General features: G+C 39.3%; 4 protein-coding genes across 4 annotated transcripts in view; 1 reads left to right on the top strand and 3 right to left on the bottom strand.

Moving 5' to 3' along the window:
* REV3L (REV3 like, DNA directed polymerase zeta catalytic subunit) overlaps window positions 1-30,535 on the top strand; it is a 106,800-nt gene extending 76,265 nt beyond the window's left edge. The window contains exons 18-32 of the mRNA XM_057390190.1: window positions 454-565; window positions 9,384-9,499; window positions 11,537-11,655; window positions 12,280-12,398; window positions 13,337-13,478; window positions 17,063-17,307; window positions 18,303-18,411; window positions 19,230-19,436; window positions 20,061-20,170; window positions 21,171-21,285; window positions 22,812-22,949; window positions 23,777-23,967; window positions 25,060-25,306; window positions 26,694-26,903; window positions 29,327-30,535. Coding sequence (XP_057246173.1) covers window positions 454-565; window positions 9,384-9,499; window positions 11,537-11,655; window positions 12,280-12,398; window positions 13,337-13,478; window positions 17,063-17,307; window positions 18,303-18,411; window positions 19,230-19,436; window positions 20,061-20,170; window positions 21,171-21,285; window positions 22,812-22,949; window positions 23,777-23,967; window positions 25,060-25,306; window positions 26,694-26,903; window positions 29,327-29,467 — 2,321 coding nt within the window. The 3' untranslated portion in view covers window positions 29,468-30,535. The remainder of the gene's footprint in view (window positions 1-453; window positions 566-9,383; window positions 9,500-11,536; window positions 11,656-12,279; window positions 12,399-13,336; window positions 13,479-17,062; window positions 17,308-18,302; window positions 18,412-19,229; window positions 19,437-20,060; window positions 20,171-21,170; window positions 21,286-22,811; window positions 22,950-23,776; window positions 23,968-25,059; window positions 25,307-26,693; window positions 26,904-29,326) is intronic.
* A 2,456-nt stretch (window positions 30,536-32,991) lies between these two features.
* On the bottom strand, window positions 32,992-44,313 carry MFSD4B (major facilitator superfamily domain containing 4B). Its single transcript, XM_057390188.1, has 4 exons — window positions 41,374-44,313; window positions 41,114-41,282; window positions 38,186-38,302; window positions 32,992-35,685 (listed from the first exon to the last, which is right to left on the bottom strand). The coding sequence occupies exons 1-4, from the start codon at window positions 41,758-41,760 to the stop codon at window positions 34,445-34,447; spliced, it is 1,914 nt and encodes a 637-aa protein (XP_057246171.1). The 5' UTR covers window positions 41,761-44,313; the 3' UTR covers window positions 32,992-34,444.
* A 2,583-nt stretch (window positions 44,314-46,896) lies between these two features.
* On the bottom strand, window positions 46,897-109,777 carry SLC16A10 (solute carrier family 16 member 10). The gene is made up of 6 exons (XM_057390189.1): window positions 109,036-109,777; window positions 69,217-69,361; window positions 65,754-66,192; window positions 50,938-51,081; window positions 49,245-49,473; window positions 46,897-48,554 (listed from the first exon to the last, which is right to left on the bottom strand). Exons 1-6 carry the CDS (start codon window positions 109,397-109,399, stop codon window positions 48,319-48,321), a joined length of 1,557 nt encoding a protein of 518 aa, XP_057246172.1. The 5' UTR covers window positions 109,400-109,777; the 3' UTR covers window positions 46,897-48,318.
* Window positions 109,778-131,049: 21,272 nt separating this feature from the next.
* On the bottom strand, window positions 131,050-142,931 carry RPF2 (ribosome production factor 2 homolog). The gene is made up of 10 exons (XM_057390186.1): window positions 142,849-142,931; window positions 141,539-141,671; window positions 140,711-140,748; window positions 140,077-140,116; window positions 138,147-138,228; window positions 137,976-138,052; window positions 137,556-137,655; window positions 133,269-133,371; window positions 132,198-132,342; window positions 131,050-131,914 (listed from the first exon to the last, which is right to left on the bottom strand). The coding sequence occupies exons 1-10, from the start codon at window positions 142,869-142,871 to the stop codon at window positions 131,735-131,737; spliced, it is 921 nt and encodes a 306-aa protein (XP_057246169.1). The 5' UTR covers window positions 142,872-142,931; the 3' UTR covers window positions 131,050-131,734.
* Between the last annotated feature and the right edge of the window lie 1,248 nt (window positions 142,932-144,179).

Genomic DNA, 144,179 nt, shown 5'->3' with positions numbered 1-144,179 from the left:
CTCATGTTTTTCCATTTCTATCAGTAACTTAGCAGTGTGCTGAGAAAAGAACTATACTGTTATATAGCATTTTCRTTCTGTAAGACATTTGGCAAAGTACTCTAAGACAGCAGTTAAAATTACATTTTGCACAAAAAGTGTGTAAGCTGTCATGTAGTCCTTTAATATTTTATATTAAAAGTAATTTTCTAGTAACTGGACTCTTGTACCTGCAAAGTGGTGGAATTTCTCTTGAATCAAATTTGTTTGTATCTGAGAATTTGTACAAAGTGAAAAGAAAGTATTTTTCCACCCAAGAGGAACAAAATAAGTCCATGGAATTAATTGTGATGTTATTAAAAAGTTGCGTWTCATACTTTTTCAGTTGTGTGTTTTATTCTAAAGCAGTATTGTTGACTGACAGAATGAAATTCCTTCTAAATTGTAATGGGTTTTTTTACTTTTATTTTCTAGGGAGCAGAGACCAAGCCCCCTTGCTTACAAGATCTGGAGTTACAGGACTAGAAGTCAGTTACGCTACTGATGAAAGAACTCTTTTCCAGGAAGTAGTGAATATTGTAAAAAGGTAGCATATCTGTACGTTCTGCTTTTATTTTTCAGGCTTGGAACAGCAGATTTAGTTCCTTCAACCYCTGCCAGTCTTTCAAATACTGATTTTTTATGTTGTTGTTTCYCTCAAAGGCTTATTTCTAGAGTGGACAAGCATGGTGGTCTTTCAAATAAAAATACTTYTTGCTTTTTCTTTTCTCTGACAGCAAGAACATTCAGATCCTCTTAAGCAGCTGAGTTATTCTTGAAACAAATCAGCCATATAAGTGATCTTTTTTAACATACAACGTTTCCTGTTAACCCCAGAATACATTACACATCTCTCTCTGAAACTTTCAGAATAATAGATATTAACAATGCTGAGAGCTGTAGAAAACCYCTCACTCAGGAAGAGTTTTCTAGGAACTCTGAGGCAAGACAGAAAAAAATCTGCATGGTACTGAAACTGCTGTGGACAGTTTAAAATAAGGGTTCATTGAAAAATCAGTTTCTTTCATTGGTTTTGTCTTCTCTGAATGGAAATCCCCTGCTGCATCAGACTTGGAAAACTGCTGGTTTTCCCCATCTCCACCAAGGCTGAGAAGCCTGTTTGGGARCCCTCTCGCCTGGTGAGTAGGTGGAACCACAGACGTCTCTCCAGACTCTACTGACAGAGGTGCAAAAYTGTAAAATTGCAAGGAAAAATAAACAGATTTAAACTCTGAGTCACCCTGCTGGAATAGAGACACAAGAAAAGAAAAACTAGGCAGAGTACATTTGCAATTCTTTCTCTCTCCAACCAGAAAACTTCTGATGAGAAAGACTTTGAGCAACCCCATGAAGCCAGAATACAAAAAGAGTTGCTGAATGCAATCAGCACAGGGTGGGTCCTGACAGAGCAGCAGATCCCTGTTCAGAGAAGACAAAATTCAGGTAAGGAACATGATATTATTTTCCTCTTTCTTGGAAATCTAGTGCTCCATCAAACTTAGGAAAATTACTCAGAATGAGAAACTGCCARTAAATGAAGAATTCTCCACCAGTTGTGTGGAAGTTTAAAAAGAGACAGGACATAAATAATAAAGGAGAGAGGACCCAGTTAAAATACAGTTAAAATACACGTTTATCACTGAAGAACAGAAGTCGTCCATATCTGTACAAATTGAAGGCATTACGGAGTGAAAAAATCATTCCATTATGGTGTACTTCAAGATGGAATGTACCAGGTTGCTTGCTGACAAATCTCTGCTTATGAGATGTCCTCTAGCGTATGCCAGCATACCTGTTTGATGCAACAACTTTATCCACAAAGATTGAGTTAGTTAACTTGTATTCCTGGAAGGTGAAAGGTTTGATCTATTAGTGGAGAGGCAGACTGCTGTCATCTTCTTAGTCTACGTCCCTGCCTAGTCTAGATTAATATCTGAGGTATCAGACTTCTGATGGACTCTCAAAAAAGATATTTTTTGGAACTTTGACCACATCTGCTGCTCTTTTGACCCCCTTTTTATTCTGTAGCTGGGCAGAAAAGGAAGAAATTTTGTTGGAGTAAAATGTTTTGTATTTTTTTAAGCGCAAAACAAGTGTCTAGGCCCATAACTGAAGGAGCAAGTGTAGTAAAACTATGTGTTAAAGAAGTAGACTGCAGAAACCTTCCTCATTGAGAAATGAATAAGCAAGCATTTTAATGAAAATTAGTAATTATTTTTTTRACCATCTTTTGTTGATCTTTTTAGTGTTATTTTTTCCAGCACAAACGAGGTGCTTTGGCCATTCTGGTAGATGCACTTAATAGTAGGGCTGATAGATTAGAGAAAGAAAACTATCAGACCATATTTAAGAAACATTACCACTTGAACTTCATGGATCAGCGCTCATAATTACCTTAATTTTCAAGCTGAGGATTGGATCATCTTATATATTGATACATGGTTTAGGCTAGACAATAATAGGCTCTTGTAACTGAAGAGCATACCCAGCATGATAACTGCAGTTTGCTTTCAGTTCRTGTTCTTGGCCTCTTGGGCTTTGGAGGGAAGGGTGGAAGACTGAAGTTCCAGATTCATGGCATAATGAGTGACAKACTGTCATTCACATCAAGACTATTCACTCTTGATTGTCAGTGTCAGGAATAGACTTCATCAACTTGTTGGAACACTGAACAGAAAGGATCTGAGCTGCAGGAGGAATTACGCAGTCCCGTTGAAGAACTCTTGTTCCTATTTCTAGTCATTCTCTTAGTCGGCCTAACTCTTCCTCCTATTTCATATATGTGAAACTGTGGTATTTAGTCATTCATTTCAAGTTCCAGCCTTCTATTTCTTTGCTTAGACCTTTTGTTTTCTTTCYATCCTGGCTATTGAAAATAATTAGTGTTTGATTGTGTAACTTGTTTTCAATATATGTAAAGTCTGAAAGAGCCCAATAGAGAATTCTTAGTTTCCAGCACACAGATGAGGGAAAGGTGATTCCTGGAAACTGTGTAACTTCTGCAATTCCTTAGTTTATCAGTCTCTTTTACTAGGCTTTTGTCACTGAAGAGTGTTTCCCAAATCTAACTTTTTATAGCAGAGCTTAAGTTACTCTGTGTTCACTAAAGATGAGTATTGCTCCAGAAAGTTCACTGGAATTGATGAACTGAAATTGGATTCAGTTAATACTTTCACTGTGACATTGTTTAGAGTGTGGTAGATTTGAATGACCACAGTACAATTAATATGTAGGCATCCATAAAGTAAATACCAGGTTAAATRTTCTTCTGTGGATTAGTAGATGTTGTCTCTGATTAACTCAGAGCCACTGGCAAACAGAAATAAGTCATCTCCCAGTGTGAGTACCAAAGTCTATGTAGAGACAACTTCCATTTTAAAAGTTGYTGGAATTCTGAGGTTGAGGGTTGAGAGTCAGGAAACAGACAAAAAGGAAGAAGCACAAAGATGAGTTTGGAGGAAGCAGGGAAGRACAAATAGCACGGATTTGTAACAAAGAAAAGCATCATTAAATTGTCTTTTGGTATCCTAACAACAGTCTTAAACCTTGAGAGGAAGCTGCACCTGCATAGGTCCAAATTTCCCTTCTTTGGTAAGCTGTACTCTGGCTTTAAACAAAAAAAAAAAAAAATAAAGGTCTTCAGCTCAATTATGGCATAAAGCAGCTGAGAAACAAYCTCCTTCTAATCCTGTGCAGCCACTGGGGATGTCCTACAAGCACAGAATCCCAAGTTGTAGGCTCTCTGGAATTGTCAGAGGGGATCTTTTCCTTGAAATGGAACCAGAACATATATTTCTGTCCTAAAACATTCTGTTGTGCTGCCTGAAGTGCTTTCTTGAATAGACCCTCTGTGGATCGTAAGGTGTCAGCTGCACTGAGTTGGGAAGAAAAATGGAAGAATCTTCCTGCTTGAGAAAGTGAGAGAACCATCTCTGAACCTGAAGGCAGGAAAAAGAGTAAACACATTTATGTAGCTCCCTAACACCAGGAAAGCTGACTGTTTGACGAGGAGGAGAAGGTGAAAGCAAATGCTGCAAGAATATTTGCCTTGGTGGTTTAAAATGTGGCATTTGCCTTGGTGGTTTAAATTTGCCTGTGGTGGTTTAAAACTAGAGATGTCCAAGCCTGATGGAGCAGTGGATTCCCATGAAAGAGAAATTAAACGTCTGGGCCTCTCCTTCACCTTCTGAGGCAAATTTGTACCATTTCTCTTTAAGTGCAGATACTACCAGATAGCAGAAAAGGACTGGTCCTGCAGGTGTGAGAGGGGCAAAATGTATGTAATTCTTGTGGGAATGCACAGTTCCCATCTCTCTGACACAACAGAGGATGTGAAAACAGGCTTGAAAGAAAGAGTAGTATGTTCARTGCTACTTGAGACTTACCAGACACCCACAGCTCTTTGTCTCCATTAAAGTAGCTTTTGAAAAAAATAGACGAACAGAGTGTAATGTAAGATTTTACTTGAAGATTTTGGGGATAACATTTGCATGTTTATTAACTGTTACTACTTAACACATTTTTTTATGTTTTTCTTGTAAGGTGTAATGCTAATGATTTTTTTTTTGTTTGGATACAGTGCATTACATTTCGTGTTCTGTAAATGCTCTAGCAACTTCCCTTTCTTAAAATAGAGATATGCTAATCTAACCTTCTTTTTTCCAGGCCAGTGTCATCTTCTGTGGTATTTTCCTGTAAAAATCTGTTTTTAATGTCCTGTATCAACTTTATGGATTTTTATTGTCTAAGGCAAACTGGAAAAAATGTTTTCAGAGATTTCAGTTATGTATTTGAGTCAACAAGCATTCWGTTGCTATGCACAGTTACTGCTTTTTTCTGTATCATTGGTCTGGCCTAATAACCATCTTACCCCACCCCCTTTTCCCTTAATCATAGCTGGAAGAAAAATAGCAGTCAGGAAAACCAGACACAGAGGGGAAGGTATTTCTGGGTGCTTTAGTGTTCATTCACGAAATTGTCAAAAGAGAAAGAGGAAGAGATGTCATAGGAGCATACACGACTTAGCTGGAAAGGAAAATAATCACATTTCTTCTCCCTGCAGYATGTATGATTTGAATGTTAATGCTGTTGTGTTTAAATCTTGCCAGCATAAATGCTGCTTTTCATCTTTGCAGAAAGACTGGCAACAGCATGCAAAGCAGTATCAGGGCCCATCCTTTTAACAAAAGAGCATATGTAGGCAAGCACACCTCTTACTCCTRTCGTGTTATTCCTAGCCAGCAGCTTTCAAATAGCAGTATTACAGTTCACTAGTTTCTTGCAGGTGTAGCAGCTGGTCTCTTTACAATTTCTTCTAATAAAATAGCTTGAACTGGTGATGAAGACCAGCTTCATAGTGTACTCCAAAAATTTTGAGATGACAGGATGAAACATGTAAAACTTGTCCCCTTAGCTCACAGCCTGTTGTCTTTGTGGTATCACATGAAAAGGGGGAGAGAGAAAGTGAGAGTCCCACTTCAGCTAASCTCCCATCAACTAAACTWTGGAKTTCCCTGTTCATTTTTCCRCRTGGAACAATGTCATCTTTTAGCTCYAGACATCTCTTCTTCTCTAATAGCAARTAGAATTCCACAGGAGGTCTCACCRAGTGTCACACCAGTTCAYTGGTACAGCTRGTACATGAGATTGGGCTGCACAGGAGGGCATTTCTGCTRCATAAACTGGGATGTGGYTCATCACCCAGCAAATYAGAAGCAAGAGACAACAGTGTCTCTTAGTGCACGAAATTTGATAGATCTGTTAAACCTATTGCATTAGGTAGATATTATGCMTGTGTAGTGCAGGAATTTGGTGTTCTAGGTGTTATTTAGTGGAAATGAGTTCTTCAATTTAATGTTACTTTGTTTTTTCCTTCAGAGATAATTCAGTTACAGTTATGAATGCATAGAGGTAGACATATAAAATATTTACAGGGTAGCTTACTGCAGTATCTRAGCAGCTCAGTTGCTAGTAGTATGTTTATTGGTTTTAATGCTTTTAGAAGGATGCCACTTGGATCCAAGTTTTAAATATGGACAAACTGACATTAAAGGACTGTAATTACAGGAATTTACAGTAAGATTTGATCTCACCATTTACTAGCTACTCTACTTAGATTTTCTATTTAGATAGCTTTGTATAAGTCTTTTAACTAAAACTTAAACATCTGTACTTCAATGTCAGTTTCTAACTAGCTATCCTCATCACCAGGAAATTTAAACAGAAAGAATAGGATCTTGTTCTGCAARRRKKGSYWAAAWWMMRAAAAAWKGKTYMWYCAAGGAGGCRTATTTTTTTCAATGACAGTAAAGAGAYCAGCTTAGAAAACTTGAGATGCCAAAGTTAGCTGAAATTAGACACTTSCCTTAATGYGTGTGTGGTGTCTAGTTGGGRTGGAAAAGCAGAGTARGTAATGTGTCGTAAAGTGACTCAGTAATGTGCAATTATAGGCGATCCCTAATGGCCTAGACAAGCAAGACTGAGTTCAAAAGTAGCACACTGCTTTTTAAAATCCTTTGAGTAATAAGCTTTCCAATCTACATGTGAATTTGCCTAATATTGTGTTAAAATATGTGATACTTAAGTTGTGTACAATTTACATAAGAAAAGCATGTATCTAAAACCACCATGAAYTAAAGGACTTTTATGTCTTGTCCTATGAAACATCTTTACATCCGAAAGATACTAGAGAAACAGTTATTGAGGTTATATGCAGAGGTACCTACAGAGGTAATTTTGTTCATTAGGTCAAAAGATAATGKGAAGATTATATCCAGAATTGATGAAATCTGCTCGGTTGCAGTAGCAATGTAATAGCCACTAAATTTTTTTTAAGTAGGAAGTGAGAAAGGTAATGCCCTACYTGGACAAGTTAAAACCCAGAGCAACTGTCCTTCATCACAGGTGGTAGCTGCTATTTTGGTTATGGCAATTTGCTGCTTCCAAACTGGATGCTTGTTTCTGTTCAGAACAGGCTTAAAGGGGCAAGCAAATTTCCGGCATAATGAATGTTGTTTATGTACCACTTAAGCAGTTCTTCATGAGTTTCTCATTCAAAATTGCATCTGTCATGAAACCCATCTGCATAATGCCTTGTCCTGTATAAAATCTAGAAGTATTTTCCATTTTGCATTACATGTCACCCGTTTTCAAAAATGAGCATGAATGATTACTTCCCTCATTTTAATTAATCAGTAGTGTTTTGTAATATGCTAGGACCAGGGTAGTTTAGCTACAAGAATTAGTTTGAAATTATGTTAACATTTGTAATGTTTATTCTATGCCTGTATAAAACGTGACATAATTTCTTTTTATTTCAAAGCTTAAATGGAGCTATTAATAWTTTTGGAGCATCATTTGGCAATCACTGTGTGCTGTGCAGAGCAGCAAGTGGTCATAACTCCTTTTGACACTGATCATTGTGCTGGAATGAACGGCAGGCTAGTTTCAGTCATATGTCTGTAAATTGTTCCAAGTAGCTTTGGGTTTGTACTGTTGGTAGAATAGGCTTCCAAACTGAGTAAATTCMCTGATTCCACTCCTGATGATCATTTCCTTTTCCAAAACCAAAGAATTATTCTTTTGACATGAACTGCAGATAGCAAAATACCTCCAAATGCAAAGTACTTATTCTTTTACTTTAAGTAGAAYRCTAGAAATSAAAAACTTACTTTAGAATCCTCTRYTATAGGCAAAAATCATACCAAAACYATTCTCTCACAAGYACAAGTAGGTGATAAAGGGGATTTTTGCAACTTCTGGCAGGTGCAAAAGCCCAGATTGTAATAAAGAGATAGCCATGCTGAGTAAGAAGGTTCAGTTCTTTTTCACAGAAAGTTAGTGTCCATGGCAGAAGTGTGGAGAAACTCTTTTTGGAGCTATTCTCAGAGTGATTGGTATCTTCAAAATGAGTTGTCATTGCCTTTGGCTGGGACACTTATGCAAAGAATACACTTTCCTGAAAGTCTGAAGCTTCATTTTTAATGTCTCTGATACAACTAACTCAGTATTCAGGGAAAGGGTGTTCTGTATTCAACGGTCAGGAAATGTTTRCATTTTTTCCTTGTGTTTATGGATGCAAGGAGTGCAGAGATCCTGTCCTTAAGATGGGGCCCCTGCCTAGTTCTCCCATAAAAAGATCTCCAAGCCTGCCTCCTCTTGCAGTGTTGGGCATAGACTGAGGAACAGGACCCTCAGCCTGTCATCAGTCCTCTACCTCCTGACAGCTGCTTTTATGACATTCARTTGTATTGAATGCTGCCTGCTGGAATTCAAAACCCCTTAGCTGCATTAAAAGAATCWCAGAATCATCAAGGTTGGAAAATACACTAAAGATAATTTAGTCTAACCAAGAAGCAGCTATTCTTCCCACTGAGGCTTCCTTTCTTTTTTTGCTATAAAGATAATAGATATCTCATGTTGCTTTGGCTGGTCTCTTTCTGCCCAGCCCAAAKAAATCATTCTTACACTCTTGAGCAAGTGACCAGGTCATGACTTCTGGTTTTAATAGTGCCTACTCAAAAGGTAGGTGATACTGTCTCCTCTGAGCCAACTCCTAGAGGTGCTTTGTCYTTAAAGCCACATTGTTTGTCCTTCTGTCTATTCAGCTCTTCTCTGAGCCTGATTGGAAGTGACTGTGTCAGAAGTCAATCTGACTTTTCTTTTTGTCATACTTGAGCCAGTCAGATTTTYCAGCTGGAAAGARATACWGCAKWRWAWYKTKKWWTMATKKRWSKKWWMKWWRGRWSYTWAWYTKWRASMMWSWRKTRKKWRWWKARAWYTGSWRSWKAKKGWWRSYTKTCTMWRYKKWWMMRYWKAGAMARSYWWCMMTMWSYWSCARWTYTMWWYWMMYAMTWSWWKSTYWWMRWTWARSWYCYWWMKWWMMSWYASATKAWWMMRMAWTWYWMTGCWGTATGTGTGACACATTATTTGTAAAATATTCCAGTTAATTCCTACTGACAAATTCTGTTGCACTGGCATGACCATATTCCACTGTACATCTCTCATGCCAGTAGCCAGGTTTCAGTTTATGCTTGATACATCCTGATTACATCAACAAAATGTGACAAGGCCTCGATTTTGTTCTTTATTTGTAGAGACTGAAATAATAGAAGTATGTAAAAAAAATCCAGTGAAAATATTCTTTCTAAATATTTTTGATGTTGAATGTTATTAAAAATCCGAAGTGATTGCCTGTTTTAAATATTGTCTCCTAGTCCCAATGCTGCTTTCATAGAAACTGATTGTGACTGCATCTTTTTTAAATTCAACATGATTTGAATGCAATCCTACTTATACGCTGTTCATGGAAAATATTTTCTTAAATGATATGAAGCTCATTTTTTCTTTCCCCCCTACCTCTCTAGATATGACCCAGACATTTTGTTAGGCTATGAAGTCCAGATGCATTCCTGGGGTTATCTCTTACAGAGGGCTGCTGCACTGAATGTTGATTTATGCCAGATGATTTCTCGTGTGCCAGGTAAGTTATGTATAAGGCTTTAGTTCAGTTGCAGTGGAAGCAAGGTGAAATCTATGAACAAATTTTAAAAATAAATGCAGAGTATTTTTTGCAGATGGGCCTCTTTTTTTTTTTTTGTTCCTGCTCCTGTGTTGTATAATATAATCACCAAAAAAACCTTAGAAACACCAGTGAGATTCTGGTGTTTCCTGAATTTTCAAATTCCTGGAGTATTCTACTTCTGTGTATGTCCTGTATTCATGAATCTGGATTTAGATTCTGCAGTTGTATGTTAGGTTTTCWGTTCTKGGAGATGTTTCTGCTGCCAGRTCCTCTCTTGCYTTCCTTGGTTTCAGTCATTCAGAGYACMTACCATAATTACCATTTGTGGTTTCTCTGGCTGGGATACAAGAACATAAAAATGCTCCTGAGCAGYAATTGTCCTGGACAGCAGCATTGTAATAAAATCCTCACTGTCAATAACCATTCTTGTACTTTGGGCCAGTTTTACTGGGCCCAAGTGCTGATGCTTTCCTCCCAACATTGATAAAAAAGTCTGTTTAGACTGGCAGGAAAACTTGGATGCAAATGGGAAGCCTAGTGTCTGTACTTAGCCAATCAATAGAAGCCATCATTCTGAAGAATGGAGTTAGTGAACAGCTAAAAAAAAGTGCTGTCACACCTGAGAAKATTCAGGATGACTTTGTAAAATTAAAAACTGTCCCAAAAATTTGTTGTCGCTCTTGCGACAAGGTGATATGGATGAGGGAGATTTTAAAAATCAAAACAGTTGAAAAAACTGCTTTTGTCCGGGCTCTTGCCAAAGATCTGCACAGAAATTAAAAAGCCATGAAATAAGTGCTTTACGATGATGTATTAAAAACTTGAGCCTATTGCTTTGTAATGGTTGCAAAAGCAAATGCTAGGAATCATGAAGCATGGAAAATACATAGCAGTGAATGTGAATGTAAATGTAAAAATCTGTACTATGCTTATACCTCGGATACTGAGGTTGTAGCCTCCATATAACCTTCCCCCCATCAAAGTGGATATAGGAGAACAGTAAAGATGAGAAGGATAATCCAAATGTGTCTAGCAATTTAGTAAATTGAGGTCCCAGAAGAAACACAACTGTGTAGGAAAGGTAAAAGCTGAAATCTTGAGGAATGTAAAGGGARATAGGGATTGGGTTTTCATGGTCTTTTCCAATGCAAGAACCGGAAATCAAATGAAGCTTGGAAGTGGCAGCWACAGAATAGAAGTTGATTTTTAATCCCTGCATTGCTGAACTGATGAGTTCCTCATCACAAGATAGTACAAATGCTTAAAGTGTACATTGCTTTAAAAGGGGATAAGTTCTTGAGAGAAAAATCTGTTGGGATCAATGATAATGATAAATGTTAAAATAATGTCTGAGCCAGGAAGCTGCAAATGATTAGAAGCTGGAAGMGTTGTAGAGAGAGTATCAATAACTGCTTTCCMCATCTTGAAGTGTTTGCYTTTTTGAGTACGTGACAGAACATGRTATGGGCTACTTCAATTTTTGGGCATRCCCCAGCAMAGGAATTATCTTTTGTGCTATTGTMCTGTGTGCCTGGCCAGGAGAATATGATGTTTTAGAAGCACTATGTTCACACACTTCTTCCTTGAGATTTGAGTATTTGTATACTCTTTTGTTGCTTTCCATACCTGKGGTGTGTTTAGAAAAGAACTGAGCTACAGAGTCCTCCCAGAGATGAGAAAACACGAGAAAAAAATCTGTATCTTCAGCTGAAAGTTGTTGGCAGTTGGACTTCGGTGAATTTTAAARTATTTTATATATGAAAACAGGAACATATGATAGTTTAAGTATGAATRGGTCATCAAAGCTCACAAGTTTCTTTCTTTAGCACAAAGCTCTCAAATTTATTCTTCAGGAACAATAACTGATTAAATGAACAGAGGCAATCTTTATGAATTCTTWTTTTTCTAGAGAGCACAAATTGGAAGAGGGATAGCTTTATCTGGTCTTGACTGTCTTATAACTTGTGTAAATATATACTCTTTTAATGTCTTTAGACGAAAAGAAAGAGAACAGATTTGCCACTGAGCTGGATGAATACGGAGCAGATACAATGAGTGAAATAAATATTGTTGGGCGAATTGTCTTGAATATTTGGAGAATGATGAGACATGAGGTAATTTTTTWAAAGGTTAATGTTCTGACTTACTGGGTTTATTGCAGACTTCGTTGAAAGTTGGGTGTAACTTGTGTAATTTACTGTTTATTTTCTTTGTACACCTTTTCAAATTGAGTAGTTTTTCAGTTTGTGAGAATGGATTTTGCATATCACTAAACTGKAAAGTACTGAAGCCCTTATTTTTTCAGTAATGTTTCTTAATGATACTCCTTTTCACTGATTTGTGGGTTTTGAGAACAACTTGCTTGKTTTAGGAATTTGTCTAGTATGGTACTTTTACTACATTAAGTACTTGAATGTATTTTAAGCTGTCAGATCTACTTTTTGTTGTTGTTGTTGTTCCATTTATCACTTTATGTTTAATACTCAAATGGCCCAGTCTTTACAAATCTTGTCCTGACCTGATCTTTATGAACTGCTTAATTGTGCATGTTCTTTTCAATTGATGAGGGATACTTTCTCCTGACTTGCATACAGTTAGGGACTTCTGAGGCTAAATAATATTTTTTTAGCAAAATATGAATAAGTTAATAAATGTAATTGTTGCAGTTTTTGAAAAGTAGAGATTTTTGTATTATGAAATCCATCAKGCATCTTGACATATCTGCTGTGTTTTTCTAGGTGAATCTAACAAATTACACTTTTGAAAATGTGGGCTTTCATGTTCTTCATCATCGTTTTCCTTTATTTACGTTCCGAGTTTTGTCTGATTGGTTTGACAATAAGGCAGATGTCTACAGGTAATSATCTATTAATCCATTTTGTTTGCTGTTTTTAAGGCCAGATTCATAACACTGGATAGGTGTAAGGTAAAGTCAGCATAGGAAGGAATAATCAATTTAGCTCAGGCACTAGGGCAGCGTATATGCAGCGACATGAGCTTATTTACTTGCATGTTATGTTGTTATAGTTATACCCTCAATATTTCAACAAGATATTTTCAGTTACGTTTTTAACATATCTGAATAGATGTACTATTTCAAAGTTCTGTRATGTCTTTATTTAATTTCGTATATACTGTTCATCAGAAGGGCTTTTAATGAACTGTTCACAGTGCATGTCAAGCAAGTTAGGCTTAAAAGAAGTACAAAAAAACGGCGTGCAAGATGTTAAGGCAGTAGCTATAGCTGCTTAAAAATACCCTCATATGACATGTATCACATTCAGCTTCCCTTGYCTTGAAGCAATGTGGTATTGTGTGATACGAACAATTTGTGAAACTCAGTATTGATCCGCATGTTGTTTGTGACATACATAAAATTTCTGCAAAAGTTAAATCTTGTGGAAACGTGGTTTACGCTGAAATGGTGAATTTATGTTCAGCTGTGATRGGCATTCTTAATGCAGAAGGACATTTCCACAAAGGTCCACTCAGTTATAAAACATGTAAACAGATGAGGAGATAGTTGTTTCTGCTTTGCGGCAGTGAGGAGAGCCAGATGTAGTACATCACTGTCGGGTGCTTTAACAGTAGTTTGCTGTAACACATTCTGTGTCTATCTTTAGAATACCTAAKTGTTTATTTATGTATGCCACACTTTTGAAAGCTCTGTCTGACAGTGTCCTAGRGGAAATTTTTATTTGCTGGTTTGTAACAAGTTAACATAAAAATATGTTTGTCRTAGTAGAAAGAGCAGCTCTCTCCTGATTGTTTATAATGAGGTGTTCACTCTCACAGATGGAAAATGGTTGATCATTATGTTAGCCGGGTTCGTGGGAATCTCCTGTTGTTAGACAAACTGGATTTGATTGGCAGAACGAGTGAAATGGCGAGACTTTTTGGCATTCAGTTCTTGCATGTATTAACAAGAGGCGCCCAGGTAAGACTTGGTTTTCCTTGCACTTCACAAAACCAAAATAGTTTTTACAGAATGTTTTTGTTCTTCAGTATTTTTTCAGTCCTTATGTGTATTTTTGTAGGCTCACAGAAGACTGTTAACATGAATTAACATGAAATTGAAACATAAAGAATACTGTTAAATTCATTGGTTTGCTGCTTTTGAATTGCCTAGTCTCAGAGTTTAAAAGTAAGAGTTACCCAAATTTAATCACACCAGTGAATCTCTTCTACTGACTTCAGGACTACTAAGCTTTCCCTTTGAGTTGGTGTTGTTTGCACTTCTGAGTCTGAAAATTCATGCTTTCTAAAACATTAAATATATATAATTGAGCATGTTCTAGAAAGATTAGATTAGTTTCATCCAGGGCAGACAAAGCAGCATTGAATGTATTCTAAGTGGCATTTCTGTTGCAGCAGATCTTTGGGTGAGATTTTAAAATAAGACAAGAGGTGCTTTGGCTTTATAAAGTACAAGTCATGGAAGATGTTTGTGGTTCTATTATTTTGATACTGGTGTCAGAGAGAAAAGGGAGCAGGACAGAGCAAGATCTGYGCTTTGTTTGAGAGCCCAGCGGTCTCCAGTAATCACAAAGACTTTCCTTGCCCAGATTCTGAGTGATGAGGCTAACTTGGCTGTTTTCATGGCTAACTCAGCTGTTTTTGTGGCTATATGTGAGACCTGAACAGCACCTGGAATGAGTCAGTGAATCTGTCACATGTTTCAGCTCTTCTGTTGTCATAAGCCAGTTAGATATGGGAGTGTCTGAAGCTGCAGTTTCCCTTTACAAATCAATCCTATTAAAATACTTTTGCCATTTTGACTGCAGTTGTCTGTGTCATTTCCTGACCCAGAGCAGGTTCTTGTTGGTCTTGCTGATACTGACTCTATATTTGGGGGAAAGGGGCAGGCACCATAAGCAGAACCATGGCAGTGTTCAGTAGGTATTGGCCAGTTTCTCTCCCCGATCTGGTTTACCATATTATCAGAAAACACCACTGTTGGAGCAAGGGAAGAGAAATGCACAGTTAGGGACAGGGAGTGTGGGATTGGCATATTGCCAGCACTGATATRCTTAAACTGTCATGATTGCAGCCCACAAAGACTGTTCTGCCTGTCATTTTATCAGATGTCTGGGAGTGGGAGTGAGCAACAGAAGCTTGCTGCATTTTCTATCCTGACTGTTCTTTTCTCTTCCCTTCTGTGCACGTTCTGTTTCCATTGAAACTTTCTAGATCACAAAAACTGCAATTGCGACAATTCCCAGTCACCTTAAATAATTTTTTTCACACAGAAAAGAATCAGAAGAAGAAGAAGAATCACAGAAGAATCACTATCTTTTATTAAGATACTCCTCTTTAGCTAAAAAATGAAACTCTTTAGCTAAAAAGATTAAAATTGAATAATCATAAGTAATAATAGTAATAATAAGAACATATTTCAGATATCTTATTTTTCCGTGTTTGTATCTCTCATTAAGTTTTACAGTCATCTTTAAAATTTATTTTACTGTATTAAGCCACCTTGAATATTTCATAGTAGACTAAACAAATCTAACAAGAGATGGTCATAGGCATACAGATTTTTAGTCAGAAGTTTGAAGAACTTGCTGAATTTTGCACAGGAGCCAGCAGGGCTCATTGAGGGAGCTTTAAACTCAATTTGAAGCGGGCAAGGAATAAAACCAGGCTCACTAGAGATAAACCTGRGAGCATCACAMCAGTGTTTGAGAAACAGTGTCCTAGGAAAGTCCTTTGGTCTGCTGTCTCAGGGGAGGCAGAGGTGGCAGCAACAACAAAAGGATTCTTGATGTGTTAGAAACAAGAGATGCACCTGAGAATGGTCGTGTAGGGATTAGGGCTTTCCCCCTTTTAAAAAAAGTGGTAGGATCTATGGCCCAGCTGAGGTGCATCTGCACCAGTGCACTCAGCATGGGCAACAAACAGGAGGCAGCAGTCCTGTTTTGTATCTTTATTGATGATCTGGGCAAGGGGATCAAGTGCTCCCTTAGTTTTGCAGACAACAGGAGGCCGATAAGGCTCTACAGAGGGATCTGGACAGGCTGGCTCGATGGGCTGAGGCCAATTGTATGAGTGTTCTGCCCTTGGCTCCCAACAACTCCTTGCAGTGCTGCAGGCTACAGGAAAAGTGGCTGGAAAGCATCTGAGATAGCTGGTGGTGTTTAGTCTGGAGTAAAGAAGGCCATTGGAGACCTTATTGCTCTCTACAGCTCCCTGAAAGAAGGCTGTAGTGAGGTGGGGGTCAGCCTGTTCTCCCAAGTAAGAAGCAATAGGACAASAGGAAATGGCCTCAATTTGTGCCAGGGCTGGTTTAGATTTGCTGTTAAATTTTTTTTTTCTCCAAGAGGATGGTCAGACATTGGAACAGGCTATCCAGGGTCACCATCCCTGGARGTATTGAACAGATGTGTAGAYGTGGCACTAGCAGTACTGGATCAACAGCTGGATTTGGTGATCTTGGARGTCTTTTCCAACCTAAATGRTTCTGTGATTCCRTGAAAACTAGAAAATAAAAAACAAAATCCACCTCCTGCCAGAACCAGCCCCTGACCACCTTGTCACACATCCAAGCTCATCTCTGGTCACAAATTGRTGTGCAATTAGTGCAAGGCAGCAGTGTCAGTTTATGTTGCTCCCTAACTACTACACATCAAACCCCAACCTGTTTTTAAGGTGCAGGATCTTRTTAAAGCTGTTAGTTCTGAAAGTTCATTGATAACCTCAAGGTTAAGAAATTATATCTAGTCCATTCAGTACAATGATTGAATATGTAGTGTGTCAGGCAGAGGGCCTTGAAACAGTGATTTAGTGCTAACAAAGCACAGGTTTAGGATTATGTAGGATTGTTCTTTGACATTTTGGGATTTTCAGTCCTTTGCAACCCATGAAGGTAGTTTTCAGGTATTTTTGGTTTTATTGTGAATGCACCTACCTATTTGTGCTTGTAATGTCTTTACTAAAGCATTGAGTAATATATAAATAAATAGGACTGGGTTTCTTTTTTTTCATGTTGCTAGCTACACACACAACATTTTGTCATGTCTTCAACAAGGTTTGTTTTTTTATGCTTCCTGTGCTATTTGAGATATCAGAGAGAAAGCATGATACCCAGTGCATTTACTGCATATTATACTTTGTTTTCTTCAGAGATCTGCAAGTCTGACAGTACGATAGTTTAGCAAATGCTCATTCATCCACTGTAGCATGGCTATTCACACATATTGTTGAAGCCTGTTAGATGGGTTTTTTTTCATAGATAAAAATTAAAAGTACTTGATTTTCAATGATTAGGGCTAAATGAAGAGGAAACACATAGAAAAGTTATACTATAACTGGTGCAAAATACAGAATCCTAAAATGGGTTGGAAGGGACCTGGAGATGATCTAGCGATATCAMATATAATTAAAATATATATTAAGARCATGGCTATTTATTTTGGAAAAACAGTTATTTATGCTTTAAATTCAGGAAATATGTGTTTGCACTGGCTAATATTTGTTCTGCACTTTTGTAATAATAATGGTTATATCCAAACTGCTTTGCAGTACCGTGTGGAGTCTGTGATGCTGCGCATTGCAAAGCCAATGAATTACATTGCTGTGAGTCCCAGTGTCCAGCAGCGAGCTCAGATGAAAGCCCCACAGTGTGTTCCCTTGATCATGGAGCCRGAGTCCCGCTTCTACAGCAACGCTGTTCTTGTCTTGGATTTCCAGTCCTTATATCCCTCCATTGTCATAGCATACAACTACTGCTTTTCAACCTGCCTGGGACATGTTGAAAACTTAGGAAAGTAAGTTGTTACTCTTTTCCTGCAAGCTTTGATTCCATAGAGACTTGAGTGTCTTTTCCAAGGTACCAAGAACCCCTGGTTGCCATTGGAAACGGTGGGCACGTATGAATAGCACCATTTTCTGTTACACAATACAGATGGTAAAAATCTACCATGTGGGTATGTGCACGTGTGTATACRCACACACACATATACACATCAATATGTATTTTAATTAAATATAGAATTAGACTGTTCTCTTAAAATCCCCATAACAAACAGCTCTGTGTGTGTGTATGTACACCTCTTTGATTATTGCAGTGATGCTTTTTTTTTTTTAATACTGCTTCAGAATAAGTTAAAATTAATATAAATCCACCACCTGTTTTCAAAACTGGACGGGTGTTATTCCTCAGTGAATTAGTGGTTGTTCCTATATCAGCTGTAGTTCACTCTGATTCTAACTACTAAAAATTAAAAGGTACAATTGAGTTATTCTTTGTAGTATCTTGCATTGAGCTTAACAATTATTCTGTTAACTGGAAAAAGGTCTCACTGCTCTTTATAATAATACAGCTATAAGACAGTATTTTGAAGATTGGAAGGATGCCTACAGTTATTGCTAGGTGTCACCATTAGGTTTTCACGTTTCTGATTTGAAATTCTGAATTTGTAGGAAGAAAGTAAATGCAGTGTGATACTTGGTAAGCATGTCATGTTTCCGTAGGGGATTACAGTATTGAGTATGTGCCTCCACTAACTCAGCATTTGGTAATAATTCATAACACAGAGCAGAACTGATAAATTATGCATGCTTTGGAATTTAGCTATTTATTACTTCTTTATTCCTAGAACATTTTGTATGTAGCTAAGAAATGTGAAATGATGTTATATTTGTTTATACCTGAGATTATTCTGTCCTTGCTGGCATTATCAGCATTTTAATGTGAGCTGATGCTTTTACTTGATTAGGCTGCAAATGAATGGTCTTCATATTTAAATTTTCTCTTTATTAGGTATGATGCATTCAAATTTGGCTGTACATCTCTGAGAGTACCTCCTGATTTACTTTACCAAATTAGGCACGATATCACAGTGTCACCCAGTGGAGTAGCTTTTGTCAAGGTAATGATGTTAGTGCTCTGTGACAGCATTTTTCTCTGCCTGTTGCTGACTAGCTTAAGATCARATTGATACTGTAGTTTGTATTTTGCTGCATTAAGAGCAGATAGAAAGGAGTAGATTCAGTTTCTCATTTCCCAATGTTTTTGATATTTGTCAAAGTGTTGAACTTCTGGCAGTTCAGGAAGTAAACTGTCTTTACGCTTTCCTTCATGCTGAAGGCTTATTTCATCTATAATTAAGCTGTATTTTACTTGTGCAGTTTGGGGATCAAACAGTAATTATCTGTGTGTAACAACTCATTCTTCTCCTGCCTGTATAGCAGAATTCTTTCTTAGAAAAATAGAAATTATTTGGGAGATGAAACTCCCTGACTTGCTTTCTATTGTTCTCATGTTACTGTGTGTCCTGGTGGCTGATGTGTAATGAATATGGCCTGGAGCTGTTACAAATAGCCCACCACCAGCATACATGTATTTAGTGTCATAATGTAAAGTAAAGAATATTTGCAGAATTTTTAAAAGATAATGTTCTGTCAGCATTTAATAGTTTGAGAATTAACATTAAATATTGAAGTCACGTTTTAGTTAAAAAGGTTATCTAAACATTGGATTAGCAGGACTGATGAATACAAAGAACAAAAAGCTATTTATTCTGTCCTTAAGCTTTGCCTGTTCCTTGTAATATTTGTGGGAGAAGCCAAACTGTTGGTGGCTAGGGCATCTTGCTAATTAATTTGTCTTCCTGACAGTGGTTAACTAACGGTTCTGTTTAGGTTGGGYTTCTTAACATCTTGTTTTTCTTCATTCCCTTTATGGCAGCCTTCAGTAAGAAAGGGTGTGCTGCCAAGGATGCTGGAAGAAATCTTGAATACCAGGGTAATGGTGAAACAATCGATGAAGGCTTACAAGAATGACAAGGCTGTGACTCGAATGCTTGAAGCTCGTCAGTTGGGTCTTAAATATATAGCTAATTTTACTTTTGGCTATACTGCTGCTAATTTTTCTGGAAGAATGCCATGCACTGAGGTAAGGGTGGCATAAGGTAAAAATGCATAAAAAATGTTGGAAAGACACTAGTGAGATAACTTAATATTATTATTATTTGAAACAAACTAAATACCTTCAGAAAAGCTGTTTTTATTTGTAGTATCAGCAACTAAGGATTTATTTGTGATCTTCTTGAAAAATATAAAGGTCTTCYTTTTCTTCTTCCAGTAAAGGAGCATTTGGAGTTGGCATTTCTGTAAAACTGTTTCCAAAAGAGATTGGTTACAGTTCTAATACTGGAAGCAAAACATTATAGCTTTTTCGTAGTTTTTGTAGGAATCAGCAGAATCCAAAAACTAGAGAAAATGTTCCTAAGCAGTCTTGTCTTGCTCCTTACATTTTTAATACTTCTACAGAAGTTTAAAACAAATCTTTCTTTATTTTAATACTTAATAATTTTTGATTATTTTTCCTTTAGTTCTTATTATTTTGGGTTAAGTTAAGCAACTTTTTATTTACTGTATGTATTTAAACCCTGAAATAAAACATAATGTGTCAGTAATTTTCATAAAAAGATCAAGCACAGTTAGACTGTGCTTACTAAGACCTAGTATTTGGCTTAGCAGTAGAATAAAGATTTTCAATCCATCTTTGACTTTGCAGATTGGAGACAGCATTGTCCACAAAGCCAGAGAAACATTGGAGCGTGCCATTAAACTGGTGAATGATACAAAAAAATGGGGTGCTCACGTGGTATATGGTGATACAGACAGGTAATTAATGRTCTGCTTCTTGTAATGTTTTAAAATCACAGTTGTTCTTCATAGATAGATGTTGCTTTTGTCTCAACATGCTGAGAAGGGTATGTGGACCTTCTTTGGATGTTGCTTACTGGCTTGCAGAATATGCAAAGTAAATAATACCCTGTTTGCACAGGTTTCTTTCAGTGTTTTGAAGGTTTCCTGTCTTTTGAAATTAYGTGGAACAGAAGGAGGGGGGAAATACTTTTTCAGTTGTGAATTAATATAAATGTAATTTACCGGATTGCTATTTTTGTGCCTGTTTCCTATGCAAATTTTATTTTGGAGAATATTTATAACAGAGTAGGCATTGCACCTCGAGGAAGGCACTGTTATAAGCTTCAGAAGTGGATACAATTCAAAAGCAGCCACCAGAGCATACAAAGATATTATTAGGCTGCCTGACATACATTTTCACAGTCAGTCTTTYATCTAAATAATAGCCATGCTCTAGGCATATCCATCTCTGTTCTACACTTGGATAATTTTTCAGCCATTGGGAAACAAAGCTTGTCTGGCTGTCCTTTCTTAATAACTTGTGAATCCAATGACTGATTTCAGCCAGATTTGATAAAAGAYGTGACATTTCAAATATACTGAATTCATAGTGGTTTCATTTAAAAAAAAAGATCTTTGGAGAGAGGAAGTAAAATCCTGTTGCTGCCCATAGTTGGGAAAAAAAGGCATATGAGAACTCTTTATAATTCTTTCCTGGGARCTCCAGTTTTGCAGTGCCTGGGAGCAGTCACATTCCCTGCCTCACCAGTTAGTCACAGCATTCATAATCCCCTTTGGCAYTCCTCATCTCATGCTGAACACTAAAGTTTCTCAGATTTTTGGCTTTTCTAACTGAAGGAAAGGAGTGCAACTGATAGCAACATCCCTGCCTTGCTACCAGGAAACTGTAGCTTATAATTTTCGGGAACTATGTTGAACAGATTTGCACTCACTTTCTATGTCTGATTTCTTGTAGCATGTTTGTACTCTTGAAGGGAGCCACGAAGGAACAGTCTTTTAAGATTGGTCAAGARATTGCTGAAGCTGTAACAGCAACAAACCCCAAACCTGTTAAACTGAAGTTTGAAAAGGTAAAAGGAAAATACTTTGCTTCAAGTGTTTTGAATGTTGTCAAAAAAAAACCCCAACAAAAATAAATATAAGCAAACAAACAAAAAATCCCACAAAAACAAACCAACCAAACCCCACAGAAACAAACCAAGCAAACAAACAAAACCACCAAAAAACCCCACCAAAAAAAAGTTGAAATGTTTTTTCTAAACTCTAATGTGTTCTTTTTGTGGGTATGTTGCAATCTCCTTAATGCCTCAGGGACCTTGTTTTATTTTGGAGTCCTTGTTCAGAGGACCACTACGGTATAAACAATAAAAAGAAATATTCCTATTTTCACGTCAGTGGCTTGTTGTGCTGGCAGCATCAGGCAATTTGAATTCCTGTCTCACCAGTTKTTGGAAATGTCTCCCTCAGTTTGGTATTGTATACCTGCAATTAAACCAATGTGTGCATCTTTGTAGAGGAAATGTTCACCATCCCCATTTAAATTAATTAGAAGCCTGATATTGATTTTTYAGCCAGCCTTAGCACACTTCAGCATATGTCCATATGATACATATGCCTGTAAAATGGAAAACCATAAAAATCCATTCAGTAGGCTTCTGAAAGAAATACTAACCACAACAAATCTCTTCTAGAGGAGTAAGGCAGTATGTTACTGATTTTGATGAAAGTTGATCACTGTAAAGTCATTAGCAAGGTGTTCTGGTCAGTTAACATTCGTTCAGCTGATCTGGATGTTTCCAAAGTACATATCTGACTCAACAAATTCAACCAGAATTTGTAAGCCTGAGACAATCTAAACTCACTGCTCCCTCTTCCATGAGAGTCAGGAAGATGTGATATTATCCTAGTAACACTAGGAAGAAGAAATTGTTCTCCATTCTTTCATTTAAAACTGGTCAAGGAATACTTYAACAATCAAGAATGAAAGAAGAGTTTGGAGAAAACAAGCAAAAGAGACCATGACCCTAAAAATCCATTCATGAGAAACCCTAATGAGAAACTGTTCTCCAGTCACAGGCATTTATAAAGCATACTTTCCTCAGATGGAGATACTAGCTGATTTTTGGCATCTCCTTATTAGAAAGAGTTTGAAAATAAAAAGTTCTAAGCCACTACTTTTGCTGGGAACATTTTCTTCTCTGATGTTTAAAATGAAGTTGTCTTTATAAGAAAGAAAGATAATAGAGTTACATTAGAAATGGTGCCGAATGCAATCAAAAARAGTAGAGGTACTTGCTGCAGTTTATACTGCGTTTAATTTTCCATCTGAGCTTCAGCTAGATGAAATAGAAAGTGATTTAAGAATGGAACATTACAGAATCCCAACTTCCTCATCCTTTATGAGTTGAGTCCTTTGATCTATTTTATCARTTGTAATGATTTAATAAAAGAAAAACTAAATTAAAAAAGCAGACCAACAAAACCAAATAAACCAACCAAGCATAGTATTCCTTGAGAAATCCTCTGTGTTCAAGGTCACCTTGTATTCCCACCCAACACATTTCAGACTGGGTTATCTTCTTTCTAAACATTCCAGGTCTACTTGCCATGTGTCCTGCAAACTAAAAAGAGGTACGTGGGTTACATGTATGAAACACTGGACCAGAAGGACCCAGTATTTGATGCAAAAGGCATAGAGACAGTCCGAAGGGACTCCTGTCCTGCTGTTTCCAAGGTAAAGTATTCATAGATTTCTGAACAAAATTACAGTACTCTGTTATTTCATTATATATTTGTTTTTTCTCAGAGTTTCTAGACCCTTTGAGTTGTCTTAGCCTTTATCTGTTTTTCTAGTATGGGTGATTTGAAATATAAATTAAAGATATTTTACAACATTACAAGGGCTTGCATTTTACAGTTTATATTTCATCCCCTAAAAGCCCCGTTAAAAGCCCTTGGCCCAAGTAAGTTCTCTGAAAGACCTCTCTTGATCCAGTGGAAGTAAACTGGCAGATGAGTGAGACTCACTGATGTGTCTGCCAAATAGCTCACTTGCATAAATCTAGTTCAGCTAAGAATTCCTTTAAAATATGCTTTCTTGCCTGTTTATTTTAAGCTGTGTATTGGGAGGTTAAAAAGTAATTAGGAATCTTGGTTTTAAACAAATTAAAAGAAATTTATGCCAAAAAAAKTTAAGCCTAAAAAAGGTAACCACATGGAAGGATTTACTAAACTCATGGCAAAATATTCTAAAAGACAGGGAAAAACATCTTCTCTCATACGCTGGAGCCTTCTATAATTGTTGAAAAAAATCTTAATGCTGGAGTATGGATGGTGTCAYGAAAGATGTGGCAAACTGAGGAAAAAGTTGTTCAGTAATGTGTTTATTAATGTCCTTGARTGAAAGAGATTACAGCCTGTTGTCATATTAACATTCTAGCTCACCACTGATACTTTGTCTGAGCAGTGTATTTGTATTTCCATGTAATTTATTGGATTAATTTGAATTATTTTTTAGTTAAACATACATATTTTTCTCACCTTTCTCCTTTGGGTGTAAAGATACTTGAGTGTTCTATCAAGCTGCTATTTGAAACACGGGACATAAGTCAGATCAAGCAGTATGTTCAGAATCAATGCATGAAGTTACTGGAAGGAAAAGCCAGCATGCAGGACTTCATCTTTGCTAAAGAGTACAGAGGGAGCTCAGCATACAAACCTGGAGCCTGTGTACCTGCTCTGGAAATCACCAGGTAATGAGATAAAGAAGTGCTAATCATAGATATTTCTTATCTTTACCTTTGTGCTGACAAGTCACCGGTAGGAGCTCATAGATATTTTTTTCTTGATGTTTGTGCTGACACATTATGGGTAGAAGATTGYTGATATTTTTTCTCTTGACCTTTGTACTGTCAAGTTATGGGTAGCTGTGAGATGTCTCCTTCAAATACTGTTGCAGCAGTTGTCCCTGACTTCCTTCTGTGTGTGAAAAAAAATCAGGCATCAGATGGTCCTAGAAGKCCATTTTATAGTCCTGGAAAGAGCCACACTTTGAAGAGGAAAGTTGTCAGGATGCTGTAACAGTGTGCTCACTTCTGTTACTTACGGTTTGAGTTTTGTACTCTCCAAGATCACTCATCACTCACAGTTATTAGATATGTTACAAATTGTGATAGTGATGTCTCCCAGTCCTGTTAAATACATTACCAGGCATAGTTTTTAATTTTTAATGAAGTACCTTACTTAAAGTTAATACTTCATCCTGTTGATATAATTTATCAGCAATAGATAAATAGATAATGTGAGCTGGTACATTTTGCCACYTTGCTTAATACAAAAGGTCTTCCAATTAAGCTATGTTTTTCTAATAAAATAACATCCAAGTCCAAGACTGATACCTGCTTCAAAATGAATTGTCCTTTGCTTTCTGAGCAAAGTATAATTCAATTTGAAGCAGGTATCAATCAACTGAGCAAGCAGTCTCYGAAAGCAAAGGACAATTTGACCAGAACACAAGTTGTACTTGAGCTCTTTTTAGTACCCTCCCTGTCTGCTCTTTATTAAAATATTTCTTTAAGGAAGGGGTAGCTAGAAAATAACCTGCATGCAAATCCAAGGGACCTGAAACAGAACARGGCTGTTAGGGCTTGTGTTCCAGTTTATAAAATTTAGGGTATGATCATGAGGCAAATTAAAAATCAAACAGTTTGGTCCTGTGCTTCATAACAGGCACCAGCTCCATTCATCTGGAGAGCAACTAATATGATCAGATGGGGAAGCTTACAGGCAAATGAAATAACTCTGAGTTTGCCTCTGGCTGCGTTCTCAAGAGCATTTTTTGACAGGAGGATGCTGGCCTACGACCGTCGCTCGGAGCCGCGCGTGGGGGAGCGAGTGCCGTACGTCATCGTGTACGGGATGCCCGGCCTGCCGCTSATCCAGCTGGTGCGGCGCCCCGTCGAAGTGCTGCAGGATCCCAGCCTCAGGCTCAACGCCACCTACTACATCACCAAGCAGATCCTGCCCCCCCTGGCCAGGGTCTTCTCGCTCATTGGCATCGATGTTTTCAGCTGGTACCACGAGCTGCCCCGGGTGAGTGTTTCAAACAAGAGCTAACGAGTGCTGTGTGTCTGTGTGCGGTGTTTGGCCTTGTGACTTTCAGTGGAGTGAGGTTGATATGAGGCAGCAGCAAAGGTTTGATGCTCAGACATGCAATCCTGATCCATAGACCACTGTAGGATTTTTTTTTTTACTTAGTAAATCAATTTTTTTCAGCCAGCCCTTCTGTGCAGGGTWGATCACACTGTCATCTTCAGTGTTTCTGATCCCTTCTGTAGTTTAAGAGAATATCTTGCCATAACTGTGTGATTTTAGCAGTATGTGTGTGTGCATCTGTTTAGCTGTACCACCTTTTGAATCTCTCTATAATAGATGTTGGAACTCCGTTTTTCTCCAAAATGTTCTGAAGATCTTTCCTCTGTACAGAAAAGGTTGCATGCCCCAGCAGCAGGAACACTTTAAAAATTTATATCACCRGAAATTTAAAACCAATTATATCCAAACAGGACTTCCCTAAAAGTTAAAGAAGTCATTGAGATGCAGGAAAAGAAGGATTAGATAGCTGGATTTTAGTTTGTGAATCCCCTGACAGAAGGGGGTGGTGAAAGTGTCTGTGTAGTTTGGTTGCTCTGYTCAGTGTAGTTTTCAGCAGCATAGTAAATCATGTTTCCCACTGCAGACTTCTAATATAGCCCTGATTGATTTCAATTCTTCTTTTCTCTACCTTTCCAATGGCACCATGGCAGTCACTTTCAGTATCTCCAACAAGCTGTCTCAAAAAGGTAAAAAGAGCCCTGGCTTTCTGCAAGGTCAAGGAGCAGCRTGGAAGTCGCAGGGAGCAGAGCAGGAGGAGAGTGAAGGATAGCACAAAGCAAAAGTGATGCAGCAGCAGTAGAGAATGAACTTCGCAGGGTGATGGGCCAGTGGTGGAGCCTTGTCCAAGGAAATCAGAGCATGAGCCAGTGCCATGGACCAAAGYACCATGGCAGAACTGTGACCAGGACTGCTTTGGCACAGGCACTCAAGGGCAGGTAGGATGTAGAGGGCAGCCACTAGGGCTGCAGCCAGTATATGTTTAGATGTGAATCAGATCAACACCTAAGAAAGGAGCAGCTGCAGGAGGCAGAGTTTGAGGTGAGATCAAGAGCTTAGCATGTGACCAAGGATTTTTTTGCTTACAGATTCCCTGTGAAATAGGTGTGGGGGAGGGCTCTGTTCAGTGTCTCACTTCAGGGCCAGCACTGCACTCTTCAGAAGGATGCTGTGATCTATGTTCATCATTTGTATATGAACCCATGTCCTGCAGCCCATCTTGCACATTTTTACTCCTTTGAAAAAAAAATTAAAAGCTATGTAATCTAGGAATAAGGCAGGCTGCTGTCTTGGAAGTTTATTACCTCTTAATTATTTTCCTTAACAGATTCAGAAGGCTGCCTCAGCTGCCCACAGTGAGCTAGATGGACGCAAAGGCACCATCTCCCAGTATTTYACGACCTTACACTGTCCCGTGTGTGATGAACTGACCCAGTATGGGATCTGTAATAAATGCAGGAGTCAGCCACAGCATGTGGCAGTGATTCTCAACCAAGAAATCCGAGAGCTGGAGCGTAAGCAAGAACAGCTGGTCCAGGTACGATTAAAGCGTTGTCAGATGTCTGTCAGCAAAAGGCAGAGGCTGAAATTTCAAAGCAGTGTGTTACTGAGTGCTCCCAACAGAAATGGGAAGTATGGTCCGGTGTTAAAKGTGCTGCAGTTTATTTGCTTTTCCCATTGCTGTCAAAGGCAGCACAACAGCTGTTACTCTCCCAGGCTTTGTGGAAAGGAAAGGCAAAGAGGGGGATCAGAACAGAAGATGCTTTTTCTCATTTACTTCTGATTTTATGACTATCTCACATGATTTGTAGGGCCCTTTTTATAATGGCAATGATGGAGAGCTGTGAGTGCAAATGATTCACCTTTTTTGGCATTCAGATAACAGATGTTCTAGAAACAAAAACGTTTTGGCCAGAAATTTATTTATTTATATGTGTAACATGGATGTGGTTTAGCTTGGGGATTTTCTTGTTACCTTTCCTCTCAACAGGAGTTTTCCAAGCTGCTTTTTCCCCTTGAGCTAGAAGTCAATTAAGAGGGTAGCTGGCTGTGCTCATGAATATATTACAGCATAGCACAATGCCTCCCCTTGTGGAAGCATATGCATACCCTCACCTAATTTTCATACTGTCATAYTTTATAATAGTAAATATTTTAGTTCAAATTTATTTTTAGCACTAGCATGTGAACTATTTTAAAGGCTTGTCTGAATGTCAGGTATATAAATGTTCCCGAGTCTAAGCATTGATTTGATAGGTTCTCATGGGRTTGCAAAAAACTCCATTGTAATTCACTTCATAAATATTTTATCACTAAGGTGTGGATTTCTTGCYCTATTTTGTAATATTTGCTCTTGCCTGCATTGTTAATGGCAGTAAGTGAGGAGGTGTATGTTCTGCAGTTTTCCTGTGGTACTTTGAACCTTTTGCTTTGCTCTTGTCCTGAAATAAATCAGAACTTGGCTGACTGGTCCAGCTCCACAGAAGGATGAGTGAGTTTGATTAGAATATTCTCGTGTCCCTGTAACACCCAACAGTTCAGCAGGGCCTGGGATCCTGTGCCAGTCAGTGTTTGATGTCTCTGTAAGAGCATCTGTCTTATTTTAATATGAAGGCATATATATCCTTCACAGCTTAAATTTTTAGCCCTCTGAGATTATAAACATGCTGGAGCCAGCAGAAAACTGATATAACACTGAGCTGTACATTATTTTAAACTGCACTCAAAAATAACGTGTTCTAGGTAAAAGCCATAGACTTCTCCCCTCAACGCAAACTGAACTTAGACCACGTCTCAAGTACCATTTAGTTTGGTCCCTCGCATTTAAACCAGCCACAGTCTCTTTCAGAAGAACTAGGGCAGATTTCTGAGGTTACAAATCTGGAATGAGCTGTTTAAATCCTGTCCCTTCTGGTCACAGTTGGAGGCCAGAGGACTCGTATCCTCTGAGGTGTCGTGTGTGGGACTTGGCCAGGAGGGGCTGCCCCTCTCCAGCCAGTCTGAGTTTCTGGTCTGCAGGGATTTGGTGCTGGTGCAGGCTTGGCCTGCCCAAATAATTTTAACGTGGAAAGAAGGAAAAGGACTAGTTTTAAAAGCAAAGGGATACAGTTTTGGATTGTTGATCAAGCTATGCAAATGACAGGATAAACTGTGTAACATGTTACTGTTAYAAAACACAGGTGTGGTTGGAAGCAAATTTCTGAGATTCTGTAAAAACTGTTGGAGGTGGCAAACGCTGCAAAGCATAAAAAATAAAATAGCAAAGCAGGGGCCTTTCGTTTTCTGTAGATATCTCCCTTCAGAAAAACTGTGYCTGCTGATATTTTATTCCATCAGGTCTGTCATGTTGAAAGTACTTTCAAGCAGCATTAACAAGTAGTTCCTTGAACAAGGAGAGCAGTGCATGTGGCCTGTGTGTTTCTGTGTTGGGATTGATTGACTCTGACTAGGTAAAACTCTAATTAAAGCTTATCTGGAAATGAGTAATTTATTTGAARTCCCTTTTGTCTGCAGAGAATAACTGCAGGATAAGAGTTTCATCTTTTTTCACTAGGAAACTTTTATATAAAGTAAGTTTTATCACAAATAGAACACACTGCCCTGCTTAAATCCAGTCAACTTATTTACCTTGTTTTTTCAAGTGCTACCACATGCAAGTAGAACTTAATTAGTGGGATTGAAACCCGAGCTGTAGAGTCGTGCTGTTGCTCTCTGCCCAATTCWGAGTGGGTGATGCTGCCAGCAACCCACCAGCAGCCAAATGAGCTGTCTGGCAGCAGCCAGAGAGGCTGAAGCAGAGAAGGGAGCTGCTCTGGATCCCTCCATGTTGGGAAAAAGCTCAGTGCAGAAGGGCTRTGCCTGTTCTGCTGATACGGTCTTGAGGATTTAATAGTCCCAAGTGGTTTATGCCTCGCTTGTGTCATTTAAAATAATTGGTTTGCTTTTTTTCATGTAATGCAGATATGCAAGAACTGCACAGGCTGCTTCGATCGGCAGATCCCGTGCGTCTCCCTCAACTGCCCAGTGCTTTTCAAGCTCTCCAGAGTAAGCAGAGAACTGTCAAAGGCACCCTATCTCCGCCAGCTGCTTGACCAGTTTTAAATGATCTGTGTTACAGGATTCCAGGTGCTATTTTTTTGMTTCAGTGTTTACCACACTAAGACTATTGTGCATGGTGCTTTTTCAATTCTCATCTAGTCCAGAATTTCCATTTKAACTGTTGGGTTTATTATCTGAAGAATAATAAACTTATCGTAACTAAATTAAAAAAAACCCAAYCCAACCCATTTGTTGATCGTTGATCTATGAATAGCTCACTTTTTAAGATGTACAAATTTCTTCTTCCTTTCATGTTTCTAACATACTGTTTTATAATGCTGATTGTTGAAATAGCTCTGTGTAACATCTTGTAAATCCATTTCAAAGTAGAAGTCAAGTTTACTTCCTGGAGGGAAGGAGCACTGAAAACCTCTTAAAATGATAAAACCATTTGTGTGTGTTCTTGAACTGTCAGTATCAAGACGTGTTACTTATATATTATCCATTCACTTTATAATTTTGTCTGCGAAATATTTTGTAAATACACTTTTTTACTTTTCAAACAACTGAGTAAAATAATGTGCAATGACTTTTATACAGATAATTTTAAAGTTGGTTGGTATATCTCCTCCTAAGTTTTGCTTGATTCCAAGTAGATTGTTATTTTGATCAGACTGTGCAAGCAGTAGTACCATGTGTAGCATTTTGAAACATTATTTTCTAAAAATTGCTGTCTTGCTTTAGCTATTAATGGGGCATTGTGAGGAACTGTGCAAAGACATTTTTGTTACAAACCTGTGGGACTGTTGCAATACTTTAAATATAAAATTTTATTCCATTTTTGCTTGTTTTGTATAGACATTTCTATTGCTTCTAAATATGCTTAAAATATTTTCTTTCCTTATGTACTGTACAGTTAAATCTTATTTGCCACCATCTTGACAAAATGTGTATTTAGAATATTTGTATAACTGTATAAAATGGAAAAGGAATTATGTGGTCAGTGCATTGTTTTCTAAACTGGAAATCATTTTGTTTTAGAAGTTAATAATGGAAACCATATTAAAGTTGAATAAAATGATACGGTAAAAAATTATATTTTTTTTAATATTTATCCTCAGTTTGTTTCCCTTCTCTGGCACACACAGTAGTGTGAAAAGTAAGGCTGCTCAAATAAATGTTAAGAATACAGCTTAAACTCTGGAATCTAAAACCTCAGTAGCAATTCTTGGAGGCCTTCCCCAAGCCAGAAGAGAAACATTTCCAGTTTTCCATTAGTCAAARCAGGATTCAGTTTTAAATTTAAGAGTCCAGAGGAGCTATGAAAAATAGAACAAAACTTTATTTACATCAAGGCATCAGAGTGCCTTCTCCAGATAAGAATTTATTACAGTCAMGACACAAGCCAGTCTATTAAATGTCACATTATACAGTACAATGTAAAACCCACGCCAAGCAGCAAATAAAAAGYATTAAATATATAATAGAATATCCACAGATTGCAATGCACTTGTATGCARAGTAACTTTAAAAAAAACTAAGATCAAGGCATAAAACTTTGCCTGGTCTWGCATTCAAGCATTGGTCATGTACAGAATAAAAGTGCAAATGCCAGGAGTGTGAGTGCTTGCAGTAGAGTCCAGCACTTGGCAGTGCCTCGGGATAAATAAAGTATTAAATGACACTGAGCTGCAAGAGGTTGCCTTTCACACTGGAGCAGAGCGCTCATCTTCAACCCATTCATGGGTTTGTGGACAAAAATAGGATTCTTATCAAATTCAAGTATTTAATCCATGGATTACAGCTCTTGGCCTCAACAGAGAGATTACTTTTCTAGCATAAGCAGGGCAATAGTAATATAATCAAGTTACTTCAATTCATTTCAACTCCTAATATGTAAGTACTAAAGCTTTCTGGAGGACCTGTAACTTAAAATAGATGTGCACTGTAAACAGATCCTCACTTTACCTGTATGTGCCAGGAAGCAATTTATTCTGGAAGGAAACTTAACACGTGAAAACTAACATTCATTGTCTAAAAACAAGCCCTGAGGAACATGGGCTCTACATGGCAGTGGGATGGGATTCAACATGATACCCATTCAAGATAATTCTTCAACTTCCACTGTCTTACAGTCACTGCATTTTGGATCCTTTATTTCTGGGGAAAGGCTGCTCTTACCTTGGCATTCCAGCCTGTTGTTCCTTTCCTACTACACAGGCCTCCTGCTTTTTAAGGAGGACAGGCATGAATTGAAGTTTCTCGCACAGGATTTAATACAGGCAGTAAAAAAAAAAAAAAAACAAACAACAAAACAAAACCTACATTTTGCACAGTAGTTTTACATTTGTTGGGAAGACACCCATCAGAAACACGAGCCAGTGTGTGCATATATGTAGTAGATAAGCCTCAAAGAGATTACAGCATCTTTCCCAATATGCTTTGATTTGATTTTCTGGGGTTTTTTAGTACTTGATTATGTAAACTSTGTAAAGTAAACTATCCATGTAAACTATCCCTGAGTACAATCTTAAGTGTAGGACATTCTGAATTTGAATTTCATCAAAAAATAGCATATTAACGGGGAGGTTAGAATCTTCCTGGTTGCCCTGTATCTTTCTTTAAATAATTTTTTTCTGGCAACGTGATCTTGGGTATGCAGAAGCTTTTTTATATTGGTGTCATACAGGTATAGTCAGGGGATTGCAGCTCCAGCAGGGAGCTGCCACAAAACAGTTTCCTTATCTTTCATTGTGTGTTCTCCACCTTTTCCCTCCCTCTCCACCAGTGGGATTTGTCCTCACCATCAGCTGACACCACCTAATTGTCACACACACAGAGCACCATGCAGGAGGAAAAATGGGGAAAGGGAAATGATCAAATGCAGGCTCCAGCTGCCCTCATTCCAGCCACTCCCTCAGCCTACCACACTGTTGGCTTCCATATCAAACCAGCTACACACACAGGGCCACACGGACTCAGTCCTGTCACCTGTGCCTGTGCCAGGACTCAGCCTGGTATTTACAAGCATTTACTGCTCCTGCAAAGCAAAGAGAGCCCTCGTGCCACAAGTGAAGCAAGGCTTCATTTTAAAGTGTGGGTTTCATGCCTTGCACTGGGAAAAGATGCCACGGAAGTAATSCAGCAAAACACAACAGCATTTAAGTGCCAGCTGCAAAGAGAGAGGGAGGCCCTGCAACGTGACAACATGCAAACAAAAATATACGCATTTCTCACTGTGAGTTCACTCTGGCTACTTACTAACTTCTTAAGAAGAAAGGAAAAAGCCGTGCAATTCTAGTTGCACACCTGGAGGACAAGAGAGGGAACAAAAGCAGACTTGAAAATCCAGGGCATATCTTAAGATTTTATGTTACACCTAGACCTCTTTGATACTAAGTGAAACCTCTTGGCAAGAAAAATACTAATTGCAAAGTTAATACTAAGTGCAAAGTTAAAAATCCCAACCTAGAGTACATTCTAATCACACAGACTTAAAAAATACTGAAACACATTTGGAGTTCCAAGTCAACAAATGGCAAGATTACTGTTCAGAGAAAGGTAGCAACAAATAGCAGAATCTTTTTTTTTTTTTTTTCTCTCTTACTGGGAAGGCTCTCTAGCATGGCTACTCCTGCCTGGGGCTTCCTGCTTAGCAGCAATGAACCTGCAATGAACCACGGCTTCTCCACTAAGAGGAGTCCATCTCCATGTCATCCCCTAAAGAAATAAAACCCAAATGTCACCAGTCCAGCTGGCATGGGGTAAGTAGTCRTCCTGGAAAGGATTGTCTCCTTGATAATTCTGTCTCCTTCACAAATCTTCACACATTAGGATGTAACACATTAGGATGTTAAAATCCTGGTACAGAAAGCCAGAGAAGTTGCTATAACCTTAATTTAAACAACTGGCTTTAAAATACCTTGTATTAAGTAATCTCTTTTACCTGAAGGGAGCCAATAAGAAAGATGGAGAGGGACTTTCAAAGAGCTTGTAGTGATAGGACAAGGGGGAATGGATTCAAACTGAAACAGTAGGTTTATGTTAGATATTAGGAAGAAAAYTCTTTGTTGTGAGGGTGGTTGAGGCATTGGAATGGATTGCCCAGAGAAGCTGTGGATGCCCAATCCCCCTCTGGTCTAGTGGAAGGTGTCCCYGCCACGGCAGGGGATTGGAACTAGAGTATCTTTAAGGTCCCTTCCAACCCAAACCTTTCTAAAATATGATAATTTTATAATTTTCTGTATACATTTGTTGATTTCAGTGGTGGTGCCATAATTAAAATCACGAATACTTTGGATTATTTAGATTGTCACCACTGTTCAATAAGTCAGAGTTACGCATTTGAGCAGATTAACAATGACCCATTTTGTGCCCCTTCTCATAAACCGCTTTTAAATGACCCAAAGGCATGGTTCCACTCCTAAGAAATAATGCCCAGATTTTTTTTTTAGTCTCAGAACCAGAAATTCATATAGTTTGCCAAAAGGTTATTCAGTTTACTGCTGCTGGGCATCACCTGAAATTTTAACTGATCTCCTGATTACACACAACTTTCAAATGCAGTAAAAACGTTCCTCTTTCATAAGGTAAGAAAGTTCAGCATCACCARTAACAGATTTCTCTCCTCTCTCATGAAATCAGTTTGTGACAAAGCAYCTCAGACCTGCACTTTTCATCCACCCCAAAAACCTGAGTAGTGTGAGCTGCCCCCTTCTTTCCCAGTTATTACAGCATCTCTTACTYGGATGCATGACTCACATTTAGAAAACTTCTCTTACACTTTAACAGTTTTGGCATTACGAGTGCATTTGTCATTTTACCCCACTCAYGTCACTGAGGACCTTTCCACTCCAAGGCACATCCCTGGAGGCTGAAAATGAAAGAGGAGAGAGGGCTGGGAAAATGAATGCCCTGAGCTCTGCACACACCACTGTGAAAGGATTCCTGAACCACTTGACAACAGCTACAGTTCAATTACATTTCCATTAGGAAAAAAAAAAACCCCAAAAAACAACAGAAACCTCAGCTGTGACTCCATTAACTCTTTTCCCAGTCAACATTCCCATTTTGTCTCTCAGGGGAGCCTTCAACAACCACTGGAGAGTCACCCAAGACATTGTCCAGATGGGGCTGGAGAGAGATTTCYGCTGGAGAGTCCTCTGGAATCTTACGGAATCTCTCCGTCGGAGAGCTTTTCAGCTTGTCATTCATTTCTATGACCTCAAAGTCTGCATCATTCCACTCCCTCACATCCTCCTCATCCTCCTCATCCTCAGTAAGCCTCGAGTTCGACAGCAAAGCTCTGCAGGTCTCGGTGTCACTCACTTCTTTGGAGTCATCGTCCGGGGGAGCGTTGGCCAGCTTGTACATCACGGGGAAGAGCAGCACGGTGATGACAGAGGTGACGAAGGCGGTGTACATAACGACGGGAATGTGRTGGAACCTGCCCTGGAGATAGCCCACCACGGCAGGAATGCACATCTCACCCAGCGCYGCGCCCACCACGAACAGAGCGGCCGACTTGCCTTCCACCACCGTGTACTGCTCGATCCAGGAAATGCCGCTGGGGAAGATGGTGGCCATGGACGCTCCGTACACGGCCGTTCCCACCCACAGCGASACTCGGAAATGCGCGAAGAACGCCAGGGCTGACGAGGAGGCAGCAGAGCATAAGAGACTCATCAGGATCATGGTGCCAGGGTACAGGAAAGCGGCGCCAAATATTGCCAGCCCCCTGCACGTGGCAAATGCGCCCCAGAAGACAGAATTTAAAGCAGCTGCTTCGCTTTCTGTCATCTCGGCAAAGACCATTGCATAAGTGAATACATAAGAGCCATAAGTGACCTCTGCTCCCACGTAGAAGAGGAAGAAGACGAACAGGAGGCCAATTAGAGCCCAGTGGTGTTTGGCAAGCTTGCCCTTCTGCCCAGAAGCCTTTGCTTTGTCTTGAGCTGAGCTACCCTTTGCATATAAAACAAAAAAGAAGATGGAAATTAGGAGAATGTATGTCCCTATGATAATATAGGACCACAAAAAGTCTTCATCATGATGGTCTTTCGGTGTCGGTGTCGGTGATGCAGCTGATGCTGTTGGCACAGACTTGAGGACAGACTGGTTTGTCTTTTCAGCCTCTGGAAGTTCTTCAGATTCATAACCTCCCAAAGCCATTTTAGCCAGGATCGGAGCCAAAAATGCACCAGCAGCAAAACTGAAGTGCAAAGCCTGTATGTGTGGCCCAACCTCTGAGCCCCAGGTATTCAGTGCCAGTACATTGCCACCTGCAGATCAGAGAGAGAAGGAGTCATTTCAGTCCGAGACCAGATATGGTTTAAAAGAAGAAAAAAAGAACAAACAATAAAACAAAACAAACCATAATCTACATTAGTAATTCAATGTACAATAATGCCAATGCAGTAAATACAATATGTAAAACAGTAGTTAACTTAAATTCTGCTTTAAATCCAGGTGAATACTTGAGCTTTAGGAGGGTATTCACAGCAGTCAAAACAGAGTCACACCGTGGCTTAACCCAGCAACAGTGGCCAGAGGTAATTGYGCCAGGGGAGGTTTAGATGGGGTRTTAGGAAAAATTTCTTCACGGAAAAGGGTTGTCAAGCACTGGAACAGGCTGCCCAGGGAAGTGSTTGAGTCACCATCCCCAGAGATATTTAAAAKATGYGTGGATGTGGCATTAGGGACATGGTTTARTGCTGGACTCAGTASTGCTGGCTTAAGGGGTTGACTCGATGACCTTAAGGGTCTTTTCCAACCTAGCAACCCTATGACTCTATGGTTCTAATTACCCTGCTTGACAATTTGCAGCATTTTTCAGCCTTTTGTAAAAGGGAAATGTAACTGCTTCTCATTTMTTTAAGTATCAAAAACAACAATGTCCAGTGGTAACAATCAGAGGCCTCATTAAACAACATCCCAGGAAAAAAGACAACTCCCTTGTCTGTGATGGGCTGGGACTACCCCAGCTGTGTTCAAATGACCTTCTAGAAGCAGAAAGATTTACATCAAATACCACTGCAAACACCAAACTACAACACCGTTAGATCAACAGTAATGGTAGAAAATAAGATCTGAGAGAGGTGTTTGAAGTAGTCCCTCAGAAGAATGCAGGAAAAACAAAACAGTAATCAAATTCCTGTGCTGCAGTAGAGCAGYCCTTGTCCCTCAGCACTCTTCCAAATCAATTCAGCTATGCTTTACTGCCTTGCTCTGAGTTTGTTCTGCTACTCCTGCTCAGGCTGGGAAGCCTCCCTGCCTCTGAGTCCAGGTCCAAGCAGTAACACCCACTGAAGGTATTTTTTCCATTAGCTGGCAAGATTTTCCCATACAAAGAATTTTTAAACCAAGTGCCATGTATAACAATCTTACCAGAAGCAGCAAATACAGCTCTGCACTCCATTTATTTAACGTGACCTGTGCCATGCAAAACCATCTCTTCCCTCCTGGATCCTGTGCTGTGCTCTGTTACATCTTACCAGAGCTCCCTCAAACCCCACAGAATGTCAAGAGACAGTTCACATGAGCAGCCAACATTCCTCTGTGTTGCCAAACAGCCGAGCCACCACAGCCAAGCCCTGGCTAGGACACTTGCAGAGCTGTTTGGATGGCTGAGAGAATATGTGAGTCAGCTCTTTCTCAGCAATAACCCTGCCCTGGAGTGATCAGCCAGCTGCTGTAGTACCTTGCTGGTCAGTCAGCATCCACAGGTCCAGACACTGCTGGGATATTGCTGGATAGGTGCCAGGAATGGCTGCTGGTGTTGCTTCATCATCWCTACAGCAAGGTCGGAACACTCTGCTCCCTGATGTACTTGGGGGCATTTCCTAATCTCTATGGGAAAGCGTGCCAGCGTTTCCCGGGGATTGCTAAGTGCGCCTGGATCTCTTGCTGTGGCCTTGCCTCCTGACTCAAGCTGCCTGCTAAAGCCAGCCATCCCTAACCCATCCTTYCCAGGCTGTGCCCAGGGGACTCATTTCCATGGAAATTTTTCACACCTCCAGCATAACTGACTTTTTTGACCACRCCTGTAGATATYTGCTCTGCARCTTCACCAACAYATCTYAGGATTGTAGAATCATKTAAGTTGGAAAAGAYCCCTGAGATCATCTTCCTCCAAGAAGAAGCCTCTACTGAGAAACTGGGTTTGAGCAGCTTTCCAGCAAAAGTACTGGGTTTGGGTTCTTTTTTGCCCAGGCCATTTCCAGTTTGCACATGTCACAGACTTACAATCTGGGGGACAGAACACATCTGTATTCCCAGCCACCAAAGCTTGGTCACTTGGCTGACCAAGGTGGAAAATATCCTTTAATTCAGGGAGATGGGYGCCATGGTGCTGTGAATCCCCAGCTGCTGCTGAGCCAGCTGTAAGAATTTCTCTCTCAAACACCACGGCTTTGCTCAGGATTGGCTTAGGCCCAGCTCATCAATATCCTGCCAGCTTCATGGAGATAAGTGCTACAGAGCAAACACTGCTAAAGAGCACAGGGCACTTCTGTATGTCTGTAATGGCCCACTGAAATGAGTATTGATCTTCTCCATGAAGCAAGAGACACCCCACTCCCCGACCCCTTTAAGGAAGGCCTGTCACACACACACAAACACCGGGAGCCTCAGGACCAGATTAATCCAGGAATCACAGCCAGGTACAACAGCTCCCCTTCTTTTCATTCAAGATGTGGCCCAAGAAAAACCAGCAACTGTGTTGGAAGGCTTGAAGTTTGTAATTATTTTAGTGAAAAACTGTCAGACCACACAGTCCCTTACCTGTGTCCAGAATTCCCATGGAACCTCCAATAACTGACATCAAAACTGTCAATAGCAGGGCTTGCTTACACCAGGGTATCCCATAAAGACCAGCCGTTGTTGCAAGCATGGATAATGCTGGAAAGGTTAAAAARACAAAACAAGAACTCACAACTACAGTTTCCATTTAAACATGGAAGACCAAGAAATACAAATACATTTATGATTAGTAAAGTTACAGATAATCCTAATARGTGATGCAACCTAAATACCTCAATCCATGGTTAGCAGCAGCAGCTAGAAAGTTCATCAGATCATTTTTCATTTGGAAAAAAAACCAGAATTTCATCAGGATATAAACCCTGCATGACAAACCTGTTTGACTAAAGCAAAGGGAGCAGCAGCTCTTGCTAGGACACCAAAAACTCTTCTACAAACGTCTGATCTAGAAACGGGACCACCATGAAACCAGTAAAACATGGTTTTGAACAGTGTCAAGCTTGGCCCCTGAGAATTGCACAATGTTTAATTTGGCTCCATTTATWAAAAAAMCCYAAATCACTAAGTTCTTAAAATCCTATGAAGTAATTGCACCTTGGCCACCAAATGACCTCCATATAAAGATGCTGACTTTTACTGATATTCTGTTCTCACATGAGGGATGTATTCCAAGGGATTCCTGGAGTTTTAGATGGAACTATGAAATTTCTCATAATAAATTTAGCAGCAATTCACTGACTATATTAGTTTTGCCATTATTGGCTATGGTTACAAGTCATTTCAAAAAATATTTTTTAGCAGATGGGTATTGCTTTTATTACTATTGGGAGAAGGTTCAGCAGTTGAATTCTATGCTTATAATTACCTCCATAATAAAATAGCCTGCAATTAATAGCTTGAAGAGACAGATTCTTAGAAASCTTGTACCAGTTCACCTGACTCTATTATTTTTCAAATCAATTCATGATCATTACAGATACTTAAAAGATCAGTGGGGGCTGACATAGTTAAGAATTTAGGTTAATTCCAAACAAAAACAGCAACAATGTCTAGAACCCTAAAGTCCTAGCAAAATACTTGGAATACATGCCTCAAAACAATTTCAAAGATGTGCATGCTGAGCTGCATGAAGAAAACACTAGAGATGGGGTACAGCTCTTCAGGTGTCTCACTCAGACCTGAAAAGTAACTCCTCAGCAAGGGGAGTAACTCCTCAGCTGTCCACTTCAGCTCCACTCCTGAAGATTAGCACTTAAAAGTTTTCTTGACAAAGACAGAAGATGTCTTCATTTTTTTTTCTCTGTACAGTAACTGAGTTCCAGCAGTTGAAAGATGGGAGGTAAAACTACACAAGACAAAATCTCTTACAGACAGCCCTCAAATGATGAAAATGAGAGCAGGTTCAGTAGTTCAAATCGTGGTCTTTCCATAAGCACTACCAAACTGGAAAGGATTAGGAGATCCATCATTTCCTAATCATTGTTGACAGACAGCTATCCTGCATCCTACCTCAGGAGAAGAAGGAAATGCTATTTTAAGTTATTTCAAGAAGGAATAACTATTTCAAATGAGCATGCACTTCCMCAGYTGTGTGTACTGATTCCACTACAGAATGTAAATCCTCAAATGTGAGGCACAGACAACTCTGACCTTGTCAGGTGCACAAAAAGGAAGCTAAAGGAAACCCACTCCACAGGTAGCCTGGAGCAGACAGATAAAGGACAGGGAGGAGATAAGGTATCTTAGAACAAGAGTAAATAAGAAYTGATCCATGAAAATGAAGATGATGAGAGGGGGAAAAGGAGAAAGGTAGACATTATATGCCATGATTGCTCCTTATACAGGAGAGGCAGAGGGGTAAGAAGAGACTTAATTCAAACATTAGCAATGGAAAAAGGGATCTTCTCATGTTCTCTGAACTGACCATGTGATTACAGCATGGTCCTTAAGGAACCATGAAGGAGAAAAGGAGCGAGCCCTAGTACATGTTTTAATCTCCAATTTACTACTTTCAAAGCACTTGAAAGAAAAAAAAAGACAGGACTACCGCTATTTTAGGAGTGTTCTGAGAATCTCYGGAGGAATGAAACACTAACACAACTCTAAAAGGAACCCCTCCTTTCTGGATGCTGTGTGGCTCTTGGCACCCTGAGAGCTCAGCAGCCCTGCTCTGCCTGGACAAAGCCTGTGCTCCTACACGAGCAAGTTTTCACAAGTCCAGAAAACTGTTTAGATCATCATCTGTGGTTCCTACAGTTYAAATGTTTCCACCATCACAGACAGTAATTAATGTTTCCCACCTAAAATACGTTAAAATTTATCTAAAGCCAAAATCCACAGACTTGTGCAGTACACGAAGGTGATGGTGACCGGTGAGTGTTAAGTAAGGGAAAGGTTTTAGGAARCTCCCCCCACAGAAATGCACCTCATGTGACTGCTGGAGGTTTCTGCTGCACGCAGGGCAGCCAAAGCACAGCTTCCTGGTTTGTTTTGTAGCGTGTCACTACAGAAACGTGTGTGTTCCAAGCACATGAACACGTGTGTTCCGCCATAAACATTACTTGATACAAACTAAAGGAAGTCCAGTTGTACTTTCCAGTGCAAACCGATGGCAGCTTCTGGTCAATCCAAGCAGATTTGTTCAGTTCAATACCAGATCCCGCTGCCGCTGTGCCCGGCGGGCCCAGGCCCTTGGCATCGATGCTGCACAGCCCAGCACACGCGGTGTCAGGAGCCACACAGAGCAGAACAGGGCGACAGCGAGCGGCAGCACAACCGCGCCGATCTGGGGGGAGCAGCACCACATCCCACGCCTTTCCCACCTCCTCACCCCGTTCCCGGTGCTCGGTAAAGCTGACACATCAGCCTYCTCGCTGCGAGGAGCCCAAGCTGCCCTGGCCAGTGTCCGACGGAGGGCGCGGTGTCCCCGTCCGGCGKGGCAGCACTCACCGAGCAGCAGGCTGGCGTTCATGCAGTCGAAGAGCACCCCGCCGACCACCGAGCCGCCCAGGTAGCCCAGGGACCGGCCCACGAAGATGTAGTAGATGTCGCTGACGTTCTTGCGGACATTGGCGGCCAGGTTGGGGAAGGTGGGACCCAGYACGGCGATGCTCATCCCCTGCAGGGCAGAGAGCGGGGTCACCTCGCCAGTCCCGGGGAAGAGTCCCCCCCGCCCCCGCAGCCCCGGGCCACCCTGGTCACGGACTCACCAGCCCCAGGAAGGAGGCGCAGAGCGCCCCGGTGATGCACCAGCGCAGCGCGTTCCCGTCCACACACCGGCAGCATCGCCAGCCGCCGCCGGCCGCCCTCGCCGCCTCCTCCTCGCCTTCCCCCGGCTCGATGAAGCGGACCTGCAGCTCCCGGTCGGCCATGGCTCCCGCCGCGGGCTCCGAGGGCCGCTCCGGGCCCGGGGAGCGCRGCCCCGCCGGCCCCGCCCCGCGCAMGGCGCCGGGAGGAGCGGGAGGAGGATCGGGAAGCGGAGCGGGAGGAGCGCCGGGCTCAGCTCCGGGGGCCGGCACCGCCTCCCCCTCCGCCGGGGRCTCCTCCTGGGAATGGGGCTCCTCCTGGGAACAGGGCTCTGCGCTGGGGACCGACATTGCCGCGACCGCTGGCACTCCGCGCCGCTTCAGGTTTGTGCCTCAGTGCCTGAAGAAGTGCCCTTATAAACCATCATTTATTATTTTATTTATTTTTAATCTGTGTTATCATATAAACTGCACTCGACCTTTCAGACAACCGATCATAAAAGGCCTTTGTCTTTTACAATGACTGCGTTATGTCACGCTAATAAAGCTTCGAGAGAGAGCGAGCTGCCCGGTCTCCTAAGGGCAGGTATTAAAATATTCCTGGTACTGAAAGTACCGAGTATTAAAACTACACAAATTCCCACCATTCACGTGGAGCAGCTCAGACTGTGCCACAAGTCGCAGTTCATGCTCCCTGTCCGCCACTAAGGTGCTGCTCCCTGTAAAAAAGACTCTGTTTTTCAGCATGCTAGGTGTGTTTAAGCCTCACGAACAACTCAAAAGCTAATTCCAAACTGCACTGCTTTGTTTTGAGTTGTTCATAAAGATCTACTGGGCTATAATAGTGCACGGACAGTGAGCAGTAGCCCAATCACGTTTTTCCTGRCACTGGCAAACATGTTGCAAACATTTTCCGTTCGAATAGCCTGGGGGCATTGACGCATTGACAAAAATTTAGCTGCTTGCTACAAGTAACCTCGCCAGGTAACATTTAAACCTGATCGATCTCCCGTTCATACTTTAGCAAGAGTGCAAGGTCTGAAGCATRAGATATCTGCAGAACACTGCTGAGCTTATGTTCGCAGGTCCAGTGGTAAAGACARCTCCAGATAACAAAATTTCAACTATAAGAGTAGTCACACACGAGTCAAATCACATTTCTACATGTTAGCATTTTGCCTTGTTATAAAAACAGCTTCCTGAAAAAGGTACMGCAGTATTCGAAATGTCTGCCCCGGGCTTCCCCTCACTGTTGTTTCATACACTTACAAAGAAGCTTTGTACATTGAGAATGTACAAATGGCAACAGCACCCAGGCACTTATAAAGGTTTTGGGCACCTTTTTGAATTTTAATTTGAACTGCAAACAGCCTAGAGAATAACCCCAGCTGGAAAGGGAGTATTTCACCCACATCATCAGATATATTTATTAAAGAAATTRAATATTTGGCCCTACTACAAAGAGAAGGTGGATGAATTCCTGGGACTTAGTGAAGCTGTCAATGAGGAAACACTTCATGCTTCATATCACCAAGGTAAGTCAAAGGGAAGCTGGTAGCAGGCCAGTAAATGATTAAAGGTCCCACTGAATCACACTGGCAGCTCATGAAGCAAAATGAGAATTTTTTTAAAACACGACCCAAGCTTATTTTACCACAGTTTTCCCCYCTCCCTTCTCAATTTTTCTTCTGCCTTTTGTGAATGCAACTGTTTCTGCAAGTTTGATATTAAGCCCCAGAATTGAAAATAGAGAAAATCAGTTTTCAGAAACAAGCAACTCAATAGTTTAGGTTTATAAATCGTTAGTCTTGAAATGGATTGTCAGTGCAATCAGAATGAAATGGGTTATACCATATATTAATTGAGGAGAAAATGTAATGGGGACATTTCAGTCAGACCATAGTGGCAATAAAAGCTGTAAAGACTTTTACACAAAGATCTACACACTAGATTCAACAATTATCAGAAGACAACAAAAAATTACTTTTCAAAATGACAAATCTTTCTCAATAAGACTGAAAATGATGCATGCAGTAACAAATGGGCCAYTTAAGAACTACCATCTTTATTCTGAATTTGAGACTGATCACAGTTACTTTAGCACCATGGAAAACATTAAACATTCATTTTTACCCTTCTAACAYAGCAGAACTTGAAAGAATGGAGTTAAGGCTAGCAAAACATGTATCCTTTAATATCAAAAACAACATACAAAATATGATGTCTGTAAAGATACTTAAACACGTCAGTGTTGTCAATTTAGCAAACATTTTAGTACAAAATCACTCTTACCTTAGCATACTCACTTCCAAAACATTACCACTGTTGACACAATATATATATATAGACTAGAAGGTGTTCTGCACATATGCCAAAGTTTACATGACTGGAAACTCACTGGCTGCCTGGAACTGCAGTGGTGCTGCGCTCGTCAGCAGGGAGAACACGAGCGGATCACTTTTCCCTCAGCCCTCTCTCACATTCCAGTGCCACGTCTCCCGTAGGCAAATGCAGAATGTTTGTGCATGCCCTGGTCAAAACACATTGTACTTATAGATACAAACACACACACCTTAATAGCAGAGGGTCCTTTCTGGCTTCTGTCACACTTCCAGCTCTCCAAGGGGGAATCCAGGCCCCAGAGCAGGCACCGCCTCAGCTCCCTGCTCAGAGGGCACCGCTGCCCTGTGCCAGCACAGGGAGAACCCGGCTGCTTAAGCCGACCCGTGTGAGTGACCTGAAGGATTAGCACTGACTGCCATCCTGCCATGCTCCCTGTGGGCTGTGAGGGATCACCTCCCGTGCCTTTGGAACTGAGGAACAAGGAACTGAGCAGGGCACCCTTACAAAGGCAATGTCCTTTATTTACACCAAGAGCCTGTGATCAAAGAATCCATCTGACACCTGCAATCTCACCTCCCACCGCTCCAAAAGCTGCCTGCCCTGTCAGGCTATGGCTGCTCAAAGGTTTCACACAGGGAAGGCTGGAACACACCACCCACATCGCGTGTGGCGCGCATCAATTTGACAGTGCAGTGTCTCTGAAGGGAAGGGGGAGTGTACCTGCCCAGAGACTGTGAAAGAAGGACTAAAGGAGACCCAAGTCAGTTGTCTGCCTCATCTGATGCCAGCCAAACACACTCTGACGAAAGGCCACACAACACCTAGAGCATCTGTGACTCGTGGGAGCAATTTTCAAGGACAATAAATGGTCACTGGAAATAAAACTAGAAAAATAATTTAAATGGTAACACTGAACAGACAGAAATACGGATGAAAGAAATTCTAACTACGTTATAATTTGAAGCCTGGGTTTCWGACCTGTACAGGTCTTCAAAAGTAGCCAGGACAAATCCAACAATACTTTCTTCATTAGTTATACTTTGGATATTGTTGCATACCTGAGATKTAAATAAGAACCCAAAGGGTCTCCATCATTTCAGACTCTTTGCTGAACAGCTGTCTTAGGATCAAAAGGATCTCATACCTACTGAAAAGACATGAAACCAATCAAACCTTGCTCAAAATTAGCATGGGTTTTGAGGTCTGGTATATTAAATGACAGGATTAGGTGGGACTGGAAATTTCCCACTGCCATTTTAAGTGAACCTCTTTCCACTAATTTTCTTCTGAAGATTCACCCTGATGATGATTACTTTGTATACAGGACAGGAGAATAATATCTACAGAAAGTGCTCTGTGAATTGTTCTCAAGCCAGGAATATAGCACAATGATTTAAGGATCTTCTTGAATTAAGCTACTATTTCAATTTTAGAATCTACCCCAACAAGATTAAATCTGGCATGATTTGGGTCATCAACATAGSATTCCAGCAGGTTTCCCATTAACAGGTTTTCACAGTTAGAAATAAATTGTTACAAAAACTTATTTACATTTATTCAGTTAAAATAAAATTGAATATTCAGTTCTTTTGTCAGTTTCTACAATATTCAATATTTTTAAAGATAAATATACTAAACAGTTGCTATTTGTGTAGGGGGTATTGYGTTTTGGTTTGTCTGGGGATTTATTTGGGTTTTTTAAAGGCAGTCAGATAACTTCATTTTTAAAACCTCGGGGCATACAGAATCTAGCATCCCTCTCAGTAAGTTTCTCAGTGGTTGGCAGCCTCGCCACAAACAATTTGAACTTTTCATCTTACCCAGCTTTAGGACACAAACACCTCATGCTTTTGTCCAGAAAAGARCATTTTCTCCTAGACATTTCCCCCACAGATGGAAGCCAACAGAAAAGATGCTAATGTAGTTATTATGCAGTAACTTACTTTATCATCTCTGAAAAGCCTTTGCAATTTTAGCATTATTGAAAAACAAGCACTGGCACCACAAACTGGTTCATTGTGCAATGCCATCACAGCAGCAGAGCTTCCTTACCCTTAAAGTCTGCTTCTCTCTCATCTAACATCCCACTCACTGGCTGATTTTACCAGAGGAATCACTTCTAAACCATCAATCACTCWTTGTACTCTCCCTTCTACGGTTATGTTTTTTGCCGAGATTTTTACAAATTTTATACAAATTTTATTTTTAGTTACTCAAATATAAGAGTTTGATTTTTTATTTTTTTAACAGAATGGCAATAATTAATTCATACTACTGTTATGCAATTTCCATGTCATCTCTAAAACTTTACAGCAATTATTTTATATACTCTCCCAGATAATTTATAGAGCTACAGAGCAGCAAGTCAGGAAGATGCCATAATTACATCAAGATATCTGGTCACAATAATTTCAAATTGCACCAGTGATAAAAAAGCAGCTTTGTTTTTGGTTTACAACTCAGGGCTAATACACATGAAATGCAAGATCTGTGATGAACACAAATTTATCAAAACAAAACAGTAGGAAATGAGAGTCTTTTACCACACTTACCCAACACCACCTTTTGTGTTGCCCAAATGGAAAATAATACTGAATTACACATTCTACAGAAATACTCCAGACAAGAGCAGCATTGGCTGTCAACATCACTTTTGTAATGAAGGCAGTAATTTTAATTAATAATACTATGCACATATAAATGAATTTTTTAGAAGTACTTATGATGTGTCAAAGCACAAGTCCCAGGGAACCTGAAGGGACGTCTGTTTTCCAGACTGKTTTTTTTTCTCCCCACCTTCAAGTTGCTCCACACATCTCTCTAACATTTTAAGATTCAATTCTTTTAGACCTCACTCRTGTAAAGTAGGGATTGAAATTCTGCAATATAAAAAAAGTTTGAGCTTTGGTCTACAATAATTAGGATGCCTTGCAGGATTATATTTAAAGAACTTCGGTCAGCTGCTAGATGTAAACATTAAATGCAATAGTATTGCTGTTTTTTATGGGTTTTCTGAGCAATTTACTACAACAATGGAAAAACAATGAAAATAGAAAAGGCAATAAAGAKTATCACTTTTAAAAATAGTATGCCTTCATGGTTTATGTAAAGAACAAGAACTGTTACTAATTTTAAAAAGCACTTAAATACACATTTTGTCCAGATCACATTTAGTTTGCTCTTTGCTATGATGGTTTTAAATGAGGCAACAGAAATTACTGGTATCAAATGAACCTGAAACAAAGAATGACTTAGTATTCCAGTGATTATTGAACCATATCCACAAACAAGCAATGTGCTTAGAAGCAGTTTATGATAAACTGAAAAGCAGTGTTTTTAACTCAAAGTATTATGCATTTAAACATTTTTCAGAAAAAGAGGTTTTCAGAAGTACTTGCTTGACAAACAGTGCATAATACCTAAGATTACATAAGCAATGGGGCCATTTCTTYAGGATGTTAAGCAAGAAATAGGACATGCAAAGACATTTCTTTATATTTGAATAAAATATGGAGCTATTTATCCTACAGGCAATTAAGCACAGCCATAAAGACCTGTAATAAACCTGCATGTTCACTTAGTGCAAAAATCTTTAATTGCTGAATGTCATTTTAATAGCTTGTGTATATTTCCACATTAAAAACAACTTGGTATTGCACTTAGAATGTATCCTTTAAAGCTGTCTTGGTTTTAAGAACAAAAAAAATCCTAACAAGTACAACAGAATAATTTGAAATTTAGTCTAATTCACAATACTGCTCCAAAGAATTAGTCAGTACAGTTTCAAAACTATCCACTACTCTGAGGTTTGGCTGAAAAAAGCCTTAAGAGTACATGTACACCTTTAGAGTATTGCCTTCACCAAATTAAAAAAAAAAACAAAACAACTATTATTCAGCAGCTTTACTTCTGAAAGTGTTTGCACTTGGAGCTTGGTTTGTGCATATTCAAAACCTGAGCCCATCAAAAATGCCATCCTTAATGTTCTTTGTTTGGGCTACTGTGAAGGGTGAACGCAAACACAAGCGAGTGTTTCAAGAGGTGCTTAATAATTTAGCTTTCTAATGAAAAAATCATTTCAGCAAAAAGATGCATATTTGTGTTCATGATAGAGAATTATAAAAGACTGTAAACAGCATGAGAAACTTCAAAAAACAGATCATTCATGAGAGCTACTACATTATCCAGTATAAACATCCAGGGGGGTGTGCCTGCATTGGATGGATCATAGACATCACTGAAGAATCCCGAGTCAGTGAAGGAAAAAGAAGCTTTCACATTTCCAGAAATCAGTTCTGATGGATTAGAAAAATATTCTCTTCACACACAGAATCACTACGTACGTACACACTAAAGCTACAAAACTTCAAATACCTTGAAAATGTGGCTTGAAATCAAATTCAACAACTTGTCAAAAAAAGTTCAATGGTATAAAAGATTCTTGTAGCAGTCTTACAATTTGAGYAATAGTTCATGACTTCTTCAGTATTGTATAATATCTTCAGCCAAAAAGTAGAAATCTAGTTTCAGTAGGAGGTCAGGATGGTACAGGGTAAAAAAAAGGCATCAAAAGCCAGAATCCAGTTCTTTGACTGGCTTTACTGTTGTGTCTGACACAAAAGTGCTTTCRTTTTCCAGCATTTTCTCAGTAGTTTCTCCATCAACATGTTTTGCTCTTTCTTTCAACTTCTGCCGTTCATGGATCCAGGGGATGAAACACAAAATAGCTCCTCCAATGATGGGAGGGACTCCAGCCAGGTAAAATGCTACATCGTAGGTGCCAAGTTTATCCCGCAGCAAACCTGGAAAGGCAGAAAGTTACCACTCATAAAATAAAGGGGCCTCAGGAATCTACAAAAACAGGCCTTGGGTTCAGATTCAGAAACCCAGGAGCTGGCACAGACTGTAATCATTAGAGCCTGAAAACCTGATGGCCAAATAGAAGTGTACATGTAAGTAAAAAGGTATTCCAGAGCTGACTTGGAAGCAGTAATGAAGAGCTCAGTAYGTCACCGCTCAACTGCTTAATTACCATCCCTTAAAAACATCCCTTTTGTATTGGAAAGGTGCTCATTTGAACATCTCCAGCACTTGTATCTAGCCATGACTCACAATCCTTTTTGCATGAGCAAATTTTGGAATCCAGTTGRTTTTCAGATTTTAATTTGGAGGCCTTCTGTAACACAAGCAACCAAAAGGCTATTGCTTGTACAGCATGGAAAATGTCAGGTCCTAAATCCAACTGGAAACCTATCTTTTCTTTGAGGAATGTTTGACACCTTCATAACAATGAAAAAGACTGCGTAAACTTTGAAGAGTGCAGTAAATTAATAACCCATGAGCAGTAGTTGAATTCTCTGGATCTTCTCAAGCATACGGCGAGAAAATGTCCAGAGTCGGTGCTCTGCACATGACATTTAATAGGAAACACAGCCAAAAGGTCATGAAAACATAGAAACACATTTACAGCTGCAAACTCTGCCCATACTCACCTGCAATGGGTGGGCCAACTGTCATAGGCACTGACATGAGCCCRAGCAGGAACCCGATGGCCTGGGAGACATCCTCCGCCCCAACGAGCTCRAAGGCAATAGGAGCCATAATGCAAATGAAACACCCATCAAACAGGCCCATGAAGAGACAGACAGCGATGAGAGCCCCAAAGACATGGCACAGTGGAATCATCATTGACATCAGGCCAATAAAAAAGAATGAGGCCACCTAAATGTGAACAAGGAAAGAAATCCATAAAAACGCATTGCATCAAATTTGCAGATCATAAGGGACCAGATGAACTTCCTTGCATCTGCAGTGAATTAACTTGTCTGYCTGTATTTACTTTAAAATAATCAGTCTCCATGGATTACCACCATCAGAAGTTACATACCAAGATAAAACAAACACATAACTCATGGCAAGCAAAGGAATTCCACTACCCGTTCTGCAAGCTTTGAAAATGCCTTTGTAATCCACAGTCCTACAGTGATTGTAAAAGGTCATTTCTCATGCACTAACATTTTTGGAGAAGTTCCTCCCKGTTCTTTCTACAAATAAAAGTCACAGAAATATTAAAAGTTTAAGACAGCTGAAACACTGTAAATAGACTCCTCCTTGTTGTAAGTTAAGTAAAAATACCAGTATTATATTGGTGCTTATATTCCACAGAAATGAAAACATTCACAGTTTTTCCATTTAAAAAGTATCCTGATACATTGGTGTAGTCATGCTTACTTCAAAGATTTTCTAATATAAYCTTAGATAATTTGTTTGATATTAAAGGACTAAAACTGTGTTTTCAGCAAAATGAAACAGAATAAAAAAGAAAATAAAAGACATGACAGTTTTGCTTTTGGACCACCCGTATGTCAGCATAGAAGCCAATGTCCCACCTAACCACAGTAAAACATCAGGGAATCTAAACCAATCCTTGACAGCAAACACTCCAGGAGGAAGGTACTTCTTYCCTAAGAATTATTTCCATAATGCAATGCAGATAATCCCCACTAGATGCCTCCCTTGCTATTTATTTTAAGTGACTAAACGGTGCGCACCTCGCAGCTGCCAATGCCAAACTGAACCAAAACTTTTCCAAAATCCTACACTAACACTGCTAGTTCCTAGAAGAAATAGCATTTATAAATGTGAAGGGAAAGAAGTGTATATCCTCCTTCATCCCCGAGCTTCAGCATTTCTGGAAGTTGGGACTCTTTCTGCAAAATCTTCTCAACTAATTACCTCTTAAATTCCCATGGCCATACCCCTGTGTATTATGCAGTGCCTGGCAAAGATCAATAGATCCAAAATCCTTAATAGAGGAAGAAACTAACCCGTGTTTCTTTCTGCAACCACTATGAAATCATGAGATAAAACAGAGGAAGCAGAGTCTAGAGAATCCCCAAAAGTTCTTGCTCACACGCTAATGATCAGTAATTTCTTTCATTTCCAGCTGAAAACAGCCAGCCGGAAACAGACATCTTCATAGCATAAAAACAAAAATCAGAGATTCATGAACTTTGCACCAAAAGCTCCTAATATCAGAAACCATACACTGAGTTTCCCAGAGTTTTGGAACTTCTCAAATTTGAATATCCAGTCAGTTAATTCTGCTTATTTATTAATAGCACCTGAAACCAAAGCGTTCAGAATACACAGTTGTGAAGGAATAGAGAAACAATAAAGACATACCTGTAAATAAATTTTTTTTGCACCAGGAATATAATCTGCAACTCTGCCAAAGACCAATCTGCCAACTCCTGAAGTAATGCCCAGACATAACAGAAGCACTTCTTCTGGCACGCTGTCGCCAAATCTGTCCTTTACATGATTCATCTGTTTAAAAAGAGAAAATAAATTTGCGTTAGAATTAAAAGATAGACCTTGAAAAACTTGAGTCAAWTAGAAGTAATCTGTCAATCTCAGATTTACAAATACTCATCTGATTTAGTCTGCTTTTACACATTTTAGAATGCAGTATTTAGTGCAATATAATAAAAATATGAAATGTGTTGTGGTTTATCCACGGTTAATGAACTTAATTCAGGTAAACAGGAGGCTCTATCTAATAAAAAAAAAAGAAGATAACCTAGCAGGGTTCTCTCCAAGCACTCTAAATTTACTATTCATAGATTTAAAGTAACACAGATCCCAAACAGGCTGTCTGGAACTGGTTGCTTCCCTGGCTGGGGCTCTCAGGTGTGCAGKGATCAATGGGAATCACTGCAATCCTGCTCTGTGCATTAAGGCAGACACTCAGGCTCCCCAACATAGCTCAGGGCAGGAGCAAGAAGCAGGGAGTAGGAGCCCAGACAGTGCAAGTAGGAGAGGATCTCCAGAATGTCTCATCCAAGATTGTCCAGGGGCAAGGAGGAGGAAGGACAGAAACCAGCTGCAGTGCCAAGCACAACAGCGAGCACTCCCASCAGAGGGTGCAGCCACAGCAGCAATGAGCAGGGCAGAGTGGCAGAAGGATTTATCAGCCACCTCATCCTAAAGAACTAAAGCAATGGAATCAGGATCCGTGCTCCTGACAGCAGGCCATCGACTGTAACAACATGAACTACCAGTGTCAGCAATTACAACTTTCCAAATCATGTWAAAAAAATATTATATATACCACCAGACTGGCTTAATGGATTTGGATTTTTAAAAAATATTCTTTTTGCTTCCACAGTGGTTTTTGTTTGTGGTTTTTGTTTTTCTTTTTTTAAATCAACCCCAAAGACCAGCAAATAACCCACAAGAGATTTTTTTTTGCACTGTTACCTATTGGAACATGCTTGGCAATACTAAATATGCCAAAGTGGGCACTAGAAGATGTGGAAATCATTTGCACAGTCCTGCAATCTCTGCAGGACTTACTCATAAGTAGTTCTGAACAAGAAAAGTGAAAAAAGTAAAATCTCATAGGTGTGAAAGAGCAAAGAAAAGAAACTGATTTTAAGTAAAGACATAGCGAAAACATTTAGAGACAAGGTAACCACAGGCTGGTATCACTTCAAACCAGAGAACGCTTGATTTCCTATCTAGAAAATTAAAAGGTTCCATTTTAGTAAACACTTCTGGAGCAAAATAGTCTAGATTCTTTCCTGACCAGAGTGTTAATATACAAACAGAGCCCTTTTTCTTTCAACAAGAAAACAGGACTTGCTGAGTAGCAGCAATTTTCTTAAGCTATTGGGGTTTTTTTACATGTCACAGAAAGCCTATTAAATCTAATATTAATTTATCCAACATAACTGATTCTGTAAGAAAGAAAGAAAAAACCAAGGGCGTTTATTCCAGTTTTAAAGAAAAACTTCTAACTGAAATTGAAGACTTGTGCTTAGGTTTTTTCTTTGCTTAGTAAGACACATTTGGGAACATAATCTGATGAAATTTTTCACCTGAAATGACATTTATACATAAAAGATAAGCTGTTCTACTTATTCCCTTTCTGGAAAAGGTGAGAAAAGGAAAAGCTGACAGTTTTCCCACCCCTACGTTTTATGTGCCTGTCAACACCTGCTGGCCCAGCTGGCGAGAGCAGCCAAGGTGTTCTTTGCAATTTCTGTCACCTGTTCCAAGTTCCTGCAGCCTCTCCTGTTTAATTAGCAGCCCTGATCCATCCACTCCCTGGAGGCTTTTCAAGAGGCAAGATAAAGCTCTGTATCTAGATAACTATTAACCCTGCACCTGCAACTGAGTAACTGGATTTCTCAAGGTAGCACAGGGGGTGAAATGCTGTCACTCTTAGATCAAYGAGGGAAAATACTGATGCAATTAACCCGTTCAGCAAGAAAATAATCTCTACTCATCTCAAATTTGAAACATCTAAATTAATATTTATTTTCTTAGCTTTCACTGCTCTTAAGYACACCATAACCTTAAAGAAAGCTTCCAGCTAGATATAAGGAAAAACTTTTTCCTTGGGAAGGCAGTGGCACAAACAGTCCAGAGAGCTTGGATCAGTCTCCTGCCTTGGAGGTTTTTCAGGACCAAGTGCACAAAGCCTTGAGCAACCTGGCCTGAACTCTCARAGCTGATCCTGAGATCCTTAAGAGCATATTCAATTTTCAGTGGTACAGACACCAAGTCAGCTGTAAGCAACAGCAATATTAACTGCCTGAAAACACAATGATTCAGGACTAATTCAGCATTGCAAGTGTTATTACAGGTTAAATAGATTTATGATGAAGYAGCTCAAGCAAGATTCAGATTTCCACAGCTTTTTAGCTGTTAGAACTACTCAAAAATCCCATAATGAGCAATTGCTTCTGAACCTTCTCAGGGATGAATGCCCTCGTTGCTGCAGAACTATGCAGATTGTAATTATATGGCTTTTCAGGCATTACCTACAGTAGCCAAATAGGCACCCAGGCACACAGACACAAAAGCCAAAGCATTTCACTGTGGGTTGTGCCTGTTCTCAGTAACRTAGCTGCCTCTTCACTCAGGGCTGTTTGCATGCTGAATTGCAGGTCTGATTTTTCCAAATGTAAAAAAGATCTGGTTGGTTCAAGGCAATGTTACAGTCCAGAGTAGCACAGCTTCTTTATTATTTAAAAATATATTATATCTTTGTAAAATCCAGTTTTCCAAATCAAGATACAGTGAAGAATAGAACTGAATGTATCCCTGGCATCAGCATTCTCCTTTATACCCGTGCTGTCTATCAGGGTGACACACACAAATCTTGTCCAAATTCTCATTACTGYCAGAATGAGACTAGAAGATGTGTCAGCTACTTTGTAGTGGCAGGAATGCTTTCAAATATACAGTCTTGGTTAATCTCTCTCCATCCAAGCAAGACCCAGATTTTGCCAAGGCCTTCCCTTCACTGCACACACATTTCAGCTACATTCACACAGTGAATCAAAGACAGCAATCTGAGCAAAGCTGTAAGTTTCTTTTTTTTCCAAACACAACCTTGAATCCGAAAGAAGTGGTTAAGAACTAGTAAGAAATAATTCTGTCAACCACTTTCTTCCCATCTATATTTCATTTTAAGGATTCCCAATCAAGCAAATCTTTAGTAGGCTAAATGCAATATCATCTCAACAAAAGAGATGGCCAACAGCAATACATAACCTAGGAAACTTGGAGCACATTAAAACCACCATTTTCTTCAATTACTGATGCAAGTTCTGATGTCTGACACTTTCACTCAGAACAAGKGTAAGGATGAAAGGAAATGCTTACTGAGTACTGCTGGTACCATTTGTATGCTGGAGATACTATTACTAACTGCTGCAAATTAAGTTTCCTGAAAGAGCTGAGGGGGTGTAGAAGCCTGGAAGATAAAGGGGCTCATGTGCATGTCTCAACACTGATAGCCAGATAGCTGTGGAGCCAACCAAGGATTGTTGGTAATAACAGCCAAGGATTGTTGGCAAAAACAAACTGTGAGAAAGAACAGGATGTGGCTGGAGAAGGGGCCATAYGAGGTAGGGCAGCACGTTTCCAGGACAAATGTCCTTGCTCTGGCTCCTGGAGATAAGCACAACAGARCAGTGCAAGCACAGGAATGAGGTCGAGGAGCTGGCATAGATTGTACAGGGGAATCAAGACCAAAGACCCCMAAAAYTCYTCCACAGCCATTTCCAGGAAGRTCTACAGGAAGAGAYTGTGCATAARTTTTTCACTTTCTATGCAAAACAYTTATTTCCAGRGCAGAGAGAAGCAGAGCCATTGAATCCAGGTGGCACCMTGGCCATTCCATCAGCTGGATCAACACTGCAGCCAGGACTGTGATCTCTTTCCTTGCAGTGAACTGTCCTGGGTGACTGGAAGTTTCAAAAAGTGCTAAAAAGCAGAGCATAAAGTAACTTTGGACAAGTCACTGTTTATTCTCCACCATGTGGACTCACCACAAGAAATGGGGGGAAAGAAGGGTGAGAAACAGAAAAAGAAACTTGGTTGCCAGCAAGCTTTATGACACTGGCACTGGGAAGATCATTTAATGCAAATATGTTTTTGGTCCAGACTCCACCAAAGAAACTTCTAATGATGAGCAAAAAGCCAGCAAAATGAGCCAGCAACTCCTGAACTTCTACAGAAAAGATGATCTTCATGATACGAGAGAGAAACAGCATTACTAATACCCAACAGGGATCAATTTTAAAGAGAGTGCCAACATCCTGAGATAATTTCTATGAAATGTTACTGTAGCTAAGTGTCTTCACATGACAAATATGCATATACACATCTTCAAATAACTCCTGCATACATACTTGCCCCAACACTGGTAATAGCTCTTTTTATCTCCTGTCTATTTAAACAGTGTAATGAACAGGGAGMAAATTAAATAAACAAGGTGATTATTACATGAAAATAGGGAAATTTTATCTTACTTCATTGAGTAAAGCTCATTCTAAGTTTCTAAAGTAAAACTGAACACAACAGTTAACAGCTTAACTGTTAACTATTCAACATAAAAACCCCAAGCATTAAAAATTCAAAAYTACTCAGGCTGACAGTTACATAGTTAAAATGGTTTTGAGGAGCTTTTCCCAAAAATTAGCTAGTCCTAAAGCCATATGCCCTAAATAAAAATAAAAAAAAAAATAATAAGAAGAATAATAAGAATAAGAATAATAATATTTAAATATCTCAGAGCTGTTTGTCAGTATTATCCTGAAGAGCATGTAAAGGAACCCAGTGGCTTGGTGTGGCTTGGACAGCAGCAGCAAGACAGAAAAGGCACACAAGCATCTTTAGAAGCTCCCAGAGACTGAGCTCAAGGATGAAGAAAGAAGTTAGGGATCCACAAGAACTCAAGTGTTATGTACACGAGGGATGAGACTTAAATTGTTGGATAAAACTTACCCTTTCAAAACGTTTTTTATAATTATTCTCAATTGTGACTACAATCTGTAATTTACAGTCTCAGTTTCTTATGGCCTAAAGGAGAGTTTCCAGGCCYATTTTACTCTCAAAACTCAACTATGTCTCAAATCAGCTACCACCAGCACATCACAGAGAGTTACAGGTCAATCCCATTAATGTGAATTTCAAGAATAACAGCAGAAAAGGAAACAAAAACAGAAAAATTTTTAAACATTTAACATAACAAATAAACAGATTTATGGGGGTAAAAATACCAACTCTATTACTTGATAGGTAGCAAACCTTGCCTACAGAGGAAGGGCAGACATAACAAACCTTGACTTTGGCCAGCATTTAGGAAWTCTCTCAAACATAAATCTTACAAGCCAGTTTAGAATACATATCTAATACAAGAATAATAAAATATATCAATTCAGGACATAATATGACCTTTATATACTGCTCAGTACCAGTAAGGCCTCAGCTGATTTTTTCATGTCCTGKTTTGTTCATTACTCATTACTACATGGATCATTGTACAGAATCCAAAAGAAAAACCTGGCAATAAACACATTTGATAACCACGACTTATGAAAAAACATTTTTAAAATAAATACTTTAAAAAATCCTACACCAAAGTGAGTTAGTAGTTAAAAAAACCTGGGTAAGTTGGATAAAGTACCAGCATGCCTCCAAGTTTTATTTTCTATGATTCCCAAAGTGATTTGTCAGATGTCTTAGAACAGTCACAGATACATACTTATTGCATGTTACAACTTAAAAACTCTTCATTTAGTTCTAGCTTGGTAAAACTCGACTGCACTTGATTAAAAGGAAACCTGTGACTGAAGGAAGCAATTTTCTAATACTACACTTGTAAAAACTTAGTCACGCTTCAAATCCTTGTGGCATTTACTAATGTAATAATAATGTTATCAGGTTACAATTTATGTAATTAAAACTGAGTACATGATATGATATGCTATGATTAAGAAATTATGGAATGTCAAAACAATGGATTAGGATTCCCTCTACAAATATTGTACATTGCTACTGTCATGTCCTAAGAGAGGCTGAGTTCCTTGCTCAACAGCAGCATCTGTGCAACTTTTCATCACGTCTCTCAGGACTAGACACCTTAAACCATAGGACCTAGGCAAGTAAAACCTAATCAGAGGTTTTAAAACCTAATCTCTCTACTCAAGCACCACAGAACTACCAGGGCAAGCACTGTACTTCAGTATTRGAGATCTACTGGTGGACATTGTCATAATCCCCTCAGCTTTCACAAACTTGGGTGAAGMACCTGACTCATTGTACTGGGGAAGAGAAGAAAGCTCTCAAGTGTCTCAATTCTTCAAGAAAGTCCCAAATACGCTACCAAGTATCTATCAGATCAGGGCTGTCAGAAATTGGATCAAGGAGTCAAATTTTCATTTAAATCCCAATGAAAAGATGATGATAGTCTCTTCTTCTCATACAGAGATATAGTCCTCGCTCAGAATATAGACATTTATGTTCCCTTCTTTTTCCTGCACGGGGCATTCCAAAACCATCTCTCCCTTTTCTAGAAAATAAATTTGTTCAGTATTAATGACAAATTTTGACTCAACCATCAAAAAAGAACCTGAAAAAGAGCCCAGAGCCTGACAATTACTGCAATAAAAAAAAATAAAAAAAGGAGCTAGGTTCTGAAATCTCTTCAATTGAAGATTCAAAACACGTGGTAAGAAAATCACAAGTCTGAACAGTACTTTAAAAGCAAAGAGGCTTTCCATACAGCTCTTCTGAGAGCTGGAACTGGACACTAAAGCTGGTCTATGTATCAGTGAAGGAATCTGGCAATCAGTTTTTGTTACTTTACATAAGGATAGCAGCAAAACCAGCTGTGATCTCAGGCTTCTGGAGACTTGAAAAGTTTGAAGAGCTTAGCTTAAGTCAAGATGCTTCAAACAAAAGACAGGATTTTAGGTTTACCATTAAAATAACTTTATAACAAACAGAAAAGGTAACACACTTTGCAGTTTACTCTGACTTAGAACGATGTGTTCCTTTTTCTACCAGAATAGTTTGTATATGCCAGAGTACACAAAGTGCTGTTAGAGACTGATACAAAGGAAATCACAACGAAATTCAGACCTTTCAACCTGTCAGTACTGCACAGACCTGAGGAAACTGCTTTGCTCGTATCCTTCAGTGTCCCCACATGGTTTGTACCTGAGCATACATGCTACATTCTTTTTAAACTTTCATTTACTTTCTCTTCTAAAAAAAACCCATTTGTTTTATTCTTTTTGTTTCTGTTCTTTATTCTGTTCTGTTTCTTTACCTATGTTATTTGTCTTCAGTACTTACTTGAAAAATATATCTAAAATATGCTTTCAATAGCAGTTACAAGAATAAAGTAGGAAACAATTTTTCAATTTTACCACCACCCCCAATGTCCAAAGCAGATGATCTATCTAAGAATAAATACTGCCAGGTCAAATTAAGGAATACTGGAAAAGAAATGGGTGCACAGATAATGACAGAAGTGGATAAAGGGGGAAAATTTCACTAACCTGGGCAGTCAAACTGCAGCAGATGTTGAGATCTGAAGGGAGATAAATGCAAAGATTAGAAAAGCAAGTAAAGCATGGGGAGCCACTGAAGATTGTGGGTCTCAGAGATATCTGCTTAATAATTACATCAGATCTTCACAAAACCGGTGTCTTGTTAGTCTTCCATTGCAGAAAGAAATATGACAGATTAGGTGGATGAGAAAGGTAATAGTGCTAAAATGGACAGCTATACCTACAGTTTTACCTTTTTTAGATTACCTACAGTATAGAGAAATCTGTTTGACACACAGCTACTGTTAGTACTGGACATAATTTAAAATATATTTTCCTACCATTACAAGACTAACAGATTCTGGGAAATAAAAGAAGACTTCAGACAAATGACTGATGCAGGAGAGCTGAAGAAATGAAGAGGCTTCTTGAACAGCAGCCCATAAAAGCAAGTGAATGGAGTGATGGAGGCTGACTTTTTCAGTTTGAGTAAAAAAAAATCCAGACACACCCATTAGATATTAAGCATTATTTCACACAGCATTCTAAAAGTAGCAAATTTATGACATAATACAGGGGGTTCACAAAACACAGACAGTACTTACCCAGCAAGAACTGATTTGTTGTGACCTTACAGATGTGTTATGTGTATGCACATTACTGTGGATATGCAGACCTTACATGTTAGTGTCTAGAGATTTTTGGTCACTAGAGCCCATACATCAGACTCTTCACCATGCTGTGCACTCAGACAAAGGAAAACATTTATCTCTGTGCTTCCATTTGTCTCCACTGTGGAATCCAGGGGCATAAGAATTAAAGGGAGGGGAGAGGTGTAGGATTAGGACTTTACACACCATGCAAAACCTTAACAGTTTCCCATATTGCAAGGTAAATCCTTTCTACCATGGCTCCTTGGACAAGTCTCCCACTGCAGAGAACATGGAGCCACTGCCACTGTCTGTGTGGACAAGGGCAGAAAGAAACTAAAACACTCATTTCTCAAATGAGGAGCTGTAATTTAGAGATGTCACGTCTGACAACATTTAGGGAACACAACATCTGTGCCTTCTAGCCTCAGGGGAGGCTTGAAGAGTTACAAAAACATTTGTAAGCAATGTTACAGATGACAACTTGGGTCTTGGGCAGAACATCAAACAGCAGAGCAAGATTCATCCTGACTATCAAAGCTTGCCCTGATATGACCGCTCAGATCTGCTTGGAGAATACCTTAGGTGGTTTCTATACCCCTTTCATATTTTTCTAGTAAAGTTCTTCCTAATGACTCAAAGCTTTTACCTGGTCAGGGTGCAGTTCACAAATGAAAAACGTCCATTTTTCTATATAGACAGAATAGAGGTTTGTTGTTGTTTTTTTTTTTCCCTGAATTTCAAGTTTCACAAACTTCCAGAATATATGGAAGTAAATACAGCTTTCAAATTGCATAGCAGGAATTTCAGACAAGTTCCTAGGAAAAATGTGAACTAGAGAGGATCTCAAAAGAACTTGGCTCTTCATTTCTCCAAGCTGATTGCACAAGAAAACAGTTTTTATTGGCACATGTTCTGGGGGGCAAAGGTTCAAACACACTGAATTTGCACAGCCGAATCTGATCTCTTATTAACAAAAACAAGGCACATCACTGATACAGAGTGAGAAATGGGCAGAGACAAGCCAAAACAACCAGCTCATAAAGAACAGAGCTGAAGGCCAAGTCATMGTCAAGGCTCAATGTAAGAAGGTACTCCAAGGTGATAAAGTAGTTGCAGAACCGTTAAATTACCCAAAAGGTACAGAAACTCACACTACAGGAGCTGGGGAGAAGGGGTCAAATCTAGCAGCAAAAGYCTGTGTCATCTATAACCCATATCAGCAAGTCCTCCTGTTAATTATGTTTCTAAAGTGAAAAAGAATACTTTTCCAATCTAAAGAGCAGGAACAAAATGGATGTTCCAGCAAAAGGTAAGAAGCATAGATCAGAGGACAGCACTATCTTTTTGTCCAAAGACAGCCTATGTGGGCATAGCACTAGACTCAGCAACTTCAAAGTGACAAACACCAGATCTGGAGACAGACACAGCCACCCAGAGGACAGACTAATATTTATCCAAGTTGTCTGATTTTGTGATGCTGCCAAGAAAACGAGTTTGTTTATATGGACGAAAAAGTTCTTACAAGTAATACTTCTACAGAGACTCTAACCAGCTTCGTGACTCTCCCATGAATAAAATTGCTTAGAGGCATCTTTACTTTTCTTAGAGCAGAGTCCAAGGTGATGCTTTGTTTCTCAGCAGCACTATCTACCTTTTTTCCCCCTAGGCATCAAGTCGGCACTCTAACTTCCTTGTTCCCTTCCTTATTCCTGGCACGTGCAGATTTCAGAGAAGCAAGGAGGCATTGAGTCTTCAGTATCTTTTCTAGGAAGAGATTAAAACTTATTTGCCTACCAAGGCAGATTCTCCTAAGAAAATTATTGGAAAAAATGGCTGGACACACACCATTTTTTCACGCCTTAAACATGAAGGAAACAGACACAGAACACATACACTCCACATAGCCACTGCTAACCAAAAATCTCTACATATGCAAAGATGTATCCATCATGGAATATGAACATGCATAAGCATCAAAAGGAAGTCAGWTTTACACAGTAAATTAAGAAATAGGCAGCAGAGCAAGGTGAGAAAAGCTGAAAAAWTTTTCTTGAGCTATTCTGAAGTTTTAAGAGTACAGTCAGTACCATGGTAACTTTCACACTGCATATCCATTAATGGGTAGCTTTCCATACAAGCCTGCAGCCACACTYAAACAAAAAGCCTATTTTTCAAATATATCTAGTCATTCTTTAGATTTTCTTCATAAGTATTTTCTTCATAACAAATATTTGAGCTTAGAAAGGTAAACTTTATCAAGACACATTCTTATTGCTTTATCTATCATCCAGTTGCTTTTTTAAAAAAGTAGAACACATAATAAATATGTGCRCTCTTTTGTTTAAACCATTTGGTTGTTAAATTCAGTTTTTCATTCTGCAAGGTGTCAAATAAGGTAGCACTTATCATTAGCAAGGAGCATTTCATAAAAATAACTGCTAAATGAATCCATACTTATAAACACCCCAAGACAAATTACTACAGGACTGAAACACTGCACTGMAAGTTTTAAGATGATATTCTCAGTCCTACCAGTATTCCACACAGTGGCTGGATATTGCTATATCAAAACAACACAATAACTGGACCCCTTTTTGTAAGTGTMATAATTAGTATTTTCCTAAACTCATACTGAAACATGGTAGTGACTTTAATCACTGTTTAGAGAAGACTAGCCAGTGACAACATCCATTTTAAGCAGTATTTCTTTTCACACTGCTAAATAAAGCACAAAAAGCAACATCATCTTTTAAGCTACCYAGCATGTGACCCTGTATCAAATTTTAACAGAAATGACCTAATAAGTTCCTAAGAATTAAGGATGCATGAACCTGATTAAGTAATTTTTTTTTTTAAGGGTAAGGACAACGCTAAATTCTTAACATCAGACTGTGAAAAACAGAAGTTCTATAYTTGTTACCCAAACAGGCACAAGACAAATGGCACAGAGACTAGGTATACTTTCTCTCAAATACACTTCATCATTTCCTTGTGAGATAGTCCTTACYAAAAAACACCTGGAAAGAGCATTTTCCACTTATTGCACAGATTGCCATTGTGAACTCAGAGTTTGAATCAAAAAAGACTAAACCAGGATTTTGTCTGTCTGCGTATTCTAAAGGAGCATTTTAAAAAAACCCAAACCAAATCGCAATCAGTAGTTTGGACAGGGTTTAAAATTTAGAGAAATAACAACTATTTGATTTAGTAATCTTATGACTTATCAGTTTGTTCTTCAACAAACTCAATAAATGCTGAAAATATATAATAAAATTAAGTCAAAATTTATTTATAGTCTTTATCTCAACCCAATTCCCAAGCCACATGTAATGGAACACCTATTAATGGAATTTGACACCAATTAAATTGGGATAAGAAAAGCTCTCCCTTTCGGTTCTCCCTTGCAAGAGCCAAAAGGAATCTGATGCCTGGTATCTACCAGACAGGATTCATGTCAAGAAGCTGGCAAGAATTACCATCTAGGATGCTATGTAATCAATTTGTTAATGCATTTAATTTTAATTAGAGCCTGSCTAAGGAGCAGGTTGTTTCTTTGGTTTTAACAGCTTTTACTCTACATAGCAAATACAGTGCAGAGAGTAAAATTGCAAAGACTTGGCTAATTCTGTTCCAAAGCCCAAAGAAGTTTTTACTGCTTGCTTACTACAGGTTTCACAGCATGCATTCTTCTTTCCAACAGGCTTCAGAAAATGCAAGAGGCACRAACAGAGATTGGGGCTGGCCCAGAAGCACCCAGAGACCCTGGCTGGGACCTCAGGAGCTCCTGTGCAGTGCCAGGACTCCAACATGCAGGGTCTGTGCTACATCACATGGTCCAGAGCAGCCATTCTGGCAGAAAGTGTCTTTGCAGGTGGGAAAAATGGGACTTGGTGAGTRCAGAAAGCAGGTCAGAGGGCTAAGAGGAGAGCTGTAGGCATRACATTCACTGTGTATGTACTTTTTTCTTAGAGCACTTGCAACCAGCATCCCTGACTAGCAGTCGTGGCTGCTATTAGCCACCCGTAACAGTGGGAAAAATTCAAGAACTTTAGCATAACAAAAGGTGTCACTTAGCTAAGGATGATCATGTCCTCTTCCCAGTATTACTACAGTTCTAAAAATWCAATAAACAATAAAACAATAGTAACTTCCATTTTCAATAGCTGAGAAAAGTAGTCTATGGTTTGGTAGATGTACCAGTGAAAAACCTTCTTATTTTTTGCCGTCTTTGACTTTTTTTAAAGTACATACTTCTATGTACTTCTGGAAGTACATAAAGTGTAGCTTTTTTATCCAAAGCAGACAAAACTAACATAAAAAAATGCACCCCCAGCTATCTACTTGAGCTAGTGTCTGTGTTGAAGGGCACAATCCATGCTGTTCCTTCAAAAGCACTGATTCATTCACTTTCTCAAATACAGAGCCGCAGACTGAGTAAAAYTGAGTATTTAGATACAAGTAAGTTAAAATGAAAATTTGCAGGTTTCAGGAGGAGGTTTTGGCAGGAACTATTCAATTTAAATTTTACTAAGAGCTAGTGAAGCTTCCCCTCTCAACGGGCACATACAAATCATGAAGACTTTATGTTACAAACCCTTAAGCTACATGGTCTCTCTAAAACTCTGAACAAAAAGAGTATCTTCATATAATTCTGACGTGATCTTTAAAATACCTAATTCTAACAGTACAATGAAATAGTTTTRTAGTTTATTATCAAGCATTATATTRGAAACAGCCTCRATCAAATTTTTTTTCCTACACTGGTGATGTGTTTCATGAYCAGAATTTGTGCCAATCTGATTGGGGGGAGCACTCAAGAGGAGTGAGAGCACCCTACAGAAAGAAAAACTGTATTATAKTATTATAATTTTATACAGTATAGTGTAATATAATGGAGTTTGTTCTTTACAAGCCAACTAGCAGCTTTAGTCTGATTTATAAACAGGAAGCAGTAATAGAAGCATCTCCACAAAAAACACAAGCTTTTTGTTCAATAAATGTATTTTAGATGTTCTATGTGCCTGCTTCTGTAGCCTTATTCTTCAGTTCTCTGCAAGAGTTAAGAACCATTTGTGATGTCTCCAATAGTTTTCTCTACAACACTTGACTTCWACTCTTCTGAAGATAGTTTTATTTTAAAATATCTCTACAAAGCTTATGGGGAAATAGCATAAGATGCCATCTGGATTGYACAGTTCTTCGAAAAATTCTAATTTGAAATGTAATACAGTAAGATCTATATTATTAAAATTGAAGTTACAGGAACKAAACATTAATAAAAGTCAGTTTACAGCTGCTCAAAAACAAATAACCATAATGTATTTTTTTAAAATAAATATTTGATGCAGAGTAAGTAATCTGCAAATTACCAGAAAGCAGTGACACCATTTGTCATATTGCATAAAAAACAGTTTTCAAGACATTGAAGATTTTTTTGCTTATTGAGGTAAATATCTATATATTTATATAATCATTAATYGTACTGTTCTATGATGGATGAATAATGAATATTAAAATGATGCTTCTGTTTTCATACAGAGTTCTACTAGTCCATGCTCTATCAAATACTCTTGAACACGTGGACATGTAATGGTCTAAAAGGAGCATCTTGTTGGACATTCTGGGCTATTCCTCACCTTTCCCTTTCTATTCATACCAGTTTAAAGAGCACCACCACCAAGCTGCTCAAGAATAATTCACCATTTAAGCAGTGCAACGAGGGCCAGAAAATACAATATGTGCATCTCCCAGCTACACCTAGGTGTCTTAGCTCAGGAGCGTACTACAGAAAAAAAAAAAGCTGCTAGGGAAACAAATTAACTCTAGCACATGTACAAGAATGGCTAACTGACATCTTCCTCACCACCAGAAGCCAAAGTTCCATCAGYTACTGTAGACAGCAGTAAAATACAGCTCACCCAGCAGCTGGTAGTGACAGAGTAAGAGGAGCAGTTATACTAATGCTGTAGTAGCAAACTACAAAGGCAATGTCTGAGAGACAGAAAAATCCAGGTATTTTGCTTTTAATAAACCTGAAAAATGGTGAATACAATACATCCTAAAAAAATGATACTTGAACATACATCAATACAAAGGAACAAAAATYACACTTGTGACCTGTTTTCTGTCATTTACTCCTTTCACACTTCCTCTAAGACACAYAAGTGYCATTGACAATGYTTGYAGCTGAGTACCAAAACAAACAATGYTCTTTGGAATACTATGAAATATTTTTCAAATCTCTCTTTTCATGGTTAAAGTATTTTAAACSTTACATTGAGAACAAAGAACAACGATTTTAACTGACTTCACTAATGCTTCTGATTAAAGCTCTCTTTTAATAAGACAACATCCAAATTAATTTTGTTTCTCCCCAACACAACTTACAGTTTAAATTTGGCYTCTTATCACAAATTGCTTTCTAAGTCAATAACACAATAGCGCATGTCTGTAGTTTCAAGCCCATCACATGAAGTAAGAAATGTGCACTTACCAAGTGAACATAAGGCACAAAGTATCCAAAAAGTGCAGCTGGGATCCCAAAAGCCCAGATTCGGTAACTGAGAACTTTGAAAACGGAGAAATTGCAAATCTTTTTCGCGGGAGGAAACTTGGACTTTCCCTTCTTTCCTCCCTCCTTRTCTTTGGTGCTGGGAACAAGGGGTTTGTATGTAAATCCAGCCAGGAACAGGACAAACATAAGGATGCAGAGAACCCTCAAGGTGTTGTACAGGTCAACAGAGTCGATCAGGACCCTCAGGAGGAAGGGCAGTGACACCGTGAACAAGCTGCTGCCTGCRGTGACAATGCCATTCACGAGTCCAAGGCGCTTCTTGAAATAGTGCCCAAGAATGACCAGGGATGGCTGGTAGGCAAACGAGCAGCCACAGGCAAACAGGATCCCGTAGGTGAAATACAGAGGTTCAATGGTGCTGCAGCAAGAGAGAGAAAGAAGAAATCATTGGTGTTTTGAAAGGCAGTGAATGCTCATATTCAGTGAGTTACAAGTCTGTATATACTTATGGCTGAATAGCACTGTGTCAGCTTAATTCAGCAATTATTCTATTCCTTCCACCAAAAAAATTCATAGAATTCACTGAGCAGGTAAAAAAAGAAAAAATATATTCAATTATAATTACACTAAACAGTGTGGTTAAAAAAAGTTTTGAAAACCATTGTCAGGGCAAGTCAGTCAAATGTAAGTTCAACCATTGCTGGGGTTTTGGATTCTATTTTTACCAGAGAATTTTTTTCTGTTTTGATTTACACATTTCTTCACTATGCTAGCAGTTTAAACGGAATACTGAACTCTCCTCAGAAATCCAGAAAAATCAAGTTAACAGWTTATTATGAAAATACAGTAAGAAAGGTGGCAAACATCTTTAATATTGAAAAATAAAATATTTAAATACTGACGCATTTTTGCAATGCAATATATTGTTAGTAAATTACATACTTTTTAGATCATTTTTTGACAAATAATCCCCTTTGGAATAAATATTTTAAATTCTGTGTTTTGGTCCCTGTATTGAATATGCTAAGAAAGAACTAAAAAAAAATATAAACAAGGAATGAAACATTTAATCTCATAGTAAGGTGGATCTTCATCATAATGYCCTCCATCATTACCATCTACTATACAATTGAAACAAAGCAGAGTCACTGTAATTGATCACAGACATGTGACATCAATAAAAAGTACTCGTGTAAGAAATGTTAAAAGCATGAAGTAACAGTATTAGTAGAACTAATTAAACTAGTGCTGTAGTATTAGTAAGTCAAAGAAAACATTTTTTAACATTTAGATGGAGGCAGTGTGCAAGAAATTTTTATGCAAGATTTCTGAGGTGGCACATGACAGTTTATATAATTTTTTWAWKSYWWKKTTTCMRYTAMCYYMMCCCYTTTTTWWTWRKTWASMWYYKSYTTTAAAGCAGTTCTGGAAAACARTTAATCKGTTAGCCCATATATTAGCTTTTTTTTTCAAGGAGCATGAATGTTTTATTGSATGCTTTTCACCACAGGATGCAACCTGCCAGCACCCTTCTATACAAAAACACACCCCAAAAGCTTTCAATGCAATTACAGAACTTCTTAGAAAATAGTATTTGACTRACAAAGGTCTGACACCAGGAACTCTGGTTTTGTGTATTATAGTGAAAAATAATTATTTGTATAACATAACATAACATTGTCCCTTTCTATATGAAAATACCAATTTCTGAAACTGATGATACACAACATAAGCCAGCGGAAACAACCTAAGGCAGACTTATTACCTTTATTAACGGAAAATAACCAGGAAAAATAAAATCAGAAGTTATAAAATGAGAGGAGCAACTTAATACAGTAAGGACAGTTGAACTTTTGTTTCCATCTGTAGATTCATTCAAAGAGTCTGCAGCACAATGCACATATTAAAATATTGTCCTGCTTTATAAACATTCTTACATCTCAATTTCCTAAGACATGAAATCCATATTAAGAAATTAGTGCATTGCAAAAGCAGTAGATCATAYTAACATTTGTCTACTTTACAATATTTCACTTCCAGAACACTGACTTCTATAGCTGAACTACAGTCCTTTAATGAGCTGATAACATCATGGCTATAAATCATTTTAGGGTGAGTAATATAATGGAACACCAAGTATGCACATCAAACTGGCATGTACTCTTACAAGAATTCAGCTCTCAAAGTAGTCTTTAAAATTTAGTTAGGCTGAAATATTTTTAAAGCCTCTAAAAACAACTTGCTCTTGCATGTCTCTTCYATGTCCTTGTTCCATTGGGTATCAGACAAATATAAGAATGATGTTTATCTAATAACAAGGGTGGTTGAGTATTCATCACTCAATGTACTACTAGGAAGCAAGGAGGAATAAGGACTTTTCCAAGACACCTCTTTTAGTTTTTACCTCACGCTTAGTAAGAAGCTTCTTAGAACATACCAAGAAGGGGAGGGTTTGTTTGTTTGTTTAATAAAATTAAGCCAAATATCTGCACCTGGATTAACCATCCAGATCACAGCAGCTCATATGCATCTGGTTCAGAGCACAAGCATAGAAAAGCCATTTTCAGAAGTTTTTTGTCTTTAAAAACATATTTGCATCTAAGCAGAAAACTCTTCTGAATGTAGCTTCATTGTTCCTGTATTATTCTGCTAAGGGTGGGGGAAGAAAAACAGCATGAGAACTAGAGGTAACTGGCTTATTTTCCTGCTACTTCTTACACCCTATCTTCGCTAACCAATTTCTGATGAAGATTAAGTAAATTTCCTGCTTTCTCATTTCTACATGCAACAAATCAGCCACTCTTGAATTTCTTAAGATTTATTCTGCAAAAGTTACAGAAACACACAAATGAATTTCAAACTAGAAGAAAAAAAAACCAAAATAATTAAGGCCTAAGTATAGGCAATATACCAAAGTTTTCTCTATCTCCATGTTCAGCAATTGGATTAGTAAGAACAAAAGAAAACATCCAATTTTACTAGAATTTTAACACCTTGCTGGAGGTCCTACAGTATTTTTATYAGCCTTAAAACTGTTTCAAAAGAAAATTAAGGGGACAGGGTAGGGAGGGACGACAACATCWATGTTTGTGTACCTGCTAAAACACAATACACATCAAATAAACATACAGGTTTATCCTGTACAATGCAGTTGGTTTTATAGCACCACTCTTGCCATTGATACATTTATATATAGCAGTTCCTGTTAAATAGGGAGTCTTGTTACAACATTATGTTTTTAAAAATACTTTTTAAGTTGGAAGTTTACAAAYAATAGTTTAAAAGGCAAAACCAAACCCAAATAAAAAAAGTTTTATACTTCAACAGGTAATATAAAGTAGTACTGTTTACCCCTTCATTTTCTGTTGATAGGATCAGCATTACCTCTATAACACTACAAAATTGATAAAATACTTTGAAAGTYTGAATTTAAGTTTTTTACCTCACAAAAGAACTCGAAAGGAGTCCAACAAGTCCTACTGCAGCTCCAATAACAGCTACTTTTCGACAGCCAAACAGGTCTGTGAATATGCTGACTATTGGGGAGCAGAAGAAGACCATCCCCATAGAAAGAGAGCTCACCCATGCTGCAAAAGAGAAAAAACAAAAAAGACAACATTTAGAAGACCAAGTGATTTCAGCTTTCAGTTAATACTTGTTTTCAACAGGATTTTACGTTGCTGAACTATAGTTGGGTAGCAATTGGGCAACTATTTTAAAAACATTTAAATGCATTTTAAAATACATTTACCTAAACATGGTAAAAAAAAAGCATAACAATTTACATAATCAACTAATTTAGATTTCATCAGCTTGAAAAATGCAATTAACTTTTTTATAGCTATTACTCTTACTTTTTTTTAAACACACAGGCATTTCTCTAGTAACTGACCTAATACTCAAACTGATGACTAGGTCATTAAAGATATCATTGAGGTTTCATATTCATTCTGACATYGCTTAGTCCATTTCACTTGACTTACTGCTAGACCTTAATCACTTTAAACAGGTACATTTGCTGAAAAAAAATTAATGATTTTTTAACTTCATTACTAGATGTAGATCATGCTGATCAATAATGAGTAAACAATAGGCTCTTATACTGCAATAAACACTTCAGGAATGTGATTTTACCTTATACTAAACAAACTGACTTAGTAAAATCACTTCTATATATAATGGGAAAAGTTCACTACTTTTGATACTGCTCAGCTTTACAGACATTGTGAAAACAGTACTTGGTTCGTTAGATTATTTAAATTCAACTCAGGTGAATCCACTATAATTTCAGCCACAAGTGGTTATAATAGTTACAACTAATATATTTGCTATATATAGTAATTTATACATTGCAGATGTCCCCACCTATACGGGGAAAAAAGGTCTAAACATGAAGCAGGAAAAGCTGGTAATGCAAAATTAACTGGAAAAAATATTTCAGCTTCCTTTCGAATTGTACAGAAGATAATACAATTCTTTCAACCTAAAATAGTTTAGATCTGTGTAACTGGAATTTTATTTAGAATATCTTTCCTAAAGACATAGTTAGATAAACAATTGTGATTCAGTGATGARGGCAAAGAAAGTATCTGGAAAAGCAGGTAACCACAAGACTAAATGAAGTACATTYGCAAGTAGGTCTACCAATACCAAGGCTGAGGAGATGTATCATTAAAGCGCCAGTGAGCCCTATACACTGATGAAGACCTCATTGTGCAAGGCAMTAAAGACAGAAAAACCAACAAACTTGTTTCTTCTAAGAGTTTACAATGTAAATGAAAGATGAGAGAACAGATAGCTMGAGAAAACCAGAAATTAGTACAAGAAACAAAATGTTTATTTTAGGGCAAACAATGCTCTCAATGAACCATAACGTAACTGTTTGGGGAAGGGCAGGAGGGATATGTGTTACCGGATTTTTTTGATCATGTGATAAAATAATAGAATTTCAAGCCACAATCTAAAGAGTGAAGTACTTTTATGGCCATTTCCTGTGTAGGACTACTCCATATATTATAGCCCTGCAGGCCTTGTACCTCTACAGCAAAAACTCAAGCTGTATAAAGGAAGAGCACAAGATACAACAAGGATCCTGTGACACTGCCTGAAAGGCTGAGACCAAATTTAAGAAAGGTCTGGTCTTTGTCTTTCTCTGCAATCAAAGAACACTCAAGAGCACCGTGGACATGACTCCTCTGAGATCTGTCCCCTATTACAGCCCAGATGGCTACTGATGGAACAAGACATCGCACCAAACACGGTTTGTAAGCAGGAGTCTGAGGGAGCAGGYGCTCTCAAACAGCACAAAGCTTCCAAGAAGTCCAACTTCTACAAGATTCATCATCCTTTTACTTATTTTTCCCTGCAGAGTGAGCCTGCAGTTTTTCTGTCCAAAGGAAACTGCAAGCACTAGGGGGTAGAATGCCTATGTTGGCCTGTCCCACTCTCAAATAAATGGTGACTACACCACCACAAACAGTCCTCAGCACCTCTATGCGACTTGCAGCACKCTAAAAATCAGTCCCTGTGACTCCCAGGGGTCTCTGCAAGGCCAWGAGGCAGCTAAATCTTGAGAAGCAGCCATCAAAAATCTCACTGTCACCAGTGGTATCACACAGTATGAAGGTGCCAAGAAACAGCGGAACCTCCTGTCACCCTTCCTGCCAGGTACAAAAAGAAACAAAGGCAACAGGCACTGGACAAGACCACCAGAAATTGCTGATTTTGAGAATCCAATCTCACATGGACTCTGTTCATGGAGACAAACGGACAAAGAAAGCAGGCATCTGAAACTGAGCATAAGTAACTTCCATGAAGCCACAGACTAAATTACTTTTGAGCTACAGACCGTGATTCAATTATCATTCTCCTTAGTGAAGTCAGGTTTACAGTGTTTATTAGCTATACAGCTAATAAAATAATTGGAATATAAAAGGCTGAAGTGAAGACATTCAGCTCAAATGAARTTAACAACATGYTGATCTTGTCTTTAYGTGCTTCCAGATACTCAGCAAAAASGTWCGCCTTTCTTATCACTTGATTCTCTCTTCTTGTTGTTACAATCATGACAGGGCAGAGCCTAAAAGTGAAGGTTTCCACTGGTTTTCAGCATAACACAGTCAAGACAAATGATGATGCCTTATCTGAAGCATTTCAGAATGGAATGGTGATGTGGGAATAAGTCCCACTGCAGAAGTGGAAGCCCACACCGTATCACTTATCTATCTAATGAAAACTGAAGCCCTTTAAATAATAACTTCAAGTTAACAAGTTGCTCTCATTGGCCTAGAGAAATGTAATTTAGAGATGTTGTTGGCAAGTCTTGTATGAACATCTTTGTTATATTTTGAAAAGAATGTTYTCGGAGTTAGACTTCACAGGTACTCATAGTTTGAGAAAATGTACTGTCTTTGTCCTTTGCAAAGAAACCTAGCATAAAAAAATAAAATAAACAGAATATGTAAAACTTTAAATGTCCTAATGCAAATAATTCTTCTGCAATATCTTCATTCTATAAAGAAATGGATGGCTTTAAATCTTTTCAATAGTTCTGAGCAATTTTCGATTTCATCTTGTTCAGTAAGTTTTCAAGCACCCTTACACTTTTTCACTCTGTATGAAAAAAAGCTACATTGAGTTGTCTTCCATATTTTTTTCAAATACAAATTACAACTGTCCCAAGTAATACAAAAAACTACAAATGCAGCATGCCAGAATACTGAGAGCTCTCTAGAGCAGTTATTACGTATTAATTAAAGTATTTCTCCTCCAGGCTACTGGCTGCTTTCCTGGCACAGGTTGGCCATATTCCAGAGCTGCTAATTCAGATACTAATACAGCACCTAATTGCTACATATAACTACATTCATATTCATACACAAAACATTTTGATTGTCATAGAAGAAAACCTGTTCCTACTTCAAGGACTTAAATATTCCCTAARGCACTGGAAGTTAAGAATTAGCTCCTCAAAACATGTAATTTTTTGTAGAATTAGCAATTCCCAGGCTCCCCTAGAAGCTGGAAAATAGTCATCCTTACGATAAAACTATCAGACCTGAGAGTAGCTGTACTGAAAAATCTGTTTGTTCTATGCCCCTGAAGTACATAATGGATTACAAAAACTGAAAACTTTATTATAACTAAAATTATTCAAACATGAAAGTCACAGCTTTCCTGATCAGTTCACTGAAAATCTGAAYATATATTCTGATATTATTTCAATTATTTCCTCTGCTCAAAAGTCTGCTCAAAGTAGCAATGCAACTATACACATACTCCAAAAATATGCTGCTATTCTACCATGAGTCTTTAAAAATTAAAACATTATTATTTTAAATAATGTCTTTACTAKAAATACAGTATCTAATATCTGAGCACTCTCAGAGTTATTCCCATTGTCACAGATTACACAATACATATTTATCTGCCAAATTATAAACCAAACTGTTAAATATTTTAGGTCATTCTTTAGATTCAAGCACTAGGATTTACAGGACAACAAAAARGAAAACATTAATATCATGCACATGGAATGCTTTATCATGCACAAATTTAAATAAAGGCTACTCATCCAAAGCATTTTTCATTAAAATCAAATTTTTCTAAGCATTACAATATGGAACTTAGCAGTTTTATCCTCAAGTGTCTTTCAAGTGGTTGCTCAACACAGTAGTAACACCCTTCATTCTTTAACAAGCTTCAATAATTTTTTTTAGTATTTTCCCTTGAGACTGTTCTGGTTGAGAAAGGGAACAAAATGCTACTGTCCAGAAGACAAGCAATATGAAGCAAGCAAAATAAAGGCACTTACTGGCTTCTAAAAGCTCAATAAACTTGAATAATATTTAGCTTTCATTAATTAGCATTCATTATTAGTTACAATTTATGCAAGAATAAGAAAGCCTGTATGTGCTCTACCAGCTTCAAACCATTAACAGCTGAGAGACTTTGTGAGCCTACTTTTCTTAGCTTTTCTTTATAAAAAAAATCTGGACATTTCTTCTTTTTCCACTGTATTTTTCAATATTCTGGATATTTTACCTYCATAAGCTGCCAACCTTCCCTGGAACACTGGTGTATTTTCAGCATCCACAACATCTTACGGCAAACAACTCTGTAATTTAACTATAGAATGGCTAAAGGGTACTTCTACTTTGGCCAGTTACACACAAAGACATTCTCTTCAGCAAAGCAGAAGATTGGCTTCCATAAAAAGATTTGTTATGAGTATAGCTTGAGTATTTGAGAGATCCTGTTCTGGAGGGAAAAAAAAGTGGTGGTTGAAAGTTATTTCTGGAAATAATTTGTTTGTCTSCAGCTAGTATTAATAATTCCTTGCCTGTATAATCATGTTTACATGGCATTTAATTTTTAAAATAACAAAATAATTGCCATRCKGTGTAGATCACAGATTGATTTAGCRCAGTATCCTGTTTCTGACCACCAGAAAGTACTTAGATGAAGTCTGGAAAAAGGCTAGCATTCTGCAATAATTTTCCCTGGCYACATCCAGCTCCCGACATCCAGCAATAAGCAGCTTAGAAACTGCCTAAGCAGAATGTYGCATCTAACCATTCAACAAGAACATTTAGTTCCATCAATATTACTTTGGCTTCTCTGCTTTTGTTGTAATCAGTTACAGAACATGCTCAGGCACCAGCACCACATTAAAAATAAACTCCCCTTGGCTTTGAATTTACTCATATTTAATTCCTCTGCTGTTAAGAAATATGAATTAATCTTCCCTGCTGAGGTTCCTCTTGAAACCCATGATTTTATATGCCTTAATCAGATCTGTTCATACTAATTCCTTCCCCAAAATGAAGCAACTTTTTGACTCAGTCTGTCTTCCTATAGAAGATGCACTTTGTCCCTTTATATTGAGCCTGAGTGCATCCCACTATTCCTGAGGCAGGGTAGCCAGAACTGCATACATCATTTAATAATAAGTTTCTGTGCTAACAATTTTTCCCCAGTCTTTATGTTCTAATTATGCTTCCATTTTTCCCTCATCTTTTTGTTTTTTATGTTTTGCAGTTGCTTCAGAGTAAATATATTTAGAAAACTATCCATGACCTTATTTTCCTACAAATGGTAATGAGGTCTAAGGATGCAGATGCCTTTTTTAGCACTTATTTGGATTACATTTCTCCCTGTGAGGCACACACATAAATTGAATTTAATCTGCCATATTAATCACTCAGCAATAACAGAAGAACATAGCAAGTCTAGTGGCCAGCCACCAACACACTCATGTATGTGAGGTCAGGCTACAGAGTTTGAATTTGTTCAGCATGCAGAAGACAAGCAGAGCAGCTCAAAATAAACTTAATCAGTGCCTCCAGGTATCTAACAGGCGATTATTCCAGAATATAAAACTAGCTCCTTTTCAGTGGTGCACAGTGACAGAACAAACACACAACTGAAAGTGCAACAAAGGATATTCCRATTAGATGTCATGAAAATTTTTCACCGTGAAGGTAGAAAGTGCCATGCTTTAAAAAAAAAAAAAAGACTGGATGTGGCACTCAGTGCCATGGTTTAGCTGAYAAGGAGGTGTTAGATCATAGKCTGGACTTGATGATCTTGAAGRTCTATTCCAGCCTTATTCRTTCTGTGTGACTCTATGAGATAAAAAGTTGTGGAAATTCCTTCCTTGGGTATATTTAAAACTTGACTGGACAACACTGAACAACCTGATCTAATTCAGAGGSTCAATGTATTTTGACTAGGCTGGCTTTGGGAGAAGGGTGTCAGACCAGATAACCAGAGAGTCTCCTCCAGCACAAGTTATTCCATATAATTTATGGAACAGTACTGTTCTAAACCCCTGCTTCTTGAAAATCTGAATTTTGAAAATCTGGATTCTGAAGATCGTGCTAAACATCAACAGTTCTTCAGAATAAAAAAAATAATTAGGTTGGCAATATTAACTCCTTCAGGTAAGCAAAAAAGAAATAAAACCAAGCCATGATATTAAAACCATTTTTTCTGCCCTAAGAATGGGAAGGAGTTGAGGGTATCCTTGGATTCTAAACCAGAGATCCTAACAAATAGACCTCATTATTAGCATTAGAGACCTATTATTAGCATTAGAGGTGCGAAACTCATTGCTTAGAACTGCTGTATCYCCCTCCTACTGATGCTATTTTCTATCAGTATTGTTTTATTCTTGTTGCCTGTGCCCTGAAGMACTGGGTTTGCCAGTGCCTCTGCCTAAGGTGCTCCAGATACATCCTCTTTTATCCATTATCTATTTTTCTTTCTCCAGGGAAAGACAGTAAYTTCCAAAAGAGAGAATTGCTCAGCAGATGTCAGGTAACTAACAGACCAACACAACCATTAACTCAACAAATATTCCAATGTCCTCCCACGTCCTCTGASAGCCTCTGTAGGTCAGCCTCCTGAAAATTGCCACCCTATTTTTATCTAAYCTATCACTACCCACAGACAACATCAAATACCTTGGGCTACATGCCTTGCTGGCACCTGCTGACACCTGCCTGTGAAAATCGTTTCGGAACCTGCTCAGTAACTTCTCATGAATTGTGAGGAATTTCATCAGTTGTGGGAGCAAAAGGGAGAACAACTGGTTTCCACACAGCCGCTCCTCTTACTGAGCAATCAATCCATGGATGCCAGATCCTTTTCAGTGGAAAAGGAAAGCAGATGTTAAAATGCACGTACTGACACACTTAGAATCCCTACTGTCAAAAAAGTGCACTGCTTCTTCTAATCAAAAGAACTGCTGATCCCATTAGAGAAAGTATTTGTTTAAGGACTAAAAATACATTTATGACATAATGCTGTCACAGGAAGTATCCTATACTCTGAACTCAGGTTACATGACTACAGCTTTCAGTTTGCTTACTTTCCAGTGTTTAGTTTGCAGATGTCTGAGCTAGGCTCTCCCTTAAAGCAGTACTATAAAAAAATTAATTCTAATTTAAATGAAAATTTTGAAATACTTTGAGCAAAGACAATATAGTGCAAGGACGTACCATCTCTTTTGGACACGAAGGATATGTTGAACATACTTTGGAAATCAGAATTATCTGTAGAGAATCTAATCAGATTTCCATAACACACACAGATCACCGCCAACACATGAAGATTTATGAACCAGGAACTAGTGGAAGTATCCAACAGGTACACAAAATATGGGGCGTTTTCCCCCACTCTTTTTTTCTTGTCCCTCCTTGAAAGGAACAAACCTTTCACTAAATAATCTTATTACTGAAAAATACTGCTTATGATGCATCTGAATCCAAGAACTAAACATGAGTCACTAAACCCCTACAAAAAGAGACCTTTGAACAGACATTCTGATTCCATATCACAAAGCACAAAAGCAAAACTTCTCCTTTCAGCAAACATGAGGCTTATTATCAGGCAGTTTGAATTACTTTATTCTGAATGAACGACTGAACTTCCAGATTTTGCCAATAGTTGTAGCTTTCCTGTGCTTATGCATAGCATCTCTTCAGTGTATTGCCTCGTGACTGTCCAAAATGCTACTTCAGGTTCATATAAGCCTTGTTGAACTTAATGCAAGAAGGTGGAAAGAAGCAAAAACTTCCCAATACATTGTAAAATCGTTGTACAAAGCAAGCTTGTAGGAGTGAAAAACAAAACCAAACTTTCTATCAAGTCACAAAATAGGCTTATTTCTTTCAAGGCTTTATTCACCCTATTCTCTCGCATGATGTGCAACAGATGAAAGACCAAGCGCCAGAAGAGATTCACATATATTCCTAATACAGTGAGCTTGCCGTTTACCAGAATTGGACTAAACTAATTTCACCCTCTGCCTTCATAAGTAGTGACAACACATGATCAGAATTTCTATTGAGATCAGTCCTAGTGTGTGTAAGCAGCGGGAAATCAGAAAAGTAAAAAAAATAAAAAAATAAAAATTCATATACTGACAAAACATCCCACACCACTGCAACTAGCCAATTATTTAACTACCATCTGATTTACACTTACTGTATTAACACAAGCTTAGGCACAGTGTTGTAGCCTTTTTTTTCACTTGTTGGTTCCTCCTTTAACAAAAGAGATAGTAATGGTGAACCCAAAGCAAGTACTATGGGAAGCTATCAAGAAATTTTAATCAAACAATAGGGGAGAAAGTATAAACCTGAAAGTATAAACAGGTATACTTATAGGCCAACCATTTCTACTACTAGAGAGACGGTAACTCTTCCACATATTTTGAAAAGTTAGAGGAAAAYAAACAAATCTTTAAGTTAGGAGAAGCTCTAACTAAAGCTCAAAAGTGCAGTGTTAGACAAAATATTGCTGCTAGAGATTTTAAGTGTTAAGCCTTCAGGAACATTTAAAGGAAGGCTGAAGTAAATCATTAACAGAAAAACACGTGCATTTGGGTTTCATAGCAAACTGAGCTTGACCTTTGACACTTTATAAAGTCTGAAAATGCTGTGGTAGGAAGAATAAACAAGGAACAAATCGATAAGAAATGGCTGTAACCACTTGTTTTTCCTTTTAGGAGTCATACAAGAATGTTTTCTGCTGACTGTCTAAGACTTTTTTCAAAGTACAGTGTAATCACATTTTTAACTAATAGCCTAAAAAATCGAGCTCCAGAACAGATTTCCAGGCACATTTTTATCTTCCCTTTCCTCCCCTCAAATTAGCACTGGTTTGTTTATTTTTTTTTTTAATTCTGAACAGTTGAAGGCCAAGAATCATGTTCTGTTTTGATTTAGGATCAGCAATGTTCYGCATAAGGAAGTACCAGCTATTAACTTCAAAGATGACAGCCTGATTTTCCAGAAAGGTTTAATCCTAACCTCTCTCCCAACCAACAGTTGCACACATTCCAAACGTATCTGCAACCAAACATTATACAATGATCTCRTGTTTTAGAGCTATAGCATAGATTAGACTTCAAGATCCAAATTCCTAAACTTTTAATGGAGTATTAGTCTTCTTTCTTTCCCCCACCTCATTTGCATTGGGGCAAGACCTGCAAATCAAAGTTGCCTTTTAATTGACACAGGCATTTATTTCACTTCTACAGTATCAGAATTCCTTGTGAGACCATGAAGACAAAAGCAGCACAATAAAGAAATCTTACTTCACAAAWACATTTGGAACACCATTTAAAATTCAGGAGCACAGATTGTCACGAAGCAACTCACAGACTAACCCTAACTTTTCATATGAAAAGATCCTTCTGCATCTATCAGGATTAACTAAAAGACCCTATCACATCTCAGAATCTTCATGCAGATCCTCAAGACAGATTCTAACAGCATTTATTCCCTGATTGCATTAACATATTCCCCTTACTTTCTGTGGGTCCCTACAAAGTAATCAAACTTTAGTTTTTCAGTCCCTACCCTCAAGGCTTAAACTGTTATCTGAAAGATCTTCCCATGTTCCAAACCRCCCTTTCCCACTCTACCTCAAAGCAGTCATTAGTCAACAGGCATTTTAAGCAAGGCAGAGACTAGTTACCATAGAGAAAAAAGTACATTAACCAAACCCAAAGTACTATTATGCAGGCCAAATAAAACAAAACAACAAGTGATTCAAGAGCAAATCATTTAGATGCTGCAACAGGTAAGTATTTTTCAAGGTAAGATCTGATTGTTTAACTTGMCTCTGCTTCAGAGGGAAATCTGTATTTTTACAGAAACAAAAGTGTCTATTTTGCAACACAACTTTACGATCCAAAAACCACACAAATGTTCAGAGCCAYGTGCCTGCATTTAGTAATAAAAGTACAAACACTGAACTATACAGCAAATTTCTATCTTTGRAATTGTAATGTTATTTTGTGCTACAGTTACATGCAAAGCTACCTCTGACTTTAAAGGAAGGAACCATCAGGTAAAGAGAGGTGACAATTAACAAGTTCAGTATGTGTCCTTCATAGAGAATACTTTCTTGTTTTTCAAAATAGATTTATCATTCCTATGACAACTACAACACCAAGTGGATAYAGAAGTCCAAAACTGGACTATTCTTAAGCGACACTAAGACATTGTTTTCACAGGCTACAGTAAAAAAAGGGGACTTCCATGCATTTAATTTTCTTTCATTCATATTTCCTACTCTCTTCCCTTTGAATACAGAAAACTTCGTCTAACAACAGTGGCATCTTAAGTTCTTGCAAAGTAAACAAATGAACTAAAGTGTTCTCCCTTTCAGAGGATTTATAGTGAGAGGAAATCATTTGCATAGGAAGTTTGATAAGAGCAGAGAGAAAGCACATGTGAGGGGATAAATCTTTATGTCAGCATGTGCCCTTTATATCAGTTACACTCACGTGCACTCTAACCCTTGTAACCAAGTGAACCAGCCACTGTAACTCTTGACCTTSTTCTTGTCTCTCATCCCATACAAAATTTTCAAGTCTGCCAATATGACTCACTKGAACAATAAACTATTTCTCATTAACTTAATGCCCAGCTACCGAGGCACTTATCTGTCTGATTTCCAGTAATCCAAATGCCCAGGTTGCCATTCATCTAGAAAACTTGAACAAATTGCTACGCTGCACATACAGAGAGTAATTTTATATCAGCTAAGCAACTGAATGTGACTTGCTGCGTATGTCAGCCTGACAGATACAGGACACGTGAAACGCAGCTTGTTGAGGTGAGGTACTCAGCAGATTTGGAGCTCACATCTGAGTATTTTTAGTTATTATGAGCAACAAAGGACTTTGAGTGGAGTCTCAACACTGCAAATAACACAGGTTGCAGTTATAATTTGGATGATACTTACAGTTAGTAAAGTACAAAATTTTTTAAACAAAATGCTTCCTGATAAACTGTTCAATCAAGATACTCTCTCCCAARATAGAATGTACTGACCAAACCTTATTTTCTGCAAGATCCTGGGATCAAACCAATGGGAACGAACTTAGGAAACCCACTTTTTACCCATCTTTAATGTTTTTCCTTCCAAGGAAGGTGAGGAGAAAGGAAAGGAGAGTTTGAATACCTGCTGCTGAGAAAGATGGTATGGATTGAGCATCTACCACAGAGGGACTTATTCTTGTAACGCCAGCATGCCCTGGGGCTGTAAGTTATTTGTGTTTCTAAACATRCCACTTTCCCCTAGTTAAAAACAAGCCACAAACCAGAAGAGGTTTCCCAGAACAGTRGTTCCCAAACTTGCTTCCCAGGAGSCAGCAGGAGAAGCTGCAGCAGTAGATGCACCCCACAGTCCCAGAGTTGGCAAAGCTTCCCTAGCACCCAAAATTATTATTTCTGGCTCAAAGAACTGAACCCCTGAAATGTCACAGAGCTCCCTGGGCATCCAAGGGAGGAGAATGGAAGTATATGATGTTTAAGCTCCCTTCCAAACTAAACTGTTCTATGGTTCTTTGATTAAAATGGTTTTCATTTTGTTTGGTTTTTTTTTTCCTTGGGAAACACAACTGAGAAACATGAAAGCAAACACTCCCTCAAAACTATGTGAAAGGAGCACCATACTTATTTCAAGTTAATCATCAAGAGCTGAGAATCTGAATTTGTGGTAGATTAATCTTGGGTAGACACCAGGTACCTACCAAGCCACTCTATCASTMCCCTCCTTWGCTGGAYAGGGGAGAGAAAATAACTAAAGGCTCATGGTTGAGATCAAAGGATAGGGAGATCATTCACCAGTTACTGTCATGGGCAAAACAGGCTCAACTTAGGGAAATTAGTTTAATTTGTGACCAATCAAATCAKGTTAGAGCAATGAGAAAWAAAACCCAACCTKAAAACRCACATTGCCATTTTTCCTGGCATCRATTTCATTCCCAAATTCTCYCCCTCCTCSCCAGATCACTGAGTTTATCCAAAGAGCAATTTAAACTCAGTATATCATTGCCATTTCCACACAACTTCCTTACTTCACACAAAGCATCARGTACTTCCATAGCAAAACACAGGAATTTAACTTTAAAATACAAAWAAAAGGTCAGGTAATTGAGCTACATGAACATTTTCTTAATATTTTTAAATTATAATATTTTAAGCTAAAACTCATTCATTGAGATAAGGCACAAATATGATCCTACAAGATTTTGCACATATATAAGTCCTCYTTAGCATTACAGGTTCTCTCCTTTATTGTACAGCATTACTTTTCTAAAATTATTTGGTTATGCTTAAGGCATCAAATCAGTCCTCAAAATACKGAGTATCCTTAAAAACTTAGCAAAGTATTTTCTGTGCTAAGATAAAGATAAAATTCAGTCAAAGATAAGGGRCTAATAAAGCCTATATATCCCATATAAAAAAATAAAAAGTATACCTTGAATAAATTTGTTGTTTTAGTCAAGAAACGCATCTTTCCATTCCAATAATACTGGTACTAAATTGCTTATACTTGGACTTTGCATCCACCTACTAGCAATCCTTCACCAAAACTATGGTAAAAAAAAAAAAACAAAAAAACAAAAAAACAACACAACACACAGCAATCAATCAAATTTTGGTTAAGGGTACAACCCTCTGAAGTCCTCTTTAAGAAAAAAAAATCATTTTGTTTGATAAAGATCACACTATCTTAGAAATAAAACCAATGTTTTTACTGACTATTTTGCTGTATTCTGGAAAAATATCAGAAGTCCAAAGCTCTTATTTATAAAATAAGTAGGTAAAACAGCACAAAACTGAGCCAATCRTGCTGCCGGTTCTTTTCCTCCCCTTTTTTCACCAATGCCTTTAGCTCTTCAAGCTTCTGGATGCCTGTATTAAAAAGACTCTTTGTACCCACCATGAGCAAACAAACAGGCACACAGTGTCCCATATAAATTTTTTCTCTKAAGTCCTGGATTAAAACATTGTTTATTACTTCCTTAAAGTAAGCTGGTTTCAGTTTTAGGTYTRGTTTGGGTTTTTTTAAGAGAAACTATAAAACTTAGTTAAGGAATCAGTCATCTCCTTCAAATATCTCATGAGAGTTGGAAGATTTTAGGATGTTTCAGTGTCTTACTCCTTAAATGTTCACTAGAGAATCTTTATTTATTGAAAAGAAGCCTAAAACGACCACTCCTAACAACTGCAGTGGTCTTGCTTAAACTGGGCAAATATTAAACACTTTCTTGCACTGACACAGCCATTTTTGTTCTGTCAACAGCAAGAGCCCGTATATGAACAGTACAGGATTTTTTCCCAGTTATGATGCATAATAGTATTTCATAGAATAGTATAACAGTTATCACAAAAGACAACCACCAATTATTTCTGCTGAAGGCTCAATCTCCATCCAATAACATTCCACCCTGACTTCTCAGAATCTGAGCATTTTACATATATTCTATCAGCTTGCAGTCTAAGCACTACGTAGCTCAACTACTACCATTTATACAAACATGTTCACTTTAATGCTATTTCCAGAACTCTATCAATTAAGGAACTATACCAACAAGTTGTTGTCTATGCAGTTTAATTCGAAAGAGAAGAACTATTATTCCCTATTTTGCATTTTAAGGGAAGAGAAGTAGTAAAAATAATGCTATTATAACAGGAACTGTCACTAGATAATGTATAAACACATTAATATTGGGTATACAATATGTATATACACACATTTCACACAAAATACTCAAATACAGAGGGATTTTTGGTCCTCTAGAGCATAAAAGGTTTCTCACTCTTATAATGATCTAATAAACTCAAGACATAGACATAGGGCTACTTTCACTGACCAGTAACTCACAGCTTCTGAGGAAAGAAAAATGCAGAAAAAGCAACAGAACAAGMAAAAGGGCTGTTAAGTGTATTACATGCAAGATCTTGAGCAGAGGTTTTGATTTCTGCAGCTCATGGAGTACAACTCCACTGAGTTCAGCCAAAGGCCTGCTGCCAGCACCACTAGTGACCTTATCAGGTTGTGCCTTCCCTCTTCTGCTCCATGCAGGGTTATGCAATACCAGATCGGCTGCAGGCACACACAGGGGCACAGAGAGGCAGCGGCAGGAGGGGGAGCCCAAAGAGCATCCTGCCTGCCCCCCGTCCACTCCAAAAGCCTTCATCCCTGACAGCTCCAGCCTGTCTGTGTAGCCCCAAGAAGCACTGGGGTGAAGGCAAGCAGGAGCCCAAGCCACAGGCCCAGAAGAGGGGACACTGTCCTGTTCTCCCTGGCCTGTCCCAGGAGAGCCTGAGCCCCCATGCCCAGGAGTGACACCCACCAGGATGAGCCAATGCCAGGGCACTTTCAGAACCAAGGGAGTACTGACTTGGATCATAGGACACAGTGGGGGAAAAGCATTTCAGAAATCACACAACTAAGGGGACATTTAGGAGAAGAACCAGGGAGAGATTTAAGATAGGAAAAAGTATGGGAAAGTAAGAATTATGAGCAGATAAAAAGCACTGTTCTCTGTAAGCAGTTTGCTGGCCGTTATGGTCATCTCTCYATAACCTTACCCTGATCAGCACAGCCTAGCCTGTCTGCTTGCTAAATTCCCTTTTAAATTTCTCCTGTGTTCATATCTGAGTATCTGAAACCAGCACCTGGAGGGACCCACACTGCAAACATTGTAATATAAACACAGATGCATAAACACACACACGCACCTCTCACTACCAGAACTCCAGTCTGTTCAGCTAGAGAGAGGAGCAGGATGATGCCACTAGTGCTATGTTCACGTGTATGTTATTTGACTGCCTGTCAGTCAATTTGTGTGGCCAGCTGTGTACACATGTGGCATGCATGTGCACTCCATGTGAGGGTGCCAACTGGAAACATTTTCAGCCTCACTACTGGCTAGGTACACAAACCCTCACTATTAGACCAGGGACACAAAGCTCCAGCAGCTTCACTGCTCTCAGGCTGTCASATCCAGCCTGAGATTTTCCCAAACACTTAGAACCACAAGAAAAAAAAAATCATAGCCCTACCTAAAATACACTAGTCCTTCCCTTGTGGTCCAAGCTTGTATTTTCAGCAAGTTGCATTTGTCACACAAGAACGATTAGCTCTTTCTTACACAGTCAGTAAAAAACCAGTGACACAGCCAAGCTGAGTAGAGCTGGCTAAACAAGACACTTCCAATTCCAAAAGTACAGATTTAATTCCACCCTCTTAGCAAAGAAGTTTTCATGTACTGTGTCCATTTGGTAAAAGGCTCATCCTCCTGAAGAACTACTGCAGCATTTACTTCCAGCTACTACAGAGTTAATTGAGGTGGCATGAGGAGCACTAAATTATATCAAGCGCTAAGAAGGCATCGAAGTTTCACTAAAGTAATGCCCTCCCCCCAGAGATCTCCCTCTCAGGTAAATTCACAAGTAGCTTTTATATTCATAAAAAGAGCATTATTCTATCATAAAGAAAACCCGTGGGCAGATCAGCACTTCTTCCCAAGGTTTCCCACAGCATAAGAGTTCTTGCAGCAACTGGAATACCAGTTAGGGAGCTCAGCAGCTGTTCTAAATTTCCACAAAGCAAAGTCCAAATGTCTTCATGGAAAGAAAAAACAAAAACAACCAGACTTCCATGACTGACCCCTAAACAGAAATATGGAAATTTGGCATGCATAGCTTGACCTTGATAGCATAACATAATGTAAACTAGCATTAGGTAAAAGTAATCAAACCACATAAATTATTAGCATGGCCACTCATGAGTAGTGTGGGCGAATTTTCAAGTAAGACTGCAAACAAAAGTATCAGTCCAACAGACTGCACAAGTAATTAACTATTGGGAGTGCAGACAGCAAAAGAACAGTCTCTATTTTCTAATTATTCTGAAATTAACAAAAACTGAACTACAGCACGCATGTTTCCTTAGCTAAAGTGTTTCGAAGAAAAGCTGTTGACACTCAGTATCCCCCAGCAAGCCCAAAGAAAACAAAGAATCAACAAGGGCTGGTTGCTTTCAATTCAGCGCGCAGACCGGAGTGCAGAAAGCCCTGTGGCTTGCGCTTTATTTAGTAAAAAGCACTGGGTGCCAAAGAAGGATGAAATCAGCAGTAATGTGAGGAGCCCTTGGCAGTTCAAACCCGGTAACAACCACCCCACCAGTTCTCTAGGAATCCATCTCCACAAGAAGGTGGCTGCTCCTCAGAGAGTTTCTTTGAGGAAAACAAGACAAGATTTACCCTGAATACTCAGCCCACAAGAGGAAAGGATCAGGAACCTGAAACTGAGGAATTGCCARGTGTTGAGAAGGTTAGTAAGATCTGAGGATGGGTAAATCTGCAGGTATGAACAAGACAAGAGCTGCAATACCAAAAACAAGCAAAACATTAAGTTTATAAGCTCCCACACTAAAGCCGGCGTGACACWGGAGTCGTGCTTCCTTTGGCACCAGCAAGGTAGAAAAAGCAAGAAAAGGGAAGAAGGAAAATTAAGCATATTTCTTGGACGACAGGGTGGGAATAACGAGATTCTAACAAACTGGAGTCCCATACAAGAGCATGTAGGTGAAGTAGCTATTCAAACAAAAGGGGAGTAATTTTGATAACAATTCAGGCAATATGTCTGAAAAGCATATTTTAATAGTTTAAAGGATAGTAACAGATGAAAACCTGCTAGCATGAAACAGGCATGTGTTCTTTCCYTTTTTGTACAAATGCAGAGACATTAATACAGAGACATAGACTAAGACTGATGGGGCTGGACAATGAATGGGAATGCCTGGGTGTGGAAACACCAGAAGGAATAGCAGGAGAAATGCTTTTAAGAACAGCACTTGTTGATCACGCCTAGATAAGAAGATCAAAGATCACAGTACATCTACATATCCACTCCTCAAAATACCTAAGTCAGTGAAACAAGGACTACATTTACACTAAAGCAWAGGACAAACTATAGGTTAGGTCATTCAGAGGTAATGGTGGGAAGATAAACAGGATTGAAGATACAAGGCASCCAAGAAAGGGAGACAAAAGACTGAGTAATTCTAATCTAAGTAATKACTCAGAGGTGGAACAGGATTAAGAGGTCCTCACCACTATGATCTCCTATAGGGTACAAAAGCCACATCCAAATTCAGCACATAACTACTGACCTAAGAAAAACTCAGAAGACATGARGATCTGACGCCAGGAATCTCCCATCACTCATTTCACTGGGTGGATTTCTAGTAAGAACATTTTGACACATTTCTCTGTGTGGTCTGGTTGCTCAACAGCAAGTTGAGTGGGTACCACTGGGCTGAGTATTTGGGTACAGGGGTGAGGGTTGGTTAGGTTTTTGGGTTGGTTGTTTTAATTTAAAAAATCACCTTCCCATCTCCTAAGGGCTCACAGTGAACATTGCTTCAATGTTATTGATCATTCAAATGAAAGGAGATGAATGGGACAGGTAAGAGAGGGAAAAAMCTTAATCCATATTAACAATGGAAACAATCCATACTTCCATCCTCATATCATTCAGGAATTAAGGAATCACACACACTGGCTTTAGTACAGACCATTTTATGTCTTACTCAACATGTCCCACCATTTGACTGAGGGAAAGATTTAGTTGCAGGAGAAATTCCCAATTTCCTAAATAGCAAATAACATTAGTTYATTATGAAACAAAACCTGATAGAGCAATTTAAATGCGAAAACACTCCAAATTCAATCTTCTTTTAAAGCTCCAGTTTAATTAATTCTCTCCCTGGGTATTCCTGGCTCAATAAACATCACAATTTAAAGACCAATTCAGTTAATTCCATGTACCAATAAAATTATGTTGCACTCTTATACATTCTTAGACAGTAAGTTACATGTGGTATCTGACATTTAAGCTAGACAATGCAATGTCACATGTTACTTGCAGCTTTCACTCATTTCTCAGAATTACTTGTTCAACTCCATGACATARGCAAAAAGTAAGAGCTGTTAAGAAGACAGTGGAAATAACAAAGTAAAGCTTGTTAAAAAACAAGGGAAACTAATTAGGAACAAAAATTTGATCTAATAAATTATTCTGCATGAATAATGATCAGCTTGTCAAAATTCATACTGTTTGTTCATGAAGCTCACAGCTGGAAACAGGAGGGATATTTCAGGTCAAGAACAAGGTTCTTTGGCAAAAACTACACAAAGAAGTTTGTACAGCTCCTGCCAACATCATGCTTAGCTTGAGGCAATGCTTTTACTTTCAGGAGCTCTGAAGTGAATCAATTTTTTAAAAAATAAAACAAAAAAACCTTGCTAACATATCCAATAATGAAAACAAAGGGTTCTGGTAGTTCTACAACCAGTTTACTACTCATAAGGATATTACAGACTTCATATGAGAAATTACAGAAACTTGAAAATAAAAAGATGCAAAACAACATTACTCTTAAGTATTTCTCTTCCACTGGTAAATGCAACTAGGGACAGCTCCTTAGAAGACAGAGGACAAATTCAATCAAGTTGTTCATATTCAGGATGGCTACTGTCAAACTGGGTCATTCCTGCTATTAAAAAAGACTTCAAGGAACAAGGCATGAAAGTCTCCTTCTCCCCTGCCCCTCACCCCCAGTCAAAACATATTTTCACCTAATCTTGCCAAGGSAAACAGATGATGCCATACACTTCAGTATTGGTGAACATAAATAGTAGGTTTCCTGACAATCAGAWCTAAATATTCTACCAGCTTGCACCTAGAAAAGCTTCAAGAACCCCACCCTTTTCATGGCTTTAATATGGCCAGATAAAATAAAAGTATGATTTTAAAAAATGATGGGAATAGGAAAAAAAACTTTTTCTTCTTGTTTGAGGGGAAAAGACCCCAGCATTTCCATGTGGCAAAGATACAACTAGGAATTGTTTTAAAAGTATACTTCAAGAAGGACAAAGGCTCTTCAGTATATAATTAGAGAATTTATATTTTTAAGTATTGTTTCTGCCTTTTGCTAAGAAACTAGAATAAAACTTAGAAGAAGTGAGAGTTACCTTTTTCTTTTACAAGATTTCTTTTYTTAAGGAGTACTCTTCTCCTTCACCTAATTTTTATTCTAGAAAGCACGAAAACAAAACAGAAGTACGTGTTCACCACAATGAGGTCACCACCTTTGATACAAGACCTCTTCAAAGGGGCTGAATATCATGAGTTTTTGCACATCTAAAAGCAGCTTGAAATACTTATCATTCATCAAGCAATCATGAATCATGTGATTAAACTTCTTTTGAATAAAAAGATTTAAGAAAAACAGTGTTTAGATATAATCACTTATGGAGTTATCTGGATATGCTAAAGAAACATGCCATTCAAAGTGTGTTTAACTGAGGGAACTTCTAGCAGCTTTCAACAAAGGGCTCATCCATCACAAAAGATTCTTAGAAAAACAGAGTTTCCATTTGATAAGAGAAAWGCCCTCGGAGGTATGAATAAAGTAGGTTAAAGAAACAAGGAGAGGTCAAATTAGCATACAGAGAGCAGTTCCAAGCAACATCGAGAAGGAATCCATTTTGAGTCCCTTTCTATTTGGCAATATTAACTAATCACCGGGAAAACAGAGAAGAGGTGAAGAGAGAAAATTCCTCATCTTAAAACACGACTCAGGTGACTGCAGCTGAAAGGTGTTTCTTTTTTTTTTGGCTTTTGGAGGTTTTTTCTTTAGAGAGAGGTTATATATTAGAATAATTTACTGTTTAATTTTTCAACAAGCAAAAATGGGATGGGACTCCCAAAATTATCAGAAAACACMTTTAGAACATAAGGAAGCATATATTATGTTAAGAAAATAAATTTTAACTGTGCATCCTCTACAACTGAGTGTTCTGAAGTCCACAGGTACTAAGTACAATTGATGTCAGTTGGACTTCAGCCTCCCCAAGTTCAAAAATCACTGACTGGCCAAAAGGAAGAAGGTGTATAACAGGAGAAATTAATTGATGCTTACAAAGCTTAAAAAAATATTACTAGTGATTTGTAAGCATCTGGACATAGAACACTGTCTTAGATAATTTCAAGTGTGAAAGTCTCTTATTCAGCACAAAAGGCGTACAGCTGGTTTTATAAGAGATACCATTTATTAAAAGAAACGCTTCACGTGTACCAGCTTGTACCACTTGGAAGGAGTGACTGATATGCTGAAGGTCAGGGCTGCTATGTACAGGGACCACAGCGAGCTAGAAATGGGACAACAGCAGACAGAAGGAATTCAGAGCCAGCTGTGAAGCCTTGCACCTGGGATGAAAGAGCAGGAGCCAGTACAGACTGCAGGGCAGCTGCTTAGAAAGCAGATTTGCAGAAGGGAACACGTGAGACCTCATGGACACAAGCTGAGTGTGAGCCAGCAGTGTGCCCTTCAGCAATAAAAACTGCACTCCAAGTTGCATGAGCAGGAGCATTASCAGCAGGCTGAGGGACATGGGCATKCCAYTTTCAKGAGGCTGTATCTGGAGATGCTCTGAGYTTTCTGCTCCCCAGAGCAAGAGACAGACGTTGATATATGGGGCTGAGAAAAGAAGGACACCAAGGTAATTGAAGTTTAGGACCACCTAATGTAGGAGGGAAGAGTGGGAGATTTGGRGTTTTTCAGCCTTATAAAAAGTTTTGTGAGGCATGAGGAGTGAAGATCTTATTGACATCTACGGTTACCTAAAAGGCAGTGAAAATGTAACTTCACTGCTCAAAGGTGCACAGCTACAACACAAGAGGCAGAAGATGGAATATGGGATCTCTACCCAAACACAGATGGACAAAGGCCCCAAYCTGATCTGACTGAACTTGCTCTGAACAGGGGATCCAGAGAGCCTACCCAGCCTACCRTTAATACAGACACCACAGCTAGGAGAGTTTTCACAAGCAGGGCCTTTTCCTCTAAAATCCACTGCCAGTGCACTTGAAAGGAAAGGTCATAAATCTTCCTTGCAAATTAACAGGAGGATCCATGCAAAGCACAGCATTACAAATTAAGGTTTTGTAATGTTTTTATGCAATGAGTTTCTTTTCTCCATAGCTACCAAACACAAGCAAGAAGATACAACAGAAACAACAAATAACCACATTTTTTGATAAATTAAACATTCCTCAGTTTACCCTAGAGGTTTGTTCCCAAGTAGCTCAAATTTATAACAGTAAATAAAAATACCAATTTTAATAATGAAATTGCTGCCAGAAAATTACAAAATCTATTACATGTTTCTGTCAGCAGCTTCTGATTCTCCTTGAGAGAGTTCTCATTCCACTGAAGACATTACTTTATAGRACAAAAGTTGAATTCTATTATTCAAAAAAACTTTATAATCAGGTTTAGCACCAAGTTAGTTTCTTTTCTCAACCACAGTCATGCCAGTGAGCACATTGACACAAAGTGACCACTCAGTCACAACTCAAACCCTGTTTTAAAAGAGCAGTAAATCACATAGSCAGGGATGTATGCAACAATTTGTGTGCAAAATAAAAACCATCATTGCTTTTTATTGTGYCATGTTCTTGGTTTGCATTCAAAAGTTAGTGTCTGGAAGTTGTATCGAGGCAGGGGTTGGTCTCTTCTCTACCTTTGACTTCCTACCTGGGAGGAAATGGCCTCAAGTTGTACCAGGAGAAGATATTGTCAACTGCATATTRGGAAAAATTTCTTCCCTGAAAGGGTGGTYASGCATTGGGAACAGGCTGCTCAGGAAAGTGGTGGAATCACCATYCCTGTAAGCATTCAAAAAATATGTGGATGTGRCACTTGGGGACACAGTTTCATGGKGGACTTAACAGTKCTGGRTTAATGGTTGGGCTCAATCTCAGAGGTCTTCTCCAACCTTAACAGTACTGTAATTCTCATTGTGTGTACAAATTCTTTTGCATACACTAACTTCTTCATACAATTCAGAACTTGAACCATCTGAGTTTAAAACCAACTTTCAAGTGCTCAAGAAAGGTATAAAGGAATGCTAATTAACWCAAAATTAGAAATAAAAAGGCATTGGGAAATACCAGATGAAGGAAGTCTCYAGATGYAGYAGCCCAGGAAAGCAAAACACTAATTAAAGTACTTAAAAATGCAAGGACAACAATAGGGGAAAAAGTAACATAGCTTTCAATTTATTCTGCTTTTGATAAGCTGTGCACAGTGTGACACCCATAACCACCAAAAAATGCCAACAATAAGCCATTTTCTTGTTTGCACAACTGCATTTGCACAGTATAGAAGACCCAAAAGAGTCAAGTCATATATTCCTGCCTTTTGTATCAGTCCATTCAAAGAATTTTTAAATAAATGTAATTTTAATTACTCTGATATTTTAACTATTAAGATTAAATTCTACTATGACAAATACATACAATATTGACATTTTTCCCATAATTAATTTATTTCTACTGTGTGCAGCTTTTATTAAAATTTTAAACTAAAAAAGCACTGGGGCTGCGCTATGGCAAAAACAAATCTGAAAACAGAAGGTTGGGTTTGATTCTGCTTTTGTACTTTCCTAAAAGTGTGTGTCTGCATTGACAAACAGAAGTCCCTGAGTGCAAAAGGAAAYGCTGCTTCCTGCTTGTGTGTTGAGAATAAAACCTGTATCTGCAGCAAATACCTGCGACAGCATGCAGCATTTACACAGCCACTGCTATAAACCTGTGGACAATACCTGGACATGGACTGAGGAGGGCTCTGAAGCCTCCACACCCACTCTGAATGCAAGTCAAACACAACTTACTGTGATCTGTTTGTCCTGAAAGAAAATCAATAATAGTACCCTTACATGACAAGTCTGCTATATGTTGCTATTTGGCAGTAGTTAAAACAAATGGAAGAATAAAGAGAATAAATAAAGCCTACTTATTTAAACTGAGGAAGTTTCAAGCAGAGATTCCACAATAAAATGACTGTCTGCAGGAAAAAAGTGCAGCTCTCATTGACAGGCAGAAACATAKTGCATGAAACAATTACTTCCAATCAGAGTACTTAATCCAAGTTAACCCAGGGTATTGTTATCACTTTGCAGGAATCCCTAAGGAATTTTGATCAAACATATAATGTAGTAAACATTATAATAAACAGTGCAAGAAAATAYATAGAATATATACTGTTGTATGTAAAGCCAGATACAGAACAGGAATTGGAAAGACAAATACAGATTTTTATAGCCTCAAAATATGCATTGACTGTCCATAGCAACAATCTACAGGGATCGAAAATACCCATCAGCACAGAAACATCCAGGAACCACTTAAATTACTCCTTAGTTATCCTGCAAATAAAAGGTGTTGAAAATTAGATAATGGACATTTTATTCTATGGAGAAAAAAAATTAGGTGTATTTGAGGCTTGCYTATCTAATTATTTTTGGGCTCTGATTATTTCCAGAGATGTGGGGGGAGGAAGTCTGCTCCCAGACCAAGCAGAAGACCCCAGTGAGATCAATGCTACCAAGTAGGCACAATGAATTAGGAGTTCTAGACACCTCCCTCATCCAAAGGAGCAGGACTACCAGTGACAAGCAACATGACTTTCAAATATCCACACCCTAAAGACATAAATCACAAGGCCATGCAGTGATGAAGAAATCAAAAACAATTTTGGACACTAACCTCACTAAGTCATGTCAGATATAGGAGAATAAGGAAAACTGATGTAATGTCACATGGTAGACTGTCTAGAGCTAAAGAGCACACACCTTCTATGTTCAAATCAGAGCTCCAACCCAAAAAAACAGTTACTTCAAACCCAAAATGGTTTGGTTATTCAAAACAGCAGCACATACTGTATCTTACTGCACATACATCCTACTTCTGTACTGACCAGAAACACTGACAAATTTCAGTCTTCTGCTTAAGCTTCAGTTGGCAAATTACAGTAAAACTCATAAAGTTTTGGCCAGGATTAAACCACAACAAAAGGGAGGAGATAACTATTATCTCCACTGCATATATTTCTATACTGAGAGTTCAACTGCAATAGGTAGGAATAAAAGACTGAAAGCTCAGCTTCTGTTCATTTGTGGTTAACCTTTTTTTAAGAGTTCAATAGTTCTGACAGCTCCATAAACTTACAAAACTAATTTCTTTAAGAGCTAAGATCTCCTGCTCAGCAAGCAATTATCCCAAGATTAGTGTCTGGTAATTCATTTATTCCCTTCAATGAGCAGAAATAATGGGAATTGGGTTTCTGTGACTTTAAGCAGCTCATGCTCAGTTACCACCAGATGCTCAAAGTCATCACAATGAATCAGAGCAGGAAAATACATTAATTGGATTAAGTGTTACTTTAACATTTCCCTYTTTCCAGTCGAAAGTGGGGAACATCTTACCCCATTTAATGTAAGGAATGTAAAGGTAAATGTARTAAGAATAGTAAAACTATTAAAATAACAGAGGAGCATTTCCATTATTGTGCATTTCCCCTCTGATTTGAGAGYTCAGAAAAGCAGACAGCTGCAAACAGAAACTGTAGAAACCAGTGCTTCATCTTGGCAAGTCACATCAGTAAAGTATGGAGAGCTGACATGCACAGGAACTCAAGAGACCTGACATCTTGCTGCTGAAGATCAACAGCACAGCAAACCTTGAGATTAAGTGTCTAGATAACATTCTTACTTAAGGGGRAAAGGGAATCATTTCAGAAAGAAAAAAACTAAAATATTCTTCAAGCCATTTTCTAATAGAGCCGCAATGACCTTTCCWGACACTGCCCATATACAGACAATAACTGTCAGGAAAAGAAGCAAGTGGCTCTTCATTTCCATGTAAATTCCTGGCAGTGCCACTGGTTGCCTACACCTGTTTAAGCCAAAACTAGGCAGCATGCTATTCCAAACTATTTTCATAGCAACTGCTCTATTTCCAGAGAAACTGAAAACATTACAGAACAAAACAGAAACAACAACAAAAAATTGAAACCAACAGAAACACCACTCCCCACCAAAAAAAAAAACCACCAAAAAAGGCAGAATATTCAAATTAAATAAATGATAGAAACAAAATAGAAACATTTTCATATATAATACATATTGAGCACCAATGTGATCATAATCAGCGCTTTTTACATCAAGATACATAATGTCTAGGCTTTCAGAATTAATTCTTCTACTGTTTTATCTAACTTCTAATACCAACATACTAAAAGTAACTATGAATTTCTTGTGATAGCTAATTACTTTCAAGTTTTAACTGCTGCAATGTTTTCTTAAGTGGTTTCCTTAGAAAAAGAAAACATTACCAGGATGATTCCACTTGTACTTGGATATATCCAGCTAAATCCTAGTTAGATGATTTACTTACTAGACAGCTTCATCCTAAAAAACATGCCAAATTTCATTTACAAGTATTTGATTATCCTACTGAGATGTAATTAATGCATGAACAAAAGTCTCAAATAGCATRTTAGCCCCACCAACACTTTAAAAAMAAAATGAATGGCAGGTACCAACTGGCATCTCTCAGATATTKTGGCAAAGCATTAAGTCCTGCCATGACAAATTTCGGAGAAGCAAYGCACTGCCTCAGAGAGGAGGCAATTCGCAGTTTCCAACTCGTACCAAATGTGGGACTCAGCATGAATTCCCTCCTCCAGAGACAGGAGGTGACTGGCACTGTCTGGCCTCTAYGTATGCCAGCAGCTTTCTAATCCTGCCAAGATCAAAACTGGAAACAAAAAGGTTAAAGGGCAGGGGAGACACACTAAACAGTGATATCTTGCTTCCAAGAACAAGCTTTACAAGTCTGCCAATGTTGGCTGGTAAACTACTTCAACTTGATGTTTTCACATTGATTTTTTTTAATTCTTCTATGTAGCCTAACTTTGCTCACCAACAAACCACTGGCCTCAATCATACCTGGAAAAGCTGGCTATAACTACCTCTTATTAGGAAACAGCTGGAAAGGATCCAACACCTATAATTACAGTCTAACTGTTGGGAGTCATATAAATGAATTTAACCATTCCAAATGCAAGATGAATTYACTTTTCAGAATCATTCAAAAGTGTAGGTCACCAAGTTAGCATCAGTCTGTTTTCCACATGCCAGGAAGTAAATTCTAGAGCAATTAGAAGCTGAAGCACATACACCATCACATGGAAGGCTCTTCAGCAAACAGAGCTAAATTACTGACTACAGACAACATCAGAGCATCAAAGAGTTCTACGGGGCATCGCTTTCCATATCGATCCTATCAGGCTCTGATAAACCTTCAAAAGAAAGATAACTTTGGCAATAACCCCCCCCAAATATCCAGCTAACTGGGTTTGTAAATGTGACCTCTAACTAGCATGGACTGGTGTGCATGCCACTKTAGATACTGTTAGTCAGAGCAAAGACCACAAAGATGTGCCACATGCTCATAAGGGTATGACAGGACTTTTTGTCGTGTTACAGGATACCTGGAGTTGGATCCAACTTCCATGTGACAGCACCCAAGTGGAGATGTTTGTGTGAGTGAGGAGTCAAAGCTCCCACTAGAGGCAATGGAGATCTAACCAGCACAGCTTGGGTTAACTGCAGAGTTTCAGCCTACCCTAAAGTCAAAGCCTGCATCTGCCCAGCTGAGTGGCCAGACCACAAACCACTAAACGTACTCAACAGACCTCCATCTACTGTAATCTGCCAGTTCAATTCCATACCTTGCCAGTTTTCTCCAGGTGTAACACCACTCTTGCATATTTTGCATCACTGTCTGAAAATGTCCACCCAACATACCATTGCAGCAATACAGAAAAGAGCAAGGTTAAAGAAAAAAAAAACACCAGTGAAAACAAAATGCACATAACTGGTACAGGGTGATGCCAACCATCACTGAATGACTGGCACCAGGGCTATTTAGGAAGGCTGCATCTCATCTCAGTACATGCCAGTACATATCATGCCTTTCAGAACWTAAAAGAGACCCTCTAACCATCACATTTGCTTCAGCACTCCTKTAGTGACCCAGATAAAAACAGGAAAAAAGGTAAGGGAGGGGAACAACTATATATAGTTTACCCATTTATTATTTTAACACATGCCAGATATAACTACTGARGGCAAAAATGAAACTATAATACTTGCAACTCTAAAAGCCTATGATACTGTCTTCTATCACAAAACATTTGTGATATCCTTACCTTACACTAAACTGAAATTCATCACTTACAGAATTTCACAGAACCTATGCTCATCTAAACTAAACCAACTGCACACAGGAAAATGCTTCTCAATTATGAAATTACTTCTTAAAAACGGAGAGTGTAGCTAAAGACAAAAAGTAACTGCTAAAGCAAACAATAATACCAACAGCAAACCACAGCTGTAATCAGAAGCAGTACAAGTCAGTTTGCAAGACAAGCACTTATATGAACAAACAAATCTGTGTGAATGCAGCATCCTCACTAGAGGGTGGCTTACCAAGATGTCCCACTTTTAAAATAAGCAGATACCTTGATGCCTTCTTCACCATCCCTAATGATAGGTGGAACTCTTTTTTTCTTTCCTCTGCATTTACACAAGTCCTGAACTCCACTCATTTCAACTATCTTTGTGTAAACACTGCTAAGCCATTCTTTAACTACCTCTTACTCTCCCACTAAACATTCATACTCCCCCAATCACAAACTGTAAATCCCATAACTCAATTGATGGCTCTGTTACACAAAGCTACACTCAACTTTTCTCTTGGCTACTACAGGCACTTATTCCAGAAAAAAAAGGACTTTATTCATTATATAATTTCACACCTGGTGGCAAGATTAGCTTAAAATGAATTCTCTACTCCCAAGCTATGAGTTTTGCACAACAGGTAGGTGGAAGCTCTGGCAATAATGACATGGGACCCTGAGAGAAAATGTTAGTTCATGGCCCTTGTGATTTTTCTGTCATTAAATTTAAAGTGCAGAAAAAGCAGAGCTTATAAACTGAAAGGCAAATCAAATCCTGGGGTGYAYCAGGCACAGCATTGCCAGCCAGGCAAGGGAGGGAYTGTCCTGCTCTGCAGCAGCTTCGCCCAAAGTGCTGTGTGCAGCTTTGAGTGACACAATATAAGAAGAGTATGAAGTRTTAGAGAGCATCCAAAGCAGGGCCATAAAGGTGGTGAACAGCCTAGAAGGGAAGYGATGTGAGGAGGGACTGAGATCACTTTGTCCATCCTGGAGGAGACTGAGACCTCATTGCAGTCCACAGCTTCCTCATGAGAGGAARAGGAGGGACAGACACTGATCTCTCTGGTGAGCAGTGCCAGGAGCCAAGGCCTGAAGCTGTGCCAGGGGAGGTTTAGGCTGGATATTAGGAAAAGGTTGGGCATAAATGAGCACAGGGTGCTTGGGCAATGGAACAGGCTCCCCAGGGAAGTGGTCACAGCACCAAGCCTGACACAGCTCAAGGAGGATTTGGACAATACTGTCAGGCACGTGTTTTTGCTGAGGTCACCTTGTCCACCTTACTGTTAGCCATTTCCAAGTATGGCCACTCCTGATTATCTATTAGAGTCCACTGAGCCTCCTCTCCTTCAGATTTTAGTTTAACACAAACAAAAAAAAGCAGTTTAAAAAAATCTTTTAAGCTACTGTGACCAAGCTGTGGTATCATAGCCACAGAAATTATTCTCTTCCAAAAAAGCAAGTAAGTGTGTTGAAGAGGAATTCCAGAACAGTTCATGCAGCAGATCAAGAAAAGCAGAGTTCTAACCCTTTTTTTTWAAAGCAATGTCTTGATAAAAAAATGAATAATTAAAGTATTTTCATTCTAAGAATACTGCTCCTATTATCCCCAACTTCTGCACAATGAACACTGACCAGCAATCTCTCAGGCTGAGATCCTATCCCAAAGAACTAGCACTCATTTTCCAGAAAACTCACTCTGCTTATAAACAAGAAGCTGTGAGAAACGCTAAGATTTATCACCTTCAGAAGACAACATAATTTCAATATGAAAATTTGCTACAAGTTATAAGTTTTTATCTTTTCTGTTCTGATCCTTAACTTGAAACCTAGAAGAATGCTGTCACATTAGGAACAGACCCTTTTGCTTGAACTCCAGAATAACCACGTAGGTCCAGATGAGGCAGTTTTGAAGACATGATAAAAATTTTCACCTGGCTTTTAAGCTTACTTTTTATAGCACCTCTCTTRCCTACTCTAATCAGGAAAATATGCATCTGGAATACTGAGAAGTGGGATACCACATAMAACAGAAAAGAGATATCAATTACTCAGAGACAGTGAAAAAGTACAAGCAGCAGAGCAGTTTGTAGGGTATCTCCRTTCTGTACCTGTACAATTACCCTTAATAAATACAGCTGAATTATCTACTAAATATTTTAAAATACTTTTGACCAAATGCTGAAATACAACATCTTCAGACAAAAAAAAATATTAATAGAGTATACAGTTGTTGGCACAGACAATCTGTACCACATAACATATATTAAGTTAAATGCCTTAAACTACATATACAAAAGATCAATACTACAGCATGAGATAGCATGCAACRTACTATTTTCTTTGTCTAATATCAGGAAAAACAAAAAAAAAAGTCAGAACACCAGAGCTGGGTCACACTGACAAAACTTCTGACTGTGCACTCAAAGACTATCATTGTCCATACCAATTTTGTGCAGTTCTACTCCAGCCTTCCCAGTAATTTACCCAATTCTGTCTCAGTCCCCCATACACACCTTCAAGGGTCAGTGCTTTCACTGCATGAAACTAAATATTCATTAAACCACTGCACTATGAACAAAATACTTTGATACATATAGAGGTGTAAAAAGCTAATAATGCTTCATGCTTCAATTTGTAAAAAAGGGGGTTACTCTGATAGGATTAGAAAATACATCCCAGGCTTACATTTAAGCTTCCAGAAAACCTCCCAGTGTTGATTTAATTTTCTAGATCACTGCCAGTACCCAGCTGTGTCAGAAATTATAGGCTGAGAGTTCTAATTTCTTTCAAGTCTGGAATGCAATGCAAGGTTTTGAAGAACCTAAGCTACATAAAGATTTCAAAGGTAGGAAATTACTTGAAGTTATAAAAGAACAAAGGGCAACTTCAAATTCCCTTTTGTGTGCCAAAATCATAAAGGCTTTCTTTAAAGTACATACCTTCAGTTTTGTCACACACATGGCAACTTAATCTAATGAACTCAAGGGGCCACAGGCAGTATTTTCACAAATAAATTGAAGGAGAATCCAAAAGTCATCATATAAATAGTACATTTGAGAGTTGAAACAATATTATCTAGCAATACTACATCGACATTCTGATAAGGCTGTTACTCTGAACCATGACACATACCACTGACATGTGCAAAGTATGCACCACAGTTCAGGCTCACAATCTCACGTGCTTCGAGTCTAACAGCATCTTTAGATAAAGCACCACTGCCACACCACACCTTCCTTCCTCTCATAAAAACAAGCAGCACTGTGTAGAAGCAGACGTCATCAGCCAGTCCTAACTACTTTGAAACTATTATAGTACTACAGTGTGTACCAAACTGACAACAACCAGGCTCAGTGTGACCTGTGGAACCCATTGAGATTATTCCAATCCCAGCAGAGTCAGCTATAATACAAGATCAATGACTGTCCTAGAAAGCCCTGGCTGTGTACCCCGAGCACACTTAGTGCTTCTGACTCTTTGGATAAGAGCTACAGGCCTCCTTGGACAAACCAGATCAGTTTGTTTTACACYGATGTCCTTGTTGGTCCACTGCTCACTGTGTGTGACTCAGCTGCCATCCAGCACTAAATCTAGAGAAGACTCAGCAGCTCCTTAAGAGACACATGGCCAGTGCATGCCTGGGCACAGAAAACAAACTAGGCAGACACAGAAGTCAGTCCAAGGACAACAGGCAGGTTGAGAGTGCTGATACCAGAAACAGCACAGATGAAAGTCTCCAAAGATACAGCCCATCTCAACACACACTCAGGATCACTGTTTCTTTGCCTCTGGAATTCTTCAACTCTTAARTTTTCAATGTAGTAATAGTATAGGTAATGCTAAAACTAGGACATCTSTAATTAGAACAATCTCTTTGGATGYTGTAGTTAWGCAAAGTGGGGGGTTTTGGGTTTTTCTTACTGCAAAACAGAAACTTTCCTACCTGGTATACAAGAACAGCGTTCCTGGTTTCATATACTGAACTTGCAACTAAGAAAGCTATGATTTTTTCCAAAAGATTGTTCATTCATTCTAGATGGCAAAAGTTTAAAGAACACCGTTTATTTAGAACATTGTATCTTAGTGTTTTATCCTTACTCAGTTACAGCTTTGGTAAAATACAACTAAAACTAAGTAGTATCAATATAAACATGTTTCTTTACAATGAAGTAGAAAGACTTGTTTACCCAATAGATTTTCTATTTGCAATATTTTTATTGAGGCATCTTGAAAAAAATGGCTAAAATCCAGATCAGGGGACAGAAGACAATCTTTACTGCACATTTTACAAATTTCCAAGARGACAACAGCTAAAGACTAAGAGAAWCAAATTAATAGTTAACATGTTTTAATTTACTTATTTTTTCTCCAATTAATATTCTTAAAAATGCAAAAGAAAAATTAACTACTGGGGTACTTGGAAGACATMTATAAAGTACAGCTCTACTGAACAATGCACACTGCTAAGATAAACAGCCAAARATTTCACTACATCTGCTTACTCAGCAAAAAGGCAGCAAGAAAATTGCTTTACAACTTCCAGTCTAAGTACAAGTCCCTGCCACCTAAGTGAGACCATGTTTCATGGGATTACAGACGTGCTGCTGATAACAAAGAGGYTGGGCTCAACATCCCAGTAATCCCTTCCTGTGTGTGGGAATGAGCTAGCACTGATCATTCTTTAATTAGTCCCATCCGTACTAAAGGGCTGCTATTAACTTAGCTATTAGAACCAGCCATTCCTATCCGGTTCCCATGAAAATTAAAGGCAAGATCTAAAACAGAACTGCTGTTATTGTAATAAATTAGATTTCTGAAACTAAAACAGATAGTGTAAGATCACAAGGGAACATTTTCTCACAGAATTATCCTTTCTGTACGTACTTGGAGAAGGTTGAACTGCAGTAGTCTAAGGCTGCATGGTTTGTTCACAAAATGAAAGAATAAAAAAAGTTTGTGAAGATATAAGAAAAAACTTATATCATTTCTTCACACAAGGACTATTCTAAAAATCAAGCAGTTATATTATCAGTGCTACATTAGCTTGGATGCAAGTAATCAGTGCATCTCCCTCCCTAGAGTTCACAGAGCAGAAGCAATTTCAAATTGGGTAATTACTTGCTGAGCATTATAGATCAACGTTTATTGAAAATCCTTATTTTCCTTAGCAACACACAGCAATCTAAGTTAGAATTTTCTGAATATTTCTCTCATTTCAAAGCATAACCTTTGATGTATAGATTTCTATTAGAAGAGTGTGGCAGGCAGTAGGCACTCAGATATATGAGGAGGTGTATGTGCTGGTGCAATATTACCAGATGAAGGAAATGTGGGAGGGGATCAGCACAATGCACAGCACTGTAGGTGACAAAGTTAATTTCACCTTCTCTGAGACCCTCAAGCACCAAAAGTTTGAAATACTATCTGATTACCACTGAGAATCCAGCAAAGGGCCGCAAAGATTAGGGAACTGAACATCTGACACATAATGAGARGTTGAGAGGTAGTGTTGGTTAGGTTCAAGCAGCAGAGGCTGGAGGGGACAGTCTTAGCATGCACGAATACTAACCATCCTGAGAGGATGCAAAAACAGACTGAGYCAAACTCTTCTCAGTGGTATTCTGAAAAGCAGCAAGAGGCAATGGACACAAACAGAAATAGAGAAAATTCCACTTAAAGATAAGAAAATTTTTCTTTACTCTGTGAATAGTCAAACATTGGCACAGGTCACCCACAGAGGCTGTGGAGCGTTCATCCTTGCAGACGGTYAAAACCCACCTGGGCGAGGTCCTCAGCAGCCCACTCTAGTAGACATTGCTCCAAGTAGAAAGGTTACATTAACCATTTTGTTATTATCTCTAACTCAAACTGACTAAAAGAGTAAATAGACATACTACGCTGTAATAGTTTAAGGATCATTTWCTACATTGCTTCATACAAGACTAGTAACTCAATAAAAGAAAGAGGCCAATAGCATTTAAATTTCAAGGTGGCCTTTAACAACACTCCATTCAGGAGGCTAAAGAAACAATGACAAAAGAGACTGAACAATATCAGTAAACTGAAAGTGTCTGGAGGYAAAGCAAACTGTTGAAAGATGACATCATGTTTATGGATAGGGAAACACTAGGCACAGGTACATCTTCCTACATCTAAGAAAAAGGTTTATTAATAAACACACACATTTTGCTAACTTCCCCTTTAGTAGACAGTTATTTAGGACAACTCAAAAATGAGGAAGAGATTTGAAAAACCTCAAAGARTGCTAGCCAAAAAATGGATAAATAAGATGACATTGAACAGAGTACAGGGACCAATTAAACAAAACAAAGTTGAAGAGCAAGAAGTAATGCATGCCAGAAAACTTCAAAGTCAARTAAGCTTCACTGACTGCAGGTACTAATAATAAGCAGCAAGAAAAATATTAGGTTATGTAAATAATGCAAAATAGACAACGCAATGTCATCAAAGTACATCATTCATGCCAGAAAACAGCAAAGCCTCATTTTGTAACATGATACAGTACCTTTCTTCTCTACATTACAGAGAGAAACAGGGACAATGACAAAGCAATAACATTGGGAGTATGAAGAGTATTTCACACACAMYRAAACTATCATGAATAAAGTACAGCAAAACTTAGTATTTCAGTGGATTTGTATGAAGGAGATTTTAGAGGATATGGTTTTGTCAACAGGCAGCACACCAGAGTTCATAACTTGAGACACGTGAATTAACTGCAGAGTGGTGACAATTYCCAATCATCTTTAGAATTTTACAGGGATGTTCCATCCCTATGAAATTGAARTACTGTCTCTAAAGAAACCCACAAAAATTAACTGGTAACTAGCTTTCAGACATATTAGGAAGATTATTCTCCCCAATTAAGTTGCTTGTTGCAAGTTAACCTGCAGTTGGAACAGGAAGAATCTACTAATGTGAAATCCAACATKAGAAAAAACACAAAAAGACAACTTAACTCAAAACTCTGCAGACTAGTTACCAAGACTACAAGAGAAACACTCTACACTGAAAAACACTCCAAGAGCTGGAGGTATGAAGACATGTGCATGTGTRTATGCATAAACAGTAGTGGTATTAATCATTCTGTTCTAAATAAAGACAGCATACTACAGAAATTGCCTTCAACTTTCCAGTTTCACCCAGCCATCATATCAACTACTCCAGAATCTTAATTTACATACATATTTATAAGCACAAAGCCAGGGCAAGGGTGTAAAAAAATGACTACAGCTGCATAAAACGAATTATTACTTATGCATCAAGTTAGTTTTCAGGTTAGAACCAACTGCTGGTTCCCTGCTTTGGTTTCAGTAGCCACACAAACATGGGAAGGAAACCAGACCACAGCAGCACTAATAGCCATCAGTCCAGCTTTTTGTGGAACTTCATCCTCCACTGCAATGCAATCCATATTGACTAAGGTGTTTCCATATGGACCAAGGTGTTATACAGTATTACACTTCCTTGTACCTCACACAAATTATTACTGTGTACTCTGATAACTTCTGTGTTCCAAATTTGACTTACTGCTTCTTAAAAAGAAAAGTCAGTTGCTCTCTCATAAGCCATGTGATGCAGTTCCACCTTGCCAAGGTTCCTGATTTAATGGATACAGCAGCCCATAGATTTAGAAATGTAAGTGTGGTTCTGAAGGACAGTTACACCACAAGGATTTTAATTAGACTAAAATTGCTGATGGTCTTTATCTCTGGAGGAAAATTCAGGAAGATATMAAAAGATTCTAGAAAAGAGAAAAGRCAAACTTCGAACTGTCCTGTGTAATTAAATTCCAGCCCTGCTCAGCAAAATTTAGATACCATACAAGGTAACAGTTCATTTGTTCTCAACCCTTGTAGATCTTTGTAGTCTTTCAATATTATCTTTATGGTATCTCAATTACAGCCTGAATATGAAAGTAAAATCAGAATTCTCCTTCTTGCCTTATTGCACCCTCAGCAATGCAGGTGCAAGAGTCCTGATGGTGCCAACAGTGTTAAGCCAGCCAATCAATCATCCTGATATCCAGATACATCACCAAAGGCTGTACCTTAGGGAGCCAAACCCAGGGAGAGGCCCACAAGCACACAGATAACCAGCCCAGGCAAGGTRAGGCGGTGTCTTCTAGGAACAGTGGCCAGCAAAAGCAAACACGTGGATGCAGAACWCTACCAGCAGCACACACTCCCTGCGTAAGTACAGGTGATACTTGTACACACAGGTGTACTTGAAATTTGTACACGGGAGAACAATCCAGTGGAGTTACAGAACCAGCACTGCAAATCATACAACAAGGAGCAATTAAAGTAGGGGAACAAGTGATTTTATCAAATCTTTTTTTTTTTTTTTTTTTAATGAAACCTACCATTTTTATCTCTGTTGCCTCTAGTATAATAGTATTTATTTGCCTTCTGAAAAGGGGTATGGGTACATACACACTTAAAAACTATATAGTAGAGGCATCTATCAAGAGTGCACAACACGGGACTAGATGGGTGGGGCTCACACAAATCTCGAGATAACAAYTGGACTGGCTCAGTGCTCCTCATCCCCATGTGGCACCTCCAATAGGCAGAGGAACCAAGTGCTCTTCCTGACAGACCCTGGTCTGGTCTGAGGACCAAATCCTTTCCCTTCATGGGTGATCAGACTACAAYTGCACTTGAACACTAGAGGCCCACTAGGTCTGCCCTATTTCCAAGGACCAACAGCCTCCTGTTTTGCCATTGTTCTTTTTCCACCCAATTTCTCAAACACAATGAGCTAYAAACAATGAACAGAGTAGTTTCCTCACACTTCAGGCACACCTTTCTAGATGTTTTATATTTACATTGGGGGCTTTTCTTCCTCTGCAGTTGTACATCATTTGCTTTTTGAACAAAAAACAGCTACACAAAGAAACAATGGAATTTCTTATATCGTGCACTACATAAGCAAAGAAATTAGCTTTTTGCTAATATAAATACCAAAATACTGTATCCTAATTATATTCTTTTTTTCATAAAAATATGTCCCTTGAAGAAATTTTTGAATCCTCTATGACCCACAAGTTTTTTCCTTCATAATCCTAAATCCTGTAAGAATGTTTATTATAGTTGTTTATGTTACATATCTTATTTATCCAGTGCTGATTCTGCATGCTAGAAACAGCCTTGCTGCCTTTCCCTTGCTTTTGGTTCCTTTCACTCCTCATCTGCCAAGCAGAGTCACTTCTTGTCTAAATCTTCCTCTCTTCTGCCTCCTCCCTTTCAGCCTTCCATCCATCTACTAACACTAACAAAAACAGCATAGACTATGGGACTTCATGCCCTCCCCACTTTGCCTCACATTCATTGTTAAGATATCAAAACACATTATTAAGAAATAACAAAACCRGTTTGTATTATAACCAACTTAATTCTTCTTTTTGGGAAAAACACCAGGTGAGAGACAACTACTGATGGGTCCCAAAAAAGCAGGAACACAAAAACATTTGGCAACACCTGCTTTTGGCAACAGCTAAGGAATCTTGTAGTTAAAAAAAATAAAGATAAAACAACAAACCAACACACATGAATTCTTTAGAATTGTGGATCCACCACAGATTCCTGATACCTGGGGTCCCTGGAGAAATTACCTGGAATATTTGTGGCTCTCAAAAAGTCAGCATTTCAGATATTAAAGAAATCTTTTTTTTTTTTTTTTCCAGAGGGATTAGACTACTAAACTTTGCTTTCCAAAGCAAAGCCACACAGCAAGAAAACTTTCATTACAAATTCCAGTTTTCCAATTCATTAAACCTGACTAACTCTGTTACCATTGCCAGGTTTGAGCTGCAATCAGTCCAAACACAAGAGACTCTCTAGAATAAGTATTYGAATCAAAACCATGGGAATGATCAGGGTATTGTTTTCTCTAACACTAAAATCASAGTGACTTTTCCCTTCAGTCATTCTATTTCTTCCTACAGCAATGCCAGCTGTTCAACAAGAACTGTTTTAAGTGCAATTTGCTATTCCTGATCATARCATCCCTTTATGGCAAATTTTTGTATCAGAATTTGTTTAGTTCAGTTCACATTTGGTCTCATCTCTGCAAGTTTCTGGGCAATGAGGCTCTCAACATTAKGGAGCAAAAAGTTCTGTTTGACAGGTGCTGCTTAGCTCTTACAGTACCCCAACTCACCACGGTACTTTCAGGCATTAAAAGAAAAGGTGTCTTTTTTTCTGTGTTCTTTTGTTTACAGGGTACTTCTTGTATTTGCAGTTCTCCTTCACATGCACACAAGTCATCTAATCAAGGCAGCTACTTTCCCCAGCTTGAACCATTTGGATTTTTTAAAAAAAAGCAAAATTAGTGCCTTCTCCTTTGCCCAAACCAGAGTACATCAGATAAAGCAAAACWAGTGCAACAAAATGCAGTTGTAACWTTYTTTTTTTCTCAAATCACTTAAAAAKCAATGCAGAAGGTACTGGCTGCATTCAGGACTCAGAACTTCCTACTCATCTAAGCAGGATGCAAAAGAACTAGGTTCTAAAGCCAGGTTCCACTTTTTTTCCCCCACTCTTTTTCGCAATTGGGTAAATTTTCAAAAGCATGGGTGGAGCACACCCACAATCTCACCTCACTCAAACACCAGTAGTGCTATTACTCTTCTGGAAGGTAGGAGATAAGTTCCATTTTTCTCTTGTTGATTGCTTTGACTACTGCACTACTACGTAAAGGCCTTTTTTTTTTTTAAGTACAAGACAACAATTTTTGAGAGATTGTTACTACACAACCAGATCCTCACAAAAAGCAATTACACCTCTGTACAATAAACAGATGGAGTATCAGTCACCCCTTTGCTTCTGCCTTTCTGGCTGGTCAGGCCTCCCAGGTCAGTACACAAATCTTCACAGCACCTTCTCTGAATCTCATTCTTCTCCTCTGCAGGCTAAGGAGCCCAGGGCCCTACTTCAGGATGTGCATTTCCCTTCTAAGGAACAGGCAGTGCCCAGCCTGATGTGCAGATGTAGCKTCCCATCTTCCTAACTCCAGAACTCTGGGGAATACACCTTGTACATCATTGCAAACTGTTCAAATGCCAGAGAGAACATCACTTAATGCTCCACCACAGCTTTGCAGCTTTCCTAGTTCAGTCTAAACACCTACCCTGGTTTTCTACTTCAGATAAAGATAGTTATTAAGCTGCAGGAGGAAAATTAACCTCTCTGCCATAACATCTCAACTTTAGGCCCACTTGTGCAAGTATTAAGGAAGACATAAATTTCAAAATTCTTTTWAAAGTCTCCAACACCCACTATGTACTGAGAAAGTTCCTTAGAAKGTTTGCACCTCTGCAAAGTTACAGAGCTAGAACACCTTTTTTTAAGAAAGGAACAAAAACAAAAGACTATGTTTATTTTTYAGTATTTCATTTTAATAACTGAACATGAAACTATCCTTGGAGTAAGTAAACTTTATTATTTACTATAATAAATCAATATCGTTTCAATTGGGTTAATTAATTTTAATTKTTATTGTTCTGAGAGCCAAAAACTGAATTTCCTCAACTTACAAAGTCAGAACACGTCACTTTCCACAGAAAACTTACATGAAACAGAATGTATGCTTTCCTTTGAACTAAYTGAATCTTACGTGTCTAAAGTGCTTCAGATCAGTAACGCGTCAGAGTACTGTTAWTGTCYTTAAAGTTTTGTAAATATTAATTTYGCTGCTGAGTTTTGTGACATTGGTTGCAGCAGCAAATGTGCACATCAAAATGTTGGGTTTGGCAACTGCCAAGCCTATTCTTGACATATTTTAAGTGTCACTTATACCCCACCAATAATTAATAATTTAGACTAACCTTTAGGCTAACAGGGGCAGGGGAATAAAGATTTCTGCGGCCAGGAGAGTGCATTATAACCCATAATGCACGACGGCAGATGCCTCAAGATCCGGCTGTGGAAGAAGCCAGAGCACACCTGCTCCTCTCCCGCAGCTTCTCCCCGGATACCCCAGGAGTTCGCTGACCCGGGGGCATGGCAGGGAGGCGAGGGGAGCTCCCCTTTCCCTCGGAGGTATTCCCAAGCGTCCCAGCCCAGCCCAGGATGAGGGGGGCAGAGGCAGGCTCCGGCCCGGCCCTCCAGAGGGATCTCGCTGCTGCGCCCGCCTGGGGCTCGGACACCGACGGAGCAGCGAGAGCCCCCGGCCGGGACACCTCCTGCGCCCGGGCCGGGGCGGGGAAGGCCCGAGGCGGAGCGGGCTGGAAGCCACCCCGATCCCTTCCCCTGCCGCCCCTCACCTGTTTTGAAGACCAGCTGCTTGTCCTCGCTGCTGCCGAAGAGCCGGAGCATGGAGACGAACAGGACCCCGCACGAGTTCTGAATGCCGAAGACGGCACCGTTGCACCACATGGCGGCCAGCATCACCACCCAGCCCCAGCCGCCCTCGGGGGGCTCCGGCGCAGCAGCGCTCCCGGGGCAGCCCGCGCTCCCGGGGGCCTCCGCTACCGCCCGGGGCTGGGCCCCGCTCTCGCCGCTCCCGGGGCACCACTCGCCACCGTTCTCCCGCGGCTCCTCGACCGCCGGCGGATCGGGCAGGGGGGTGGCGGCGGCGGGGTCTCCCCCCGCGCCTTGCGGCTCCAGCTGCTCGCTCACCGGCGCCATCCTCGGAGAGGGCGCGAGACCCTCCAGGCGCGCCGCTCCCGCCTTCCTTCTCCTTCTCCTTTCCGCGACCTCTCGTCCCCCGCCCGCTTTAGCCCCTGGCCGCGGGGGCTGCGCGCATCCTGCGGAGCTCTGTCCGTCTGTCCGCCCTGCGGTGCGCGGGACCGAGCGAAGCCAGCGCGCACCCCCCTCTTCCCGCCGCGCCGCCGCCGCTTTATTTTAAAAGGGGGGCTCCCTCGGGGGCGTCAGCGGCACGAGCGCTTCCCTCCGCGCCGATTGGCCGCGGGAAGGGAGGCGGGAGGGGCGGGAAAGGAGGGGGGCCAGGGAAAGGCAGGAGAAGCCACGCTTTTCTCCGGCCCCCCCACCCCACCCCGCCGCTTTGCCTCTCCGGCGGAGGGGGTGGAGCGGGGCGGGACCGCGCSGTGTCAGCGCCGGCGGTGGCAATGAGCGCACCGTGCCGCGGCGGCCCGGGCAGGGGGAGCGGCGAGCGGGGGAACGGGCGAGCGGGGAGGCGGAGGGCGAGGCCGGGAGCCAGCGGTTAACGGCCGCCGGGAAGGAGGCGGGAGGCGGGCGAGCGCCCCGAGCCTGCACACAGGTACCGAGCGCTGCCCGCGGCGGGCAGGGCGGTAAACAAGCCCCTGGCCCCGCTCCCGGGCCCGGCCCGCTCCCCACGAGGCCGGGCAGCTGCGCCCAGCGGTGTCCCGCCCGAGCCGAGGGGGGAAAGTCTGAAACTCCCGCCCCGGCCGTTTGCAAACAACAGTGAAATAAAGAGAAGCCGCCCCAAAACGCGCACCCCCTCACACACACACACACACACACACACACACACAGAGGGTGACGGCCGGCTCTCGGCCCTGCCCGGCCCTCTCTGCCCCCGCGGAGCTCCAACACCCACCCTCCTCCCCGAGGGAAGGGCTGCCAGCCCCGGCACGGAGGCGCCCAGCTCCAGGGCCCTCGGGGCATCCGCTGTCCTCCGGGACAGCTGTCCACCTCCCCTGTGCCAGGGGATACCGCGGGGGAACCGCTTCTGCCCAGTTGTCTTCCCTGCTTTTCAACAAAGGAAGAGAAAGTACTTGCTCTTGCACACCTCTTGACATGTTTCCCATTTGTACAGAGGCATCAACTCTTGACCTTTCCTATCCATAGCCAGGGAAGTGAGAGGATAGGAAAAGGACAGGTCAGGAGTGTTAAATGACAAGGTTTTGATTCATGATCCTGCTTTCAAGCTCACAGACGCACATCTGTTCTGCCGCTTGGCAGCTACTTATGTTTTTAGCAGTTTCGGCTTGATGAGGAAGAGAGCTTCTTGAAAGAAAATCAGTGGATTAAATCTGCATGCTTTGTCCTTCCCTGTGAGACCTGGAGGGCTCAAAGCATCGTCTTGCATTCATGCACCATCCCAATTTCTTCCCTCAGAACTTGGGCTGCTACTGCTAAGCCTGCTTGCCATCCAACTCTGCAGCCTGCCCGCCAAAGCCTCTTCCTCCTTTTTTGACCCTGAATCACCTTCTCCATCCTACCTACCAGTGGCCACACAGGAAAACAAAACTTAGTCCAAAACAAAGCACAGATTCTTAAGACTATGTCTCAGCACACATTGCTCTCCACAAGAAAAATAGTAGCTAAAGAAAGAAAACGACATAACAACATAAAATACATAATTATATAATTATTGTTGTAACAGTGCGTTTTGTAGATGCACTAATCTTACTGCACACTCATTTTGTGTGTGCCATGCCCATCTAAGTTAAACGTAAAAACCTTACACAGCAGTAGAATTCAGGAAAAAATAAAGCCCAGCAACAAAACAAAATATAGTTCTATGAAATGATTGTCAAAGCAAGGAGAGAATATTTGGCCAGCTTCTGAAAAACACATCTGTTCCCCCCAAGGAACAAGTTTTGATGCTTATTAAAACCCCAATCCTATCATAAGATTAACTATGCTCAAAATATTTCATAAGCAATTTAATGTGCAAAAGTTAACATATCACATTCTCCACCAGATCTTTGTCCAGAGGCTATTTCCTAAATCTGTTCAGCTTTCTTACAATAATTAAAGCTTTCCCCACCACAATATAACATTTTTTTAACAATTATGACAGAACAAACAAACCCTTTTAGAATCAGATTAAATCTTCATTATGTTTGTCAGCAATGATTAACTTAATTAAACTTTCAGCTGCATAGGAATAAACAAGGGCAAAATCCAAGACTGGGTCTTAATATGACTGATCCAAAGGGTCAGGGTTCCACAAACTCCTAAATGTATTTCTAACTCTTAGTGAGACTCCTCAGAAAAATTTAGACATATGGGGTCTTCCTTTACAGGCCTTAAGTAGGTATCTAGGAAAACTTTATACATCCTTGGTACACTCCACCCCTCTCAAGAGCTAAGCCTCTTCCATTTTGAGAGAGGTCTCTTGAGATCTCAGCTATTTCCCTAGTAGTTCCCAAGAACAAGAACAATAAAATCTCACTCTTCACTGTCAGATAATTTCCTCAGAAAATGTACTTTGCAAACAGAATACGGGCAGGTTTGTCTGAAGTTTGATTTCTGAAGTTTTTGTAACCCCAAAGATTCACAATAAAAACATTGGTGTTTAAACTATTGCTATCAAAGAATTTTAAAAGTATTATTAAAAAATTAATAATACTAACTCTGGAAAGGTATGTGAAAGGAAAGCCACCTTTGTGACTCTGCTATTTGAGTCCTGTAAGTTCACAAGAAAAACAGCTCAAAAGGAAAAAAAAAAAGAGATGGACATGAGATAATCACCATAAAACAGTGAAAATAAAGAGGTTACAGAGATACAGAAGATACACCTTATATACAAGTACCTGCATGTGTTTCAGCTAAATCGTTATTATAGCAAAAAGAAAAAAAAATATAAAGCCAACAGCACACAGAGAAAAGTGGAAAAAATCCAGAAAGGATGGATAAGCTGAGAAATGTAATGTGAGGAAAGCCATGGGTTTGTCTAAGATTCTTTCCTGTTTATAGTAATGTGCTTATTTTACATGTTTTATTAATACCCTACTGCTGATAACAAACAGCAATTGTGCATGCAAAAGACATAATGCTCTGCGACAAACATCTGCTATGGTGGTACTCATATGGTGTGCCTATTTTAGGATCAATACATAAAAGACCAGTGCCAAAGGAGGAATTTGCCTTATCATTTGTGGACTTTTAAAAGCCTCAGGGGCCAGGAAATGGCATCTTCTGCAACCCTATCTGAAATTCTAACCAGCTCCCCATTAAACATTGACTCACTTTTCACAAGCTGTTGAAAACAGAAGAACACTTCAGTAGCTCTCACATGCAGTGTTTTCTTTGACCATAAGGAATACTTCAATTGCCAATGACATTTAAAAAAAATATTTTATTTTTGAAGTATGCTCTTAGTGACACACCAAGATAGCTTTTCCATAAACCATTTTACTTGGAAAGCTTTTCGAAGTTGTGTAGTATTCTGCAGAAGTTAAGTAGACAGAATGCCAAGCCTGAAGAATATGGGTTCAGAGAGTTTAATTCTTCCTTTTTCTGTTGATCTGATTAGAATTTGTACTGTAATCAATAAAAAGGGTATACTTAGATCATCCAGAAAAAAAGGTCTAAAGTAAAATGTAAAAGTCTTAAGTAAAACTTTACTACTAATCTTCAACAAGAAGTACAGTAGAAGCAAATCCGAGGAAGTGAGGAATTATACAGAGAGGACATGAATCTAACCTAAAATCTTGTGGCCAGTCAGACTAACGCATGATATTAATGATTAAGCCTTTTTGCTCCTAAATTTTTCAGCTAGTGTTATTAAGACACCTATTCAGCAGAAGGATTTGGACTGAAGTCAGAAAGATGAGATAAACAGGATAACCATTAAAACACAAAAACATATGGTATCACCAACTGCGTGAAGATCAACATTAGATTAAATCCCATTCAGTAAGCAGTGTTTATGCATCTCTCAGCCAGACAGGATGTTCTACTGATGTTTCAGACTGGGCTCCAGCTGAGTCGTGTGAACTACAAGGGCTGCATCTGACTGCTGAGTAGATGAGTCACATTTTCAAAGGTAAAAACCACTGATTTTACTTGTTTACTGTGGGGAGTGCTGACAGTCTAACCTAAATTTGATAATACCTACAGGAGAAGGTTTCTAGACAGCTATTAGTTGTCAAAGTATAGGTTCCCTCCCTATATTCCAAGTAGCATGAGAGAGGGAAAGAGAGTAGACTAAATGTCTAACTAGTGAAGCTACAGAAAAGCAACATCTCCAGTTCCCACTTCCACATTTATTTCAAACCAGTTTCAGACTTAACATTTTCCCCTTTGGATTCACTTTATGGTTCAGGTCTGGCTCCTTTACAAATTAAATTCGGGTTTAGTTTATCATTCAATGAAGAGTGGATGGGACTTGACTGGCTGTTGTCTGGAACATGATTGACACCTAACTGCTTCTATTAAAGTACACAAGTGAAAGAGAGTGGCAGTCACTACCTGTCAAAGCCCCCTGCCCCTGCCAACCTCCAGTTGCACAAAGCTAAATTTTTGATGGCAGACTTTTAGTGCAGGATTTCTCTAGCCTGCCTTGTCACAGTCACCACTGTGAACATCTGATCAGGGACATCATCTGTGTAGTGTTGGTAGGTGGGAATAGGGGCAAAAATTATTTTAAACATTAACATTTATGGTAAGTGATACTGAAGGAGCCCAGATGACTAGTTTAGATGTAAGAGTGAGAACTCTAAACATCTAAAATTTGGTGAAATTAATACCACCCTTGGATATTAAGTTGAAGAACATCTTAAGGTAATTTTTATTCTGACCTCAAACCCGGAATTTGTTTTGATCCTATTGCTAAATGAGGAAGCATGAAGAATACATTGTCCTAGCATGATCATTCACCTCTCTCTTGGCAGTGAAATAACTTACAGCACTGGCAACATCCTCATTCAGCTTCAAAGTTAACATCTCTTTCAAATGAGCAGGAACTGCTTCAAGCCATTGTTTTAGGCAATCTTCAGGCTTGGTTTGATACCTCTAGACAGGTCAAGTATTTCATATTGCATGCATTATCATAGGATCTAAGCACCTCAGAGTTCCTTCCTTTGTTTATGCAGATTTAATATCTTCCAGACCACCTTTGCAATCTCAAGAACTCAGTTCTGTTTCAACAAAAGTTTGGAGCCTTAGAGAAGCAAATGTTTTACCAAATAAACCAAATCAGACTGTTGTCTAGTAGCAGATTTGTTTGCTGTTTGCTCAGTCGCCACTCAGTTAGCTTCGCAGGCTGCAAAAAGTCAAAAAAGAAAAAAACCTTCTACCTCTGACAGTACTACTTGAAGTAAAAAACCACCAGGAATAGAAGTAACACTAATCTTGTTTACTTGCTTTTTAAGAAATCTGATTTCTAAGGAAGTTAATTTAACTTTTTTGATCACTGTTTTCTATTTTTCTCTTTGAAAGTGTCTCTGTATTAAAGGTTATAACGAGGGTTAGCAGGTGGTAGTGGCCCCATTTCAAGGTATGATTTATAACACCGTCAGCATTTTACTTACTGGGTAAGCAAAACTGTGTATCTAAGTGAGTCAATTCAAATATTAAGGCATATGAAAACTGTTAACAAAGTCTTCCATGTAGAAAGTCTCCTTGCCTTTGCAAATTGAACAGATCTGTGTTGAAAAATACAGCACTAAAAAAAACCAAAAGGACTTAATTTCTTTCTACTTTTCTACTCACAAAGAGTTGTTTTTATATATGAAAGATTAAGATACATGATCTTTTATCCTTTTTTTTTAAAATTCTATATTATTGTCCTCAATCTAGATTTACTTTTTAACTGTGATCTGAAAGACTGAAGTTGGGTATCGCACAAGAAAATATCCAGTTTATTGCAGGTCAGTTCAGAGAAAAAATTACATATTCTCTCTGGTTCACTTTTCTCCAACAGATAGGTTATTTAACACACAATTCATCCCAGGTATGGTAATACGTGTAAAATAGATTTCAAGAAAGGAATATGGAAATGGACCATTTAGTTTGTAATGACTGTATTTTGTGAAATAAACATAACAAATCTTGTTAGCACCATTAAATATGCCCTCTCTTTCAAAAGCAGAATTAAATTAATTATTGTGTTGACAGGAATTCTTTTAAAGTTAAATAAATCCTGTATCAGTGGCTTTCCTCTAAATATGTATTTACTTTGTGGTTAAGTAAAAATATACCTCTTGCTCAAAAGTAAGCACACACACACAGGCCCTGTACTTTCTATTTATACTCTGATAAAATCCATCCCTACCAGATTAATGGGATAACCTTTACTTTACATAACAAAATAAAATAAAATAATACAGAAAGAAGGATTTATAGTATAGCATATATATTCACACAAATCAATTTCCATTAAGGAATCCTAAATTGTCTTTCCTATTACTTAGGTTGAGCAGGACAATGTGCTACCCTTGGCCAGACTCACCCATGAGCAGTACTAGGTTACCTTATAGCTGGTCATTCATAGTGCAGCATTTACCTGAAAGTCAGATGTGAACCATCCAAATTCAGTAGCTCCCAAGTTCTCCTTGTCCTCCCACTGAAGCAGCATTTTTGGTAACTCAAGAGATGCACATAAAATAAGATTCCTCTCTGGGACTCCTAGATGCATTCCCTAAGACAGGTAAAATTAATAATCAATTTTCTTTATCATCATAATGATTTTCCCAATTATTTAAAATAAAGACTATGTAAAGATTTTGCATTACAGAAGCTACTGATCACAGCACTGTGACATAACAGAAGCAGTGTCAGTTTTCAAGCAGAATTATTCAGTATATSAAAGGTCTATCTGTTTAGGTGTCTGTGTCTAATATTTTAGTTAGAAACACTTAAAAGAAAACACTTCCCTCCTTTTCTCCTCAGGGTGAAATCAAGGTCATCTCATTTAAACYCCCTGGGATAGTAATATTTAAAATTAAATGACACTCCACCTAATTATTTTACTAAAAGCCTTCAACTCCTCTAAAGTCTTCAACCTTTAAGAAGTTGCCAACTGTTTGAATAATGCAGTACACAGAGTACCACCCTTTAAGGGAAAGCTTGCATGTTCAAATTGAGCCAAATAAGCAGTAAGACAATATAAAACCAAGCCACTTAAACCACATGAATAATTCCCAGACACTTAGAAATCTGATTTATAACCATGCACAGGCAGTGCTATCATTGTTCCAGAATTCACTTTGCTGGAATTTACTGAAGGATAGTGCTGTGTACTAACAAGATTTTACAATTAGTAAGACCTATAATGCTACTGACTGGGCATGAAAACTGTGTACTAAATCATGTAGAGTTCTTCTATTTGAGACAAATTTGCTATGGAGAAGAGCACTATTAATCATTAAGTCATCTCAGATTTTTGTATTTTCCAAACATACCTATTATTCCCATCAAGAAAGCCACCCCTGAACTAAGGAGGTGATCTTAAAAATAACCTAGGACCCTTAGTTTTACAGAAAGAATGTTTTCTGATCTTTAATGACCTACCTTGTTCCCAGACATTGTAATTTTTTAGTCCCTTTGATCTTAAGACMTTTTTCTAATGGTATTTCTGCAGGATATTTGATGTGCTGCCACCAGTCAGTAGAGAAGCAGAAGCTGAAGGATTACCAGCCCTTTCTTATACGYATCGTTGTATGTCCACAAAGGCAAGAGAACTTATTTTTCCATGAGTTAGCTTAATATTCCAAGAGCACGTGGAAGAAGTCAGACAAGAAGACAAGTAATTATTCTCACCTAAGACTGTTTGCATGTGAACAGTTGTGGAGTAAATGCAGACCTTTAAGTTGTGCTTGCACGTGAATTATCGTGGGGTGACTACAGAGCTTTACCTTCAGACCATCTTTTACTTTATGCAATACTTTGCACCTGCCTAGCAAACAGGAATMGTTAACCTGGTGTCAAATCTTCATGTGGAAACACCTGTTACAACCCTGCTCACCTGTATTCATCCAGCCTCCTATCTGCTTTTCTCCTTGGGAAAAATAAAGCTCTTTATTCAGTGTTGGAAGAGTYGATCCACTCCAATTTAAATACAATTAGCAAGATTGTTACACAASTTGCAGTTGCCAGATCTTTATGGCTGGTAATACCTCTGCCAAAGTACACAGTATTTTCTGTTTTCAGGATGGCTTCGCAAGGCTATTGGTTGGAAAAAGCAGGTTTTTGGTTGTGCAATGAATCCAAGCATAGCCAGGAATTATAGACACTAAAGAAGTATTTCAACCCTGTGTTTGACTTCAGCTTTCACAGTAGGACTGATACTTTAGGGTAACTTCCAAATGGATTTGAGTGGAACTTTTCCTCATTTTGCTTTCCCTGRTGTGCAGGATCAGTGTGAGTGAGCTAGACTTCTGGGTTTTTCTAGTCAAGATGTGTGCTTCTTGCAAAGATGAAATGTCACTCTCCTTTAGGGGTGTGATGTATATATCAGATCCTAACTGGGAGCACTGGTTGCCACAGGAAGCTTGGTATCTGTTCTCTGGTTASAATCAATTTACTGTGGTTGCATCCAAACTCAACCTCCCACATTTCAAAGCTTTGCTGATGCAGAGAGATGCAGTGTACCTAACTCTGGATTTCTCAAGYAAATTGCCAGGTGCAGATCCCATGTTTAACTCCATTCTCACCACCATGAGCTTCTTCTCTCCCTTACCCCGAAACAAACCCTCCTAATTACCTGGATAAATTGCTCCTGACTCTGCTCTTTCCTAATAACATGGTTTCCTAACAGCACTTTTCAAAACCAAGCTTGGTGCTAACACAAGGGGCAGAGGCTTAGTACAAGAATTTCTTAGCCATAAACATGTAAGAGTTGCCAGTTTGTTTTTTAAACAAACTTTTGAACATGGTGCCTGTGGTCTGCCTAAACTATTCACCACCAGCAAATCCCGGTTTTCCTTTGAASCCTGAGGCCAGACAGCCCCTCCAGATTTCCGCTTTGACTGGCTGCTTGCTGGTGGTCCACACTCTCCCTCAGTCAAGAAAACACTTTCCTTTTTGRCAAGGAGAAGGCTTCTAACCCAGGGTGTCACAGAGCACAGGCACTCATGACAGCAACACAAGGGCAGGCTTTACACTCTTTGGTCTGTGTGYGATAGCCTGGGAAAGGACCTTGAGYTAAAAACTGTTACTCACACTCTCAGTCTAGGAATGAATTCTMTCCTTGCAGTTTGATGGTATCAGTATGACTGGAAAGTAAAACATGGTATTTTGATCAGTCTCAAATATTGAGTGCTTAAAAATAAACCTGGCTTTTTGGCAGGACCTTGAGTACCTCTTCCAATAATTTTCCTTTTTTTCTCCCTTCAGGCCTCAGTCTCACATCAAGTCAACTAAACTTTGAGCTATACAAAGGTAGATATTGCTTGMTTCATATCCCATTTATGCTTCTCCAGGCAAAAAGGTCACCAGAAATGATTTAAGGAATGTTTTTCCCCACACTTACTGAGAACTTCTGTAGCCCCTTCTTGCCCAGTCATTTCTGTAAAGTYAACTTGGACTCCCTTCTTAATCCTTCCTCCTTGCTACACTGAGAGTTACCTCCCCTGAGCTGTAAAACTCACAACAYTCCCTAAATAACACATTGTAGTTAGCCCTACAAAGCCATTTCTATGTAAAAATGAAAGAGAAAKTCAGGCAAGGAAAAGCAAAATACTGATGTATTTGTCCATTAGCCATTGTTCTGTCTTGYTGTCTTTTTACATCATTCGTAAAACTTTTCCCTTTTACAGCAAAGAACCTAACTCAAGTTTACATTGGTTTTTCTGCAGCAGTGTTCTCTGCTAACCTCCTCCTGAAATTTGTAATTTAATACATATATTACCTGTACCTGCATGCTCTGYTTYCTTTTCCCCTTCTGAAATTAAACAGATCATTTCCCATAGATCTGTAACGGGAGGAAAGACCCTCTGATATTAATTTAATCTTTATTTTCAGCTTTCCATGTCAATGCATGTCTGGAACATTTGATGTGACAGGAAACATCCCCAAAACAAAGTAGATTTTGCAATACCATCACAACTGGACTAAAAGTTCCTGTGCTGCCTGTTTACAATGGCGAAACAGAGTTAACTGCTGAGTGAACAAAAYAGTATTATTTTCTTTTTAATATATGACAGCACTGATTTCACATGCTGAGTACACCTGGTATCTGATCTGTTCAGGAAACCTGCACACAATTTCCAGCCGCGTTTTTAGGCTCAATATATTGTTACGGAGACTCAGCTGCTGCAAACTCCTCTTTCTGTGCCTTAAAGGACACCTAAGGATATCTTACAAAGTAGGAATTGCCATCTGCTGGCCAAGCCGGGAATGGGCTCTGTCCACAGTTCATGGCTACATCTCCCTGACTAAATTTGGAAATGGATTTGAGCAAAGGAGACGGTGCCACCGTCAGCTGAGCCTGCCCGCGGGACAGAAGTATGCACATATTTCCCCTGCTCACGCTGGAGGGGAAAAACTATAGAGGAGGAGATGAGTTTGGGGAATCCATCATTGATTTTAAAACAGATGGTAAAATAGTTACATTTACATCTGGAAATTACGCTTTAATTTTTATAYTTTTGACTGACAACAAGAGAATGTAGGGGTGACAAAACTCTTGCTGCTGGAAGCAGAAGGCCAAGTCTCTGCAAATTTCTGTCTCCAGATAAGAGCTGGTTAGAGGCAGCAGGGAGGCACCACAGTAATCCCTGCCCATTCTCGCCCAAACTCCTGTATGGCACAGCACTCATCCCCTGACTCTCTCATCTGCTTTTTCACAGCTGTGACTTTTTATGTCCCGAGCCCTTCTATCTCCAAACTCCTTCCAGAAGCCACCTCTCAGCTCTCAGAGTCAAAACATTTCTCCTCATTCACTCAATCCAGAGCCCCTGACATTTTTCATCATCCTCTTTCCCATCCTTCCTTAAGTTTTCTTTTCTTTTCTATCAAGTCTTTCTCCCTTTTCCCTAACTTTCCATGCAGACACAGACCATGCCACTGCATGAGTGGTCGGTAAAGAAGTAAAGCAGTAACTTCCTCTTAGTATTCCTGAGCGTTAGTGGAAGTATTATAAATTGACTTCTTCTGTCACTCATATTTTCTAGCAGGAGTTCCACAGCTTAAGTGCCTGTATTTGAAAATTGCTTCATTTTGTGTTCCATCCATTTTCTTCATTGGACAGTCCCAAATTAGCTATCTTTTCCCATACAAGAACAACAGGGAGAAGAAAAATGGGCTCAAATTGTGCCAGAGGACGTTTAGATTGAGTTTTATGAASAGTTCTTCACAAAAAGGCTTTTCCAGCATTGGAACAGGYTGCCCAGRRAAGTGGTTGAACCAYCACCCCTGGACATGTGGATGCAGTACTTAAAAACATGTGGATRTGGYACTTGGGACACAGTTTAGTKTTGGATGTGGCAGTGCTGGGTTAATAAAAGGTTGGACTCAATGCTCCTCGAGRTCTTTTCCAGCCCAAATGATCCTGTGATCTTCATGTCATTCATGAATTGCAWYTTTTTTTAAAGAAGTATTTMTTTTCAGTTMTATCTGTAATATTTTTTCCAAGCAGTAGAGCTAATTGGTTTATTCTTCTTGTAGAAGCCATTTCATATCTTAAGATATGAAATGATCCAAAGATTCTCTTTGGCTTTTCCTGAGCTGGTTCTGTTACAGCCCTTTCCGAGGTGGAGGACAGGGATGGCTGAACTTCTCACAGGAGGCAGGGTATGGGACACTTTGAATTTATACAGCAGCAAGTTTTTATACTCTATTGCATTTTCCTTCTAYTCATTCTTATTTCCCCACACTAATTCTTAACATTTGATTTCCTTTTTTGACCGTACCAAGATGTCTTTCCCTCTCTACTATAATTGCAAAGTCTCATTTCCTTCTTGTTTAAAATTAATGTCAGTTTAGTTCATCATTTTTATGTAGCAATAATGCATTTAATTTGTGTKACATTAAAATGCACCTTTCCAATGGTCTTTTGGATATCTTGGCAGGTGCCAGTCATCTTTACAGCACCCAGCTTTGTCATAACATGTTTTCTACTACAAGTTAAGGAAGAATTTTGCAATAGCTCCCTAAACCATGTCTAACTGGCACACAGAATCACAGAATCACTGAGGYTGGWAAAGATCTCTGRGATCACTGAGCACAAMCATAAATATTTTACTGCCCTGTCCCCTACTGTCCCTAAGCACCACCTTTACAAGTCTAAAGCTGAGCAAATGCCCCAGCTACAACTTTCTTGGAATGGTCCTCCTGTTTCTGCAGCACCTTCATCTACTGGCATTGGCATCACCAAGACAGTGCTACACACAAATATTCAGCCTCCAGCTGAGCAATGATCATACTAAGAAGAGAAAATAAAAAAAAAAAAAGATTACAAACAAGCAATAAGTTGCAATTTCTCTATCAAAAACATTTGAATTGACCAAGAGATTTCAACCTGGGAAACAAATCAGTATGGAAATGGAGGCCTGAATTGGCATGAAATAGATTAAGGGAAATGTTTATCTGAATGCACTCAAGTAAAAGACCTAAGGAAGATCCAAGAATATGACYGTAATTCCTATGCCACTAAACAAAACTAAATTATTAAACTAACAGATACAGAGTGTCTAAGATGCCAAAATTACACACTTAACCAAACAATAGGAAGAGTCAGAAAAGAAAGATGCAGTAACAACAAAACACAATAAAGAAATTCCTGCCAGCTCAGGAACTTTTCAAACTGTGGATTTCTCTATCCTAGGAAATAACAGGAGAGGAATTGAAATAAAGCTCTGTCGAGTTTCTCCCTATTCTCATCCTATTTTTCAAAATACCAGGAATGGGAGCCTTAATGCTCATTTTAAACTTCCACGGTGAAGCACAAATCTTGTTCCATGCTACCACAGACACTGCAGTGTATTTTCCCATATTTAGAAATCACAGGACAACCCAACCAGCATGTAATGGGAAAGTCTTACCTTTGGGAAAGGAAGTATCTAAATCATGTCCTCTCAGATGGAAAGAACTCTTGATGCTAACTGAGTGTAGATGTTTTTTTATCTTGTGACATGGGTGGAAATTCAAAATGTRTAGGAGTAAAAATGTCAAAATAAAGCATTGTGCTTTCACTAAACTGAATTTCTTTTTCTTCAACTTACAAAAGATTAAGCTTGATATTAGCATTATTAGCAGTGTTATACCGAATACAAAGGTATGAGTGTTTCCATGGTGACAAATMAACTTTCCCCTATTCCCAGAGTTTRCATACAATGGGAAGTTTGGGCTTTTATTTCTGTCTTGAAACAACAYGAGGTTTGCAAATATTGTGATTCTGAGAAATTCCATTTTTCTAACAGCTTATTCTTYATCATAGACTGACTATGAAACACCAATATTTTTGTTTGGAAAAGGAAGATCCCTGTCACTTGAAACCATTAGTCTTGGAGATATCTTTATTCACACAACTGCTAAACCTCAGAGATCCTGTTGATACCTCTCCCTCAGCAGGAAGTGAGAGTGGCAGTGAGCTCACTGAGATTTTYTGGCCCATGGAAGCTGGATGTATCCCACACCCAAACTATCGATCTAAAACAACAAACCACCTTAATCACACAAGTACTTCTTGGCAAGCWCCAAATACAAAGGAGGAGTAATGACTCCCAAAGAAAGATGAATGCCTGTTCTCATTAAGGGTTTCCCTCAGTGCAGGGAAAACAATGTTCTCCAGGACAGACTATATTCAACAGTCTGTTGCAATGCACGGTTGTAAGTAAACAGGAGAACTTGAAGGATCAGATCTTAAAGATCGATTGTTTTCTAAGTAGAAGCTACCACCATTCAGGAAAGCCATGTTCAGTCTCTGAACAAGTCTCCAAGTCAAGTGCCTGGTTCAATGTCCAAGAGGGGACAAAGAATACCASAAAGTTTCTGATTTCAGTCATCTGGCTTTCATTGTGAAAAACAGCTCTGCTATTGCCTTGTCTCAATGATTTGCCTGTTCTTTCTTAACACTCATKTGTTTTGCTGACAGAGTTGGGCCCATGGAAACTAGCTCTTTACCTACTAGGTTGAAAAGTTCATCCTGTTCTACCTTTTAWTAGAACAGCAAAACTTTCCCGTAAACTCAGCTCCCAGAATCGATTACAAGCCYAGTGAAGCTGGCTCTGACCAAATGTTGGCACCATTTTCATAAACCACAAGTTTTGACAAGCTTTTTCCTTCTTCCCTGCTAGCATTTAATATTTCTCTTTCTCCAGGCATACCAGTCAGGTGGCATAAATCTCCTGCCACAAGCATGAGTATCTAAAGGAACAAGAATTACCTTTGACAGGATGTCATGCATGAGATCATCCTTAGGGTAAGTTTATTGTGTCCTATGCAGCCCACATGCTGAAAAAGAATTTCACCTTTCATTTTTTCATAATATTCCTTTAGGTATAYTTTTTCCTTGACAGGGACAGCTTTGTCTGCACACACTTAAACTCTTCAGTCACTTAACCACACAGGCCACAGGATAGATTTCCTTACAGGAATTGAAAGAAAAGTAACTTAGAACCTAATCAGCTATTTCATCTTGAAAACAGCAACATGGATCTAATGGAATTTAAATTAAATTTAAAATAGTTTTCATAACTAAAGAAAATAACTAAATTTGCCTTCATAATATTTGAGGCTCATGCTAAGATGTAGTGTTAGCTTTCCAAGCAAAACGTACATGAAGAATTTCTGATCATGCTAAGACTAGAACAAGCCCAACTTTTTCTTTTATTCAAGTTCATTAAACAGAATCACTTCACACAGCTCAAAAAGTCTTGTTCATGGCATGGCTCCATAGCTTCAGAGAGAAAAGAAGTATATTGAAAAATCTTCATAGCGGATGAAATCCTTCCAGATAAACCAGAAGCCATGCAGGGAGTTTTGTCAGAAGACCACTCCTGATCAGCAGAAGTTCTGTGAATATTATTTTGAAGGTTGCCTTAAAACCAATCTGGACAGATTTCTTCACGTTTTGCTAAAAAAGGCACACAGATGACCTTTACTTTCTTACAGCTGACCAGGGCTGAATGGTGTTGGTCTTCGTTGAAAAAAGCTCAGCATTTCTCAGATACTTTCTTTGCAAAGAAAATGAAAAATCGTAAGTGATTCAACTTAGGTCAACTTTTTCCTGACSAAGTGACACTGACAGCTGTGCCAGCTCCACCACAGCACAGAGAGCAAAGGCTTTAGCCACAGGAAGGTACATGAAAACCACCARCAGAGACCACACCAACAAGGAATTCTCAACTTCTACATTTTGTCTTCATTCCCAAAGCAAATCTGTTTGGCAAAAGTCAGTAAACCTTTGCTATCACATCTGTAAAATGGTGTTAAAAGTGATCATCTCAGGCAAAGCTGTTATGAAGTTTACTGGCAAACRAAGGTCCCAAACCCCATCTGTTTCCTTAAGAACAAACCCAGAGCCACAGTAATTCTCAAACTCAGGCACGGTCCTACAGATATTRCTGTAAGCAGCAATAAAAGTGGCAGGAGTTCCTTTACATCTCCCATTCCACCCCCAGCCTTTTGCTTCYTCCCCAGTGCAGCAGTGCACATCCAGTTGTGCTGTGAGCCAGATCAGGGAGTTGATCCCGGCTTCAAAAGCAAAGCCCCTTCCCTCTCCCCCACCCTGCYTTTTCAAGTGAATTCAATTCCCTGACCTGACTGCCAGTCCCACAAACAGCTGCACCTTCCTAACTCCTTATGTCAGCACGGCTGCTGCACTGCCCACATGGTGTTATCTATAAAGTGTTTGGTTTGTGKGTTTGTTTGGTTTTTTTAAGAAAYGTTATTAAGTATGACCTACTGCCTCTGAGAAACTGGAGAAGGCTAATGGCAGGAAGGGTGGGTATCCCTCCCTCTCTGGAAGGAGAGAAGGAAGTGCCCAGCATTTACCAYGTCTCTGAATCGTTCTTCCAGTGAGCCTTTCTGCACAGCCCTGAAGAAGTGAGCATCWGAAACATGAAGAGAAACCCCTCACTCAACTACAGAATACACTTCAGTTGTACTACTGTTTTCYCTACAATATCCTAGAAGCCCTGAGGTATTTCAAGTATGTTCACAGAAGAAAGGAAAAAAAAAAAGAAGAAGAAGAAGAAAAGCATCTACAGACTTCTTTTCACAGTGTACCATATAAACCCTGTCTATCATTGCTTTCAAATAACTCTGTGGAGCAAGGAATTACTCCCGTGTGCAAAGTAAGTCAACGGGAGCTGAAATCTATCGCCTCTTATGAATTAAAAGCTTATTACTATTTATTGGCATGCTGCACTTTGGAGAGCCTCATTAATTCTTCATAATAATCTATTTTCAAYGGAAAAAAAAATTGAATTGCAGCAAGTTCTACATCCCACTCTTTGCAGCCAGCTGTCCCAAGAAGAYTCCCTGATGCAGCAGCTGGGACTGACATCTGTGGCAGTGACTCACACCAAACAGGTCTTTGCTCGTCAGAACTTTGCTTAGACACATTTGGGCTGAGTTTATGCTGCCGAATATCTCACATTTCCTTGTCGCACTGGGACACTAGTTTCTGTCACACACAAGAACTGGTGACACACCAGCAGAGAGAGGAGACATTTTGCCTGAATCTTTTCTTCCTCCTCASTTCCGTGGCCCCTCCCTTACCTTCCTCCAGGGGAGAGAGCAGCTTCTGAACCAAGGAGCTCAGTCAGCACTGGAGAGAAACATTAGCAAYTTGCAATCAAAGCTGAAAAGATGTAACTACTCATGGACTTTCTTGGATTAGAAAAACAGAGACCCTGGCTTAGTWCAAGGAACATGCCTTTATCTGAAAAAACAAGTGGAGAGGGAAAAGGGTTTTGAACWATCTTTTGGCAACAGATGATCTTGGGCCCCAGAGTGCCTATCTACAGCTAACACAGATAGCTGCTGTTGCAGCAGTAATTCCAGGGCATTCAGCAGCATCAGTAATTCTCCTGCCTAGAGGCCAGCAGCAGAGATCAACAGTTTAATTTTGCAGATTTAAAAGGGGAGAAATAATGCCAGTATCTAAAGCAGCCTTAGAATTGATCACAGTGCTCTGTCTTAAGTGGCAGASCTTTCACTGCATGCCTTCTGAGCACTGCCTTCTCCAGGGAATACATCTAAATGTTAGGAAACCAGGAGATAAACTCAGATTCTGAAGTTCACCTTACTTTGCGTTGCAGTACTTTATATGTGAAAAGTACAGTTTATTGTGCATTAACTATAAAAGACAAGAAACTCAACTTCTTGCCAGCACAAAGGGGTGGTCTGGACAAACAGTGGGAAAGGGGTCACTAGCAGCTGTGTCGTGTTTGGTTTGGAGGCTGTGAGAGTGAAGGACGTTAAGAGAAGCAAATTGCAACTATCAATACAGAAGACAGGGCCCATAYGGGTGTACTTCAGGATCATGGGCAGAGTGAGAAATCCAGATTTCATAGGTGTTGTGTTGCRTCACAGAAAGAATTATGGGATTATCAAGGGGGAAAGTTGGAACAAAATGAGMTTTTGTCATTAACCATGCATATTCCCTGTTAAATTCTACTAAAAGCTTTATGTCTACACCCCTTACTTCATGCTTATCTTAGAGAAGCAGGGTGGGGGGGGGAAGGTCAGGTAGACAGAATATGGCTGAAAGTCAAACAAAACAAGAAATGAAGAAGAGACACCTTAGAAAGATCCTGGTTAGAGAGCATCTGTTTTGTTCATTGATTGCTCTGAGTAGACGATGCCCATGCTATTTAGGACAAATCTTAATCCCAAATTACCTACAAATTTTTCCTCTCCCAACATTCACCTTCATTTCTTTGCCCACACAGAACCTGGATCCCTCCTGCCTACCGTGGTCTCCAAGATAATCAATTTCCAAACTCCTCAGGTAGGTCTSTAAGAAACCCTATGTCCTCCCAAAATTTTGGAGTTTTTGATGTTTTCCCCTCATTATGTTCTGTATAGATGTGTGASAGCAAAGCTGTTCTTCCCATACAGCATTAGTCATGTTGCTAACTTGGAACATTCAACCATTTAGAAAGGCAATCCTACAAAGACTTCACATTCAGAATCCTCATGCCTCTTTGCCTTGTACATTTTTAGGAAACCTGACTTCTGATGCAACTGACCTATTTCTCAGCTCTGTCTTTGGATTGCATCTGGGATGTGTCAGTACTGCTAGAGGCACTTTAGCAAAGCTCAAAAGGAGGAGATAAATTGCATTTGGGGAGGAGGAGGACTCTGCACCATGTGTAATACACATGTTCACATGTATTATGGATGGCTATGTTATATATGTTATGCACAGCTAATGTTTTCCACTTTCTTCTCTTCAATAATGAAAATGTCTCTAACAGAGTTCTCCTCTGATCTCTTCACCCTGCTGCCCTGCTCTCTCATATTTGATAGAATCTAGAACAAGCCTTTTTTCCCCCTGGCTGGAGGGTTGTGAGTGTGATACCTAGTGTCTCTGCCATGTCCTCTTTTCATGCTCTTTTCTAAACCTTTCCAGCTGCAACCAAGCCAGTGGTGGAGGGAAACYCTCACAATCAAACCCAGAAAGCACTTACTGAAAACAAATAAGGTTGCTAAGGAACTGTAAAGATAAGCTCAAACCGACCAAATCCAGAAATGAGAAGGAAGTTCATATGCTCTGTTCAAACACATCCACCACTCATTGCTCTCAGTGCTCAATCTGTCACGTTACACTAGAACAGAGCTAAACCTGTGATTATGTGCACCCAGGACAAATACCCAAAAATGTGGGAATCCCAAGAACCTTGCAGGTTTCAGCACTCAGTATCTACCTCTCTTCCTACGTTTTACAATTCCATCATACCTAAAAAGAGACAAGAATACTTGTAGTGCAGGTAGGCTATATATACATTATACATGTATCATCAGTTATCTGTAATGACAGGAGCCTTGCAGTAAAGACACCACCAGCTGGGCAACGTCAGCATAAAGACCAAGACTCCACAGGAGGCACAAATTGTACCCTCCTTGCCCTTGCCATCCTGCCAGCTAGACTAAAGAGAGCGTGGGCTTGACTGCTGGTTTGCAATTTCACCTCTGTTTTCCTGCACAGACACAGCCTTGGGAGCCACGCTTTGCCCACAGGGATTTTCTTCAAACCAAAGTTATTACTAGGCTCAACCCATAAATAAAGCTAAATCCTGAGTGTTGGGAGGTAAGAAGATGAAAGTCAGAGGAAAGGGATGAACATGCCAGTCATGCCTTGCCTATGCCAGGCAAGCCCTGGGGCCATGTTTATGTGTTTTCAGAGCCTGGTGAACTCGGGAAGCAAGGAGCAATTGAGGTAGAGCAAGCCCCTTTCATCAGCTGCCCTTTGAGCACTGCACGTTCTGTTCCTCATGCACACAGCTACAGACAAATTTCCCTGCACTTTGAAAGACTCTGGGAAATAAGAACATTCCACTAGAAAGATTATATTTAGCCCTCCTATCACCATTCACCTTGAGTTAAATCAGATACTCGGAATGCAGCCATCACCTACGGAGCAGACATGTGGTTATACCTGCTGTACACCTGAAATCACATCAGCCACCAGCCTCGTGGCTTTATCAGTGCTTCACAGCAAGGCTGAAATGTCTCCGAAAGGCATGAGGGGGATCTCATTTGTTAACTTGTCTTCATCCCATCTTGTCATACAGAGATCAGTGGTTCATTTCTGCTGTGAAAAACAAGAGAGCATGTCCACTTCTCATTCAAGAATTTGCACCAAAACTGCACTACTTTAACTATTACAAAGTAATTGTTAGAAATAGAGTGAGTTTTAATCCTCACTAACATAACCTGAAAGTGATGATTGGCATGAAAAAGCAGAGCCTAAATACCCTTCCACTATATCCAGAAGAGTTTCTCCTTGCCTCACATATCTGATACATTTTGTCCACCACATAGCTGTATTTCACCAGTACAAAAGGTGACATATGAAAGGGTATTCACCAAACAACCACAGCCATGGAACATCAGGCACTTGAAGTTCCACCTCTAGTCAGGAGAGACAGAAGAGCCTGCAAAGAGTGAATAAATGCACCTGGGGTCTCCCCACTGACTGATTTCCCATGCTCAAGGACTTCTCATCTCTCTGAAGCTTCAAGTAACCACACTCAGGTGTTGGAAGGTGTAGTAGCCCTCACCTGTCCAAGACTCCTCTTCATACAAGGAGCAAACTAGCAGCAGCATTAAAAAACCCCACACCAGGATGCAACAGCTTCTCTATGAGGGCTCCTACTGAACAACTGTTTCACTTTTTACATTAAGAGGTAACAGGATTTTAGATGGTCTACATTACTGCTAAGAAGTTAAGTTTTAAAATCCAAATTAAACACCAAAATTAGCTTCCAAATTAGGAACATTTGGAAAATTAGTCTTTTAAACTATGGACATGCTGCCTTTTATGAACTTACAGTATTTTACTATTTCTGTTACATTCTAAGCTTGTAAAAGACAATATTGCCTGCTGGTATGACTCTTTTACAGCTTTCAGACAAAAGCCTAGTGATTTGCACTTCAGAAAGACACAGTGGGAAATACAGATCTGAAGAAGTTTATAGAATCATCAATTTCTCAAGCACATGATTATAGATCAGAGAAAAGGGTTTAGAGAGAGCCATGTAAATACACTGATGATAAAAAAAAATTGCCCCCAAATTTTAAAGCCCTTCCTTTTTCACACTACAAATTTTATCAAATGAGCACTGCAAGAACATCATGYGTGGCATTTGCACAGCCACAGTTACAGCTCAGCCCTCCCATGAGGAAAGCAAAGCTGCCCAACAGCTTCCATCCAGGATGCAGAAGACAATTGAAAATAACAAACCACCTCCTTCTGGTGTGACAATTCAGCTGATTAGAAAACTAGCAAGAAAAGATAAAAGTATTAAAAACATAACCAGGATGAGCAAGCTTGCTGTATTCAGGATAAAGTGGGTGCACTTCTATCATAATTATGCTCAAAGGGCAGAGTAACAACTTCCAAAAAGAAAAGCAGAATTAAAGAAGACAAGTTATTCTCTATGTTCCAAAACAGAATATCACACTRAAGTCTCACTAAACTCTTAGACTCTCATCCCCTTATACAAGACTTTAGCTGAGCCTGCACTAATTCATGAGCACAAACTTGGGASGAAAGCAGGGTAAGAAGAAAAAATATCTGACAAAATGTACCTTTCATAGTAGCTTCACATGCTTCCATTCTGGGCACAAATCAAGCAGCAAAGATTGAAATTCAACCTGTAAAGGTTTCATTCATGGCTAAAGTAAATATCAGGTACTTTGCTACCATGGTGATGAACGCAGTAAAAACACCTTAAGCACTCCCGATTCTGCCAGTGCAAAGCAGGGCCTGGTGCAATAGTCAAAAGCAAAGCCTGGCCATCACACATGTACTGAGTTCACACTTTAGAAAATGGTTTAAGGTTTAGTGAGTGTTGCAGCTGTGCAAAATCTGAAATATAWAAACAATAAATGAACAGAGAAGATGTGTATATTATGCACATACACTGCTCTGGTCCTGCACAGAATTTGTAAGAACTGACTGATCAAGGGCTCCCAACGTAACAGCAATGAAATTCAAGTTACTGGGGGAAGGGAACCACATCCGTCTCATTCTGACCAGTTTGATGCCAGCAAGAGATGCCCAAAGCCTGCAGAGGGATTGCAGGTCAACAGGAGAGCACCTAAAGGGCAGCACAGAGGAATTTCAGCCTCTACCAACACYAAGTCGCCTCACTGGAGACACAATTTGAATGCCTCTATGCTAAAAGCACAAAGCATGGGGGATATTAGAAAGAAATTCTTCTGTGTATGGGTGGTGAGACACTGGAACAGGCTGCCCAGAGAAGTTGTGGATCCCCCATCCCTGGAAGTGTTCAAGACCAGGTTGGATGGGGCCTTGAGCAGTCTTGTATAGTAGAAGGTGTCCCTACTCCTGGCAAGGGGGTTGGAACCAGATYATCTTAAAAGTCTCTTCCAATCCACTTGGTGAAACTGTTCAGTCACTTGTTTGACTTCATATATTTGTTAAGACCAAGAAACAAATACTCAGCTTTGGAAAACAAAGCAAGTTATATTTTTATTTTAAATAACCAAGTTCCATGTTAAAGCTCCATACTCCAGTGCTCCCTTTAAAATGGCAAATTATTAAAAAGATTTTTTTTACAAAACGAAAGCTAACAACAGCTCAATCTTTCATGTCTGACAATTTATATTACAACATATATTCTGACTTCTGACTTTGAAGGTACAAGATTTCAAAGCTGTCTCAAACCATCAAGCTGATTTTGACTTTTTCGGAGGGGCCCCACCATCTTCAGCTGACTTCTCTGMCGGCCTCTTTTTTAACCCTTTCATTTTCCGCGTCTGCAGTTTACTAAGATCTTGCTTCTGCATGTGGATTCGACCGTAAGTTGTACCAAACACATCGTGGGAGATATTCTTTTTCTTCTTAGGCTGCAAGGGAAGAACAATGTTAATATTTCTAAGTACAGTCCCAGGAGCTCTGGTGAGAATCAAGTGCACAAAAGCAAGGCATCATACATTGGCTGGAGTTTAGAGACCAAGTTTTGTGCTGTGTGTTTTATGTGCTTCCAGAGGAGAGTCTGGATGCCAGCTGACCACCACAGAGCTGTGGTCCCAGTTGGCCTAGATGAAAATCAAATATAAAAGTAATACTTCAGGTTTTGCTCTTCTTCACAGATAGAACTGAAAGCAATGCCCTTTCCAAGGTACATACCTTCAGGCCTTTTGGCTGTTTCAAAGACAGCTTATAAAGGTCATCTGAAGCCAAATGTGTTCTCCTCATAACCAGATCTAATGAAGGTCCCATCTCTTCCAGTTCAATCCTGGGTATTTTACAGCCAGATTTCTTCAGAAGCACTCTAGGAGCAGAAAACCAACCAAAATATACATTATCCCCTGTGCTAGAGATTTATCCATCTTCCCTAAGGACATGTTCAATCCTGCAGTTCAAAAAATACTGTTAAACCAACTGCTACCACTCACTCTATTATTAGGAAAGGCATCCATCAATAAAAATTTATAACATATTAAATCAGTCCCATCACAATTTGAGCAAATTAAAAATATGACCTGACTAATGTAATTTTTTTAACGAGATCAGTATAATCAGTATCTCTTTTAAAACTCAGCCCCAGTACCCTGAAAGCCACATCACTTCTCAAATTCAAAATAGCACCCTAGGTACTTATTAGACATGAAAAATATTTACTACATGGTAAAGCAAAATAACCTGAGAACTATCTGAGAAAGTGTTTTGGTTTTTTGTTTTTAGAGTGAGACTGATTGAAATTATTTTGTATTAAGAGAAATCAAAATCCCATGGAACACAAGCTGTGAATGTTCACAGCCTCCTAAGGCAGGGTGAGGGTGAGAGTCTCAGGGAGGATGAGCACCAATGCAACAAGAAAGAYTGCCTTGTCCTGCCTTTTTCTGTTTTTCCTTGAGTGTCTCTGCAGCCCATCCTCTGTTGTTCTCTCTAGGCAAACACCTCCGTGAGGAGAGTCCTAGAAATCAGCCTGAGAACAGACTAAGAAGTCTAAGACCATACTCAGAATTCACTAAGTTAATTCACACCACCGTACTAACCCAGCCATATGGAAGAGCAACGCTCAGAGCTAGAAAGAGCTCAACAAGGGAGGAGGCAGCAGACTCAGGGYTCAAATGTTTTCCTTCTGCTGTACAACTTATACTGGAGCACCTCTACACATTGCCAATTCAATTTCACAACTACAGGAAGCTGACAAGTGTGCCAAAACCCAAACAAATAGATAAAACACATACTCACTTGTAGCTTCTCATGTAAATTTTCCCATCTACAGCTGTGAAATGCAGAACGTACTCTAAACCAGCCAGACGAATATTGGGCACAGTGGGACCTCTGAAGAAATCTGGGAGAGTATTTAAAGCAATTAAATGCCAGGTTTCTTGGGTGAAAATAAAACCAACAGATGCCTAWAACAAATTGGTTTATTTAAAAACGGACCCACATACCGATGTGAGCTCCTTTCTTACAAATGTATTTTTCCTGCATCTAACTAAGAAAGGCTATTCATGGGATGGCTCTAGAAAAGCCGAAATGTTCAATTGGAATCTCACAAAATAACCTGGCCAAAACACAGGACAGAAACTTAACATTACACATGTTAGCATGCACTTGTGAATCCAAATGTGTGTAGGAATCATGACAGGAATACAGTGAATTTCCAGAGATAATTAGGTGGCAATATACATGCTACCTATTTATATAGTTTCTATATGTAAGTACATGGAAAAGAGCAAATACACATTCAGAGCAGCAACTTAGCATTATTAAGCTAATTGGAATATTTACACTGYCTATTCTTTGCAATATTAATCTCTAAAATCGTGGAAGAAAAATTATCTTATTTGATGTTTAGGCCAGTCAATGCTCAGACAAACAGATCAGTAGAGAGAAGTCATTTGCTCAGGTATCTGTTTAAAAACATCYTTCAAACCTGATACTTAAATCTAAATCATAGCCAGATTTGGAAGACGACAAAGAGGGATCAAAATCAGTACACAGCAGATCAAAACTGCATCTTAGCTACTCTTAGCTACATTTTCTCTCTCYGACTTTGGGAAAAAGATTAGATACATCATTTCTTTCATACCTCCCTCACTACAAGATACCTCTGTCCTCTAGGTAAAGCAGTATTTGTCATTATGTCTAATATGTTTTCTCTATTAATAAGCAACACATCTATGAAAACAAGATACTTCAAATGCTTGCTCAGTTTGCAATGAGAAACTGAAATACAGGTTAAATACAAAATGAGCCGCCTCTAGCAAGATACTTTTATCAGGCTATAAGAATATACTGTGCAATCAGAGACCCTGCAATAAGCACAGCAATCTGCACAGCATATGCAGAGGGTGGAGAAAAAATGTGACCTTGACCAAGGGAACAAGGTGTGCTAATAAACATGACAGGGCAATGCTGAAACACAGGAGGACTGCTAACGGATACAAAACACATCACTCTTTCCTGTTCTGTCCCATTTTCAGATCCCTTGGCTACTTGTCTGTTCCTTTGCTACCCTTTTTCAAAAGTATCAGCAGTGGAGTGACATCCAAAACACAGTCTTGCTGGCAARTACCAGCTGGAGCCTGCCCAGGAAACTTCCTTGGTCAATTAAATACTTTCCTCTTCTTTTGAGTCAAGCTTGCAGTTAGAGGAAAAGTTGCAAATAAAACATTTAGTTTGCTTATGACATATTTTTTCCCTTCAGCTAGTTCTCTGCAGGTACACAAGCTTACATTCACAGTGGTTTTATTGGCAACACCTCCTTTTCATATTTTCCTGTGGCATCATACATCTTTTTACCCACAGGATGATCTCCTCCAATAAACGCAGGTGGTCAGGAATTTGTTTCCTGGCAACACTGAACAGCTGCAGAAACCTTACACTTCAGTATACCCAGAGAGTTGAAGTTTTTTTAATATACTCTTAATTTACAAGTCTTGCTTTCGTTGGACTAGRGACTTGCTTTCTCCTTTCTTTCCATTCCTAGCTCTCTCTCCCCCTCGTCCTCAAACATGTTTCCAGAACGTCTAATTTACTCTTCCCTGCAGAGAGCTCAAGACCTTTAYATTTCCAGATTAAACTCCTAGATTAAAAGGGAATATAAATCCTTCTGTATCAATTTGTATCCATAAGCTGATTACACTGTAATCTATGTATCTATGGTTAGCATGACTGCAGTTCAAACTATATCCCAGACATTCACCATTCCCTTTCCCAGGCAGAAAAAGCCCTCAAATCTTTTCAAACGCTCAAAGTATGTGTGAGGAAGGCTGTATGAAGAACAAGGTGACAGCCAATCTAAAATTGCAGAGATTTCCTGCAAACCAACATTTTAGAAAGTGTATGAACAAGCCAAATAGCACTTYACCATTTTTAGGATMAARYAGATGTGCAATAGCAGAACTAACAACAAGCTGGCAGTGCTGTAAGAGTCAAAACATCTTATAGATACAGGCATAAAAAGTTATTAAAAATTCATTAACTGCATTCCAAGACTTACATTGTAAATGAACTCCTACACTACCACATTGGAGGGCAATGAAAACAAAAAAAGAATGGGATGCCTTTGTCTTCCAAGTCTCAAAAGAAAATGCATCTGTCATTTAGCTCTCTGAAACAGCTTATTCCACTTCACAGTTTAACCAGACTATAGCATTTGGTTACCATGAAGGCAATAATTCACCCTTGCCCTTAACTTTACAAAGAAACTGCTGTAAGATGACTGTCCAAACATGCATAAACCCTTTTGAAATGACAAAAGCCAATGAAAGCTTGGTTGTTCCTCAGTATCACTGGCACAACACTGCTTTGGCAACAAGAAGCTGTCAGCTATCTAATACTCCCTCTGGGATCCCAACAGTACTGGTACAGCAACAAAGTATTTGCRGCTGTTGTTATAAAGACATTCTTCTTCCTTAGCAAGAGTAGGAGCTTAAAGGTACCATTTTTTGCAGGTATGGAACAAATAACTTCTTACAAGTTTAGGGCAGTTTTGAAGCAGCTCAGATTAATACACAAACGATTTAAGTTGRTTAGTGATACCTTCAAGTCTTTACTCTCCCTAACCTTTTTCTTTGACTATTGTTTTGCATCTGGGTATTTCACAGAAGTCATCAGAACAATTAAGAGTACTTAGTATTTGCTCAAGAAGAAAGATTGGGTGTGAAGTATATTTGACTGCCTAGTCATCAATGGCAAATAAATAGGAGAGGAAAAAGGACAGATGAACATCAAGAGAAATAGGAAGGACTACTCAGTTACTTGACATCTTACTCTGCATTTCTCCCCTTTCAGTTGTTTGATCATGGGGTGCACAAGCACATATGGAAGCCCATCACTGTGCAGATGCCTGAACTCGATACACTTCAGAAAACAAATACACCTGCTTCCTGCAGTGTAAATACTCATTTACAGTGACACAAACATGCAGCAGYAAAACTCACTTATCTTTGTATTCAATCATCTTCAAAGTTGTACAGGGTCAGTTACCACCCTTTCATCCAACCCCAAGAAACAGTCAGATGTATTGAGAGGACAACAATTTACTCCTCTCCTGCCCCCTTTCAKTTTCATTCCAGATGAAAAATCTTGCTTTAAGGAATAATAAAGAAAGAATTCTCATTTTTAGGGTCTGTTTCCCTTTACCTAGAAACCCAAAAATGGAACTGAAAGAACAAGACTGTTCTTATTGGGACAGACTCAGTAGTTTACCAGAGTTTAAAAAAGAAAAAAAAAACCAAAAGCAATCTACTTTTAGGAAAACTATTAAAAAGAAAAAACCATCCTACTTACTAGATTCTAATTCTACCAAGCAAGACGCATTTTTTAACTGTCAAGAGACACAGTATCCTATGACTTTTATGTTGCAAAAATCTAAAATGTGCCTTATCTTCCAGAGCTTCCAACCTTTAAGATAGTAAAAAACTTCATGCCAGTTTGTTTCCTAAGCTCTAAGTCTGCTTTAAAATTAGGGCACAGCTTTTATCTACAGCTAATTTTTACAGTAACTGTTCCTTCCAAGTATTCTAAGCAACAGTACACTTGTTAAGAATTGGTGGAATTCCAACAGAAAATGCTTTCATTACAAAAGCAGAATCTGATTTATACWGATTTGATTTTTCTGGAAGCAAAAATATCCCACTTTCTGAACCTAATCCACTCATTTCAATTTAGATACTTGAAAACATTATTTGGTTAGAAAAGTGACGAGCCAGTACAATTGTAAGGCCAAGACATTTTAGAAAATGGCAGTTTTCCCACAAAGTAATGAATTTTAGTGAACATGAAGTTTCATCTTCAGAGTCTGTTAGGACAGTCTTTTTTCTTCCCTGTAATACTAACCATGATTAGCTAACTTTAACGTGACACAAAACCTACAAGTGCTCAYTCTTTTCTTCTTTCTGTGCTGAAACACAGGCAAAAATGTATTGACTAACTAGCTTTTCCCAGATCATATTAGCTTTTAACAGATCATATTAGTACGGATTTACTGTGCAATCCTACGGCCCAAATAATCAAAATACTGACCAATAAGAAGGCTCTTCAGTCTTCTGTATTCTTCATTCACATCAAACACATCACCAGCAAATATCAACATAGGTTTTGTTCCCTCAGGACATTTACTGTTCTGTGGAATAAGAATTTTAAAACGACAAAATTCAGACAGTTTCAGGGAACATATTATTGACTTAATAGGTGGCCAGGCACTCTACACTGAATGAAAAACTGCTGTGACCCTGGATCAATATGGACAGAATACGCCAACCAAAATAAACTAAAAAGCAGAGCATAAAACTAACCATCTGAAGTACACAAACTACCAATTCCCACATACTGCATGAAACATTTTTTTGGAACATCTTAGTTCACTTCAGAAAACAGAAAAAAAATGCACCAAAAGAATCCACCAGTAGGTGTCACTGAAATACTGAATTAGCRATTCCTTACCTTGACATCTTTTAGGGATACAAACTTCTCAATGCCCAGCTCAATCATGTCTAGCACGTGATAGTCAAACATGCGACCTGTGAGAGTAAAAAAAAAGAAAATCCAGCTATTTAAATATTCACTGAAAACTACACCTATCATCCCAATAAAACCCCATATGAGACTTTTTACCTATTATCAGGTTATTAGGTCGCTTCTTGTTATGAGAGCCAAAGAGAAACAGAGAACAATCTGATTTCTTGGAAAAAAATTCCTGCAATTGAGGAAAAGAGTAAAACTTGTGAGTTCACATTCACAGGGTTTAAAATATTTTGTAAAGGTATATGGCTCAAACACTTGAGTTTAGGAGCTGCTTAATGAGAAGAGCAACTGCACTTAACAGAAGAGTTTTGAGCATGTCCATGAGTATTTTTTAGCACTTATGTTAATATTGACAGCTGGATTCAAGATTCAAATAATTTCTTTTTTTATTTCCCATTGCATCTTAAAAGTCAAGCCAGGTAATTTTTTTTCTTGTCATTTTATCTATAACACCTTTTCTTACAACTTCTCGTTATTCGCTTTTACACAAGATTTGTTCAACCATTTCTCCTTGACTGATGAGTAAAGTATYTGCAACTTGGTTGCCATTGTAATGCCTCACTGTAGTTTCCTAAGCTTTATGCAGCATATTTGCTTTGCCTGACAGCTTCTGAACAACCACTTAATTCCCCCMAAAGTAAGTCTAAGAACATCTGCAAATACCCAATGTTCTCACATTTAGCACAAGAGTCCTACTACAGAGCAACTTCATGTCAATTTATTATTTAAGACTAAGATGCAACTTAAAACCAAGCCAGTAGTGACTGTCATAGACATCTTTTCTCCAGAAGGAACAGATTAGAGAACCTTTTATGGAATCATGTCCAGAACCAATATTACAGCAGCYCTTTCTAAAGACATCCAGCTCCAAAGTTTTTTTATGCACTTTTGCATCCCAAGGCAGATCCTCAATTTTGTGTGTCCACAATAGTTCCATGATATGTAGACACACACTATTTGTCCAGTGCTTCCCACAAGCATACACCTCTTACATGCACTGGGCAGTTGGGAAGCACAGGACACTTCATCTCCCACCGCTGCAATAGCAGCAGGTCAGAGAGGACATTGCAGCTCTGCCTCTCTGGGAGGTCAGAGCCACACCTGGAGAGGCTGGATTAATTGCATGTACAAATCACACAGCTCAGCATCGGGTTCTGTCACCAKATCCCTGAAAAATGCTGACTATAGACAGGCCAAATGCAGACCAGAGGGGACTCACCTTGAAATGCAGGTTCATACAGCTGTTGATCATTGTGTTAATATCTGTACACTCTCTAACAGCTGTGTATTTTATTAAACAGATAAAAAATACTCAAATGCTTCAAATGTGTCCTGCATATACTGCAACAATACATATGCTGTGAAATTGCCCTTTTAAAAAATGCCTCTAGCCAGTTATCCAGAATTGTTGCTAAATGAYTGAAAGGGGCTTGGTGAGCTTTTCCACCAGCTCCCTAAGTACCCTTGATGGATCCCATGTAGCCCACAGACATGTGTCTCTAAGTGGCGTAGCATGTCATCAAGCGTTTCTTCCTGGACTATGGGGGCTTCATTCTGCTCCCCATCCCTGTCTTCCAGGTCAGGGGTCTGGGTACCCACAGAGCAACTGGTGTTGCTATTAGAGAATGAGGCAAAGAAGGCATTAAGTACCTCAGCCTTTTCTTCATCTTTTGTCCCTGTGTTTCCCTGTGCATCCAGTGAAAGATGGAAATTCTCCTTAGCCCTCTTTTAGTTGGCGATGTAATTGTAAAAACATTTTTTATTGTCTTTCATGGCAGTAACCAAATTAAGTTCTAGTCAGGTTTGGGCCCTTCTAATTTTTTCCCTGCATACCCTCACAACATCTCCGTGGTCCTCCTGAGTGACCTKTCTCTTACAAAGGTGATATACTCTCTTTTTACCACTAAGTTCCAGCCAAAGCTATGTTCAAGGCTATTCTTGTTCCCTAAAGGTTCAACTTTCAACATACGAGGATAGCCTGCTCAAAAATGTMATACAAGAATGCACTGTTTATACTTACCAATGATGTTTGGTCCTCAAAAGGCCTGGTAACATTTTTCCTTAAAAAATGGGGGAAAACAAGTTAAAAGGAAAAAAAACAAAAAACAACAGGTCCAGATAGCCACTTGTATTTAGTTCTCTGATAATAAAAACTTCTGCATTCTACTGGAAACCCAAAGCAGTAGAGGCTCAGTTTAAGCTCAAGCCAAAAGTCACATTAATACTGCCAGGAATGCCTTAGAGCCACCATTGCCATTCTAAGTACATTTCCAGGCTTGTGGGGCCTGTCTTTCAGAATACCACCACCACTACTACCACCCGTGACACTGTATGAATAACTGCCTTTGGCTCTTCATTCAGTGTTAAATTTAGCTATTACATTGTCTCTGCAATACATTAATACAGATACTGGGCTCCCATTTTGAGCAAGACTTAGAGCTGAATCCTGCTCTGTACCACCTGCCGTAGAACAGGGCTCAGCATCTATACTGATCACACGTAGCTTGTTTCCAGTCTGTTGAAAATTAAGATCATCTTCTGCAGCCCTGGTCATTGTTCAAGCCCCCAGGGTAGCCAGCATTTCTATTGATGCTCTGAAATTAGCAAAAGCAGTCCATCAGAAGACCCAAAGATGTCAAAGTGAGATCACTTACCTTTTATAGAGCACAGCAAAAGGCTTCTTCACAGCRTACTGCAAAACACAAMGTTTAACWTGTGTCATCTCTAAAACATGCAYARCACTGTTRTTTCTRTATCACTACAACCTACAGGACCACACGAAAGAGTAACTGTGCAGATCAGTCTTGAGGAAGGTACCATAAAAGGCCTGCTCACAGTAAAACCCTTCAAGCTGATAACACGCTTGTATCCAAATTAATTACAGAAGGAATTATTTGTAGAAACTAAGAAATAACAAAATAACTGAGAAACATCAGAAATAAAAACCATGTAATGCAATCCCTCTGCTTCTAAGAGCAAGATGATTAATAGGGAGAGAACAATAACTTGATTATCAGAAGCATAAGATGGTAAGAAAACAACAAAGCAAAGAGAAGAGTATAGGAATGGCTATAATATTTTCACCTATAGAGTYAGGAGACAGGATTGGTAGCTCAAAGTTTCTGGAGAGGCTGAAAGCTCCATATGAATACACAGTCAGTTTACAGGGTTCTGGGATATGACCCAGCTGTGTGATACAGTCCCAGTTCTGCACCTAATCCTCTTGTTTTCAAATGAACTTGGCAACACTTTACCTTATACACTGGACAATTGTGGAAAAAATAAGAGAGTCAACTCAAAACTTCTGGCAAAGAAGAAACTGGAAGAAAATCTCCAATAAGAAGTAGGTCATGACACTTTTGGAACACTGGTTGATCTGAGATTTGGGGTACAGGGAGAGTATGAAAATACAGATAATGCAGCAGAGAGAGAAAATTCTAAGAAAGAGAGAGGAAGGTTACATGCTTTGTCCAACAACTTACAATGTCTTTAAGCACTTCGGTCACTGTTAAGTTTGCATTTCCTCCTTTTATGAGCATAGCATTTTTTGTGTTTTCATTTAGCTTGGGTTCTCTCTTCTCAAGAAATCTTTTTGCTCTCTTAGTTTTAGGCTTTCTGTAACAATAAATTAACAGTTAAAAACATAATATACGTAACAAGACCCGACACTGCAAAAAAACGTGAAACCAAACAAGATTTAGAGCAAACTGTGCTCAAGTAACCTGTTTCAATGATTCAAACTAATCCCAACCTGCAGAATTACAATCAGTGCCAAAAGCCCTGTCTCAGGTGAAGGTGTTATACTGCTACTCGTCTTCCTCTCTGTCTCCTCAAATTATCAAAAGTAATTTTACAGTCTTGTGTTTTTAATTTTTTGCTAATTGAGAGCTCAAGTTATACTAGAATTCCCAGCTTACTGACAGGTTGAAGGCTTCCCCTCACACTGGCTCCCTCCCCCAAGTCAGAAACCTGCTTATGAGAAGGAAACAGAGTTGGTCAAAGACCACCACTGGCACCCAAAATAAATGTACAAGTACAGCACATCTCTTGTCAGGAACCAGTCAGCAGTACTGGGCACTATCCAGCTGAAATACCCCAGCCTTCACAGCGGCACAGAGCATCGGTAGCTACATGGCTTAAGAATGACAGTTCTCCACTAGATTATCTTCTCAGTAAAACATTATTTTTAGTTTCTTTAAAAAAAAAAAAAACCCACCCCATCCCACCCCCCACAAAAGTACTACAGAATTGTCAGGGTTGGAAGAGACCTCTGGAGATCACCGAGTCCAACCTCCCTGCAAGGAAGGATCACCTGGAGCAGGTGACACAGGAACGCTTCCAGGTGAGTTTGGAATATCTTCCCAAAGGGAGACACCACGGGAAGTGGTGTTTGGGCAGCCTGTTTTACTGCCCTGCCACTCGCCATGTAAACAAGTTCTTCCTCATGTTGAGGTGGGACTTCTCRTGTTTTAGTTTACGGCCATTGCTCCTCGTCCTATCGCTGGGATCGCTGAAACTCCCGAGATAAAGAGAATTCTCTGGGATGTACGGAAACAGACACATTCAACACTAGCTGGTCACTACGGTTCTTTAATCTACCGAGCAAAGGCTGTTTGGCTACCACTAAAAAGACCGCAGAGCTTGGTTTCCCTTTTTCCAGCACGTTTTTTTATAAAGCTTTTCTCTCTGCTGGCTTTMCCCCCGCCGCAACCTTCCCCGGGCCGCCATCCTCCCCAGCCCCAGGCCGCCACCGCTCACGATTCCAGTGCGGGGGTGCCCCCGGTACACTCACACGACCCGATCCAGCGCATCCATCGCTGCCCTCACGTGCCGCAGGATCTCCGGGAGCCGCCGCGGCGTCACATCCGCCGGGAGAGCGCGCCGGGGGCGCATGCGCGGGGCCCGGCCACGGGCAGCCCGTGCAGTGCCGGATCCGCGCTCCGCCTTCCCACGTGGAGAACGGCCCGGACGGGAATCCGTGTGGAGAGCGGCTGAGGGCACTGCATCTGCTCCGCCTGCATCAGGGGAGATTGAGGGGAGACCTCACTGCAGCCTGCAGCTTCCTCCGGAGGGGAAGAGTGGTGCCAGACACTGATCTCTCTGGTGACCAGTGACAGGAAACGAGGGAATGGCCTGAAGTTGTGCCCAGGGAGGTTTTAGGTTGGACATTAGAAAAAAGTTCTTGACCCARAGGTTGTATGGTTGCAAAAAGTTAGGGGTAATAATAATAGAAACAAAAGCTCGACCATTAGAAATAACATTTAAAATATTAAAAAATCCAATATTATTATGAAAATACTCATGGTTTATGATATACGTAATTTTTTTAAAAAAAAAGAATACTTATTTCCCGATGAACTAGAATGAAGAAATAGCTTCAGAATACYACTGAAATGAAAGGTTGAGAAGGCCAGAAACCAACTCTGCTGAAATACTCCTTGTACACTAGGGGAAAAACCTCACACAGATAGTGACAGACTAAGCAATCAGTTAACAAAACATGAGTTGCTGTGTTTGTGTTCTGACACAGAACAAATTCTTGGAGCACCTCTCTGTTCTCARWGGCTGAAGCAGCCACAGCAAGASCTCGACCTCCCAGCACCCAGCCCTMTCTTCTGGAGGCTCAGCTGCCATCAAATGCACCACAAACACTTCCCCCACAGCAGAAAAGATCATGTGTAGTCCCAGGATCGTTATTCCAGTTATAATTGTCCTTTATCTATCAGCACCACACAAATCAAGTGTGAATGATGATGTTTTCAAACTTCCACGGTTGCAGTTAAATCCAGAGGGAGAGCTGAGTAGTCTCCCTGAAACCTCAAATGCAGACAGCTACCATGTGAAAGATCCACACCCAGGCTGGAGGCACACAGGACATGTGCCCTCTTCTTCCCCTCCCTGCCTCCCTTTCCCCTAGGATTCAAGCTGCTTCTACACTGAAAAAAAAAAAAAAAAAAAAAAAAAAAAAAAAAAAAAAAAAGAGAATAAGGGGATTGATGATTTGAAACTGCTGCAGTTTTAATGACTCCTCTTTACTGATCCTGTGCTGTGAACAACACTGTGGGCGAGCTTCTCCTCTGATCATTACTAATTAACGAATTACATAATTATCCTGGAACTAAT

Source organism: Malurus melanocephalus, unplaced genomic scaffold (genome assembly GCF_030028575.1).
Source record: "Malurus melanocephalus ecotype Western Australia unplaced genomic scaffold, MMel_1.1 scaffold_23, whole genome shotgun sequence".
Lineage (NCBI taxonomy): Eukaryota > Metazoa > Chordata > Aves > Passeriformes > Maluridae > Malurus > Malurus melanocephalus.
Note: the sequence above shows the minus strand (reverse complement) of the source record. Positions and strands in the feature narration are given on the sequence as shown.